Source organism: Saccopteryx leptura, chromosome 5 (assembly GCF_036850995.1).
Source record: "Saccopteryx leptura isolate mSacLep1 chromosome 5, mSacLep1_pri_phased_curated, whole genome shotgun sequence".
Classification (NCBI taxonomy): Eukaryota; Metazoa; Chordata; class Mammalia; order Chiroptera; family Emballonuridae; genus Saccopteryx; species Saccopteryx leptura.
In genome coordinates this window covers 163,322,094-163,465,543 of record NC_089507.1, presented here as the reverse complement: position 1 = coordinate 163,465,543, position 143,450 = coordinate 163,322,094, and the positions used below count along the sequence as shown (strand labels likewise).

The window sequence follows — 143,450 nt, the reverse complement described above, 5'->3', positions numbered from 1 at the left end:
GTGCATGGCCAAGAAGCACCAGAGCATTGCCCTCCACAACACAGGGAAGGGACAGGGCCCCTCTTGCCCCAAGCCTAGGGTGATACTAGAAGTCTAGACTCGCCACATGTTAGCAGTGGGGCAATAAACAGCCAAGTAAGCATTAGAAGTCAACGAGAAAACAGACAAAAAGAAACCTGGCACCTCCAAGAGAGATGTGAATCCTAATGTGACTGCGTAGACCCTGGGCAGTGGAAGGTCAAAGCAGGAAGTCTCGTTACAAGGTCCCTCCTGTGACAGTGCCTGGGCTTTTCTATGTTGTTTTGTTTTAATGGCAGAAAGCAGTCCCATCAGTTTCTGTAGACCCTGCCAAAGGAATGGCACTTGGAAACAGGTGGCCAAAGCAGCAAGTGGACAGGCAGAAGAAACTTCTGGAAGCAAATCCAGACCCTGTTGAAAGAACTCAGGTAGCTCTTACCTGTTGAGGGCATGGTGACAGGATGACTGTATTTTTCATGGCCGGGCAGTCTGTTTCTAGCTCTGCACCTATACTCTTCCCCTTCACCAGTGTTGTTCTTGGTTAAATTAAATTCAGCAGGCTCCCTTACATACTTAGGAATAACTGGTGACACAGCAATGTCATGTTTAAAGAAAGTGTAATTGATGGGCAGAGTGCCGTTGAACGAGATGCAGTGTAATGTTACATAACGGTTTGTTTGGACAGTGATGTTGAGCACCGGAGTGGTCACTGGGTCTGGAAAAATGAGAGTGCATGTTACAGGGATAGGCAGATTAGGTTCACCCACTCAGTCCACAAACATGGATCGAACCCCTATCCTATTTCCTGATGTGGACCCAAAGATGAATGACACCCTTGAGAAGTCAGGAAGCTGGTAGCCCAGTGGGAAAAGCTGATGCTTGTGTGGGCCAACCCCATGCAGTGTGACATGAGCTGGGTGCGGAGAAAACGGAGAGTGGGGGTGTCTCTGCTTTGAGGAATCTGAGTACAAACTTGCCTTTCATCAGTATTCTTTCATCGCAATTCATAATCTCTTTATTGTTGATGACTATGATTTTGTGAAAGACCCAATTGCAAGTATGAAGTTGAGAGGTACTTTTATTCCTAGTCCATATAAGGTTACAGCAGGGTTTTCTTTTTTAAAATCAAATCTAAAAACACCATATTTTCATTTTTATAGGATTCAGCTTCCTATAAAACAGGAAGTGACTCTGATAAATAGATTCAAGAGAACTTCTCAATAGAAAGGTATGTGGGTCTGGCAGGTTGTATCCTACTTCATGGGAGAAACCAGCTGTATGGTTTATAATTCATTCATAAAACAGTATTATAGGAAAGGAAGGATCATTGTTGAGTATTCATCATGTGCCAGGTTCACTACTCACATGATCTCATTTCACTTTACTACGTACGGTACTACAGCGTGGGTAGTATCATAACCCTTCTCCAGATGAGCCAACTGTGATTCAGAGAAGTTAAGAAACTTACCCAAAGGTCACAAGCTAGTAAATGTCAGAGCCAAAACCAATTTATTTCTTTCTTTCTTTCTTTCTTTCTTTCTTTCTTTCTTTCTTTCTTTCTTTCTTTCTTTCTTTCTTTCTTTCTTTTTTTACAGAGACAGAAAGAGAGTCAGAGAGAGGGATAGACAGGGACAGACAGACAGAAACAGAGAGATGAGAAGCATCAATTATTAGTTTTTCGTTGCACATTGTGACACCTTAGTTGTTCATTGATTGCTCTCTCATATGTGCCTTGACTGTGGGCCTTCAGCAGACCGAGTAACTCCTTGCTCGAGCCAGCAACCTTGGGTCCAAGCTGGTGAGCTTTTGCTCAAACCAGATGAGCCTGCGCTCAAGCTGACAACCTTGGAGTCTTGAACCTGGGTCCTCGGCATCCCAGTCCGACGTTCTATCCAATGCGTCACCGCCTGGTCAGGCCCAAAACCAATTTCTAAGTAGATTGTTTTCTTTTTACAATATCAATTTGGCACAGGACCAAAGTATAATTAAAATCAAAGAAAATAATGCAGAGTCTCCTTGCCTCACTCCTTCTCTGAAGAGGAATCCCTATGGCAGCATCTGTGACAGAGTGGCACCCAGTGTTGGTAGCCTCAGAGAGCAGCTGCTTTGTTTGGGAATAGCACCAATATGATGCTCGTCCTTTGAAACTAAAATCTACCTCCTATAATTTTCAGGAAGGGGGAGTTGAAACATTTATGAGACATCTGAGAGCATGGACTCCTCTCTGAGATGGAATGATTCAAAATGGAGCAAGGGCTGATATCTAAAATGATCGGAAAGATGAAAACTTTCCTGAGAGTTTGTAGCAGGACTAGTAAAGGGCTTTACAGCATCCCAGTGATCAGGCTAAGAGAGTTGCTACTCTTCAATAAAACAATTATATTTAAATTTTTCAAGAAGTCCTTTAAGGGTCATTCAGTTGCCACCTTCCTTGTAAGACCTTTCCTAAATCCTCCAGACAGAGTGTTCCCTCCTCCTTCTCCTCTAGCTTTTGGTCTCATCCTTGTATTATTTTTTCTTCCTTTTCTTTCATGATTTTGTTTCATAAAGTGACTCATGGTCACTTCAAACATAACCTGTTAGAAACTGAAATGCACTGTGGGAAGCAGTATGGCATTATTCCAAAAAGGTACAAATGGAACTACCTTATGACCCAGCGATTCCACTTCTAGGAATTTAGCCAATGAAACCAAAACACTAATTTAAAAGAATAATACACCCCTATGTTCATTGTGGCATTATTTACAATTGCCAAGATTTAGAAGCAGCCCAAGTGCCCATCAGTAGATGAGTGGATAAAAAGGCTGTGGTACGTTTACACAGTGGAATACTACTTGGCTGTAAAAAAGAAGGCAACCTTACCCTTTGCAATAGCATGGATGGACCTGAAGAGCATTATGCTAAGTGAAATAAGTCAGTCAGAGAAAGACAAGTACCATATGATTTCACTTATATATGGAATCTAATAAATACAATAAACAAACAAAATAGAAAGAGTCTCACTGATACAGAGAACAGACTGCCAGCTGTTAGAGGGATGGGGGTTAGGAGGCTGGGTTAAAAAGATGAAGGGATTAATAAAAAAATAAAAAATAAACAAACAAAAAGTCATAGGCAACAGTATGGTGATTACCAAAGGGAAAGGGGGGTGGTCTACAGCCATACCACCCTGAACGCGCCCAATCTCATCGGAAAGGGGGGTGGAGGGAGGTATAAGAAGGTAAATGGGAGTAAATGGTGATATAGGGAGACTTGACTTGGGGCGGTACACACAAAATACAATATACAGATGATGTGTTAGAGAATTGTACACCTGAAATCTACATCACTTTATTAACCAATGTCACCCAAATAAATTCAATTAAAAAAAACAAAACTGCCTGACAGGTGGTTGTGCAGTGGATAGAGCATCAGACTGGGATGCTGAGGACCCAGGACCGAGGTCACCAGCTTGAGCGCGGGCTCATCTGGTTTGAGCAAAGCTCACCAGCTTGGACCCAAGGTCGCTGGCTCAAGCAAGGGGTTACTCGGTTTGCTGAAGGCCTGCAGTCAAGGCACATATGAGAAGGCAATCAATGAACAACTAAGGTGTCGCAATGCGCAACGAAAAACTAATGATTGATGCTCCTCATCTCTCTGTCCTTGTCTATCCCTCTCTCTGTCTCTGTAAAAAACAACAACAAAAAACAAACCAAAACTGAATTCTAGTTAATCTGACTAGTTAATGAATCAACCAGTAGGTAGATAAACATATTAAAATTCTATTCTTTAAAAAAATGTATTCATGCATTCATTCTTTTTATTGTGGTAAGAACAGTTCACATGAGATCTACTCTTTTTTTTTTATTTTTATATTTCTGAAGTGAGAAGTGGGGAGACAGACAGACTCCCACATGTGCCTGACAGGGATCCACCCGGCATGCCCACCAGGGGTTGATGCTCTGGGGTCGATGCTCTGCCCTTCTGGGGCGTTGCTCCATTGCAGCCAGAGCCATTCTAATGCCTGAGGCGGAGGCCATGGAGCCGTCTTCAGTGCCCAGGCCAAATTTGCTCCAATGGAGCTTTGGCTGTGGGAGAGGAAGAGAGAAATAGAGAGGAAAGAGAAGGGGAAGGGTGGAGAAGCAGATGGGCGCTTCTCCTGTGTGCCCTGGCCGGGAATCGAATCGGGACTTCCACACGCTGGGCTGATGCTCTACCACTGAGCCAACTGACCAGGGCGAGATCTACCTTCTTAACAAAACTTTAAGTGCACAGTATTGTTAACTGTATGCAAAATGTTGTACAACAAGATCTCTCTAACTTATTCATCTTGCATAACCAATGCAAGATGAATTGGTCCCACAGATATGTATAAAATCTTCCAACCATCTAACAATGTTCCATAGCCCCATTATTTCATTTTTGCCCATCCTCATCAGCTGATCGCATTAGCTATCTGGAAGTCATTTCTGATTTATTCCTCACCTTCACTATCTGTCATTCCAAATCTAATCATCTAGAAAGTCCTGTTTTTCCTTCTTCCAAAATATGTTTTGAGTCCATCCACCTCTGTCCATCCCCACTGTTTGTCTCCCGGGTGACTGCAAGAGCTTTCTGCCCACTCCCAAATATGATCCACTCTGACCCTGATCCACCTAGATTTGATTAGCTTCCGAGATGATGAATGGGTCATTGGCCTTGCCTAACTTGGCCCCCCTCCCTCTCTAGTCTAACCTGGAACCACACTCCCCTCATCTGACCTCCAGGCATACTGGCCTTCCCAAACAGCCAAATTCTTTCCCAAGTTAGAGCCCCTGCACAGGCCATTGTCTCTTAACTAGTGCCTCTCTTCCCTGCCTCTTCACTTAGCTAATTAATTCTCATGTTTCAGGGCTCTATTTAAATATCATCTCCTTTGAGAGACCCTCCTTAACGACCCTCTGTAGATCCCTCCTGCTTCTCTCCCTCAAGGTGCTGGGTTCATTCTCTTTATAACAAAACAGTTTGTGATTATAAATTTATTTGAGTACTTTGGTTTTGTGTGTCCCCCACTAGACTGTAAGCTCCATCAGGGCAGAAACAAATGAATATCCAGAGGTTGGCACACCTGGGATATCAATAAATATTTGATGAGTGAATCAATGAGTAATGCATTAATGTTCAGGACTCATATCCCTGACGGGGCTGAGGACAAGATGACGTCTCTTAGACATCATTAAAACTCCAGCAGCACACAGGACAATTACACAGGATAGGCACTTAGTAGATACCTATTAATCTGACCTAAGTGAAGACAATATAGTTTTACTATAAAACAGTTCTATAGAACAGTAAAATTATTATAATAAATGGCAAGAAACTTGTGCATTTACTTGGAAGGTAGAATGGTGGAAAATTTTATACATATCTGTGGGACAAAGTCAGGAAATGAAGACGAGGTTTTTTAACCAGTTGATTTAAGGCATCAGCCATCAAATTTATAAATCAGCTAGAACTAAGTGTATTTATTATAGAAGTGTAGGCTCCTATTATTCAAAGGGTGGAAACTCACACTAGTGGTGGATCCTTCCATGTTTTCTCACGTCAAACCTCTGTGATTTGCCTGACCAGGCAGTGGCGCAGTGGACAGAGGGTCGGACTGGGATGCTGAGGAACCAGGTTCCAGACCCTGAGGTCACTGGCTTGAGCGTGGGCTCATCCGGCTTGAGCATGGGCTCACCAGCTTGAGCGCAGGTCGCTGGCTTGAGCATGGGATCATAGACATGCCCCATGGTTGCTGGCTTGAGCCCAAAGGTCATTGACTTGAAGCCCAAGGTCGCTGGCATAAGCCGAAGGTCACCGGCTTGAGCAAGGGGTCACTCAGTCTGCTGTAGCCCCCGGTCAAGGCACATATGAGAAAGCAATCAGTGAACAACTAAGGTGCTGCAACAAAGAGCTGCAACGAAGAATTGATGCTTCTTATCTCTCCCTTCCTGTCTGTCTGTCCCCCTCTGTCCCTTTCTCTGTCTCTCTCACAAAAATAAAAAAATTCTGTGATTTGACGAGCAATCAAATGCTCTCCCTCCCAAATAAGTGCCTCCCCTCCTCACCCCATTCTGCCCACTGTGGACTGAGATTCCCTTCCAGAGTTAAAACCAAACAATGTTTGGGTCATGCTGCCTCGCTTCTCAACTCATATTTCCATAACTGAGGACTGAAGACATGCAGTGGTTTTCAAGCTCTTTACACTTGAGGACCAGTGAAAACAGAAGAACTATTTCGGGGACACTAAGGCAGAAATCAACCTGAGCATAAGTGAATTTGACTAGGATCATTGGGTCTATAGTCTTCATACAACATCAGGGTGGTTAACTCTTTCACACACAGTCTAGAAATTTCTGGTGGACCAGCCTGTGGAACAGCGGTTGAAAAACACTGATCTTCGGTATATCCAAATGGAATATCCAAAGTTGCATAGGAAGTACACAGGTCCCCCGACATCCATTTCACTACTCTTTCTGCAATACAGGTCTCCCCCTACTTTTCAAAAGTTCACATTATGCCACTTTGCTTTATGAAAGGCCTACTTTAGTTCCCGTTTTCTATCATATTTGCTTTTACAAAAAAAAAAAAAAAAAAAAAGGCGAAAGAAAAATAGCGTGCAGCATTTATTTTGCAGCGAGCTGTAAGAGGCTCCGAGAACCGCAAGCGTTGAGAGTGGCCTTGCCAAGTTCCTTCCCCAGGAAGTACACTCAGCCTCAAGCCGCCGGGGCTGCGAGCTGTATCTGTGAGTGTCTGCGCTTCATCTTGATTTATTCTGTGCATTGTGAGCAGGATGTGTTCTGTCAGAAAGCCTAAGGGAGTTTGTAAGGGTGGTATTATACTTAGGATAAAACTGGACATAATTAAGAGTGTTTGGTATGATTTGGTAGGTTACTTAGGGAGTCTGGGAACACTCAAAATTTTTCCATAATAAATTAATGGTAATTGCTTTTTTGCTTTATGCCATTTTGGCTTAACAAAAGGCTTCATGGAAACACTACTTTCTGATAGTGGGGGACACCTTTGCCAGGCTGCTGGCTCCCACAGGAGTCTGACTACCAGAGAATATTATTAGCTAGGGTTCTGCTTTCACATTACCCATGGCATCTGAGGACCATGTTTTCAAGGGTTTCCTGCTTCTTAACATTTCTTTTATAAGTATGGCTTCTATGCAGTTTGTGTTCAAAGTTGTTCGAAGATGGTTGTTTCTAATCTAGAGCCCAAGATATCTGCTAAGCCTGGCACAGAAATTGGCAACTGTAGTCACATGAGCATTCTTCAGGAAAGTATCTATCTCTATCAGGAGTTCATTACCAAGGTCACCTTCGTAGAGAGCCCATCAGGGCTGGGTTGTGAGAGGCTTAGGGTGGGAAGCCGGGAGGGAAAATATAGCAGTAATGAGATGCGGTTGGGCAGGAAGAAGCCTGGCTAATGGGACATCTGGCAGATGTTCACTACAAAGGGGAGGGGTGGGCAAAGCCTCAAGCTTTGAAGACACTGTTCACAAGGTCCAACACTGATTTTAAGACTCCTTACTTGACTCTTCAGAGAAAAAGTCATTTTTGCCTACGTATCGGGAATCCTCGAGTAAAGCATCTAGGAAAGGTTTCAACAATTTTCCAAATGGTTGTTCTGAGATGTTTTGTCTTAGGCAGTCAGCCTATTATTATCTAAAATAGCCAAATGCCTTTGGAAGAGAAAGTGAAATAAAATTAATAAAGATCTCAGTGATGTACTTTCCAGGCTCTACAGTGAGTACTTAAAGGGGAACAGCGAGCCCATGGTAGAATGGAAAAGGGTCCTACAGACCTTGGCCAGTAGCACAGTGGATAGAGTGTTGTCCCACAGAGCTGAGGTTGCCAACTCAATCCTGGGGTTGCCAGCTTGATCCCAAAGGTGCTGACTGGACCTGAGGTTGCTGGTTCAAGCCCCGGTCAGGGTAGCAGGGCACATATGAGGAACATCAGTGGGTGCACAGCAAAGTGGAACAAGTTGATGCTTCTCTATCTCTCTTCTCAAAAGGAGAAAGAAAGGAAGGAAGAAAGAAGGAAGGAAGGAAGGAAGGAAGGAAGGAAGGAAGGAAGGAAGGAAGGAAGGAAGGAAGGGAGGGAGGAAGGAAAGAAGGAAAGGAGGGAGGGAGAGAGAGAAAGAGGAAGGAAGGAAGGAAGGAGAAATAAAATACAAAGAGTCACAAATCATAGGACCCTAAGGAACAAGTGCTTTACTTACCAACAAATGTGAAGTTGAACATATGACTGTATTTACTGTCATTGGAAAATTGGGCTTTGCATTTGTAGGGCCCCAAATCATGTACTTCTGAGATGCTTAGGTTAAAAATCACAGGTTCACCTTTGCTCTTCTGGGTTCCTATGAGATTCAGACTCCGAAACAAAGAATAGATGATTTGTAGTGATTTGTTCTGGGTTGAACACATTAGTGATACATTTTGTCCCTTCATGACTACATTTGTCTTTGTGTCCAAACTTGGAGAAGTGGATTCTGGAAAACAAAGTAACACAAGAGAAAGTTTTTGTCAACATTCCTTGGTAATAACTGAGTGGTCTTCTTGCCACATTTTGTGAGTCAAGGTAGTGGAGACAGTGTTCTTGGTGAACTTTCCAAAGGGGGTGTTTTTTGCCTCCCCAGCCAGGCTGACCAGTGTGTGAGGAAGCCTCACAGAGGCCCCTCCACACAAGAGATGGTGGCCCTGACAAGCAAGCTCTTTTGTGCTTGCTATCTTTTGGGCCAGTGAGAGCATGAAGCAGACACTCTCTAAAGACTGACTATGTGCTGACCAGGCGGTGGCGCAGTGGATAGAGCATCGGACTGGGATGTGGAAGACCCAGGTTTGAGACCCCAAGGTCGCCAGCTTGAGTGAGGGCTCATCTGGTTTGAGCAAAAGCTCACCAGCTTGAGCCCAATGTCGCTGGCTCAAGCAAGGGGTTACTCGGTCTGCTGAAGGCCCGTAGTCAAGGCACATTAAAAACAAAACAAAACAACAAAAAAACTCCACAAAGACTGACTATGCTGACTTAGAATACTAAAGTTCCAGGTTCTATGACCAAACGTTATGTCTTGTTTTGTCCATTATTTATTTTAAATGTTTTATTTTGGAAAATAAGAACTCTCAAGATAATAGTAGAGAAAAGAGTATAATGATTTCCCATGGGCCTTTCACCCAACTTCAACAATGATCAACTCATGGTCCATCCTGATTCATCTGCCCACCACCCCTTTCCATTATTTTAAAGCAAACCTCTGACCGCATGTTATTTCTTCCATAAATTTCAGTATTGAGAAAGAGAAAAGCTGCCCCTGACAGGTGGAAACTGGCCTGGCTAAGAACTGAGCTGTCACAGCTAGAACACCAACACCAGACAAGACCACTCTGTGACCATGTGGGATCAGGACCAAACAAGATGACTTCATAACCCTGTCTGGACATAGATAAAGACACGAACACTGTCCAATGCACAAAAATGGCCAAACATCCCCCTAATCCAGGGGTCGGGAACCTATGGCTCACGAGCCAGATGTGGCTCTTTTGATGGCTGCATCTGGCTTGCAGACAAATCTTTAATAAAAATAATAATAATGTTAAAAATATAAAACATTCTCATTACAATCCATTCATTTCCTACCGCTCATGTTCATAGGTTGCGGGTGGCTGGAGCCAATCACAGCTGTCCTCCAGGACAACACCAAATTTTTATTTGATAATGTGTAATGTACACAGGTTGTTGTGAGGTCAGGAAGTAAACTTCACTCCTTTTAATCAAGTAGTCAGCTAGCTAATTGCAGAAACCCTTTTGATGAAGAAGATGGCTAAAAGAAAAAAAGATGAGGAGTATCGTACTTTTCAGCAGGAATGGACAGAGGAATTCACCTATGTGGAGAGAGTAGGTTCTGCAGTATGTCTAATATGCAATGATAAAATTGCATCAATGAAACGGTCAAATATAAAGCGGCGCTTCAACACACGCCATACTACATTTGCATCGAAATATCTAGCGGGGGACAGCAGGAAGAAAGCATGTCAAGAGCTACTGTGCAGAGTGCAAGCTAGTCAGCAGCAACTCCATGTTTGGACCCAACAAGGTGACTGGAATTTGGCCAGCTTTGCTGGTGCTTTAGCAATTGTGAGAAACAAAAAAGCCATTCACAGATGGGGAGTATGCCAAAACATTTATGCTTGATGTTGCCAATGAACTTTTTGAGGACTTTTCGGATAAAGACAAGATAATCAAATGAATAAAAGACATGCCTCTGTCAGCAAGAACTGTTGACTATCGTACCATCATGATGGCAAATCAAATTGAGGCAACACAAGTGAAGGACATAAATGCAGCACCATTCTTTTCTCTCGCTTTGGATGAGTCAACAGACGTAAGCCATTTATCCCAGTTCAGTGTGATTGCAAGGTATACTGTCAGTGACACACTATGTGAGGAAAGTCTTGCTGTTTTGCCTATGAAAGAGACAACAAGAGGGGAGGATTTATTCAAGTCTTTCACTGAGTTCGCTAAAGAAAAAAATCTACTGATGGATAAACTTATTTCGGTGTGTACTGATGGTGCTCCGTGCATGGTGGGGAAAAACAGGATTCATAGTGCTTCTTCTTGAACATAAAAAGAGACCCATCCTAAGTTTTCACTGCATCCTACATCAGGAGGCGCTTTGTGCTTAGATGCATGGCGAGCAGCTTGGTGAGGTGATGTTGCTGGTCATTCAGGTGGTCAACTTTATTGTTGCCCGAGCTTTAAATGATCGCCAGTTAAAATACTGCTGGATGAGCCCTGGCCGGTTGGCTCAGCGGTAGAGCGTCAGCCTGGCGTGCGGGGGACCCAGGTTCGATTCCCGGCCAGGGCACACAGTAGAAGTGCCCATTTGCTTCTCCACCCCCCCTTCTTCCTCTCTGTCTCTCTCTTCCCCTCCCACAGCCAAGGCTCCATTGGAGCGGGGATGGCCCGGGCGCTGGGGATGGCTCCTTGGCCTCTGCCCCAGGTGCTGGAGTGGCTCTGGTCGCAACAGAGTGACGCCCCGGAGGGGCAGAGCATCGCCCCCTGGTGGGCAGAGCGTCGCCCCTGGTGGGCATGCCGGGTGGATCCCGGTCGGGCGCATGCGGGAGTCTGTCTGACTGTCTCTCCCCGTTTCCAGCTTCAGAAAAATACAAAAAAAAAAAAAAAAAAGATATACAATCATATCATCATTTCCACTTCCTAATAGGATCCAATACAGAGCGGAGCCTTTGAATCTTCTGCCAGATCTCCTAACACAGATCTCATCATAACACCTGTGTGACATCTCATGATTTATATATTTTCTCCCAAACCTAACTTGGTTCAACTACATGTGCATTCCTGGTGATCTTTGGCTGGAGGGCATTGGTAGTTTATATCTCTAAAAGAGAAAGACTCTTTGTAAACATAACAATTACCACTATCACGACTAAGAATTAACTATATATATATTTTGTGTGTGACTGAGCCAGAGAGAGGGACAGATGGGGACAGACAGACAGAAAGGGAGAGATGAGAAGCATCAATTCTTTGTTGTGGCACCTTAGTTGTTCATTGATTCCTTTCTCATGTGTGCCTTGACTGGGGGGCTACAGCAGAGCAAGTGACCCCTTGCTCAAGCCAGAGACTTTAGGCTCAAGCCAGTGACCTTGGGTTTCAGGCCAGCAACCATGGGGTCATGTCTATGATCCCACTCTCAAGCCAGTGACCCTGTGCTCAAGCCGGAGACCTTGGGGTTTCGAACCTGGGTCCTCTGTGTCCCAGGCCAATGCTCTATCCCCTGCCTGTTCAGGCAACAGTATTTTTTAAAAGTCATCAATTATCTAGTAAGTGCTCAAATTTCCGCAATTTTCTGATTCTTCTTTTTTTTTTTAGAGTTCAGAATGGCCTGTTGTAATTAGCTGATATGTTTCTGATGTCTTTTTAAAGCTATAAACCTTTCCATCTCTTTTATTTCCCCCTGGCATTTTATTTGTTGAAGATAGCAAGTCATTTGTTCTGCAGTGTTTTCCGTGGTCTGGATTTTGTTGGTCACATTCCCATGATATCCTTTACCATATTCCTCTGTTGCTTGCCCAGAGGCTTGAGGAAGTTCAGGTTAGTTTATTTAGTGAGAATGCATCACAGGGTATATTGTGTACTCCCATGAGGAAGCACATAATGTCTGACTATCTCTCTTTTTGTTAGTGGCCTTTGGCAATAATCACCTGAATGCATTATTTCATTAGAGGTTGCAAAATGGTGATGTACTACTCATTATAGTATTCTTCCTTCATTTATTATCTGAAGAGAAACTTGCCCTTCTTAACTCTTTGGTTACAGTGGGGAACAGTTTGCCTAAAAAAAGCAGGACATATGCTTGGCTTTTTCCCCTTTACTGGCCAGTTTTGAAAATAATGGATTAGTTTCCTAACATCTTCTAACAGTTTACTTCTAACAGATACTTTATGTTTATTGTTATTTTTTGTTTAAGAATCATTATGAACTTATAGATTTAAATGTCTTTAATGAGTTTCAATCCACTGAGGTTATTATTCTTATTGTCCAAATTTTTGGCCATAGGAGGCATCCTGAGTCTTTTTGACTTGATTCCAATAGTTTTTAATAACTTGTATGTTTGTATTTTATTATTTAAAAATGCCAACAGGGAAAATAACCCTGCCTGACCAAGTGGTAGTGCAGTGGATAGAGCATTGGCCTGGGATGCAGAGGACCCGGGTTTAAAATCCGAAGTCGCTGGCTTGACCTTGGGATCACAGACATGGGCCCATGGTCACTGGCTTGAGCACAGGGTCACTGGCCTGACTGGATCCCCGGTTAAGGCACATATGAGAAAGCCATCAATGAACCACTAAGGTGCCACAACTACGAGTTGATGTTTCTCATCTTTCTCCCTTCCTGTCTGTCTGTCCCTGTTTGCCCCCCCTCAAAAGAAAGGAAGGAAGGAAGGAAGGAAGGAAGGAAGGAAGGAAGGAAGGAAGGAAGGAAGGAAGGAAGGAAGGAAGGAGAGAGAGAGAGTGAGTGAAAGAGAGAAAGAAAGAAAGAAAGAAAGAAAGAAAGAAAGAAAGAAAGAAAGAAAGAGAAAAAGAAAATAAACCTCATTAGTAAATCTAATGGTTTCTGGCCAGTGTCTCAGTGGATAAAGCACTGGCCTGGCATATGGATGTCCCGGGTTTGATTCCCTATCAGGGCACACAAGTGACCATCTGCTTTTCCTCCTCTTTCTCTCCCCCTTCTCTCCCTCCTCCCCTCCTGCAGCCAATGGCTCAACTGGGTAGAGTGTGGCCCCAGGCACTGAGGATAGCTTGGTTGATCTGAATGCGTCAGCCCCAGGTTCTAAAAATAGGTTGATACTTGGGCATCAACTGAAGACTGGGTTGCTGGGTGGATCCTGGTTAAGATACATGTGGGAGTCTGCCTCACTATCTCCCCTCCTTTCACCTAAAAAAAATTGTTTTTTAATAAAAATTTTTTTTTTTTAAACAGGGACAGAGAGAGAATCAGAGATAGGGAAAGACAGACAGGAATGGAGAGAGATGAGAAGCATCAATCATTAGTTTTTCGTTGTGACACCTTAATTGTTCATTGATTGCTTTCTCATATGTGCCTTGACCGGGGCCTTCAGCAGACTGCGTAACTCCTTGCTGGAGCCAGCGACCTTGGGTCCAAGCTGGTGAGCTTTTTTGCTCAAGCCAGATGAGCCTGCGCTCAAGCTGGTAACCTCGGGGTCTCGAACCTGGGTCCTTCCACATCCCAGTCTGACGCTCTATCCACTGTGCCACCGCCTGGTCAGGTTAATAAAATAAATTTTAAAAAAGAAAATCTGATGTAAGAAATAAAGTTATAGAGGAATTTAGAGGGATATAAGGAAATGTTTTTTTTTTTAATTTTTTTTTTTTTTGCATTTTTCTGAAGCTGGAAACAGGGAGAGACAGTCAGACAGACTCCCGCATGCGCTCGACCGGGATCCACCCGGCATGCCCACCATGGGGGCGACGCTCTGCCCACCAGGGGGCGATGCTCTGCCCATCCTGGGCGTCGCCATGTTGCAACCAGAGCCACTCTAGTGCCTGAGGCAGAGGCCACAGAGCCATCCCCAGCGCCTGGGCCATCTTTGCTCCAATGGAGCCTTGGCTGCGGGAGGGGAAGAGAGAGACAGAGAGGAAGGCACAGCGGAGGGGTGGAGAAGCAAATGGGCACTTCTCCTGTGTGCCCTGGCCGGGAATCGAACCCGGGTCCTCCGCACGCTAGGCCGACGCTCTACCGCTGAGCCAACCGGCCAGGGCTAAGGAAATGTTTTTATATCACTCGCTAGGAAAAGGTCTTCCAAATAATACATACAGAATAGGCGCCATAAAGAAAAGATTGAAAAAAAACTGACTGTCGGGAGCCGACCAACGACTGCTGGCTGACAAGGTCACAGCAGGAGAAGACCCACAACTGCTGGCTGACAAGATCACAGCAGGAGAAGACCCACAACTGCTGGCTGACAAGGTCACAGCAGAAGAAGATCAAAAACTGCTGATTGACAAAGTCACAGCAGAGAAGACCAACGGCTGCTGGTTGACAAAGTCACCGCAAAGGAAAGGCACAATGATACTTCCCCCTTTGACTTTTTTAATTAATCTGGCCTTATATTCCCCCCTTTTCTGGGTGTGTGCTATTATTTATGGCACAGGAATAATAGTACCGTGCTTTCCCTGTAGATTCGTAGTAATTTCTTTGGAAATGAGACAGAAGGTGTAAGTTTCACAGAAAAGCCTGTAAGCCCCTTGAACTGGGCTCATAAACATAAAAGGCTGGCTATGATATCCCTCGTAAAGGGTTAAGTTTGTAGGAGAATTTCTTCTTAATCATGTTAGAAAGAATAGATTGTGACTTGTGAATGGGTAGAAGGCAGTGAGTGGCTGTGCGCAAAGCACCTTTCGGCCTTCACTTAATTCATCATTTTTCCTCCCTAGCCTTTTCATGTGATAGAGTAGAGAAACTTTCCTTTCTTCTTGCTTATTTGATCTGCAAATAGTGGAACACTCTAAGAAGAATATAGTTAGAATTTACTAGTGTGTGAATATAGTAAATAAATAAAGTTTAACTAGACATTAGAATCTTAGGTAAAGTGTAATGGAATGGCCCGTTGCATGGCTTGGGATGGGAATGCAGTCAGCAAGAAAAGAATGTTTTGCTAAGAGAATTGTATTATGACTGAAGGCAGTTGCTGGGCTTTCTCAGTGAGACACTCTCATGAGGTTTGTATACTCCCCAAATTTCTTTCTTCAGATAATGAGAGGTATGGGGGGGCATCCATAGAAGCAATAGCAATTAATGTCTTCTGAAATTATGTTGCTACTAAGCTATCTTGCGAGTGCACTCTATATATCTTTAAGTAAAAGTTACTCTTAATGTTATGTCAATTTCTTAATGGGCAAGCCTTTTGTTATCTTGTGAGAAAAGTTAGGACACTGCATAAACTCAAGGCCATTTGCCTGAGCAAGCGGTGGTCCTTTGCTAGTCTTTAATGATTTTGTCTGTTAATCTCTCTCTGCCCCTTGACTCACAACAACAGTTAAGTTGAGTTATTAGTTAGTACTAATCCTTTAAAAGCTTTTACCGATGTTATCGCTATTCAAGTTATTTTTTAATTGTACTTTGAATGATTTGCCACCTGATTTGTAGTTTATAGATATAAATTAACTGTTATCTGGAAACATGTAACATAGTGAAACAGAAGCAATGATTAATACCATGTAATTGTAACTTGGTGTGTGTGTGTATAAAAAAGGAGCTGTACTAGCATTTGAGAGAGATTCCTGGCAGTAAATGCTAACCAGAGAATAAAGAGAAAGAAAAGAATTCGGCTCTCTCACTCGATTTTCGCCGACGCCGTCTCCTCCTGTGGGACCCCTGGATCCCCCCTGGGGCTGGACCCCGGCAACTGACCACCCTTCAACTTTAAATTTCTCTATGGCAAATTTTTAAGACAAGTGATTGGTAGCCTAGAAGAAAATACCACATAAAATATAAACAAAAGCAAAACACTTTTTATATATCTATAAATCAACAGCAAATCAATAAGAAAAAGATACACAATCAAATAAATGGGAAATGATATAAATAAGTAATTTCTAGAAGAAGAAATTCAGAAGACAATTAAATAGTGCTGGAGCCAAAGGATGGCTTTAGTGGAGAAGACATTCTGATCCCTTGAAAATGCCATCAACCTCCATCCACTCATCTCAGTCTTATGTAAGCTCAGCTTCAAGACAAGGCTTTGCCTCTCTTTCCAACCAAATAGCCATTCTTTTTTTTTTTTTTTTTTACAGAGACAGAGAGAGAGTCAGAGAGAGGGACAGATAGGGACAGGCAGGCAGGAACGGAGAGAGATGAGAAGCATCAATCATCAGTTTTTCGTTGCGACACCTTAGTTGTTCCTTGATTGCTTTCTCATATGTGCCTTGACTGTGGGCCTTCAGCAGACTGAGTAACCCCTTGCTCAAGCCAGCGACCTTGGGTCCAAGCTCGTGAGCTTTTTGCTCAAACCAGATGAGCCCGCGCTCAAACTGGCAACCTTGTGTCCAAGCTGGTGAGCTTTTTGCTCAAACGAGATGAGCCTGCGCTCAAACTGAGAGTTTGTTTACTATGAGGTTTTACTCAGGTCTCGAACCTGAGTCTTCCACATCCCAGTCCGATGTTCTATCCACTGCACCATCGTCTGATCAGGCACAAATAGCCATTCTTAAATTTCCTTTATATGGGAAAGCTAGAGCTTTCATGGTCAATAACATAAAAATAGATGCTCAACTGTACAAGTGGATAAGCAACTGAAAATTGTGATATTATTTTTTACTCATCAGATTGACACAAATTTAAAAAAAACTGATTGTGGCCCTGGTCAGTTGGCTCAGTGGTAGAACACTGGCCTGGCATGTGGATGTCCCAGGTTTGATTCCTGGTCAGAGCACACAGGAAAGCAATCATCTGCTTCTCTACCTCTTCCCCTCCCCCTTCTATCTCTCTCTCTAGTTCTCTCTCTCTCTCTCTCCCACAGCCATGCTAGATTGGTTCAAGCAAGTTGGCCCTTGGCACTGAGGATGGCTCCCATGGAGCCTCAGCCTCAGGCACTAAAAATAGCTTGGTTGCCAAGCAATGAGCAAGGGGGAGAGCAGATGGGCAGACCATTGCAGCAGCAGCCTCGTAGGGGGTTTGCCCCATGTATTCCAGTGCAGGTGCATTCAGGAGTCTCTCTGTCTCCCCTCCTCTCACTTAAAAAAACAACAACAACTGATTGCATCTACCTTGGGAGAGAGGATGAAGGAGCACTCCAATGTAAGTAGCCACTGTTGGTGACCATGTACAGGTTCAATGTGTTGGAAGGACCTAACTTAGCAACCTCTATAACAATTTAAATGTACATGCCCTTTGACCCAGCAAGTTCATTTCTAGGATCTTATCCTGCAGAGGTGCTCTTACACTCTAATGTGTCCACAAAGGATATTTTGTACAAGGGTGATCACTGCAGCATTGTTTCTATTACCAAGAAAAGGGGGTGGAAACTTAAGGGGACTGTAAAATGAATTATGGCTGAGTCATAGTATGAAATGCCATGCAGTTGTTGGGGAAAAAAAGGAAGTTAAGTGTGCATTTACTACTTAAAAAGATGTCTGTGATGTATTGTAAATAGAAACAGGCAAGTCACAGGAGAGTTTGTTTACTATGATATTAAATCGAAAATGACTGTTAACAGCACTTGCTTCTGGAAGTGGAGAGGGAGGAGGGATTCTTCACACTAAGAATAATGTGAGCTAGCCTTTCTTAGTGGCTCCCACCACTAGGAATTGTGGTGAAGGACATGGCTTGTCTCACTCAGTCCTCACAACAGCCCTCTCAGGAAAGTGCTTTCATTGCCCCCATTTCACAGAAGAAGAAAAAATCAGCGTACAGTTGTTGCCAGGCTATCAGCTGAAAAACAGTAGAACCAGGCTTAGGACCACAACCCTGGTTAGTCTAGCTTGGTGGTGATAAACTGCCTCCTAATATATATATACATATATATATTAATATTGCTTGAATTATTTTACAGTGACTTGTGTGTTGCTTTTCCAATTTAAAAAACAACAGAGAAAGAAACATTTCATTGTAAAAACAATCAAAATCATTTATCTCCGAGTCTCAGGAAAGATACTCCAAGACTCTCCCTAAAATCATTTCATTTTAAAGGGCAAGTAATGGAAAAGGCTTTACCCTGGTTATTCATCTAAAAGTATAGAAACACTTATTCATGAATGATCACATTTAGAGTTGAGCACTCGCTGTTTGGGTGAAGATGGTTTTGGTATAAGAGAGAAGTAAGTGAAACTTACGGTTTGGTCCTTTACTTGTTTTATAATTCAGTACTACGTTTGCAGTCGCAAGAGAGAGAAGTACAAGAAAGCTCCTTGTCCATGTCATGGTTTGTTTCAAGGTGCAAGCCTTAGATGTGGCAGGAGAAAAATTGCCCCGGTGTGTTCATGTGGCTCCGCATTCTCCCAAATGAAATCTAAGAGGAGGGCACAGGAGGCGTGGTGCCCCATAGGGTGAGTCATTCAGAGAACTTCTTCCCTTTTGACCCTGTTAAAGAAATTACAGTTGTCCGCACAAGCTTGGCATAATATAACGGATTGGTTTGACCAACCTGTGTTCCTCAATGTAAGGAGAAAGAGATGTGGTAAGTTGTGCTAACTCAGGCTGGATCGGAAGTTGAACAGTGGGAAAAAGAAAGTGAAAAATACTACTGTTAATGTTGTCTTTTTGTAAACCCACCCGATTATTTCTCTCTGGATTGGTCCTATATTAAAAGGAACTTAATGAAAGTTTGCTTTAGACTTGGGAGGTAAATATTGACTGTCTAGGGCAGACACAAACAAGCATGGCATCAGAAATACCTGATTGTGGCCTGACCAGGTGGCAGCACAGTGCAGAGAGCGTCAGCCTGGGACAGACACTAGGACCCAGAGATTCAAAGCCCCAAGGCCACCAGGTTGAGCGTGGGATTATAGACATGACCCCATGGCTGCAGCTGACCCCCTCCCCCATCAAGGCACATATGAGACTACTAAGGTGCCACAACTACACGTTGATGCTGCTCATCTCTCTCCTGTCCTGTCTGTCTGTTCCTCTCTCTCTCTCAAAACACCAGACCAAAACAGAAACATTTAACACAATCAGGCATTTCTTTTTTTTTCTTTTTAGAGAGAGGGACAGACAGGAAGGGAGAGAGATGAGAAGCATCAATTCTTTGTTGCAGCACCTTAGTTGTTCATTGATTGCTTTCTCATATGTGCCTTGACGAGGTGGGTGTGGGGGCTGTAGCCAAGCTAATGACCCCTTGTTCAAGCCGGTGACCTGGGGCTCAAACCAGCAACCAAAGAGTCATGTCTATGATCCCACGCTCAAGCCAGCGACCTTGGAGTTTTGAACCTGTGTCCTCAGCATCCCAGGCCCACGCTCTAGGCACTGAGCCCCTGCCTGGTCAGACTGTGTTAAATGTTAACTCTTAGGCCCCACTCCAGACTTACTAGGGTTGAAACTTGGGACTCTGAATTTTAACAAGGGCCCCAACTGTCTCAGAGTCTGTAAATGACAACCTAGAATATATTGTGGTTCATTTCTTCCTGGCCCAGAATTCTCCAGCTCCGTAAAGTGTGTATAGACAGAACCACTTGTTCTGGTGTCCCGCTCTCAAGTGGCGAGTGGGAAGTGCTGAGGGGCCTCCCCAATGAAGGGAGCTGTGACTGGAGCACTTAAGTTCCTGATACTTGTTGCTACTCAGGGGTGGCCTTGTGGGTTTCACACAGTCTGGTAGCCCGGTGCCCTCTCGGCGGGGAAGCCAGGTTCCTACCTGGGAAATGTTCTTCCAGGACATTTCCAGCCTCTAGTATGGACTCAGCCCCGGTGCTCCTGGCACGGGCTCTTTAGGTCCCAGCCTGTGGTGGTCAGTCATTCCTAGTCTCACTCTCAACCACCCCTGGGGTCCAAGCAGAGCCAGGTCCTGCTGCTGTCACCCCCACTTACTCCCTGGCAGGCCACTACTGCCTGGAAGCAGATCCCCTTCCTTAGCCTTCAGTCTGCAAAAGGCCTTCATGCCCCTCAGTAGAAGTCACTTCTCAGGCACCTATCTATTCTTCTAAAACAAACAAACAAACAAACAAACAAACAAACAAAATTTTATAAAGGGCACTCCATGGTAGATGGTGATCTCCATACTGTGATATTGTTGGCCATTTCTTTCACTGAAAAGGAGGAAGAGAAAGAACCCCACAAGTTTGATCTCTGGTGGGATGACCTTGGAAATGACAGAATTTCTGCTAAGGGAGGTGGAAGTTTTGTCTTTGACACTTTTCCCAGGAACATCTCAGTCATCTTCTCCTGGAAAGAGGGTGGGGCAGGGTCCCGGAGAGCCGTTGTGCCTGCGAAGACCAGGGGCCTTCCAGAACAGCTGACGTGACTGGGGCGTTTGTGTGTGAGGAACTTTCTGCTGCAGCAGGAAGCGTACAGACCGCAACTTGGACACAAAGATAGAAAATCAGAGGAAGTGCTACTTAGAGTTGTTAGTAAAGATTACTAGCAGTGTTTTTAGTGAGGCCCCTAGAAAAGGAAAGTCATTTGTCAAAGGTTGTACAGAAAATCAGAAGTGATGTCTCAAATGGAAAAAAACAAAGTTCACCTATGGACCTTGGGTCCCAAATCATATGGTCCACAGTAATATACCATATTAATGCGATTGGTAACAATAAATATAGTCATACAAATAGTCAATTTACTATATTCCTTTCTGTTGTCTAAGAGTTTTACACTGACAATCTTATTTAATCCTTACAGAGCCTCTATGAGGTGTGCAGAGCTATTGTGAAAAATATATAATGACCAGTAGAGTTATATAAATATGTAACTCAATGCATAGATTAAAAAAATTTAAGTATATTTCATTACCACCCCTGCTTTCTCTCTAAATAACCTAAGCAATCAAGTATTGCAAAAGTACCTAGTGAGTGATATAAATTTTCCAACAAATCGTTAATTGAATTATCATAATTTCCAAAATTTTGTTGATGTTTAGAAATGATTGGTGTGTTCTTTTGAGATAGGGCTAACTGTCTGTGGTGATTCATCATGGGGAGCTGCCTTGAACTTCTCCAAAGAATTTCTTCAAATTGGTGGCCCTTAGATAGTGTATATCCCCAATAAATAGAAAATTTCTCTTCATGTCATTGATATTGTTCATGGTGTTAAATTGTCAATTTCTGTTGAACAATAGCAATGCTAAAATTAAAAATGTCCCAGTCCTTATAATGCTGTTTGCAAGTTTTCTATATCCAATATTTTTATTATTTTATATTTCTTTTTTTGGGTTGTTTTTTTTTTTTGTATTTTTCTTAAGTTGGAAATGGGTAGGCAGTCAGACAGACTCCCGTATGTGCCCGACCGGGATCTACCCAGCATGCCCACCAGGGGGCGATGCTCTGCCCATCCGGGGCGTTGCTCTGTTGCAATCAGAGCCATTCTAGTGCCTGAGGCAGAGGCCATAGAGCCATCCTCAGCGCCCAGGCCAACTTTGCTCCAATGGAGCCTTGGCTGCGGGAGAGGAAGAGAGAGACAGAGAAGAAGGAGAGGGGGAGGGGTGGAGAAGCAGATGGGCGCTTCTCCTGTGTGCCCTGGCCGGGAATCAAACCCGGGACTCCCGCACGCCAGGCCGATGCTCTACCACTAAGCCAACCGGCCAGGGCCTATTTTATATATATTTTATATATATATATTTTGTATTTTTCTGAAGCTGGAAACGGGGAGAAACAGTCAGACAGACTCCCGCATGTGCCCGACCGGGATCCACCCAGCACGCCCACCAGGGGTGACGCTCTGCCCACCAGGGGACGATGCTCTGCCCCTCTGGGGTGTCGCTCTGCCGTGACCAGAGTCACTCTAGCACCTGGGGCAGAGGCCAAGGAGCCATCCCCAGCGCCCGGGCCATCTTTGCTCCAATGGAGCCTTGGCTGCGGGAGAGGAAGAGAGAGACAGAGAGGAAGGAGGGGGGGGGGGTGGAGAAGCAAATGGGCGCTTCTCCTGTGTACCCTGGCCGGGAATCGGACCCGGGTCCCCTGCACGCCAGGCCGACACTCTACCGCTGAGCCACCGGCCAGGGCCTATTTTATATTTCTTAATCACAAAAATCACTTACTCCACTAGCTTATTTATCCTTCCACAGAACTTTACAAATACCATTTGGTAAAGTGTCAGGATTTAATAAATTTAAATTTAAATGACTTTCAAATTCATTTATTTTCACTTTTACCCTCTAGAAACAAAATGCCCTTTCATATAATAATTTATTTTAGAATATTATATTTTTTCTTTTGGAATGGATATTTTGTTTTGTAACAAGGAGTATGCCATATTTCTTCATTTTTTTCTTTCCTTTTTTATTGTTTAAAAATTTTATTTAGAAAATTAAATTTAACAGGTGACATTGATCAATGAGTACATAAGTTTCAGGTAAACATTTCTATAGCATTTGAACTGTTGATTATGTTGTATATCCATCACCCAAAGTTAAATCATTTTCCGTCACCCTACATTTGTCCCTCGTTACTCCCTTCTCCTCACCTCCTCCTCTATATACCCCCCCCCGTAACCACTGCACTTTTATCTATGTCCATGAGTCTCAATTTTATATCCCACCTATGTGTGAAATCACACAGTTCTTAGCTTTTTCTGATTTACTTATTTCACTCAGTAGAATGTTCTCAAGGTCCATCCATGTTGTGGTAAATGGCACTATGTCATCATTTCTTTTTTTCTTTTTCTTTTTACTATGTCATCATTTCTTATGGCTGAGTAGTATTCCATTGTATATATGTACCACATCTTCTTTATCCAGTCCTCTATTGAGGGACACTTTGGCTGTTTCCATGTCTTGGCCACTGTGAACAATGCTGCAATGAACATGGGGGTGCATGTGTCTTTATGTACCAATGTTTTTGAGTTTTGGGGGTAGGTACCCAGTAGAGGGATTGCTGTGTCTTATGGTAGTTCTATTCGTAATTTTTTGAGGAACCACCATACTTTCTTCCATAATGGTTGTACTAATTTGCATTCCCAGCAGTGAATGAGGGTTCCTTTCTCTCCACAGCCTCTCCAACACTTGTTTTGTTGATAATAGCCAGTGAAGTGGTGCCTCATTGTAGTTTTGATTTGCATTTCCTGAGTAGCTAGTTAAGATGAATATCTTTTCATGTATCGTTTTTTTTTTGCTCCATATGAAGCACTCCCACCCCCCCACCCCCTAAAGTGGAGGGGAAAATGCCCGTGCATCTTATGGAGTGAAAAATACGGTATTTTGTTAAGTATTTTAACACATCATTTGGTTCAGAATATTTTTTCTCTTATTTTCCTCCTTAAAACCCTAGGTGTGTCTTATAGTCAGGTGTGTCTTATGGAGCGAAAAATATGGTATCTGTTGGTCATTTGCATGTCCTCTTGGGAGAAGTGTCTGTTCAAGTCCTCTCCCCATTTTTTTTTTTTTTTTAAGCTGGAAACGGGGAGAGACAGACAGACTCCCGCATGCGCCCGACCGGGATCCACCCGGCACGCCCACCAGGGGTGACTCTCTGCCCACTAGGGGGCGAAGCTCTGCCCCTCCAGGGCGTCGCCCTGCTGTGACCAGAGCCACTCTAGCGCCTGGGGCAGAGGCCAAGGAGCCATCCCCAGCGCCCGCGCCATCTTTGCTCCAATGGAGCCTTGGCTGCGAGAGGGGAAGAGACAGAGAGGAAGGGGGGGGGGGGTGGAGAAGCAAATGGGCGCTTCTCCTATGTGCCCTGGCCGGGAATCGAACCCGGGTCCCCCGCACGCCAGGCCGACGCTCTACCGCTGAACCAACCGGCCAGGGCCCCTCTCCCCATTTTTTAATTGGATTGTTTGCTTGTTTGTTGCTGAGCTTTGTGAGTTTTTTATATGTTTTGAATATTAACCCCTTATCATAGCTGTCATTTGAAAATATCATCTCCCATTTAGATGGTGGCCTATTTGTCTTGCTGTCAGTTTCTTTTGCTGTGCAGATATTTCTTCATTTTTATATGATGCCTTCCCTTTTTCTTTCATTCCTCAAATTAATCTTGTAAATCTGAAAGTATTAAAATCTCTGTTAGAATATCACTGCTTCGGCCCTGGCCGGTTGGCTCAGTGGTAGAGCGTCGGCCTAGCGTGCGGAGGACCCGGGTTCGATTCCCGGCCAGGGCACATAGGAGAAGCGCCCATTTGCTTCTCCACCCCTCCGCCGCGCTTTCCTCTCTGTCTCTCTCTTCCCCTCCCGCAGCCAAGGCTCCATTGGAGCAAAGATGGCCCGGGCGCTGGGGATGGCTCTGTGGCCTCTGCCCCAGGCGCTAGAGTGGCTCTGGTCGCAACATGGCGACGCCCAGGATGGGCAGAGCATCGCCCCCTGGTGGGCAGAGCGTCGCCCCATGGTGGGCGTGCCGGGTGGATCCCGGTCGGGCGCATGCGGGAGTCTGTCTGACTGTCTCTCCCTGTTTCCAGCTTCAGAAAAACGTAAAAAAAAAAAAAATAAAAAATAAAAGAATATCACTGCTTCAGGATAAACCTCCCTAAAATGTTTTGTTTTCCCAAAATTTTACTGTTTCTATTAAAATAAACATTCAGGACTTCAGGTTTCCAAACTTTGCAGCTGCGACATTACGAGCTCTCCAGAAGGGCCAGGGGCCTCTCAGTTTCATGATCTCAATCCCCAAGCCTTGAGACCTATCACTACTTAATTCTCTCTGATGTTTCTCTGATGAAAGATGGAAAATAAAAAAAAAATTTTATCAGGGAAATATTTTAAATTATTGACATGATTCATATCTTTAATTATATCCCCCAGAGAGGGAGGGTTGGATGCCAGTGATCTGAGGACAGGATCCTGAGCAACAGAGCCTGAGAGGGGATTCCTAAGTATGCAACTTATTGGGGGAGTGGCTGAAGTGAAGGGATGGAGACGGGCAAGCAGAGCAGGGCATGGGAAGAAACTAAGTAGAGATAAGTGGTCAGCCAAAGCTGGCCCACTGCCAAGGGAGGGCTGGGGTGTGAGATAAACCATGGGGTTTGAGCCATCGCGTGGTGTGGGGGCTGGGCTGGTACAGCTTCCTCATCATTCAGTCACCGGGCATGGGCCTGGGGGGCATGTGCACAGAACCACAACCACCCAGACGTCTCTAGCCAAGCTGTTCCACAGAGAGGACGAGCCACTCCGTCCAGTCCGGAGGAGGGGAGCAGGGCCTGCCACAGCACTCCCCACCACCAGGCTGAAGGGTCTAGAAACCATTTCTGAAACTTTGGCTGAACCTCTGGATGTCCCAGATTTCCTTGCTACTCCTGCTGTGTGTGTGCAAAATCTAGTGAGGTTTCCATGAAACATCATTGGAGCCCTATTTCTCAAGCACTGACAAGAAAATTTAGATCAAGTATTTCAGATGTTTTTTCACCTTTAAGAGATGAACAGACACCAGCAAGCTATTTTCAAAGTCTTGAATTTTACATTTTAGGTAATTTCAAAATATATGTTATGGAAATAGTTGAAGTTTTAGAAATAGTGATGAAAGTTTTATTGCCTTGTTTTATAAATTTTCCAAAATGTTTTTTCTTATTTGAATAGTTATGTTTCTCCCAATAGTTATGACTCTCCCAAGCAGAGTTATTAATTTAGATCACAATGATATACCTATGCTTTTTAAATTTTATTTTATTGATTGATTTTAGAGAGAAGAGAAAGAAAGAGAGAAAGGGGGGAGGATCAGGAAGCATCAACTCGTTCTCGTTTGTGTCTTGACCGGGCGAGCCTGGGTTTCGAACTGGCGACCTCAGCATTCCAGATGGATGCTTTATCCACTGTGCCACCAAAGACCAAGCAATGCACTCATGCTTTTTAATTCTTTTTTGAAATTATATTAATTTCATATCTAAAAATACTTAATTATTTATAACTATACATTAGATTGTGATAAAAATCCTGATAATATTTTCTGAATATTCTCACTTGCTTTACGGATACAATTTTGATTTGAAAATTTCCAGGATTTTTATAATCTCAAATACATGTGTAAAACAGATTAAGTTATTCTTTTCATTATTTTGTTTACTTGAGATTGTAGAATTTATTACAGCAATGAGTTTTGCCAAAATATGATTACCATCCTGATTAAATATATTTGCTATTTTCAACTCTTCATATGACAATTTCTGAGCCCTATTTAATCAAAACACTATGGAGAGCTGTTCATATTTTTGTTATAATAATCAAATTGTTTTTCATTCCAGAAATAGAAATCATTGACTTTCTTTTTATTTTTATTTTTCGAGAGAGGAAGAGGGAAAGATGAGAAGCATCAACTCATAGCTCTGGCACCTTAGTTGTTCATTGATTGCTTTCTATGCCATAACCCCGGGAGCTCCAGTTGAGCCAGTGACCCCTTGCTCAAGCCAGCAACCTTGGTCTTCAAGCCAGCGACTATGAGATCATGTTGATGATCTCATGCTCAAGCTGGCGACCCCTCGCTCAAGCTAGTGAGCCTGCACTCAAGTTGGATGAGCCCACACTCAAGCTGGTGACCTTGGGGTTTTGAACCTGCGACCTCAGCATACCAGATTGACAGTCTTTCCACTGCGCAACCAGTGGTCAGGCTGACTTTCTTTTGTATTGTTTCTTGAACAGTGTAAATGGACATTCTGGGCTGTTCTGATTTGGGCACTGTAGAAGATGTTCTTCTCATTTCTTGTTTGTTCCCACAGGTCTGTTCCCAGTTGAATAGTGCCTCCCCCGCATCACAATGTCATATCCACACAGAACCTTTGAATGTGAATTCGTTTAGAAAAGAGGTCTTTGCATATGTATTAGTTAACATGAAGTCATACTGGTGTCTTTATAAGAAGGAGGCTGTGTGATTCCTCACGGGCTGGCACTGACAGGGCTCTGGTGATTTTCCCTTGATCTCCAGTTCTCCTATATCTGGGATGGCCTAAACTGCTACCCAGGGGGATGTTCTATCTCTGGGTCACAGAGTGATGTCAATTGTCCCTCTCAAGGAAGGGGCTAATGAGGATTCTGGGAAGATGAGGGTCAGTTTATAAACCAGCTCCGGCCTCACCCTCCTCCTGATTCTTCTTGGGACTTGCTCCACCTATAGCTGTGAATAGTGAGCTTTGGTGTCCATGCTTGGACTGGGTCAGTGACATCTTCATTGTGGGGCTCACCTCTCAGGAACTACACCATGTGGGTGGATTTCCCAGTGTCTTTCCTGCCTCTCTGAGTTTGCCATGCCCTCATCCTGAGTCTTTCAAGGATCAAAGGGAAGGATCTAGCACTTATTGAACATCTTCAGGCCAGGAATCAGTCCATCAAATGGTCAAGCTCACTCCATCCTCATAATAATGCTGTAAGTTGTTCTGTTTCCCAGAGGGAAAAATCATTCAGGAACATACCTAAGTCTCCAGCCAGTAGAGGCAGATCTGGGGATACTAACTAGGATGCCTAACCATACCCAGCTATGGTAGATTGTTTTTAGAAGACTGAACCACCTCTTTCTCTTCCCCTATTCATGATCACTGAGGGGAACACAGGCTCATCTGCAACATACAATTTACTTTAGCACATGTTATACCCTTTATAGTCTTAGAAGAAGAAATTTGAAGTGGCTTCTGCTACACCAGTTAACATCAGAATTCTTGCCTTTGCATCAAGAGCATGTTGGGTAGACCTAGAATCTTCCCTCTATATCTACAAGGGTGTAAAGATAGGCATAAGACATCCATGCGGTTTTGCTTTATAATCATGAAAATCTGCAAAGTACTCATCAATTGGAAACTAGTTATTTAAATTATAGGAGACCTTACAATGGGACATTATTTGACATCAGTTCTATTGTTAAACAGCTTTATTGAGATATAATTCATGTACCATAAACTTTATACAGTTCAAGTGATTTTTAGTAACAATCAACACAGTCTAATTTTAGAACATTGTTATTACCTGGAGAATAAATTCCACACATGATGAGATATTTTGGAGCCATTTTAAAGAATGAGGTAGTCTCTATGTGTTTAAATGGAAATACATTAATTATGGGCAAAAAAAAAGCATGTTGAGGAAAATATATAACATATAGTTCATTTACTTATAATATGTATATACATATAAATTAATAGTTATATATTTGTTCATTGATTTATTTGTATATGTATATATGTCTGGAGAAATAAATGGGGAAGTTTTAAATATTTTTATATATTATTATTTTTTTTTAAAGATTTTATTTATTCATTATAGAGAGGGGAGAGAGAAAGAGAAGGGAGAGGAGCAAGAAGCATCAACTCCCATATGTGCCTTGACCAGGCAAGCCCAGGGTTTTGAACCGGCAACCTCAGCGTTTCCAGGTTGACGCTTTATCCACTGCGCCACCACAGGTCAGGCTTATATATTATTTTTATACTATGTATTTTATATACTTTTCTTTACATCAGTCGTATGTATCTACTTTAAATAATAACCTAAAATGAAGTAAACAATGCAGGTGTCCAAAGCTCATAAGGAGGTGTTTAGGAGAAGCTGCTGCTAAAAAAAAATTGGAAATGATATTTTTGTTTAACCTTCTGATCTTCCATTAGATGGCGCCATTGTCAAATTTCTGTAGTTTCAGATGGGCCTGGGAAGCAACCGAACAGCTCATTGTTTCTGCCTGCAACAACTTTTTATTTTGGCTTGCTTTTCTTTTAAGTCATTTGAAAAAAAAAATCTTAAAGCTCTCTTCAGAAATACCCTATTTCAAATCCATGGGAGTAAATGAACTGAAGTGCTTATTGAAGAAATTTAGCCATTAGATAAAAAATACTGTCAAATGCATGTAAACACCAGTACCTGAGATCAAGTTACTTTCTCTCAGTCCTGTAAAAAGTGATTGCTGATATACTGATTAGCAGAAGCACAAAATGCTATTTGCTGCTTTAGAATTTTTCATAATTCTGAGTAGGCTTGGATTCCTACCTTTTCACCATCACCTCCATTTTTTTTTTTTTAATCAAAAATATCATTATTGGGCCCTGACCGGTTGGCTCAGCGGTAGAGCATCGGCCTGGCGTGCGGGGGACCTGGGTTCGATTCCCGGCCAGGGCACATAGGAGAAGCGCCCATCTGCTTCTCCACCCCCCCCCTCCTTCCTCTCTGTCTCTCTCTTCCCCTCCCGCAGCCAAGGCTCCATTGGAGCAAAGATGGCCCGGGCGCTGGGGATGGCTCCTTGGCCTCTGCCCCAGGCGCTAGAGTGGTTCTGGTCGAGGCAGAGCGACGCCCCGGAGGGGCAGAGCATCGCCCCCTGGTGGGCAGAGCATCGCCCCTGGTGGGCATGCCGGGTGGATCCTGGTCGGGCACATGCGGGAGTCTGTCTGACTGTCTCTCTCCGTTTCCAGCTTCAGAAAAATACAAAAATATATATATATATCATTATTGGAAAGATTTTTATCCAAAATGTTATTTACTAAATATACTGCTCACAAAAATTGGGGATATTTCAAAATGAATATAAAGCAATAAAATATACCCTATTTTTTTTTTTTTTTTTTTTTTTTTTGTATTTTTCCGAAGTTAGAAGCGGGGAGGCAGTCAGACAGACTCCCTCATGCACCTGACTGGGATCCACCCAGCATGCCCACCAGGTGGCGATGCTCTGCCCATCTGGGGTGTCCTTGCCGCTGGAGCCATTCTAGCACCTGAGGTGGAGGCCATGGAGCCGTCCTCAGCACCCGGGCCAACTTTGCTCCAATGGAGCCTTGGCTGCAGGAGGGGGAAGAGAGAGACAGAGAGGGAGGAGAGGGGGAAGGGTGGAGAAGCAGATGGGCACTTCTCCTGTGTGCCCTGACGAGGAATCAAACACAGGACTTCCACACGCCAGGCTGACGCTCTTTCGCTGAGCCAACTGGCTAGGGCTCCCCTAATTTTTGTGAGCAGTGTAGTTAATGATTCTTCTATTTTGTATATATATGTTTGATTAGTTAAGGTTTCTAATAAACAAAGGGACAATCTGGCTACATTGTCCTCATTCATAAACAGCCACTTGGAATCTTTCACTGACCTATCCATTACTCACCCTGAGAAGTCCCAAGTGGGTCTAGCTTTATCTTTGGGCTGATCTGAGCATGCTCAGAAGTGCTTCTCTTCTCAGCTTGAAATGGCCAAATTGCCCTGCTTATAAAGCTAGTGGGCCGAGTAATGGGATTGTTGGGTTTATAAGTTCACAAACTGTCCTTGAAGCATCCACTGTTTGGGAGCAGTTTTTGTGAAATCCTTCAGTATCGAAATGGTACCATGAAAGTGAAGAGCGCAGAGTGGAATGTTGATGATTCCTTTTCATTCAAGGAAAGAGTTCATTTGCAGACTTCAGATGGTGAATTTGAAGAACAGATTATCACATTTTTGACAGTTGGTCAGAATTTGGCACCTAGATTGCTTAGAGCCAGACCTACCAGTGCATGCTATTGTATGTACAGTTTCCCTGTGAACAAGTTTAGAATTAGGAGCACAGTACGATATCTGCATATAACTTTTGACTCTACAGTCAGCACTTTGCATCCAGGGATTCAACCAACTGCAGACTGAAAGCAGTATTTTCCAACCACAGATGGGAATCTGCGGTTGGGAATGCGAAAATACCATTTTTTGTTTTGTTTTGTTTTGTTTTGTTTTGTTCCGAAGTTGGTTGAATCTGTGGATGTGAACCCCAGGGATACAAAGAGCCAAGTGTATTTATTGAAAAAATATCTGTGTATCAGTAGACCCTTGCAGTCCAAACCCGTGCTGTTCAAGAGGTAATTGTATTTACTATGGACGGGTACAATGTGTCCTTCTAAAAAGGTAGCTAACGCTCTCTCTCTCTTTTTCCTCTTGTGAATTTGTTTTTTTGGGGATGTAGGGGGAGGCTCACCGGATGGTGATACTCCACCAGGGTCCTGTCTGTTCTAATCCTGGGATGGCTTTTGGAACTTCCATCTTTTTCTTGAATCTGCTGCTCTTGTTACAGCAGCCTCTTCAGGTCCACTGCTGAGTGGCTCCGTTTTCAAAGAGAATTTTCTCTTTTTCTTAGGGGACAATCTAGTTTCTTGCCTCTTTGGAGTCACTAACTGATTCCTCTTTGGGGAAAGATTTCTTCCTCGTGGAAAGATTTCCACTGCCCGTTGTCTCCTCAAGATCACGACTAACCAGCTCCTTCCTCCAAAAGAATTTCTTTTTCTTGGGTTTGGATTAAGTGACAGGGGGGTCTTCTATTCATTCCATTTTTCTGAGGAGCTTTATGGAGCTTTTGCTGTTTCTTCCTTTTGAGGTTTTCACGTGTCTCCTCACACTTCTCCAGCATCTGGGCCACTGCTGTTTTCTGAAGAGGAAAGTGCGTTTACAGCCAGCCATTTCTTTTCCTGCTCCAAGTGTTTCTTCTCCTCTTCCTCCAGCTTCCTCAGCAGCCACTTCCTCTGCCGGAACCATGGCCACCTCCTTCATGACCTCCAGATCCTTTTTTTAAAAAGATTTTACTGATTGATTTTTAGAAAGGGGAAAGAGAGAGAGGGGAAAGGAGCAGGAAGCATCAACTCGTAGTAGTTTCTTCTCATATGTGCCTTGACCGGGCAAGCCCAGGGTCCCAAACTGGCGACCTCTGCGTTCCAAGTCGATGCCTAATCCACTGCGCCACCACAGGTCAGGCAACCTCCAGATTCTTTCATGGAGTCTCTCTAGTCTCAGGATAGCTGCTCCTTCACTTGTTCTTGAAGCTTCTCCCGAAATGCACTGTGGGTACCTCAGAGAAGTGATCAGTTTGTAAGGCAACACTGCATTTGTTTGCCAGGTATTGAGAGCTGTGGCCCTTGTTCTTGACAGCTGCTCAGCTAATGAAGGTGGTGTAGAAAATGAGTTCATATTTTGAGGTGCTACCACTTGTCTTCAGGGCTCTGGAAACTTGGTCCCTTTGCCGGGCCCCAGAAATCACCCAGACACCAGGACTGGCCATCTAACAATCTCTTCTTGATTGCAAAATGCAGTTCTGGCCCTGGCTGGGTAGCTTAGTTGGTTAGAGCAGTGATTTTCAACCTTTTTTGAGCCGCGGCACATTTTTTACATTTACAAAATCCTGGGGCACACCACCTACCAAAATGACACTCTAACACAGTACATATTATACATGTAGTTAATAATATAGTTTCTAAATGTATTTATACTTACTTAGTGTGAAACCTGGGCTTGTTTCGATGATCACAAAAGGGATATCCTGGCAGGAATGGTAGAAAGACACACACGAAGCTCTTCCTCAACAGTTCTCAGTCTCTCTCTGTTTTTAGTTTTTATCGCAGTCAAGCTTGAGAAGCTCAGCTCACATAGATATGTGGTTGAAAATGGGAGCAATGTCAAAATAGCTTTGTTGGCCAGAATGGGGAACTCCTTGGCAACAGATAACCAAAAACTGTCCAAAGGAAGATCAGCAAACTTTAGCTTTAAACCATGATCTTGTTTCAGTTCAATGAGTTCCTCTTGCTCCTTTAAAGTCATGTCCTTTCCAGCAATGGATACTGAGCTGTATGGGTCCCTAACCCAGTCAAGGCATTCTGTGAAGGCTGAAGAGAAATAAAATGACGTCTTCTCAAGAGTTTTCAAATGTCTGCCAATCACCTCGCACATTGCAGCAGTGTTGCGGCCTACTATTGGTTCATCGCTAGTGGTCAGGATGAATCCTAGAAGGTGATTGGTCAGTGAGCATTCCCTGTGCCTCCAGTCTTCCTGTCGCTGATAGCTGGAGGGATTGTGAGGGGAATGTTTATGTTCGGATGGAGGCGGCTGATGACAAAGCTATGGTGAATGTTCAGCTTTCCTACACTGACGACTGCTCTGGGTTCCTGGGCTGGTGCTGTGTTTTTTATAGTTGTATTTTTCCAGGGGTGAGAGTGGGAGAGAGTGGGGAGGGTATGCAGAAGGAAACGCTGCACTTTCTTAATCAAAAAACTATTTATAGGTGCTATGCTAAATTTTTTAAATATAATTTTTAAAAATTTATCAGTTTTAGAAAGAGGGGGAGAGAGAGAAACATCAATTTGTTCCTGTATGTGCCCTGACCGGGGATCAAACCTGCAACCTCTGTATCTGGATCAGGCGTCCCCAAACTAAGGATGAGGGCCGCATGCGGCCCCCGAGGCCATTTATCCGGCCCCCACTGCACTTCCGGAAGGGGCACCTCTTTCATTGGTGGTCAGTGAGAGGAGCACTGTATGTGGTGGCCCTCCAACGGTCTGAGGGACAGTGAACTGGTCCCCTGTGTAAAAAGTTTGGGGACCCCTGATCTGGATGATGCTCTAACCTAGGCACTATGCTAAACTTAACACCAAAATATAATTTACATACCATAAAATTTGCCCATTTTAAGTGTACACTTCAATGACATCTAGTTAGGACTGCCAGATGATATATATACTATGTTCAGTTAAATTTGAAATTTATATAAACAACAAATACCTCTTTATGCAATATCTAGGACATGCATAAAGTAAAAATATTATTTGTTGCTCATCTGAAACTTAAATTTAACTGAATATCCTGTTTTTATTTGTTGCTCATCTGAAACTCAAATTTAACTGAATATCCTGTTTTTATTTGCTAAATGTTTTTTAAAATTAAGTGAGAGGCAGGGAGGCAGAGAGACAGACTTCCTCATGCGCCCAACCAGGGTACACCTGGCAAGCCCCCTACAGGGCAATGCTCTGCCTGTCTGGGGCTGCTGCTTCATTGCTCAGCAACCGAGCTATTTCAGCACTTAAGGTGAGGCCATGGAGCCCTCCTCAGCACCGGGGCCAACTTGCTCAAACCATTTGAGCTATGGCTGCTGGAAGTAAAGAGAGAGAGAGGGGGCCTGGGAGGGGTAGAGAAGCAGATGGTCGCTTCTCCTGTGTACCCTGACTGGGAATCGAACCCAGGACATCCACACTTCAGGCCGACGCTCTTCCATTAAGCCAACCAACCAAGGCTATTTGCTAAATTTGAGAATTCTATATTTTATAAATATATAGTCATACAGAGATCACCACAATCTGCTTTTAGAACATTTCCCTCACCCCCAAAGTTCTCTTTTGCCCATTTGCAGTCAATCCCTAGTTCCTCAAGTCCCAGGCGACCTCAGATTTGCTTTCTGTTTCCATCAAGTTGAGGAAGGCTTATTTTTATTAATATTAACAGAATATTTTTAAGTGGAGGGGCTCAGCTGTTCTACGACTTAGTTTAAAATCAGAGTATTTACATGAAGAGTTCGGTTTCATTTTGTTCAAGCGGAACCACCGAGGAGAATGGCTGCCCAAGGCAGGGTGGTTTTGCCATTGAAGTAGCATTGGGGTTGCAGGTATGTGGAATATTTGAATCTCTTCGAGTTTATAGACCACATGGGTAACCCGGCTGTGGTGAGGCTTGGAGCCTCTTGGCCTGGCACTGCGTGTGAGGACCCTTTCTAGGCCCAGTCAGGGCAGGGCACGAAGTTGGGAGGGGCTCTCAGGAGACCAGAAGGGCCCATTCGAGGATACTGCATGCTATCCTGGCAAAATGCTGGTTCTTGGCTACCTGGGCCCAGTTATAGAGTGACATACTAAATATTTAAGTTTCGGGTGAAGGCACCTAACACTGTGTCTTTTGTATAAACAGTAGCCTGAAAACAGCTACCCATGAATTCAGAGTTCATCTGACACAGATTGCTAAACACTGAGGGCTGACACATCTTAATCTGAGGAGATGCATGAAAGATGATCCCTGCTTTAAGAAGATTCTTTAGCAGCTAATGTTTACTGATCACTAACCATGTGCTAGTGTTTTCTAAGTGCTTAACCTGTGTTAACATCTAATCCTCATAAATGTTATAAGGCAGATACTGTCACTCTCCCCATCTTGCCTATGAGAAAGTGGAGGTTCAGAGAGGTTAAGGAAGCCCTCCAAGGTCACACAGCTAGTGTGGGCCTAGATGAGCCTCACAATATGGTATGGTAAATTCTGTGGAAGCCCAGAAAGCAAGGTGTCTGAGCCACTGGGAAGGAGGGGCCAGGCATCTCCTCTGGGGAGTTAATTGACCAAAGAATCAGGTAACGGTGTTTCAAGCAGAGGGAACAGCATATGAAAAGGTAAGAGGCAAGAGAATGTGGCACGATGAAGAGTGACAAACAAGGCTTGGAACAAATGATATTTCAGAGCATTAAAAAAAAAAATCCTGGCCCTGGCCAGTTGGCTCAGTGGTAGAGCATCGGCCTGGCGTGCAGGAGTTCCGGGTTTGATTCCCGGCCAGGGCACACAGGAGAAGCACGCATCTGCTTCTCCACCCCTCCCCCTCTTCTTCCTCTCTGTCTCTCTCTTCCCCTCCCGCAGCCAAGGCTCCACTGGAGCAAAAGTTTGCCCGGGCACTGAGGATGGCTCTGTGGCCTCTGCCTCAGGTGCTAGAATGGCTCTGATTGCGGCAGAGCGACGCCCCAAGATGGGCAGAGCATCGCCCCCTGGTGGGTATGCCGGGTGGATCCCGGTCGGGCGCATGCGGGAGTCTGACTGCCTCCCCGTTTCCAGTTTCAGAAAAATACAAAAAATAATAATAATAATCCTGCCTGACCAGATGGTGGTGCAGTGGATAGAGCGTTGGACTGAGATGTGGAGGACCCAGGTTCAAGACCCCGAGGTCGCCAGCTTGAGCGTGGGCTCATCTGGTTTGAGCAAAAAAGCTCACCAGCTTGGACCCAAGGTTGCTGGCTCAAGCAAGGGGTTACTTGGTCTGTTGAAGGCCCGCAGTCAAGGCACATATGAGAAAGCAATCAATGAACAACTAAGGTGTCAAAACGAAAAACTGATTATTGATGCTTCTCATCTCTCTCCGTTCCTGTCTGTTTGTCCCTATCTATCCCTCTCTCTGACTCTGTAAAAAAAAAAAAAAAAAAAATCCTGCAATTTATATTTAGCGAAAAATGTCTGATTTTGGCAAGGGCGAGTCTCAGATGAGAGCCCTGAAGAACTTCAGGAGTGGCGCTCAGCAACGATCTCCACTTGGTGAGTTGTTTCTGACCCACCCATCTCCCTGCACCAGCTCTGTTCTTCTGTCCTAAAAGGGCTCATAATACCCATGCTGTGGGGCTCATAGTAGAACACAGTATGGTGTCGGGCATAATGTACTTGAATGAAATGGAATAATGTAGGCGGCATATACGTCAAAGAGCTTTCAAGTCAGCACATGGCCACCCAAGCGTGACAAAGTGCTTCAGTGGCCCAGGCATCGGCGCCCAATTTTCGCTTTTGAGAGGAGCTGGAACCCCTCCCCATCCGCTCTCAGCGGCTGGGGATTTTCAGTGTTGATTTCCATCTGGCCAAGACTTCCTCTTTCTTCCTCTACCTGTGGTTCTGGAGGCTCATCCTGGAGAGGCGCCAGCCGTCTCACCAGCGCGGGAGTTAGGAATGTGTTTGCAGGGAACCAGGGGAGGGGAAAATCTTCTGGCTGATGTGCCCCGTCACTGGCTTCCTGGTGACTGATCACTATGGAAACCGAGCTCCCTTCCTTTTTGCTGCGGGCTCGTTGAGGACGCGCATTGTTGATGCTTTTACTGCACAGATCAGAAGTTCCTTCCTCTTTCCTGTTGCAGAATGCCAGTCACCACCGTTGTCCTAAGAGCTGTAGCTCACCCCCGAGGAGCTCAAGCTTGGGAAAAACAATCTCATTTGATTCCCCAGAGGTCATGGGGGCTTCTGGGTAAAGGGTGAGGCCTGAGAACAATGCTGGGGTGAGAACAATGCAGCCTCCAGGGCTGAACTGAGGCCTGGCTTTTCCCCCTCCCTCAGCTCTCCCAGCCACATTTAAAACATTTACAGGCAGTCCAGGTAGTATTGTATCAGGCCACAGAAAAGTTAAAGTGTCTTTCTGTGGACAAAGCCTCCCCCGTGGCCTGGGCAGAAGTGACTCCAGGCAGCTCTGAGCCCCCTTCCACTGCACATGACTACCCACTTATGCAGACCCCAAGAGAAGTCTCTTCCTGGAGGGGAAGGCTTGCAGATGGAGGGGCACGTTGGGATACAGGAGAGGGGAGATGATGATGGAGTCAAAATGCCAGCGGAGGGGAGCGTTGTACACAGTCAGTCCCTGGGTTACAAATGAGATCGGTTCTGTAGGTTTGTTCTTAAATTCAATTTGTTTGTAAATTGGAACAGGTACATTTACCTATTAAATGCAAGTAAGGTGTTTGTTTTAACATGGTATTTATTTTTACCATTCTGTGTATATGAATACTTAAACATTTTAAAATACAACCTTAAGCAATATTGGGTGATGCATAAGATGATAGACTTGTTGGAGAGGACCAGACTGGTGTTAGAGTCAGGGTTGGATTCTGCTGCTGGAGACAGTGTCTTGAAATAGGTGTTAAGGGAGGCTTGTACAGAGCTTTTCTTTTTCTCATCACAAACGGCCCTGTAGTATCTCAGGCCTTCGGTAACTATAGGGTAAACTGTGGTGAACCTCTCTGTATCAGGATCCTGCTCCTCTAACTTTGCTATTCCTGCTTCAATGAGATGAAAAGCAACAGCTAACTCTTTTGTAGAAAATTTTTTCGGTTCTAGAGTGTATAGATCCCTGTTTTCTTTTATTTTTAATTTTTGTATTTTTCTGAAGTTGGAAACGGGGAGGCAGTCAGGCAGACTCCCGCATGCCCCCAACTGGGATCCACCCGGCGTGCTCACCAGGGGGTGATGCTCCACCCATCTGGGGCGTTGCTCTGTTGCAACCAGAGCCATTCTAGTGCCTGAGGCAGAGGCCACAGAGCCATCCTCAGTACCCAGGCCAACCTTGCTCCAATGGAGCCTTGGCTGCAGGAGGGGAAGAGAGAGAAGGGAGGAAGGAGAGGGGGAGGGGTGGAGAAGCAGATGGGCGCTTCTCCTGTGTGCCCTGGCCGGGAATCAAACCCGGGACTCCTGCACGCCAGGCCGATGCTCTACCACTGAGCCAACCGGCCAGGGCCCCTGTTTTCTTCCCTAAACGCTACCTATCATATGCTGCTCTAGTTCCATAAAGTCTTTTTCTTTTTTTTTTTTTACAGAGACAGAGAGAAGGACAGAAAGGGACAGAGACAGACAAGAAGGGAGAGAAATGAGAAGCATCAAGTCTTCATTGCGGCATCTTAGTTGTTTATTGATTGCTTTTTCATATGTGCCTTGACTGGGGTGGTGTATAGCAGAGCAAGTGACCCCTTGCTCAAGCCAGCCACCTTGGGCTTCAAGCCAGCAACCTTGGGCTTCAAGCCAGCGACCTTGGGCTTCAAGCCAGCGACCTTTGGGCTTAAGCCGACAACCTCGGGGTTTTGAACCTGGGTCCTCTACGTCCCAGTTCGATGCTCTATCCATTGCGCCACCACCTGGTCATGCCATAAGGTCTTCATTGGTTAGTTCTTTGCCATGGGAGTCAAGTAACTCTCTGATATCATTCTCAGTGATGTCTAGTAGGCCTTACGGTGCTCTGTGTGTAAGTAGGAGTTGTAGATAAACCGGATGTTTGTAACTTGGAGACAGGGCACACCACACACCTGCGTCATCATCAGTCACTTCCGCATTCACAGGAGTTTCAGGTGTTATCAGCTGGGAGAACTGATGCCACTGGGTTGGGCCCAGTACTGAGACCATTTCTTAGAGGCCAGTGCCCGTGTCTGAGCACCCAAGGCCTGACATCACACATACTGTGCCAGGTCCCAGATAGGAGGACTCAGGGCTAGTGGTGAGTGGGGATCCCAGTGACAACAAAGAAAGCTCCCAGGTCCCTTCCTGAGTTTGGCTGTGACTTGCTTGGTCAGCCAGCCAGGGGCCTGGGAGGGATTTCCTTTGTAAGTCTACCTAAGGGATGGCTCGCTGGCTTCATCCTAAGCGGGTAGCGGGGTACTAAGGACGCCTCACATGTACACATTTTACTGTTCCAGAGGTCCACCTAAGAATAATTTTCTGGTGCAAATGAACAGGAAATTATCTGGGAGGGAGCATCCCATTTAGATGCTGGGGCATTTCAGTGCGTCTCTAGAATAATGTTCAAAATCCTCCGTTACCTCCTTGAGCACCCAAGATCTTTCCTGTGTCTCTCTTAGGTCTCCAAGTGTTCCCGTTCACTTTCCATCTAGAATGTCCCTTTATTTGGAGCATGTTTGCTCTTGTCACCCTGCAATTCCTCCAGGTTCTTAGTAGCAGTGTGAAGATCCATGTTTTGTTTTTGTCAGAGGAGAGCCTGGGTCCCTGGACCCTGGGGAGGGAGCCCTGACCATAGGGAGAAGACAATGGTGACAGAGATGGCCTAGCCAAATGCCTTTAGAGCAGCTCAACTCACCTGTTGCTCTTGGTATAAGAGAAAGCGCCTCTTTGGGGAGGGCATTCTAACTGTCCCTGATTCTGTGTGCTTATGGCACCAGCAGAAAGGCAGGACTTTCATGTGATGTTTGGCTCTTTCCTCACCACTCCCAAAAGGGTCTCACTCCCATAAGATCTCAGGAGGATTGGAGGGTTGAAAGCTGTAGGGGCCGCCTAATGTGGTATTCCCCCAACAACACTTGCTTTGGGGGGCATCCAGACAGGGCTTGAATCTTTCAGGGACAAAGAACCGTCTGGTCCATTTACTAAAAATAGAGATTTTGATAATAGTAGATTCACATGCATTTATAGTTAAGTACTGCAGAAGGATCCCTGGTACACTTGTCCAGTTTCCCTCAATGGGAACATTTTGTGAAACTACAGTGTAATATTACAACCAGGACATTGACTTTGATATAATCCATGGACTTGACTTAATCTCCCCAGTTTTATTTACTTGTGCTCATTGTGTTTGTGTGTAAAGTTCTATACAGCTTCATCACCTGCACAGGGTCATGTGTCCACCACCAGTCTAGGCACAGTCCCAGCACTACAGGGGTCCCTCTTTTATCCTTTTATAGCCATGCCCACTCCTTCCCTGTCCTCATCCCCAACCTCTGGAAACCACTAATCTGTCCTCCATGTCTACAGTTTTGTTATTTCACAATGTTATGTAAATAGAATCACATTTGGGGGGTTGGCTTTTATTGCTGAACATATTTCCCTTGTATTTACCCAAGACATTGCATGTATCTCTTGCTCCTTCCTTCTTATTGCTGAGGAATAGTCCATGGTATGGTTGGAGCACTGTTTGCAGAACCATTCACCCACTGAAGGGCATCTGGACTCACTCCAGGTTTTCAGGAAAGCTAGAATTCCAAATAAAGCCACTGTCAACATTCATGTCCAGATTTTTTGTGTGAACATACTTCTTTTTTTTTTTAAATTTTTGTGGGGAACTGATTCATTTTTATTATTTTTTTAAAATTATTTTTATTCATTTTAGAGGAGAGAGAGAGAGAGAGAGAGAGAGAGAGAGAGAAGGGGGGAGTAGCAGGAAACATCAACTCCCATATGTACCTTGACCAGGTAAGCCCAGGGCTTTGAACTTGCGAGTAGGTCAATGCTTGATCTACTACACCACCACAGGTCAGGCAAACTGGTTCATTTTTAAAACAGCTCTAATTAAAGCAGATCTTTGAGGTTTGTGAGGGATCCATTTGGAGAATGATATGTGTTCTCACATCCTCAATGTGAGAAATGTTTATACACATTCCCGGGCTGGTTCGAACTGACACGTTTCTCATGTCTGTCTAGAAGCCCCATTTCTTGTGCATATTCTCATACCCCAGCTTGGCTGCCTTTTTTATTTGGATGTATGTATTTGTTTTAATTTTGTTTAATCAGGTAATGAAGCTATAAAGAAACAGGAAACACTAAGACAGTTGTATAGAACAAATTGAAGGATTACATCCTAGAATACCCTTGGTGAATAAATACTTCATATTCTGAGTATTTCAACTTTTTTAGATTTTGACCCCTTCAGTCTTTGTTCTAAGCCAAATATATTTTTTTTTAAATTGTGGTGCATTAAAAAATGTGTTTTTTTCTAGAGGCCCTGTGCAAAAACTTAAGGGCTCAGCTCTACAGTCAGACAGGACTGGCAGGTGAACTTGCTTCTTGCCAACCTGGCTCAGAGGAGATGCCACAGGTGTTTCCTCTCTCAGCTGCCTTTAAAAACCTTTACACAACTTTTCTTCACCTGCTGTGTTATAAAGTTCTAACTGAAAGATACCTCCCTATCATTTCTACCCAAAAATAGGGGTGGGGGGGAAAGAAGTCCAATTCTCCTTTCACATAAAAACAATGTAATTATTTAAAGATAATTATCAAATATTCCCCCCAAATTATAACATTCCCCCTTCCTTCAAATGTTCCTCTTAGACTTAGGATGTGGGTTGAAGGCATTTCCTCAGCATTTTCACCCCTGGTCCACACACTTTGGGGTATCACACCCTCTCTGCCCCTAGAACTGAGCATGTGTGACAAAATACAGTGGGACTGTGTTCTGTCCCCTTCTCAACTCTTTACTTCTGTTAATGTAGCCAAGGCCTGACCTGTGGTGGTGCAGTGGATAAAGTGTCAACCTGGAACTCTGAGGTCGCCAGTTCAAAGCCCTGGGCTTGCCTAGGGAAGGCATATACAGTATGGAAGTTGATGCTTCCTGCTCCTCCTCCCCACCTCCTCTCTCTCTCCTCTCTAAAATGAATAAATAAAGTCTTTAAAAAAAATTTTTTTTTAGTGCAGCCAATTGTGATGACAGATGACAGCCACACCCCTTTCCTACTCACCAGTCTTTCCCACAGGTTTTACAGTTAAGTAGCATCTCCCTCAGCCTATATTTGTAAGGTCACCTTTAAGGAACTAAGATCAGGAACTTAACCTCTATTATATGTTACCATTTGGCCCATGTCTTTCTTCTAGTGACATTCTTTTGACTAGTGGTTCTCTGTCATTTGTCCTCTTCCCTATCTCTCAGTGCTGTGTCATTAGTGGTTCCATCAGTGTATTTTCACGAGTCCTTGTGTGGGCCGTCACAAGAAACATCACCCTAGAGGAGGTGGGACTGGGGAGAGAAGAGTGTTGAGGAGTGCCTTGGAGAGCCGTCCTTTCACCATCCCGGACACCTGGCTGCTGACTTTGCCTTTTCACCCCCACTGTGAGGTGGAGGTCATGGGCCAGGAGGGTGGGAGCCAGGTTGGGTTGACCTTCAGACCTGGCCGAGTTTCCAGGGCCCTCCCTGTAGGTGGGTAACTGAGTGAGGGCTGGACCCGGGGGCCAAGGTATAGCAGGCATCCCCAAACTACGGCCCGCGGGCCGCATGTGGCCCCCTGAGGCCATTTATCCGGCCCCCCGCCGCACTTCCAGAAGGGCACCTCTTTCATTAGTGGTCAGTGAGAGGAGCACTGTATGTGGCGGCCCTCCAACCATCTGAGGTACAGTGAACTGGCCCCTTGTGTAAAAAGTTTGGGGACCCCTGGCTCCCGTGCCCCTTGCTGTGTGAGTTCTAGGTGGTGGTGGTGGGGGGGTGGTGGCCTACTGTGGACCTCAGGCCAGAGTAGGGCCAGGGCCCCAAGGCAGCCTGGAGACCCCCGCCCCCAAGCCCGAGGGTGAAGCGGGATTCGGAGTGGAGAGCCACTCTGAGAGGGCTTCCCCCAGCCCTGCGCTGCCCCACCTGGGGTCCGTGAGTCTGGACAAGTAGCAGCTGGAGCCAAACCCCGAGGAGAGACTGAGCAAGGACACAAGCACTCTGCAGAAAGACCTCGAGCAGTGTGCCAAGCTCCTGAAGGAGAAGAGGATCTCCCTGCATCTGCCCGGGTGGGCGTGGGCTCGCCCTTGAGGGTCTCTTTGGGAAGATGTTCAGCCCAAGGACCTCCTGTGTTTGGAGGCTCTACAGCTCGGTTTCAAGAACACGTGTAAGTGTGGCCACGCTGTAGCTGTGGAAGTGGGCAGAGGAAGGTGACAACCACAAGAATCTGTAGGAGGTAAGCAAAGCAGAGACCAGTGTGCAGGCCCGAAAGAGAAAGTGTGCAAGTGTGAGAACACGATCAGGCAGTGCCCAAAGGCCCTGCAGCCGATCAGCCCCCGCCCAGCAGCTCAGCTCGGGCTGGGGAAGGCTGTGGTCCGAGTGTAGTTCAGCAACAGTCAGCAGAAGCGCCCGCGATCAAGCAGTGACTATTCTCAACCGGAGGGTTTCCAGGCTTCCAGGCCTCCTTTCTCAGAGGGACTGGTGTCCTTTCCTGTGTCGACAAGGCCCCGTTTGGGTACCCTAGGCTACGCAGTCCCTTTCCCAGAGGGTGAAGCTTTTCCCTCTGTGTCTGTCACCACTCTGGACTCTCCTACACATTCATATGGAGGTGCCTGCCCTTCCCAGGAAGGAAGAGAGCTAGGGAAAGAACCCTGAGGATTGTTTCAGGGCTTTGGGATCAAGTTCTTTCGCTATGGCATTGGTAACACAAAAAGTGTGGGGGCAGAGTGTTTGGGGAACTGTTTGGAAGGAAGGTGAAATTCAGTGGTGCCCTTTTTTTTTTATACATGAGTGTTTATAGTAGCATTGTTCATAAGAGTCAATATCTAGAAACAAATCCATCAACCTTTGAGCAAATATACAAACTGCAGTATGGCCGTGTGATGAAATACTATTCAGCCATAAAAAGGATGAAATGCTGATACATGCTAGAACATGGATAAACCCCCAAAACATTATGCTACATGATAGGAGCCAGTCACAAAAAGCCACACAGTACATGATCCCATTTATATAAAATGTCCAGAATAGGTAAAGCCATCAGAATACAAAGTAGATTGGGGGTTGTCAGGAATGGGGGAGGGTGAAAAGTGATTGCTAATGGATTTGTTTTTGGGGTGATCAGTGGTGCTCTTGATTTTAATCCCCCCATCACTTATCACTTTGATCTTAAAGTAGCCTGGGAGACACACACATACACACACACACACACACACACACACACACACAGAAGGGAGGGAGGAAGGGAGGGAGGGAGGGAGGGAGGAAGGAAGGAAGGAAGGAAGGAAGGAAGGGAGGGAGGGAGGGAAGGAAATGAAATGAAATGAAATGAAATAAGGAAGGAAGGAAGGAAGGAAGGAAGGAAGGAAGGAAGGAAGGAAGGAAGGAAGAAAGAAAGAAAGAAAGAAAGAAAGAAAGAAAGAAAGAAAGAAAGAAAGAAAGAAAATTGTTGACCAAGAGAGGAAGAAGACAGAGCTAATATGGCAGAGAGCTCCTTTGAATTGACCCTGATGAAAACTCTTCTGATATAATTGTCCCACATCTGACAGATACCACATACTTCTCCATGAAGACCCCAGGACAGATTTGCTCAGATGTATTTGTGAAATCCAGAAGCCCTGTATCTGCAGTATTCTACTGTTTTAACAATCTAGTAAATCTGACAAGAATTGAAACCAGTTAACTTGTCCTTATTCATTGTTAGAAGATCCTTGCTAGTTTGTGGTCATCTCCACTTCTGGCCTGGCAGCTGCAAGTATGCTCTACCGACACCTGTAAGAGCTCTGATCTGATCTGCATCATCTATTGGCTGCTAGGCCCCGTCTCAGTCCCTCACTGAGCACCCCTCCTCCTGTCCACCCCCCCCCCCAAGGCCTCATCTAGCCCTAATTCCTGGCCTGATTCCTCCTGAGTGTGACCCTCACAGGCAGCCCTAGTTAGGCCTGGTCCAGACTTTCCATTCTCTAGCTTTCTCTAAACTCCAACCATGGTGGTCTGGGTCCTCTCTGTATTTTCTTTTCAACAAAGAGTTTATTGAAGTTCTGTATGCAGTGTTAGCCGTGACTCACTAGGAAGATTGTAGAGGATGCTTAGACACAACATGAAGTTTCTGCAGACCTAATAAATCTGTTGGAGTTTTATAGAGGATAACTATCAAGGCCCCTGTGATCTGTGGTGTTGGAATTCCTTATCCCTATCTCCCTTCTTTAAGGTTTAGAACATTTTTTGGGTTTCAGGCTAGATACTGGAAGAGGACAAGGTGGTCCCCTCTACCTTCCTCACCTGAAGGCCTTGCTCAGGGATGGCACCAACCTGCCTGGCCCAAAAAGCTGGATGGAGAAGCCTCTCAGGCAGCAGTCATTTTTCCCTTTCAAAGAAAACAGAGGTGTCGCCTGAGAACTGAGAAGTATGCGCTCTCCTCACACCAACCAGCCTCTGCTTCCTCCCAGCACCACTGCCAGTTTTTCTTCAAACCGAGGTAGCAGCTGGTCCTAAGCAAGGACACACACTTCTGCTGGCCCCATGAAAGCCAGAAGGGCACAGACAAAGCTAATCACACACTGGACTGAGAACCACTCTGGTGGGTAGTGTTTGAAGTATTTTGAAGTGATTTTCTCTTGTAAATTCCCAGAGCCTATGTGTGGAGGTGGGCAAACCATAGAGGGCTGATATGGACAGCAGCCACCAGCCAGCATTCTATCTCTTTCCCTCTGTTTTCTGCTACTCTTCCTCAATCCCTAATGTTAAAATATTGGGGGAAGGATGGATACCTAACGCCCAAAGCTTTGGCTTAAGAAAACCAGTTGGATTAATAGCAGGTGAGGCTTTGGCACATGGAGAGGCGGGAGTCTCCAGGCACTGATGGGGTGATGTGACCGACAGGGACACTTGTTCCTGTTGGTAAATCCCATGAAAAAGGGGACTCAGCTCTATGAAAAATGCTTTTAAGCCTGACCAGGCGGTGGCGCAGTGGATAGAGCATCAGACTGGGATGCGGAAGGATCCAGGTTCGAGACCCCGAGGTCGCCAGCTTGAGCGTGGGCTCATCTGGTTTGAGCAAAGCTCACCAGCTTGGACCCAAGGTCGCTGGCTTGAGCAAGGGGTTACTTGGTCTGCTGAAGGCCCATGGTCAAGGCACATATGAGAAAGCAATCAATGAACAACTAAGGTGACGCAATGAAAAACTAATGATTGATGCTTCTCATCTCTCTCTGTTCCTGTCTGTCTGTCCCTATCTATCCCTCTCTCTGACTCTCTCTCTATCCCTGTAAAAAAAAAAAAAAAAAAAAAAAAAGATCAAATGATCTATAAAAAAAAAGAAAAAAGAAAAATGCTTTTAAGGTGTAGACACTGAATTTAAGGGGATCTTGGCACCTAGGGAGCTGCTGAGTCCCTCTGGCAGGGAAGGGAAACCCAGACCTTCTCACAGTAAATTTCAACCTCATTGCAGGTACATGGTTGGGGGGGGGGGCTGCCAGAGAACTTCATTCATATTCTCCGCGTTGTTGTTGTTGAGTACTGCTCTGCTTGAAAACAAACTTCTGAATCGAAACCTGGTGATAAGCTGGAAACTGCCTGTACTTTAAAGCAAAATTACTTTTTGTATCTGAAACTCACTTTGTTGATCTTTAGATATGAATATTCAGAAAGCTACAAACTCGTTTACTTTACTGTCATTCACCCAGCCCCTCCATGAGGATATGAGGATTCCTCATGAGGATGAAATGTGACTACTCTTGACACTGTCATAGCAGCAGTAATGAAAATAATAATAACAATAATAACCATAGAATTTTTTTGTCCTTGCTCTCCCTTTTCTGTCCTTTCTTATTGTTGGGCAGATAAAATGTATTATGCTCACGTTGTTAAAGGTGGTGCTGCCCACGTGAGGCCGTCGCCCAGGTGATATTAATGTGTGTTGGGGATCCTTGTAGCCTGGGGCTTGGTTTTGGGATTAAGCCTTTCCCACCCTTTTTGACGTAGGGTGGTACAATCCAATCATGCCTCAGAGGTGACTTTGTATTAGAGACTTCCCTACTTTGTATATTGGATTAGAGGTTGTGAAGCTACAGTATAAAGTGGGGGCAAAACGGGAGTTTGGGCTCTTGGTTCCTGAGATTATCATTAGAGGAGAGCAGAGAAAGGCCACGTGGAGGAGGCCAGGAGAAGCAGCCAAGATGGTGGAGTGCTGAGTGAGATGCCAGTTTGTGTAGAGTTTGTATCTGGGATAAGGAAGGAGATGGGGAACTGAGGAGAATAAGGCTGGTGAGCTAGAAACCTTTGATTCTAGGAAACTCGGATAAGTCAGTGGCTTTGTGAGCACTGAATGTGACTGGGTTTTGGAGCCCAGTGTGTATTTTTTACTTGCCCGCCGGGTGCAAGCTAGAATTAAAGACTATGGCCCACCAGTTTTTGGCTCCGCTGTTTCTTTACCGACTGTCCGAATCCAATGCGAACTTGCATGGGACTGGCGGCGGCTGTGATAGTGGCGCTGGCCACGGCTACTGGCTTTACACTTATCCAAGATAAAGTAAACTTGACTAAAATAAAAGGAAGCCCTAATTGGTTTATCATGAATTCACGGAGAAATTACCCTGCCAGGAACAACTAACTCTTAGTGGAGAGTGTGGGGTGGGGGTGGGGGTGGAAATAGTGGTGCTTTATCTAAAGATCAACAAAGTGAGTTTCAGATACAAAAAGTAATTTTGCTTTAAAGTACAGGCAGTTTCCAGCTTATCACCAGGTTTCGATTCAGAATGAGGACTCTGGTGAGCTGGTAAAATCTGTGGATAACTCAGAGTGGGGAGGGTGAAGTCAGAAGAGAAGAATCAATTGCCAAGAAGAGGATGGATAGCCTGGCCAGGCGGTGGTGCAGTGGTTAGAGCACTGGACTAGAACACAGAGGACCCAGGTTTGAAACCTGAAGTTGCTGGCTTGAGTGTGGACTCATCTGGCTTGAGCACAGGCTCACCAGCTTGAATGTGGGATCATAGACATCATCAAGGTCACTGGCTTGAGTAAGGGGTCACTGGCTCGGCTGGAGCCCCCCAGTCAAGGTACATATGAGAAAGCAATCAATGAACAACTAAGGTGCCGCAATGAAGAATTGATGCTTCTCATCTCTCTCCCTTCCAGCCTGTCTGTCCCTATCTGTCTCTTTCTCTCTGTCTCTGTCAAAAAGAAAGAAAGAAAAAGGTGGATGAAGGCCTGTCCTGGAGGTCCATCTCCTTATCCACCTTAGGCGGAGGAGGAAAGTTAGAGAGCTACACCCAGGGAAGGTCCCCTGTCATTCTTATCTTCCAGGAGGAACTAACCCCTCTCTCTCAGTTTGCCTGACTTTGTCAATAATCTGTTGATAAGTGCCCTCCAAACCCCTGAGGGTGTGGCCAGGCCTTTGTCTTTCCTGGTGTTTAGCATGGTGCCCACTAGGAATTAGAGACTTCATTCCTCTGCCTGGAGCATCCTTGCAGTTTCACTCCTATGGGGCCTTCTGGAGCTGAGTCTTCTGCCCAGGAAGGTGCCATAAAAGTTCTTGGAGGCCTCAGAGCAAGCCAGAGAGGCTCAGGCAGACAGATGTGACTCTGAAATTGCTGGCACTTCAACCTCTGGCTTCGTTTCCCCATCTGTAACAGGGATCATGACACTCTTTGTGCTGGGCTGATAGTGGCCCCCCAAAATACCAAGTCCTATCTCTAGAATCTGTGAACTTTACCTTATATGGAAAAAAGATCTTTGCATATATATGATTAAATTAAGGCTCTTGAGATGGGATTGATTATCTTGGATTATCTGGGTGGGCCCTAAATGTAATTACAAGTTTCCTTTAAAAAGAAAGGCAGAGTGAGATCTGACACACAGAAGAGAGAGGCAATGAGAAGATGAAGCAGAGAATTGAAGATACCAGCCTTGAATATTACAGCGATGAAACCACAAGCCAGGGTTTGGGGCAGCCACCAGAAGCCGGAAAATGCAAGGAACAAACTCTCCCCTAGAGCCTCTGAAGGACGTGTGGCCTGCTGACACCTTGCTTTTGGTCCATGTAAGGCCAGTAGCCGCAGCCACCATCACAACTGCCTGGCCCATAAAGGTTTGCATTTGATTCGAACAGACAGTAATGAAACAACGGAGCCAAGAACTGGTAGGCTATTAGCTTTAATCCTAGCTTGCACCAGGCGGGCAAGAAATACACACACTGGGAAAACACTTCCCTTTCCATTCAGGGCTCCCAAAGCCACTGACTTACCCAAGTTTCCTAGAATCAAAGGTTTGTACCTCACCAGTGTTATTTACCTCTGTTCCCCATCTCCTTCTCTCTGCACAAACTCTGCACAAACTGACTCTCAGGGTCTTGAACCTGGGTCGTCCACATTCAAGTTCGATTCTCCATCCACTGCGCCACTGCCTGGTCAGGTGAGACTTCCTTGTTTGGATATTGGATTAAAGTTTTTGATTTCTACACTATAAAATGGAGCAGAGGAGCCCATGCTGGAGGAGAGCAGGAAAAGGCCACGTAGAGGAGAGGAGAAGCAGCCAAGATGGTGGAGTGCTGAAGGAGAAGCCAGTTTGTGCAGAGTTTGTGCAGAGAGAAGGAGATGGGAAACAGAGGTGAATAAGGCTGGTGAGGTACAAACCTTTGATTCTAGGAAACTCGGATAAGTCAGTGGCTTTGGGAGCCCTGAATGGAAAGGGAAGTGTTTTCCCAGTGTGTGTATTTCTTGCCCGCCTGGTGCGAGCTAGGATTAAAGCTAATGGCCCACCAGTTCTTGGCTTCGTTGTTTCATTACTGTCTGCCCGAATCAAATGCAAACCTGCATGGGCCAGGTGACTGTGATGGTGGCTGCGGCTACTGGCTTTACAATTACCACACTCAACTTTAGAACATTTAAATTTCTCTTAAAAAGAAACCCTGTACTCATTAGCAGTTACACCACATTTCCCCTAAGTACCCTAGCATTAAGAAATACTAATCAATTCTGTCCCTATGGATTTGCCTATTGTGGACATGTCATTTAAATGAGATCAGAGAGTATGTGGTTGTAAGGCCAGTGGCTGTGGCCACCATCACAGCCACCTGGCCCATGCAGGTTCGCATTGGATTTGGACAGTCGGTAAAGAAACAAAGGAGCCAAGAACTGGTGGGCCATCATCTTTAATCCTAGCTTGCACCTGGCGGGCAAGTAAAAACACACACTGGGCTCCCAAACCCACTCATTCAGCTCTCACAAAGCTACTGACTTATTCGAGTTTCCTAGAATCAAAGGTTTCTAGCTCAGCCTGACCAGGCGGTGGCACAGTGGATAGAGCATTGGACTGGGATACAGAGGACCCGGGTTCGAGACCCTGAGGTCGCCTGCTTGAGTACAGGCTCATCTGATTTGAGGAAAAGCTCACCAGCTTGAACCCAAGGTCGCTGGCTCCAGCAAGGGATTACTCAGTCTGCTGAAGGCCCGTGGTCAAGGCACATATGAGAAAGCAATCAATGAACAACTAAAGTGTTGCAACACGCAATGAAAAACTAATGATTGATGCTTCTCATCTCTCTCCGTTCCTGTCTGTCTGTCCCTGTCTATCTCTCTCTCTGACTCACTCTCTGTCTCTGTAAAAAATAATAAATAAATAAATAAACATTAAAAAGAAAAAAGGTTTCTAGCTCACCAGACTTATTCACCTCTGTTCCCCATTCTCCCTGCACAAACTCTGCACAAACTGGCTTCTCCCTCAGCACTCCACCATCTTGGCTGCTTCTCCTGGCCTCCTCCATGTGGCTTTTCTCTGCTCTCCTCTCTAATGCTAATCTCAGGAACCGAGAGAAAAGAAGCTCCTGGTCTACCCCACTTTATAGTGTAGAAAGCAAAACCTTTAATCCAATATACAAACAAGGAAGTCTCTGATACAAAGTCACTTATCTGAGACATAATGGGATTCCTCATGAGAGTGTACCACCCCACATGATGCAATCAGTCAAGGGTGTTGGGAAAAGCTTAGTCTTAAAACAGCCTTAGGGCACTGGCTGGTGGGCTCAATGGTAGTGCATCGGCCTGGCGTGCAGGAGTCCTGGGTTCGATTCCCGGCCAGGGCACACAGGAGAAGCGCCCACCTGCTTCTCCACCCCTCCCCTCTCCTTCCTCTCTGTCTCTCTCTTCCCCTCCCACAGCCAAGGCTCCATTGGAGCAAAGTTGGCCTGGGCGCTGAGGATGGCTCCATGGCCTCTGCCTCAGGCGCTAGAATGGCTCTGATTGCAACAGAGCAACACCTCAGATGGGCAGAGCATTGCCCCCTGGTGGGCATGCCGGGTGGATCCCGGTCAGGTGCATGCGGGAGTCTGTCTGACTGCCTCCCCATTTCCAACTTCAGAAAAATACAAAATAAATAAATAAATAAATAAATAAATAAATAAATAATAAAATAAAACTAAGCCTTAGGCTATAATCACCTTGCCTGCTTATAGCCTGTCCTCCACACCCAATGCAAACTATAAGCAAGCAAACATATATATTATATTTACAAACTTATTTGACCAACATGGAGCATGTATCAGTACTTTTTGTACTTTTTGGCTATTAACAGTGCTCCTATGAACACTTGTTTACACATGTTTTTATTTCTTTGGGAGTATACTTAAAAATGGAATTGTTGCTGGGTCATATTTTAACCTTTTGAGGAACTGCCAGACTGTTTTCCAAAGTAACTATCATTTTACATTTCCATCAGCAGTGTATGATGGTTCCAGATTCTCTATATCCTCACCAACACTTATTATTATTGTCTGTCTTTTTAGCTATAGCCATCCTAGGTGTGAAGTAAAACTTAATATGGTTTTGATTTGCAGTTCTCTAATGATGCTGAGCATCTTTTCATGTGCTTATTGACCATTTGTGTATCTTCTTTAGAGAAATGTCTGTTGAAGTCATTTGTTCATTTTAATTTTTTAATTGTATTTTTCAGTTACAGTTGACATTCAGTATTATTTTATACTAGTTTCAGGTGTACAGCACGGTGGTTAGACAATTATATAGTCTATGAAGTGATCGCCCCTATAATTGTAGTACCTACCTGGCACCACACATAGTTATTACAATATTATCGACTGTTTTTCCTATGCTGGACGTTACACCCCCAGGACTCTTTTGTGAGTACCAATTTGTACTTTTTGATCTCTTTACACTTTTCACACAACCCCCCCTACTCCCATCTGGCAGCCTTCAGTTTGTTCTTTGTGTCTGTAGTCTGTTTCTGTTAGGTTCGTTCATTTATTTTGTTCATTAGATTCCACAAATAAGTGAAATCATACAGTATTTGTCTTTCTCTGTCTGACTTTTATTTCACTTAGTGTATACCCTCTAGGTCTATCCATGTTGTCACATAAGGTAGTTCTATTTTTAATTTTTTGAGGAACCTCCACACTATTTTCCATAGTAGAGGCACCAATTTGCATTTCCACCACCAGTGCACGAGAGTTTCCTTTACTCCACACTCTCACCAACACTTGTTTCTCGATATATTGGTGATAGCCATTCTGACAAGTGTGAGGTGATATCTCATTGTGGTTTTAATTTGCATATTTCTGATGATTAGTGACCTTGAATACCTTTTCATGTGTCTATTGGCCATCTGTATGTCCTCTTTGGAGAAGTGTCTATTTAGATCCTCTGCTCATTTTTAAATTGAATTGTTTATTTATTTATTTATTTTTGGTGTTGAGTTGTTAGGTTTTTTATAAATTTTGAATATTTACCCATTATCAGAAGTATCATTGATCAATATATTCTCCCATTCAGTAGGTTGTTTTTTATTTGTTGATGGTTTCCTTTGCTATGCAAAATCTTTTTAGTTGGATGTGATCCATTTGTTAACTTTTTCTTTTGTTTCCCTTGCCTAAGGAGATATATTAGAAAAAATATTATTATGAAAAATGTCAGAGTTTACTGCCTACTTTTTCTTTTAGAAGTTTTATGGTTTTGAGATTTACATTTAAGTCTTTTATCTATTTTGAGTTTATTCTTGTATATGATATAAGAAGGTAGCCTAATTTGATATATTTTTTCATGTATCTGTTTAATTTTCCTAGCACCATTTATTGACTAAACTGTCTTTTTACCCCATTGTATGGTCTTGCCTTCTTTGTCATATATTAATTGACCATAGAAGTGTGGGTTTATTTCTGGGCTCTCTATTCTGTTCCATTGGTCTATGTGCAGTGGTGGGATACAAATAATTTAACAACTGGTTCTCTGCCCTAATGACCATTTTAAGTATAAAAAAAATGATATACCAAAAGATAGTTTATTATTTCATACATTTAATACTTAAATAAGGACAATAAAATAAGTATACAAAACTAGATTGTTATAAGAGTTTTAAAATATTAATGAAAAAATATTAATACCTAAAAAAAACAAAAAAAAAATTAATACCTGACCAAAAAATAAAACCATTATTTAAGACATTTTCATATTGCTGCTGCTTCTTTTTTTTATTTTTTATATAGGGACAGAGAGAGAGTCAGAGAGAGGGATAGATAGGGACAGATAGGAATGGATGAGAAGCATCAATCATCAGTTTTTCATTGCGACACCTTAGTTGTTCATTGATTGCTTTCTCATATGTGCCTTGACTGCGGGCCTTCAACAGACTGAGTAATCCCTTGCTCGAGCCAGCGACCTTGGGCCCAAGCTGGTAAGCTTTTTACTCAAGCCAGATGAGCCCGCGCTCAAGCTGGAGACCTCAGGATCTCGAACCTGGGTCCTTCCGCATCCCAGTCCGACGCTCTACCCACTGGTCAGGCTCATATTGCTTCTTGGTTGGCATCCTCACTTGCAATTTTCTTTGCTTTTATCTGAGCATCATTGGCTGTGTGATTTATCCTTAACCATCTTTTCCCTGTAGGAGTGGGGTCCCATTCCTTCACCTATGAACAGTACTATGGACACTTAGAATACACAGTTGCACAGATGAACATTAAAAAAGAGTAAAGAGGTAGAACTGGTGCTGCCCACGGCCTCTGACGCGAAGTTGGGTGGGGTGGCGAGTGGGGGGCGGTAGTCGGGGTGGTGGGAGAAGGAGGAGGCGGCGGCAAATCCCTATAAATGGCGCCGAAGCAGGACCCGAAGCCTAAATTCCAGGAGGGTGAACGAGTGCTATGCTTTCATGGGCCTCTTCTTTATGAAGCAAAGTGTGTAAAGGTTGCCATAAAGGACAAGCAAGTGAAATACTTCATACATTACAGCGGTTGGAATAAAAATTGGGATGAATGGGTTCCAGAAAGCAGAGTCCTCAAATATGTGGACACCAATCTGCAGAAACAGCGAGAACTTCAGAAAGCCAATCAGGAGCAGTATGCGGAGGGGAAGATGAGAGGGGCTGCCCCAGGCAAGAAGACATCTGGTCTGCAGCAGAAAAATGTTGAAGTGAAAACAAAAAAAAGAACAAACAGAAAACACCTGGAAATGGAGATGGTGGCAGCACCAGTGAGACACCTCAGCCTCCTCGCAAGAAAAGAGCTCGAGTGGATCCTACTGTTGAAAACGAGGAAACATTCATGAACAGAGTTGAAGTTAAAGTAAAGATTCCTGAAGAACTAAAACCATGGCTTGTTGATGACTGGGACTTAATTACCCGGCAGAAACAGCTCTTCTATCTTCCTGCCAAGAAGAACGTGGATTCCATTCTGGAGGATTATGCAAATTACAAGAAATCTCGAGGAAACACAGATAATAAGGAGTATGCTGTTAATGAAGTTGTGGCAGGGATAAAGGAATACTTCAATGTGATGTTGGGCACTCAGCTGCTCTACAAATTTGAGAGACCACAGTATGCTGAAATCCTTGCAGACCACCCTGATGCACCTATGTCCCAGGTGTATGGAGCGCCACATCTACTGAGATTATTTGTACGAATTGGCGCAATGCTGGCCTACACACCTCTGGATGAGAAGAGCCTTGCTTTATTACTGAATTATCTTCATGATTTCCTAAAATACCTGGCAAAGAATTCTGCAACTTTGTTTAGTGCCAGCGATTATGAAGTGGCTCCTCCTGAGTACCACCGGAAAGCGGTGTGAGGCGCATACTACAGTTACGTTTGGATCTCTGTAACACATTTCTGTTCTTAGTCCTCCTGTACAAATGATGTACTTTGAAAATGTTAGTGTATAACAGAGTTGATGTTTGTTTTCTGTTTGAGTTAAACAGAGAAAATAAAAGGGGTTATAGCTCCTTTTTTCTTTTTCTTTTCATTTTTTAAATTTTATTTCAAAGTTGCTACCAGTGTATTGATGGACAATGGAGAGACATACTGTAGAGTGTTCTTTTGCCTAGTTGACAAAGCTGCTTTTGAATGCTGGTGGTTCTATTCCTTTGACACTACGCACTTTTATAATATGTGTTAATGCTATATGACAAAATGCTCTGATTCCTAGTGCCAAAGGTCCAATTCAGTGTATATAACTGATCACACTCATCCATTTGTGCTCTTTTTTTTTTTATTGGTGCTTAAAGTAAAGAGCTTATCCTTTGCAAGTCATCCACATTGTTCCTTAGGCATTTTATCTACTCAGATTGTTGAAGAGTGGTGGCTTGTTTATGGTTTTTGTATTTGTGTCTAATGCACGTTTTAACATGATAGGCGCAATGCATTGTGTAGCTACAGTTTTCTGGAAAAGCCAATCTTTTAGGAATTGTTTTTCAGATCTTCAATAAATTTTTTCTTTAAATTTCAAAAAAAAAAAAAAAAAAAAAAAAAAAAAAAAAAAAAAGAGTAAAGAGCCTGACCAGGCGGTGGCGCAGTGGATAGAGCATTGGACTGGGATGTGGAAGGACCCAGGTTCGAGACCCTGAGGTTGCCAGCTTGAGCGTGGGCTCATCTGGCTTGAGCAAAAAGCTCACCAGCTTGGACCCAGGGTCGCTGGCTCCAGCAAGGGGTTACTCAGTCTGCTGAAGGCCCGCGGTCAAGGCACATATGAGAAAGCAATCAATGAACAACTAAGGAGTCGCAACACACAAGAAAAACTAATGATTGATGCTTCTCATCTCTTTCTGTTCCTGTCTGTCTATCCCTCTCTCTGACTCTCTGTCTCTGTAAAAAAAAAAAAAAAAAAAAAAAAAAAGAATAAGGAATGTAAATTTGTGATTTCCACATTGGGTGGCTGCCCAGGTGCCCACCTTAAAGAGGACCTTCATTACAAGTGTCATTGAACCAACTGAACTCAATAAAAAAATAGATATTGGTTCTGCAGAACCAGTGCAAACCTGCTGAACCCTACTAGTCTATGTGTCTGTTTTTTATGCCAGTGCCATGCTATTTTGGTTGCTATAAACTTGTAGTTAGTTTGGTATCAAGTAGTGTGATGCCTCCTACTTTGTCTTTTTTTTTTTTTTCCAAGTTGCTTTGGCTACTTAGGGTCTTTTGGGTTCCATATAAATTTTAGGATTATTTGTCCTATTTCTGTGAAAAATGCCATTAGTATTTTGATAGGAATTGTATTAAATCTATAGCTTGCTTTTGGTAGTATGGACATTGTAACAATATTAATTCTTTCTATCCATGAGCATGGTGCTATATGCTTCCATTTATTTCAGCGATTCTCAACCTGTGGGTCGTGACCCTGGCGGGGTCACCTAAAGCCATTGGAAAATACATAATGCATATCAGGTATTTACATTCCGAATCATAACTGTAGCAAAATTACAGTTATGAAGTAGCCACCAAAATTATTTTTTGGTTTGGGGTCACGGCAACATGAGGAACTATATTGCGGGGTCACGGCATTAGAAAGGTTGAGAACCACTGAATTTGTATCTTCTTCAATGTCTTAAAATTCTCTGAGTACAGGTCTTTTACCTCCTTTGTTAAATTTATTTCTAGGCATTTTTAAAATGCAATTGTACATGGGATTATTTTAGTAATTTCTTTTTCTGATAATTTATAGTTGATGTGTAAAAATGCAAATGATTTCTAAATATTAATTTTGTATCCTGCTGTTTTACTGGATGCATTTATCAGTTCTAATAGTATTTTTGTGAAATCTTTAAGTATGACATATAGTATCGTGTCATACACAAATAATGATGGTTTTACTTCTTTCTTTCTAATTTAAATGCCTTTTCTTTCTTTTTTTCTTTTTTTGTCTGATTGCTGTGGCTGGGACTTCCAGTAATACTCTATTGAATAAAAGTGGTGCAGGTTGCCATCCTTGTCTTGTTCCTGGTCTCAAGGAAAATGCTTTTAGCTTTCCCCTTTTGAGTATGGTGTTAGCTGTGTGTTTGTCCTTCTATCCCCACTTTGCTGAGAGTTTTGATCATAAATGGATGCTGGATTTTGTCAGATGCTTTTGCTGCATCTATTGATATGATCATTTGATTTTTATCCTTTATTTTGTTTATGTGTTATATCACATTAATTGATTTGTGGACATTAAACCAACTTCACATCCCAGGAATAAATTCTACTTGATCATGGTATATGATCTTTTTAATGTATTGCTGAATTCAGTTTGCTAGTATTTTGGGGGGAAATTTTTGCTTTATGTCCTTCAGAGATATTGGCCTATAATTTTCTTTTTTTGTAACATCTTTCCTCTGGTTTTGGAATCAGGATAATGGTGGCCTCATAAAATGAGCTTGGGAGACTTCCCTCCTTTTGAATGTTTTGTAATAGTTCGAAAAGCATAGATGTTCATTCTTCCTGTTTGTTTTGTTTTTTTTCTTAGTGAGAGGCAGGGATGCAGTGAGACAGATTCCCACATGCGCCCTGACCAGTATCCACCCAGCAAGGCCGTACCAGGCGATGCTATGCCTATTTGGGCTGCTGCTCCATTTCTTGGCAACTGAGCCATTTAGCACCTGAGGTGAGGCCATGGAACCATTCTCAGCACCCAGGGCCAACTCGCTTGAACCATTCAAGCCATGGCTGCAGAAAGGAGAAAGGGAGGAAGAGAGAGAAGGGAATAGGGTAGGGGTGAAGAAGCAGATGGTCACTTCTCCTGTGTGCCCTGACTGGGAATTAAACCAGAGACTTCCACACACTAGGTTGTCGGGAGCCGATCAACAACTACTGGCTGACAAAGTCACAACAGAAGAAGATCCACGACTGCTGGCTGACAAGGTCACAGCAGAAGAAGATCCAAAACTGCTGATTGACAAAGTCACAGCAGAGAAGACCAATGGCTGCTGGTTGACAAAGTCACTGCAGTGAAGATCAATGGCTGCTGGTTGACAAAGTCACCGCAGAGGAAAGGCACAATGATACTTCCCCCTTTGACCTTTTGAATTAATCTGGCCTTATATCCCCCCTTTCTGGATGTGTGCTATCATTTATGGCACAGGGATAATAGTACTGTGCTTTCCCTGTAGATTCGTAGTAATTTCTTTGGAAATGAGACAGAGGGTGTGAGTTCCACAGAAAAGCCTGTAAGCCCCTTTGCCTGGGCTCATAGACATAAGAGGCTGGCTATGATATCCCTCAAAAAGGGTTAAGTTTGTAGAAGAATTCCTTCTTATTAATCATGTTAGAAAAAACAGATAGTGACTTATGAATAGATAGGAAACAGTAACTATACACAGAAGCACCTTTCAGCCTTCACTTAATTCATTACTTTACCTCCCTAGCCTTTTCATGTGGTAAAGAAACTTTCCTTTCTTCTTGCATACCTGACCTGCAGGTGGTGGAACACTCTGAGAAAAATAAAGTTAGAACTTAACTAGTGTATGAATATAGTAGATAAATAAAATTTGACTAGACAATAGAATCTTAGGTAAGGTAGAGTTATTAATCCATACTGACCTTTTAGAAGTTTGTACCAATATTGTTATTGCTATTCAAGTTATTGTATAATTGTACTTTGAATGACTTACCACCTGATTTATAGCTTATAGAAATGAATTAACTGTTGCCTAGAAATATGTAACCATAGTGAAACAAAAACAATTATTAATTAATGTATTCTGAATACCATGTGATTGTAACTTAGTGTGTGTGTATAAAAATAAAGCTAGACCAGCCATTGGCAGAGATGCCTGGCAGTAAATGCTAAAGAGAGAAAAAAAGAATTCGGCTCTCTCACTCAATTCACGCCGATGCCATCTCTTCCTGTGGGATCCCTGGATTCCCCCTGGGGCTGGACCCTGGCACTAGGCCAATGCTCTACCTCTGAGCCAACCAGCCAGGGCTGTTCAGTCTTCTTTGAATGTTTGATAAAATTCACCCATGAAGCCATCTGATCCAGAACTTTCGTTTGTTGGGACTTTTTAAATTCCTGATTTTTTTTTTTTGATAGTACTCAGTCTGTTTAGATTTTGTTTCTTTTTTTATTCAATCTTAGGAGATTATATGTTTCTAAAATTTACCCATTTCTTCCATATTGTCCAATTTGTTGGCATATAATTGTTTGTAGTATTTTCTTGTACTCCTTTGTACCTCTATGGTGTCAGTGTCACTTCTCTTTCATTTCTGATTGTATTTATTTGGATCCTCTTTTTATTTATTTATTCTTGATTAGTCTGGTTAAAGGTTTATCAATCTTGTTTTTCTTTTTAAAGAACTGCTCTTGGTTTCATTGATCTTTTGTGTTGTTTTTTAGATTCTATTTTGTTTATTTTTGCTCTGATCTTTATTTTCTTCCATCTACTCACTTTGGGCTTTGATTGTTATTCTTTTTTTCTAGTTCCTTTAGGTGTAAGGTTAGATTTTATTTTTTTCTTTTGAGAGAGAGAGAGAGACAGGAAGGGAGAGAAAGAAAGAGACAGGAAGGAGAGAGAGAGTGAGAATCATCAACTCATAGTTGCTTCACTTTAGTTGTTCATTGATTGCTTCTCATATGTTCCTTAACCATGGGGCTCAAGCCAAGTCAGTGACCCCTTGCTCAAGCTAGTGACCTTGGGCTTCAAGCCAGTGACCTTTGGGCTTAAGCCAGTGACTTTGGAATCATGTTGTTGGTCCCGTGCTCAAGCTGGCAAGCCCATGCTCAGGCCAACAAGTCTGTGCTCGAACCAGCAACCTTGGGATTTTGAACCTGGCACCTCAGCATACCAGGTTGATGCTCTATTCACTGCACTACCAGCGGTCAGGCAGGTTAGATTATTTATTTGAGATTTTTGTTTGTTTGTTTCCTGATGTAGGACTATTGCTATGAATTTCCCTCTTAGGAATGCTTTCACTGTGCCCCATTGGTTTGGGATTGTGTTTTCATTTTCATTTGTATCAAGGTATCTTTTGATTTCTTTCTTGGTCTCATTTGTTAACCTAATAGTTATTTAGTAACATGTTATTTAGCCTCCATATGTTTGTGTGTTTTTCAAGGTTTATTTTCTTATAATTGATTTTTAGTTTCATACCATTCTGGTCAGAGAAAATGCTTGATATGGTTTCAGTCTTCTTAAATGTATTGAGACTTGTTTTGTGAACTAACATGTGATCTATCTTGGAAAATATTCCATGTGCACTTGAAAAGAATGAATATTCTGCTGTGTGGGGTGAAATGCTCTAAAGTTATCAATTAAATTCATCTGGTCTAATGTGTCATTTAAGGCCACTGTTTCCTTGTTGATTTTCTCTTTGGAAGATTTTTCCATTGATGTCAATGAGGTGTTGAAATTCCCTACTATGACTATTACTGTTGATTTCTTCCTTCATGTCCATCAATATTTGCTTTATATATTTAGGTGCCCCTGTGTTGGATGCATAAATATTTACAAGTGTTATATATCCTCTTGTTAAATCGATTCCTTTATCATTATATAATGACTTTCTTTGTCTCTTATATAGCCTTTGTTTTAAAGTCTATTTTGTCTGAGATAAATATTGCTACCCCAGCTTTTTTTTTTTTGTTTCCCTTTGCATGAAAGATATTTTTCCATTCTTTTACTTTCAGTCTGTGTATGTCTTTTGATCTGAAGTGAGTCTCTTGTAGGCAGCATATATATGGGTCTTGTTTTTTTTTTGTTGTTTTTTTTTTACTTTTATTAATTTTTAGAGAGGAGAGAGTGTGTGTGTGTGTGTGTGAGAGAGAGAGAGAGAGAGAGGGAGGGAGAGAAGGGGGAGGGAGGAGCAGGAAGCATCAACTCCCATATGTGCCTTGACCAGGCAAGCCCAGGGTTTTGAAGCGGAGACCTCAGCATTCCAGGTCGAGGCTTTATCCACTGCACCACCACAGGTCAGGCGGGTCTTGTTTTCTTATCCATTTAACTACCCTATGTCTTTTCATTAGAGCATTTAATCCATTTACATTTAAAGTGATTATGGGTAAGTAAGTAATTATTGCCATCTAATTATTAATTTATGTTCTTCTTATTTTTCTTCTTTTTAAAGAAGTCCCATTAACATTTCTTCTGATACTGTTTTCATGGTGATGAACTCCTTTAGCTATTTCTTGTCTGGAAACTCTTTAATTCTCCTTCAATTTTAAATGTTAGTCTTTCTAGGTAGAATAATCATGGTTGCAGGTCCTAGGTTTTCATCACTTTGAATATTTTGTGCCAATCCCTTCTGGTCTAATAAGTTTCTGTTGAAAAATCAGCTGATAGTTTCTTGTACATAACTGACTTTCTGTTGCTGCTTTTAAGATTCTCTCTTTGGCTTTAACCTTTGACATTTTAATTATGATATGTCTTGGTATGGGCCTTTTTAGGTTCTTTTTGTTTGGGACTCTGCACTTCCCGGACTTGTATGTCTTTATCTTTTTCCTTTGCCAGTTTGGGGCAGCTTTTAATCATTGTTTCTTCAAATAGATTCTTTTTTTTTTTTTTTTTTTTTGTATTTTTCTGAAGCTGGAAACGGGGAGAGACAGTCAGACAGACTCCCACATGTGCCTGACCGGGATCCACCCAGCACGCCCACCAGGGGCGATGCTCTGCCCCTCCGGGGCATCGCTCTGTTGCGACCAGAGCCACTCTAGCGCCTGGGGCAGAGGCCAAGGAGCCATCCCCAGCGCCCGGGCCATCTTTGCTCCAATGGAGCCTCGGCTGCGGGAGGGGAAGAGAGAGACAGAGAGGAAGGAGAAGGGGAGGGGTGGAGAAGCAGATGGGCGCTTCTCCTGTGTGCCCTGGCCGGGAATCGAACCCGGGACCCCTGCACGCCAGGCCGACGCTCTACCACTGAGCCAGCTGGCCAGGGCTCAAATAGATTCTTTTTTTTTTTTTTTTTTTCTTTTCACTTTTCTGAAGCTGGAAACGGGGAGAGACAGTCAGACAGACTCCCGCATGCGCCCGACCGGGATCCACCCGGCACGCCCACCATGGGGCGATGCTCTGCCCATCAGGGGGCGATGCTCTGCCCATCCTGGGCGTCGCCATATTGCGACCAGAGCCACTCTAGCGCCTGGGGCAGAGGCCACAGAGCCATCCCCAGCGCCCGGGCCATCTTTGCTCCAATGGAGCCTTGGCTGCGGGAGGGGAAGAGAGAGACAGAGAGGAAAGTGCGGCGGAGGGGTGGAGAAGCAAATGGGCGCCTCTCCTGTGTGCCCTGGCCAGGAATCGAACCCGGGTCCTCCGCACGCTAGGCCGACGCTCTACCGCTGAGCCAACCGGCCAGGGCTCAAATAGATTCGTGATCCCTTGCCTTTTCTCTTCTCCTTGATGCAAATGTTATGCTTGATGTTGTCCCAGAGGTCCCTTTAACCATTCTCTTTTTCTTTTTGCTGTTCTGATTGGGTATTTTCGCTTCATCTAATCTGCTGTCAATTCCTTCTAGTGTATTATTTATTTTATTTATTATATTCTTCATTTATCAGTGTTTCTTTTTTTTGGTTTTTATTTCCTTTTTTTGTGTGTATGAGAGAGAGGGAAATGGGGTGGTGGGACAGACAGACAGGAAGGGAAAGAGATGAGGATGAGAAGCATCAACTCATTTTTGCAGCACTTTAGTTGTTCATTGATTCCTTTCTCATATGTCCTTGACTGGGGAGCTCCAGCTGAGCCAATGACCCCTTGCTAAGCCAGCAGCCTTGTGCTCAAGCCAGTGACCTTGGACTTCAAACCAGACACCTTTGGGCTCAAACCAGTGACCATGGGGTCATGTCTATGACTCCATGCTCAAGCCAGAACCCCCTCCCCCCACTCAAGCTGGTGAACCTGCACTCAAGCTGGCAAGCATGCACTCAAGCCAGATGAGCCTGCACTCAAGCTGGGGACCTTGTGGTTTCAAACCTGGGTCAGACTACCTGGTCAGACATCCATTTATTTTTTATTTTTTTATTTTTTTATTTTTCTGAAGCTGGAAACGGGGAGAGACAGTCAGACAGATTCCCGCATGCGCCCGACCGGGATCCACCCGGCACGCCCACCAGGGGCGATGCTCTGCCCACCAGGGGGTGATGCTCTGCCCCTCCGGGGCATCGCTCTGTAGCGACCAGAGTCACTCTAGCGCCTGGGGCAGAGGCCAAGGAGCCATCCCCAGCGCCCGGGCCATCTTTGCTCCAATGGAGCCTCGGCTGCGGGAGGGGAAGAGAGAGACAGAGAGGAAGGAGAGGGGGAGGGGTGGAGAAGCAGATGGGCGCTTCTCCTGTGTGCCCTGGCCGGGAATCGAACCCAGGACCCCTGCACGCCAGGCTGACGCTCTACCACTGAGCCAACCGGCCAGGGCCGACATCCATTTTTATGCTTAATATCTCTTTGTGGAAGTTCTCCCATTCTTCCCCCCTGTTCCTTGAGCATCCTTATAATCATTGCTTTGAACTTTGTATCTGGTAGCTTGCTTGCCTCTATTTCACCTAGTTATTTTTCTAGAGATTTCTTCTGTTCTTTCATTTGGGACATGTTTCTTTATTTCCCCATTTTGGCTGACTCTCTGTGCTTATTTCTATTTATTTATTTATTTATTTATTTATTTTTTTGTATTTTTCCGAAGTTGGAAACGGGGAGGCAGTCAGACAGACTCCCGCATGCGCCTGACCGGGATCCACCTGGCATGCCCACCAGGGGGCAATGCTCTGCCCATCTTGAGGTGTCGCTCTGCTGCAACCAGAGCCATTCTAGCGCCTGAGGCAGAGGCCACAGAGCCATCCCCAACACCCGGGGAAACTTTGCTCTAATGGAGCCTTGGCTGCGGGAGGGGAAGAGAGAGAGAGGAAAGAGAGGGGGAGGGGTGGAGAAGCAGATGGGCACTTCTCCTGTGTGTCCTGGCCGGGAATCGAACCTGGGACTCCTGCATGCCAGGCCAACGCTCTACCACTGAGCCAACCAGCCAGGGCCTATTTCTATTTATTAAATAGATCTGTTACATCTCTCAGTCTTAGCAGGGTGGCTTTATATAGTAGATTTCTGTCCTGTGGGGCCCAGTGGTACAGTCTCTCTGACCACCTGAGCCAGGTGCTCCAGGAGTGTCCCTTGGGTGGGTTGTACGTGCCCTCCTTTTTGAAACTTGATTGCTGTTGCCTCCTCAGTGGGTGGGTTTGACACTCAGACTGGCTGGCTATGAGAATTGGTCACAGTCACAGTTTTCAGAGGCTGCTGTACAGAGACTGACCACATAAAACAGAATCTGCCCCAGTGGGATCTGACTCCTCCTGAGACTTCTCTTTGGGTATACCACCTGTGAAACTTGTTGGGTGGTGCTCTGTTGTGGTCTAAAGCTGGCCACCAGCTCTGTTGGTTCTGGGGCCTCTTTGGAGGGACTTCAGTGCGAGTCATTGTCAGACGCTGTTAGTAGCTTTGCTGCGGTCTGCAATTGGTAGCTGCCTGTGCTGGGCCTGGATACTTATGGAAGAAATCACGTGGCAAACCAAGGCTGTCACAAGTACCAGGCCTGGGGCAGGTCAGTAAAAGACCCAAGGCACTCTGAGACTTGCCACCAGTTGCCAGATACCCCTAAGGTCCAGCTGCTGAAAGAGTTCTTGGAGTCTTGTGAGTTGGGTGAGGCAGGGTCTTAAGGAGTCACCAAGGTGGGGCAATACACCAGGCTAATATAGGTTGGTGTTTGGCCCAGCACTAGTGCAATTCCGTTTTGTTTTTTTTTTTTGCATTTTTCTGAAGCTGGAAACAGAGAGAGACAGTCAGACAGACTCCCGCATGCGCCGGACCGGGATCCACCCGGAATGCCCACCATGGGGCGACGCTCTGCCCACCAGGGGGCGATGCTCTGCCCATCCTGGGCATCGCCATGTTGCGACCAGAGCCACTCTAGCGCCTGAGGCAGAGGCCACAGAGCCATCCCCAGCGCCTGGGCCATCTTTGCTCCAATGGAGCCTTGGCTGCAGGAGGGGAAGAGAGAGACAGAGAGGAAGGCGCGGCAGAGAGGTGGAGAAGCAAATGAGCGCTTCTCCTGTGTGCCCTGGCCGGGAATCGAACCCGGGTCCTCCGCACGCTAGGCCGACGCTCTACCGCTGAGCCAACCGGCCAGGGCGCAATTCCGTTTTTCTCTGTATGTCTCTGACAACCCCTGATCTTGACAGAATTCCTTGTGAGTTTTGTAAGAAAGACTACAATGTAAGACCAGACTGGTGCTGAGAGGTTCTGAAGCTGTGTCTGAGTTAGTTTTCAGTTCCTTTTTGGAGGATGAGGAGAATCGGTCTGGAGTTGCCATCTGCCATCTCCAGAAGGTGAGAGGCCAGCAGCAAGGAGTACCTACTATGCCTCTGGTAGGTCTGCAATTTTGGGACATAGGGTTGGATGCCATCATGCTCTCCAGAGCAGAGATGGAAATGCTGATTGCCACATACTCCTCTTTGGGACAGTGTAAGACCTGCCAGGATGGCAGGGATGAGGGGGTGGCTGAAGCCCCATGTGCGTGGACTGATTCCTGGACTATGGCCAGAGTGGGCACTGGCTCCTTTGTTGGATGGACTTACGGATTTTGGACAATATGAAATACCCTGATGGGGTTGGGAGGGCGGCTTTGCTGGCAGAACTCCCCTGCCCCAGGAAGCCTTTCCCATGGCTAGAAAGAAGGCTGAGGCCATTTTGCGCTTTTGGCAAAGTGTTCAGAGAATGGTGAAATGTACCTTTGTAATTGTTAAAATGGTATGATTTGTCATGTTCTTGTAATTTGTGTAATGTGTCTAATTTCCTTGTGCAGGAATACCTGTGCTTTAGATTGTAAAGTGAGCAAAGGGGGTGGAATGTTGGTTGAATAAGTTTGTAAATATATATAGGTTTGTATTGGGTGTGGGGGACAGGCTGTAAGCAGGCAGGCTTGATACCCTAAGGCTTAGTTTTAAGACTTAGCCTTTCCCACCCTAAATGACTTTGTATCAGAGACTTCCTTATTTGTATATTGGATTAAAGGTTTTGATTTCTACACTATAAAACGGGGCAGACCAGGAGCTTGCTCGCTCTCGGTTCCTGAGATTAGCATTAGAGAAGAGAGCAGAGAAAGGCCATGTGGAGGAGAGAAGAAGCAGCCAAGATGGCAGAGTGCTGAAGGAAAAGAGAGTTTGTGCAGGTTTTGTGCAGAGAAAAGGAGATGGGGCACAGAGGTGAATAAGGCTGGTGAGGTACAAACCTTTGATTCTAGGAAACTCAGATAAATCAGTGGCTTTGGGAGCCCTGAATGGAAAGGGAAGTATTTTCCCAGTGTGTATATTTCTTGCCCACTGGGTGCAAGCTAGAATTAAAGCTAATGGCCCACCAGTTCCTGGCTCCATTGTTTCATTACTGTCTGTCCGAATCAAATGCAAACCTGCACAGGCCAGGCAGCTGTGATGGTGGCCACGGCTACTGGCCCTACAGGGGAGGACAGAGACAGAGAGAGAGAGACAGATAGGGACAGACATCCAGGAAGGGAGAGAGATGAGAAGCATCAATTCTTCATTGTAGTTCCTTAGTTGTTCAGTGATTGTTTTCTCATATGTGCCTTGATGGGGGTGGGGGAGTAGGGATGGGGCAACAGCAGAGCAAGTGACCCCTTGTTCAAGCCAGAGACCTTTGAGCTCAAGCCAGCCACCATGGGGTTATGTCTATGATCCCACACTCAAGCCAGCAACCCTGCACTCAAGCTGGTGAGCCCACGCTCAAGCTAATGACCTCAGGCTTTCAAACCTGGGTCCTCCATGTCCCAGTCTGACTTTTTATCCACTGTGCCACTGCCTGGTCAGGCTGTAATTTTTTTTTTAATGGAAGGGGCCTATGATGCCAAAAGTGCCTATAGCCAGGAATCATAATACAACCTTTGTCTCCTGTCCCTGAAAAGGGAACTTCAGCAGGAGACAGAATAGCACTGACCTCTCCACAATATCTTAGCCTATTTTCCTTTTGCCTACCTTGGCGAGGAGCCAGGTGAGGCTATGAGGACAGCACCTGGTTGGGCATTGAAGCTTTGATGGCTTTGAGGCCCAACCCTTGAGCTCATTAAAACAGCCAGTTTCCACCTGGCCTGTGGTGGCACAGTGGATAGAGCATCAACCTAGATTGCTGAGGTTGCTGGTTTGAAACTCTGGGCTTGCTGGGTCAAGGCACATACAACAAGCAAGCATTGAACAACTAAAGTGAAGCAACTATATACTTCTTCCCCACCCCCTTTGTAAAATCAACAAATAAAATCCTTAAAAAAAATCAACATTAAAAAAACAAACAAACAAAAAAACCCCAGACAGTTTCCAGAGTAGCAGTTCAGATGGGGCAGGCTGGGATCCAAACCAGACCTACGATATTGCTTCTATTACTCTTGTTGCTTTCATTGTTCTTATATTCTAATTGTACTCTGCTGATTAACATCTGTCAAATATCAGCTCTCCTTTGATCTTCATAACAAGACTAAAATAGGTAGAGTGAGCATAGTGTTCTCATTTTACTTTTTTTTCCCTTTCAAAAGTTTTCTTTTATTCTAATTTTGTAGGTGAAGAAAGTGAACTTCAAAACATTGAAATTATTTGTTGGGCAGATAAAATATATTATGCTCACTTTGTTAAAGATGGCGCTGCCCACGTGGAAGCCCGTCACCCAGGTGATGGTATTGGTTGCCCTTCTTGCTTGGGTTGGACGTGATTATATTAATGTGTGTTGGGGGCGGGCTGTGGGCAGGCAGGATCCTTGTGGCCGGGGGCTTGGTTTTAGGACTAAGCCTTTCCCACCCTTTTTGATGTGGGGTGGTGCACTCTCATGAGGAATCCCATTATGCCTCAGATAAGTGACTTTGTATCAGAGACTTCCTTGTTTGTATATTGGATTAAAGGTTTTGGTTTCTACACTATAAAGTGGGGCAGACCTGGAGCTTGCTCTCTCTCAGTTCCTGAGATTAGCATTAGAAGAGAGAGCAGAGAAAGGCCATGTGGAGGAGGCCAGGAGAAGCAGCCAAGATGGTGGAGTGCTGAGGGAGAAGCCAGTTTGTGCAGAGTTTGTGAAGAGAGAAGGAGATGGGGAGCAGAGGTTGTAAAGCTAGGAGCCAAGGCCACTATCATGGCCGCCTGGCCCATGCAGGTTTGCATTAAATTCGGACAGTCGGTAAAGAAACAATGGAGCCAAAAACTGATGGGCCAACATCTTTAATTCTAGCTTGCACCCGGCGGGCAAGTAAAAATACACACTGGGCTCCAAAACCCACTCACATTCAGTGCTCACAAAGCTACTGACTTAATCCGAGTTCTCCTAGAATCAAAGGTTTCTAGCTCACCAGACTTATTCACCTCTGTTCCCCATCTCCTTCCTTCTCCCTGCACAAACTCTGCACTAACTGGCTTCTCACTCAACACTCCGCCATCTTGGCTGCTTCTCCTGGCCTCCTCCATGTGGCCTTTCTCTGCTCTGCTCTCTAACGCTAATCCCAGGAATCAAGAGAGCAAGCTCCTGTTCTGCCCTCATTTTATAGTGTAGAAATCAAAACCTTTAATCCAATATACAAAATAGGGAAGTCTCTAATACAAAGTCACTTTCTGAGGCATGATAGGATTGTACCACCCCACATCAGAAGGGTTGGGAAAGGCTTAATCCCAAAACCAAGCCCCAGGCTACAATTATCCTGTCTACCCACAGCCCCCTCCCAACACACATTAATATCACCTGGGCAACAGCTTACATGTGGGCAGCACCATCTTTAACAAAGTGAGCATAATATATTTTATCTACCCAACAGAGGTGAATAAGGCTGGTGAGCTAGAAACCTTTGATTCTAGGAAACTCGAATAAGTCAGTAGCTTTGTGAGCGCTGAATGAGTGGGTTTTGAAGCCCAGTGTGTATTTTTACTTGCTCACTGGGTGCAAGCTAGGATTAAAGTTAATGGACCACCAGTTCCAGTTCTTGGCTCCATTGTTTCATTACCATCTGTCCAAATCTAATGCGAACCTGCATGTGCCAGGCGGCTGTGATGGTGGCCTTGGCAACTGGCTTTATATTAGTAAACTGCAGAGAAGGGACTGGACCCCCAGGTTTCTGATCTGCACCTTAATTCATCAGACCTGCAGCTACAGGCAAGGGGAAATGGCTGGCATCTTATTCCCTTATCACTGTAGCCGGAGATATGGGAGGTCAGCTCTGCCTGGTGTGGTGCTGTAGCTCTCTGATAGGATGGCTGCCTGCCTCCCCACCCTTCCTCCCTGACCCCACCCCAGCTTCTCAAGAAAACACTTCCTGATGTTTATTCTAGCAGGCAGCTTTTTCATGTGATAATGCATTGGTATGATTGGGTTTGTGTGACTTTCCTGGCATTTAAAGGCAGAAAGAAGTGTTAAGACAACAAGTCCAGATAAAGTTTTTAGGAGTTTATTGGCCAGCAAAAGGAGAACATTGCTACACCCTACAGGCTTTTAAGAAAAGAGAAGTGAAGGGATTCTTGGATAAGTTCCATCTTCCTTGCTCTGTAGTTAAATTATGGCTTACCTGACCCAGTTGCCCTTGCAAACCCTTCCTCCTGCATTCTTCTCTTTCCTTTCTTCACAGAAAGGAGGGGGTAAGAGGCCTGACTTTTCCTCTTTAAAATGGCGTTGCTAATGCTAAGTTTTACAGTTCCTTGGCACCTTATCACAGAAGCATAGTATGTACAAACTACTCTGTCTTCCCTCAATTCCCTTTGACTGAGAAGAGGCTAAGAGAGCAGCGCTCTGGGGGAAGTAGGGTCCGGGGTAAGCTTGTCAGATCTAGTGAGTACACCGCCTGGGACCATCAGCCTGGCAATGTATAGTCAGTGACTTGATTAGTTACCAAGGAGCTAAAACAGACGAAATTTTGTTTATACATTTTTAATTTTCAATAAGACATTCATACTTTACAATTAAAGACTAAGGAGCATGATCATCCTTTCAATGAATAAAATAAATGATGGCCTGGCCAGGTGGTGGCGCAGTGGACGAAGCGTCGAGCTGGGATGCGGAGGACCCAGGTTCGAGACCCCGAGATCCCCAGCTTGAGTGCGGACTCATCTGGTCTGAGCAAAGCTTACCAGCTTGGACCCAGGATCGCTGGCTCGAGCAAGGGGTCACTTGGTCTGCTGAAGGCCCATGGTCAAGGCACATATGAGAGAGCAATCAGTGAGCAACTAAGGTGTCACAATGAAAAACTGGTGATTGATGCTTCTCATCTCTCTCCGTTCCTATCTATCCCTCTCTCTGACTCTCCCTCTGTCTCTGTAAAAAATAAATGAATGAATAAATAAATAAATTAATTAATTAATTAATGATGGATAACGTATGCTTTAGGCCTTATAGCATAGCCAAGGCAAGAGGAGGAACAGATTTCCATGAGAACTAGGAGTGGTTCCCACAGAAAGAGAATGAGTGAGAGGGAGACATCCATGGATAGTGGGGGTGGGGGGGATCTCCCATGAGGATCCACAAATCCTGTGAGGGACCAGCCCCATGTTATTGTGGCTCTTGGGGCCTCCACACATGACCCTGTGGTACTGTCTGGGCTAGGGAGGGGTAGGTACAATAGCCATTTTAAATTATTTCCAACACTCTGATGTACATATTGTATGTTAAAATTCAATTTCTTAATTTGATTCTTTTTTTTCTTGTATATACGTTCTTTGGTTGCTTCTTGTGTGTGCCATGACCTGGGATCAAACTAGCAACCTTGTCATTTTGGCACAATGCTCTTAAATGACTGAACTAACCTGCCAGAGCTGATTCTTAATATATAATACATTCACATAATTTAAAAACTAACAAGGACACCCAGATTTATAAGGAAAAGTACACTGAAAACTATAGAATATTAGTGAGAGAAAGATTTAAATAAATGAAGAGATATGCCATGTTCATAGGTAAAGATACTTGGTATTGTTAAAATGTCAGTTCTCCCAAATTGATTTATATAAATGTGATGCAATTCCAATCAAAATCTCAGAAGGCTTTTTTTTGGGTAGAAATTTAGAAGCTGACTTAATCATTCATATAGAAGGGCAAAAGCCCTAGAACAGCCAAACTAATTTTGTTCACTCTTTTTTTTTTCTTTTCAACAGAGACAGAGAGAGAGTCAGACAGAGGGATAGACAAGGACAGACAGACAGGAACAGAGAGAGGATGTAAAGCCAGTAGGCAGGGCCAGGGCCACTATCAAAACAGCCCGGCCCATGCAGGTTCGCATTGGATTCGGACAGTCGGTAAAGAAACCATGGAGCCAAAAACTGGTGGGCCATAACCTTTAATCCTACCTTGCACCCGGCGGGCAAGAAAAAACATACACTGGGCTCCAAAACCCAGTCACATTCAGTGCTCACAAAGCTACTGATTTATCCGAGTTTCCTAGAATCAAAGGTTTCTAGCTCACCAGCCTTATTTCCCTCAGTTCCCCATCTTCTTCCTTATCCCAGATACAAACTCTGTACAAACTGGCATCTCACTCAGCACTCCGCCATCTTGGCTGCTTCTCCTGGCCTCCTCCACGTGGCCTCCTTTAGCTGCTGGCTCTACTCTCTCCGCTCTCTCATGCTAACCTCAGGAACCAAGAACCAAACTCCCGCTCCGTTCCCATTTTATAGTGTAGAAATCCAAACCCTTAATCCAATATACATAACAGGGAAGTCTCTTAATACAAAGTCACTTCTCTGAGGCATGATAGGATTGTACCACCCTACACCAAAAAGGGTAGGAAAGGCTTAATCCCAAAACCAAGCCCCAGGCTACAAGGATTCTGCCTGCCTTTAGCCCACCCCAACACACATTAATATCACCTGGGCAACGGCCTCTTTAACAAAGTGAGCATAATACATTTTATCTGCCCAACAGAGGAGAAGCATCAATCATTAGTTTTTCTTTGCGTGTTGCAACACCTTAATTGTTCATTGATTGCTTTCTCATATGTGCCTTAACCGCAGGCCTTCAGCAGACTGAGTAACCCCTTGCTCGAGCCAGCGACCTTGGGCTCAAGCTGGTGAGCTTTTGCTCAAACCAGATGAGCCCTCGCTCAAGCTGGCAACCTCGGGGTCTCGAACCTGGGTCTTTCACATCCCAGTCCAACACTCTATCCACTGTGCCACCGCCCAGTCAGGCCAGCCAAAATAATTTTGAAAAGGAAGAAAAATGTTTGAGGACTAAGACTACCTCATTTCAAGATGTGTTATAAAGCAACAAAAATCAAAACAGTGTGGTACTATGTAAAGGAAAAAAAATAGATCAATGGAACAGAATGAAGGCTCCAAAAATAAACCGACATGTATACAGACAACTGATTTTCAATAAAGGTGCAAAGAGGATTGTTGGGCAGATGAAATATATTATGCTCACTTTGTTAAAGATGGCGCTGCCCACGTGGAAGCCGTCGCCCAGGTGATATTAATGTGTGTTGGGGGCAAGCTGTGGGCAGGCAGATTCCTTGTAGCCTGGGGCTTGGTTTCGGGATTAAGCTTTTCCCACCCTTTTTGATGTGGGGTGGTACAATCCCATCATGCCCCAGATAAGTGACTTTGTATTGGAGACTTCCCTATTTTGTATATTGGATTAAAGGTTTTGATTTCTACACTATAAAATGGGGGCAGAACAGGAGCTTGCTCTCTTGGTTCCTGAGATTAGCATGAGAGAGCAGAGAGAGCAGAGCAGAGAGCAGAAAGAGGCCATGTGGAGTAGACCAGGAGAAGCAGCCAAGATGGCGGAGTGTTGAGTGAGAAGCTAGTTTGTACAGAGTTTGTGCAGGGAGAAGGAAGGAGATGGGGAACAGAGGTGAATAAGTCTGGTGAGCTAGAAACCTTTGATTCTAGAAAACTCGGATAAGTCAGTAGCTTTGTGAGCACTGAATGTGAGTGGGTTTTGGAGCCCAGTGTGTGTTTTTACTTGCCCGCCAGGTGCAAGCTAGAATTAAAGATGGTGGCCCACCAGTTTTTGGCTCCATTGTTTCTTTACCAACTGTCCGAATCCAATGCGAACCTGCATAGGCCAGGCTGCTGTGATAGTGGCCTTGGCTTCTGGCCATACAAGGATTTACTAGAGAAAAGATAGTCTTTATCAGTTCAATAAATGGAAAAATTGGACATCCATATGCAAAAAATATATAAAAAAATTTTTTTGGTCCATACCTTGGATTGTATACAAAAGTTAACTCAAAATAGAAAATAGATCTAAATGTAAAAACATGAAGGAAATCTCTGTGACCTTGGTAGGCAAAAATTTGTTAGATGTGATACTGTAAGGATGATTCATAAAAGAAAAAAAAATGGATAAATTAGACTTTATTAATTAAAAGTTTAAAACTTCTTATCAAAAGACACTATTAAAATTATAAATATACATGCCACAAACTGGAAGAAAATATTTGCAAATCACAGAATCGATAAAAGACTTGTATCTAGAATATATTAAGAACTCTAAAAACACAATACTGAGAAAACAAACAGCCTACCTAAAAATTGGGCAGAAGATATTAAGAGGCATCTGATGGCAAATAAGGATATGAAAACATGCTTAATATTAGTTGTTTAAAAAATGCAAATTAGCCTGACCAGGCGGTGGCACAGTGGATAGAGCGTTGGATTGGGACGCAGAGGACCTAGGTTTGAAACCCCAAGGTTGACAGCTTGAGCCCAAGGTCGCTGGCTCGAGCAAGGGATCACTTGGTCTGCTGTAGCCCCCACCCCCCCATCAAGGCACATATGAGAAATCAATCAATGAACAACTAAAGAACTGCAATGAAGAATTGATGTTTCTAATCTCTCTCCGTTCCTCTCTGTCTGTCCCTATCTGTCCCTCTTTCTGGCTCTCTCTGTCTCTGCCACACAAAAAAGAAAAAGAAAAAGAAAAAGAAAAAGAAAAAAGAAAAATACAGCGTGACCAGGCGGTGGCGCAGTGGATAGAGCGTAGGACTGGAATGCAGAGTACCCAGGTGCAAGACCTCGAGGTCGCCAGCTTGAGCGCGGGCTCATCTGGTTTGAGCAAAGCTCACCAGCTTGAACCCAAGGTCGCTGGCTCGAGCAAGGGATTACTCAGTCTGCTGAAGGCCCGAGGTCAAGGCTCATATGAGAAAGCAATCAATGAACAACTAAGGTGTCACAACAAAAAACTAATGATTGATGCTTCTCATGTCTCTTCGTTCCTGTCTGTCTATCCCTGTCTATCCCTCTCTCTGACTCTCTCTCTGTCTCTGTAAATTAAAAAAACCCAAAAAACAAACAAACAAACAAGTTAAAACTATAGTAAGAAATCACTACCCTCACCACTAGAATGGCTAAAATGAAAAAGACTGACCTGCAAAGAGTTGGTGAGGATGTGAAGTAATGCAAAGCTCATCCACTGCTGGTAGGAATGTAACTGTTTCCAGTCTGGAAAACAGTTTGGCAGTTTCTTAAAATGTTAAACATACACCTACCATATAACCCAGGCATTCCACTCCTAGGTATTTACCCAAGAGAAATGAAAGTATGTGTCCATACAAAGGTTTGTTCATAGCAGTTCTATCTGTATTAGCTCAGAATTGAAATAACCAAAATCTCATTAGTAGGTGAATAGATAAACTTACTGTGATATATTTTTGTAATGGAATGTTACTCAACAATACAAAATAAATGAAGTACAGGCAGTCCCTGGCTTGCTTACAAACGAGATAGGTTCTATAGGTTTGTTTTTAAGTTCAAGTTGTATGTAAGTTGGAACAGGTACACTTACCTATTAAATGCAAGTAAGGTGTTTGTCTTAACATGGTATTTATTTTTACCATTCTGTGCATATAAATACTTAAACATTTTCCAACACAACTTTAAACAATTTTGGATGATGCAGAAGATGATAGACTTGTTGGAGAGGACAGGACTGGTTTTAGAGTCAGGGTTGGATTCTGCTGCTGGAGTCAGTGTCTTGAAGTAGGTGTCAAGCGAGGCTTGTACAGAGCTTTTTTTCCTCTCATCATAAATGGCCCCGTAGTATCTCAGGCCTTCGGTAACTGTATGGTAAAATGTGGTGAATCTTTCTGTATCAGGATCTTGCTCCTCTAACTTTGCTATTCCTACTTCAATGAGACGAAAAGCATCAGCTAACTCTTTTGTAGAAAAATTTTTCGGTTCTGGAGTTTCTAGGTCCCTGTTTTCTTCCCTAAACGCTATCTATCATCTGCTGCTCTAGTTCTGTAAGGTCTTCATTGGCTAGTTCTTTGCCATGGAGTCAAGTAACTATATCATTTTCACCAATGTTCAACTGCACTTGATTGCCAATAGCCCTTATAGCGATCCTTTCATAAGTATGAGTTGTATATAAGTCAGAGGTTTGTAACTCGAGGACTTACTGTATTGATTATGCTGATTGAATGAAGATGGACAAAAAGAGTACAAACTGTATGATTTCTTTTCTTTTTTGGGGGGGTGAGGGGAGAGGGGTAGTGATGCTGACTTCCGCATGTGCCCCAACCAGGATCCACCCAGCAACCCCATCTGGGGCCAATGCTCGAGTACTGAGCTATTTTTAGTACCTAAAGCTGAATGCACTTCAATGAAACCATCCTCAGCACTCAGGGCCATGCTTGAATCATTCAAGCCACTGGCTGCAGGAGGGAAAGAGGGAGAGAAAGGGGAGGGGAGGAGAAACAGATGGTCACTTCTCTTGTGTGCACTGACCAGGAATCAAACCTGGAATATCCATCCATACACTGGGCCAGTGCTCTAACTACTGAGAATCAGGCAGGGCCTATGATTTTATTTTTATAAAATTTTAGAAATGCAAACTAGCCCCTAGTGACAGAAAGCAGATCAGTGTTTGCATTGGTGGTAGGTATAGGGAGAGGAGTGCAGAGAGAGAAGGATTGCAAAGGGGCACAGGGAAACTTCTGGAGGTGATGTGTTGTGAGGGCCCAGGGAACGCTACAATGTCTCACAATGGCATTTTGATTATTTGAATTGAAATCACATGAGAAGACCCTGGCTGGTTGGCTCAGCAGTAGAGTGTCAGCCTGGCATGTGAAAGTCCTGGGTTTGATTCCCAGTCAGGGCACAAAGGAGAAGTGACCATCTGCTTCTCCCACCCACTTTCTCTCCTGCAGCCATAACTCAAATGGTTTGAGCAAGTTGGCCCCATGCACTGAATATGGCTCTATGGCCTCACCTCAGGAGCTAAAATGGCTCAGTTGCCTGAGTAATGGAGCAGTGGCCCCAGAGGGGCAGAGCATCTCCCCATAGTGGGCTTCCTGGGTGGATCCTGGTTGGGGCTCATGCTGAAGTCTGTCTGCCTCCCTGTCTCTCACTTAATAAAAAAAAAAAAAAAGAAATCACATAAGAAGCAGCAGGAGTAGGAGGCACTCTCTGACTCTCCTCTGTCACTATAGGAAATAAATCTTCAAGATAGGTCCCCTCCCTGTTCCTGAAGGTTGAGATCAACCTTATCACAGAATTATAAAATCCAGAATGAAAAACTTGTGTAAACAAACCTTGTGAAGCCTTTATTAATTTATTACCCAAGCCCAAGATTCCTTTCTAATGAACATTAGCTTTCTTTGTCCTGTCAATTTTTTCAGAAATTTATTGTTTAGTTTTTTGTCTGAAAAAGCATAAAAACTTGCCTGATTCAATCATTTCTTTGCAACTTATTTTATGAGCTGAGAGCATCATCTGGTGATTGTCCTATGCACATGTATTAAACTGTTGTTGTTTTTTTTTAACAAGACTGTTAATCTAGTTTTGTGGCAATTTTATTATTAGGCCAGCCATGAGAACTAAAGGGTGTGTGTGTGTGTGTGTGTGTGTGTGTGTGTGTGTAGGAATTATCCCCCTCCCTGACACTATGTACATTTCCTTAATTGTGGCTATCATATCACAGGCATACTTACAGCTAGTGCTCAACTTACAACCACGATTGGTTCTGACAGACCGGTCATAACACGATTTGGTCATAAGTTGAGTAGCCTATGTGTACAGTACTGTGAAATGATATTATAAAATCTTTAAGTCATATTTTATCATAATTTTCTTTCATTATTGTTATATATCATAATTTTCTTTGTTTATTTTATACCATTTGTATAATATCTACACCATTTTGTTTCTTTTTTAAAAAATTTTTTCTAATTATGTACAATTTTATTTATTTTATTTTATTTATTTTTTAATTTTTTTGTATTTTTCTGAAGTTGGAAACGGGGAGGCAGTCAGACAGACTCCCGCATGAGCCTGACCAGGATCCACCCAGCATGCCCACCAGGGGGCGACGCTCTGCCCATCAGGGGCGTTGCTCTGTTGCAACCAGAGCCATTCTAGCACCTGAGGCAGAGGCCGTAGAGCCATCCTTAGCGCCCGGGCCATCTTTGCTCCAATGGAGCCTTGGCTGCAGGAGGGGAAGAGAGAGACAGAGAGGAAGGAGAGGAGGAGGGGTGGAGAAGCAGATGAGCGCTTCTCCTGTGTGCCCTGGCCGGGAATCGAACCTGGGACTCCTGCACGCCAGGCTGACGCTCTACCACTGAGCCAACCAGCCAGGGCCCCATTTTGTTTTTTATTTTTACATTCGTCAGGTTTAAGTAAAACACTGCATTACCAGTACAACTGGTTTAATATTTGCAAAACATACAAAAATACAAAATATAGGTGTAAAAAATACCATAAGAAACATTTTCCCAATTGCAAAACATATCAAAATATATAAACATGTATGAAACATTTTATTGGCCAGCACTGTCGTACGCCCAGCTGGGCAACGCTTGCGCTGCCAGACACGGAGCAGTGGTGGCTAACGATTGTGGTCGTAAAGTCGAATGGTCCTAAGTTGCCTAGGTCATAAGGCGATCAATACCTGAATGTCAACACTTTTATTTTTAAAGATTGTACTTATTGATTTTAGAGAGAGGAGAGAGGGGGAAATGAAAGCATCAACTCGTAGTTGCTTGTCGTATGTGCCTTGACCGGGCAAGCCCAGGGTTTTGAACTGGTGATCTCATTGTTTCAGGTTAACAGGTCAGGCAACATTTTTCTAATTGTACCTTTTAAATATATACAGTTTACTGTATATCAATTATACCTCAATGAAGATGTTAAAACTTTCTATTTCTTATTATAATTTTAAAAAATAATGCAAAAATGTTAGTGGCCCTGGCTGGTTAGCTCAGTTGGTGAAGAGTGTTGTCCTGAAATGACAAGGTTGCAGGTTTGATCCCCGTCAGGGCACACATGGGAAGCAACCAATGAGTGCACGACTGAGTGGAACAGCAAATAAATGCTTCCCTTCCCCCTCTTCTCTCTCTTCCTTCCTCTTTCTGTCTTAATACAGTGATACCTCGGTTCTCGAACATAATTCGTTCCGGGAGAACGGTCGAGAACCAAATTGTTCGAGAACCGAAACAATGAAACCCATAGGAAATAATGGAAACTGGATTAATTTGTTCCAAGCCCCAAAAATATGCCTATTTACTGGTGCTTTCTCACAAATAACGACTTCATTGATGCTGTCACCTGCTAACTCTTTTTCTTTAATGAAAATAAGAAGCAGCTTCTCCATTTCCTCCATTATCTGAGGCCTTTGCTTTGTTAACAATGTAACACCTTTGGCAACATTGGCAGCCTTTATAACAGCTTTATTCTTAAGGAAAGTTGAGATAGTAGATCTTGGCATGCCATACTCAGCAGACAGATCTGAAACACGTGTGCCCTGTTCATATTTGGCAATGATTTCTTTTTTCAGCTCAATCGTTGTTCTCACAGCTTTCTGCTTACCTTTGTCTGCATTACCACTTCTGGCTTTCTTTGGACCCATGTCTAAGGGTTAAATTCAGTGTACAAAGCGTGCACAAAGCGTGAGTCTCTCCACAAAGCGTGAGTCTCACCACAAAGCGTGACTCTCACCACAAAGCGTGACTCTCACCACAAAGCGTGACTCTCTCCACAAAAACATGATTCTCTCTCTCCACAAAGCGTGACAAAGCGTGACTCACACTGATGACGCAGGCAAGGCGCGCTCGGCCGAATGAACGCCATTCGGCTCAACTCGGCTAATCTCGGACGTTCGAGTTCCAAATATTTGTTCGGATTCCAAGACAAAATTTTCTCGAATTTCCTGGTCGAATACCGATTTGGTCGAAAGTCAAGGCGTTCGAGAACCGAGGTATCACTGTACACACACACACACACACACACACACACACACACACACACACACACACACACTATATTAAGCCCTTGCCAGATAGGTTAGTGTCATCCTGGAGGTTACCAGTCCGATTCCCCGGTCAGAGCACATAACAGGAGCAGCTCTGTGCTCCTGTCTATCTCTCCCTGCCTCTCTCTCTCTCTCTCAAAAAAAAAAAAAAAAAAGTAATCGTCATATAATTTAAAACTAAAAAGTACAGAAAATTTTACAATTAAAAGGCCCCAGTTCCCCAGTTTTCACCACCGCTCCCCCTATCATGGATAACAAGAATTATTTGCTGTAAACTTTCTAAAAGGTAATGCTTACCTTTACTGATTGTAAAATATCCTAGTTGATTGTAAACAGCAAGTCAAACAAAGGTTTACATACCCTTAGAGGGTCAGGTAGTGCCTAGGAGAACCTGCACTGAAAGGGTGCACTGTAATCCTTCTTGTCTATTTTCAAATTTCAGATACTTTTTTTTTTTTTTTTGAGAGGGGGGGGGAAGAGAGAGAGAGAGACAGGAATATCAATCTATTCCTGTATGTGCCCTGACTGGGAATCGAATCGTCAACTTCTGTGCTTCAGGACAGTGCTCTAAACCAGTGGTCCCCAACCTTTTTTGGGCCACTGACCAGTTTAATGTCAGAAAATATTTTCACGGACCGGCCTTTAGGGTGGGATGAATAAATGCACCTAATAAAATTATGCGACCGGCATAAAACCTGTGGTATTTTTAAATATAATTGTTGAACTTATGAGACAAGCATCAAGAGTGAGTCTTAGACGGATGTAACAGAGGGAATCTGGTCATTTTTTAAAAATAAAACATCATTCAGACTTAAATATAAATAAAACGGAAATAATGTAAGTTATTTATTCTTTTTCTGTGGACTGGTACCAAGTGGCCCATGGACCGGTACCAGTCCGCGGCCCCGGGGGTTGGGGACCACTGCTCTAAACAACTGGGCTACCCAGCCAGGGCAATTTCAAATGTTTTTTATTGTTTTCTATCTGTTCATATCCTTTGTCCATTTTTCTTAATGTATTGTTGATCTTTTTTATTCTTGATTTCTGAGGGCTTTTTACAAATTAGATATATTAGCTATTTGGCCTGACCAGGCAGTGGCGCAGTGGATAGAGTGTCGGACTGGGATACCGAGGACCCAGGTTCGAGACCCTGAGGTCGCCAGCTTGAACGCAGGCTCATCTGGTTTGAGCAAAAGCTCACCAGCTTGGACCCAAGATCGCTGGCTCAAGCAAGGGGTTACTTGGTCTGCTGAAGGCCTGCGGTCAAGGCACATATGAGAAACAATCAATGAACAACTAAGGTGTTGCAACAAAAAACTAATGATTGATGCTTCTCATCTCTCCTTTCCTGTCTGTCTGTCCCTCTCTCTGACTCTCTCTCTGTCTCTGTAAAAAAAAAAAAAAAAAAAAGATATATTAGCTATTTGTTTATGATTTGAGTTGCAAATATTTTTTCCAGTTTGTAGTTTTTCTCTTGACTGAATTTTTTTTTTTTTTTTTTTGGCAGAGCAGACTTTTTATGGAGTATAATTTATCAATATTTTATTTTAGGACTTCAGGATTTTCAGTCATAGATAAACCAGCTTTTACCATTCCAAGGTTATGAGAAATTCTTTCATGTTTTCTTCTAGAACTTTAATGGTTTCATTTGTACCTTCAGATGGCTAATCCATTTGGAATTTACTCTGGCACATGATGCAAGTTGTAGGATATAGTTTCTTTGCTTTTCCTTTAAAAAACTAACTTTTTTTTGGCCCTGGCTGGTTGGCTCAGTGGTAGAGCATCGGCCTGGCGTGCAGAAGTCCTGGGTTCGATTCCCGGCCAGGGCACACAGGAGAAGCGCCCATCTGCTTCTCCACCCCTCCCCCTCTCCTTCCTCTCTGTCTCTCTCTTCCCCTCCCGCAGCCGAGGCTCCATAAGAGCAAAGATGACCCGGGTGCTGGGGATGGCTCCTTGGCCTCTGCCCCAGGCGCTAGAGTGGCTCTGGTCGCAACAGAGCGACGCCCCAGAGGGGCAGAGCATCGCCCCCTGATGGGCAGAGCGTCGCCCCCTGGTGGGTGTGCCAGGTGGATCCCGGTCGGACGCATGCGGAGTCTGTCTGACTGTCTCTCCCCGTTTCCAGCTTCAGAAAAATACAAAAAAAAAACCCCAAAAACCTAACTTTTTTTTTAAATAAACCTTTTTTAAGTGTTCTAAAAGTATTAGATTGTATATGAAACAATGACTAATTTTTTCTTTTAAATCTAGGGGTAAGGGTGGGACATTTGTCACTATTGCTTGAATTCACTTTGAGAAGCAAAAGTTGTTTACACTATGTAAAAATTACCTTTGAAGCCAACATTTATTTTTTTACTCAGGGTGTATCCTTTTTTTCCTGACAAATCAAAATTTGGTATATGGGTGGGTACAATTTCTACTAGATTGCCAAAGAAGATGGTTTACAGTGGGGAATGGAGAACACAACAAAAATAAAACAATAGAAAAAATCCTTCACGCACACATTGCTCTTCAACAGCTCTATCAAAACCTGCCTGACCTGTGGTGGCGCAGTGGACAAAGCGTCTATCTGAAATACTGAAGTCACAGGTTTGAAACTCCGGGCTTCCTGGTCAAGGCACATATAATAAGCAACTACTACATGTTGATGCTTCCCGCTCTTCCCCCCTTCTCTCTCTCTCTCTCTAAAAAAAGTAAAAGAAAAAGAACTGACAATTTTGGTTTGAAATGACAAAAAAAATCAATGCCTGACTGATGGTGGTGCAATAGATAGAGCATCAACTTGGGACGCTGAGGTCCCAGGTTCAAAACCCAAGGTGTCTCTGGCTTGAGCATGGGCTCATCCCAGCTTGAGCGCAGGCAAACCAGCTTGAGCACAGGATCAACATGATCCCAAGGTCGCTGACTTGAGCCCAAGGTCACTGGCTTGAGCAAGGTGTCACTGGCTCAGCTTGAGCCCCTGACCATGGCACATACGTACGAGAAGCAAACAATGAACAACTAAAGGGCCACAACTATGAGTTGATGCTTCCCATCTCTCTCTCCTTTCCTGTCTTTCTGTCTCTTTCAGCAAAAAACAGCCAAACAAGCAAAAGAACAAAACACAGTTATATGCCTGGTCCTGGCCGGGTAGCTCAGTTGGTTAGAGTGTCATTCCAATGTGCCAAGGTTGAGAGTTTGGGCACATACAAGAATCAACCCACAAGCTGTCTCCTGGGAGCTCACTTGCGCTTTCCCTCCCCCCAGGTGTGTTACCTTTGCCTCTCGCTCTCCTAAGGTCCATGGCCCCTCTGTAACTTGTTTCCTGAGCCCATATCTCCTGCAGCTCACTTCTACTTCTATGACTTTCTAAATAACCTTTCTCTTATTAAAAATATATATATATTAACCAATGAATATATAAATGAGGCAATAAATCAATGTTTTTCTCTCTTTCTCGGTTTCTTCCTCTTTTTCTCTCTTAAAAAAATGAAGGTTAGGCCCTGGCCGGTTGGCTCAGCAGTAGAGCATTGGCCTGGCGTGCGGGGGACCCAGGTTCGATTCCCGGCCAGGGCACATAGGAGAAGTGCCCATTTGCTTCTCCACCCCCCCCTCCTTCCTCTCTGTCTCTCTCTTCCCCTCCTGCAGGCAAGGCTCCATTGGAGCAAAGAAGGCCCGGGCGCGGGGGATGGCTCCTTGGCCTCTGCCCCAGGCGCTAGAGTGGCTCTGGTCACAACAGAGCAATGCCCCGGAGGGGCAGAGCATCGCCCCCTGGTGGGCAGAGCTTCGCCCCTGGTGGGCGTGCCGGGTGGATCCCGGTCGGGCGCATGCGGGAGTCTGTCTGACTGTCTCCCCGTTTCCAGCTTCAGAAAAATACAAAAAATAAATAAATAAATAAAGGTTATACATCTGAGCATGACTAACCACCATGATCTCTCCCACTCAGGAATTCATGATTCAGTCACCCTGTGACTTTAGTTTCCATAGGAATCTCTTTTGTGCACAGAGACCAGCAGGCTGGAGAGGTAAGCAAGGGCTGGATTGTGGAGGATTGTCAATTGACTTTCTCCGAAGAGCAAGAAGGAGCCATTACAAGGTTTCCCTGACAAACTTGCAACTTTCTGGAAAAGTCACCTTGTCCCACGGCCTTGCCACAAAGGGCAGGAGGTCCAGACTTACGCTGTGTGGAAAGAGCCCCCTTGTGGGTCAACAGAAAAGCAGAGGGATCTTACTGAGTGTTCGAGGAGAGAGGCCCTTTGGGTGGAAGTTGGAGAGAGGGAGGCACCCTCTTACTCTGCCGTGAGTAGGGCCCCCAAACACAGGCAGAGAGGAGGGTCAGGAAAGCTGAGGACAAATGCCATGTGTGCCTCCCTCCCTAAAAGCTAAACAAAGCAGCTGTGCTCAGTGGCCCCTCAGGAAGACCAGTCATTTCCTGAGGAGATATCAGGCCACTCCAGGCATTGTTCCTGGTTTCCAGCAATGGCCGCCATTACCTGACCAGCATAACGGCAAGTCTTTCTGCTGCGCTGGGAGAAGTTACCAGAGTGGTCTTTCTCATTTTCACAGGGCAAGTTTGTCATCTGTGGTGTATGGGCAGTGTCTTCTGCCCCAGGGGCATGGCCTAGAGCAGCACTGACTGCCCAAAGTCTTCCTTTCAGGATACAACTGGGACTGACCAAAGAGGCCGGGATGTGGCTCGGAGTCCTGCTGCCACTTCTGCTCTGTGAGTTTCATTTTCACCCTCCATCACTTAAAGTTCTTGAGAATTGAAGCCAATGAAGTCAACATGTGTCTTCTGTCTTTTCCAGGTTCAAGCCTTGAGGGTCAAGAAAACTGTAAGTTGTAAAGTTTCTTCTTGGTTCATTGTGTCTTTCTGTGATTCGTATCACTGATGTCTCATAACTTGTGTTAATGTGTATAACAATTGAGAAAGTGTATTCCAATTGAAAGCTAAAGTTTATTGCCTTCTGGCATTTTTTAGAAGATTTTAGGGAAAAAAAGAACTACTTGTTCTAAGACAAGTTATAATCAGCACGTTCTAGAAGTAGCATGATGTTTCTAGATCCTAGTGAACTGCTTGCTGTATGTTAGGATTGGGGAAGTGATAAAAAAAAAGTGAGTGATTGCATAATTTGTTGTGCTACCATAAATTTCTCATTTTCACATTCTACCCCCTTCCCAGTTTTTTTATTCACAAATAAAGTATAAACAATTTGTTAGATTCATAAAGACAGACCATAGTTTAAATTGTTGTTGCAACTTGTTTCTCCTCAATGATCTAAAACACTTTGGATTTAATTTCCCAACCTCCCACAAAGCTGTAATTATACTTGCAATATTGTGTGCTTGTGTACAGGGAGGAGGGCTTATCCTTGAAGTCTGGTTTGTCACCCATATTGGAGCTAATTTCGAGTCTTTAAGTTAAACGGGTTTGGTTTTGCATCATCCAGGACTATGTGAAGGAGGGGGCTTGGCTGCATCTGGGGGCTTAGTGGAGGGAGAGCCCTCAGAGCAGGGCCCCCTTGTCAGTGGTCATTTCAGTTGGCAAAGAACAGGGGTGACTGGGCTGTAAACAGCCATTCAGCTCTTTGGAGATGATGTCTGTGGAAGATGCTGATTTGTCGCACCAGGCTCAGAGCAGGGGCCCCAGGGCAAGGTGGGTTAGTGTGGCTACTAGCAAAGCTGGTCTGCAGGTGTCCTGCTCAACGGCCCATGTGCTTCGGCAAGCATTTGGTCCCCATGGCAACCCATGGAGGCAGGCTCTCCATTAACATCCTAATAATCCTAATTAACTGGTCATGTCTCTGCACCTCCAGACAATAATCAACTTGTCCCATTGAGGCAGAGACAGTTGGCAGGGCATCAGCACTAGGACCTCCTCTCTCCAAAAACCCACCTAATCTATCCAGAGTCAGAGGCCTGACTCAACTCTAAAGCCACTTTTACTTTGCCTCCTTGAGCTCTTTTCCCCACTGTGTAAAAGTGAGGATAATAAGAGAATTAATCATAGTCAGTGTGAGAGAGAGATTAAATAAAAGGAAGTGCCTGGCCTGCCCAGCATGTGGTGATAACACCATAGTGGCTTACCATTCCACTTTTACAATCACAGCTCCTGCGCCACCCTCTCTGTCCAGCCCACTGCCCCCAACTTTTGTCCAACCAGACCCTGCCAACACTCCTGCATCTGGGCTTCCGTGTCTCTTGCTCTGGACATCCTGTTTCCCAGGACCTTCAGTCTTTCCCATCTCCTTCAGATAGAAGTAAGTCGCCCCCTTCCCATGGTTCTTAGAGAAAGGTCTTTGTACCTTCCGGGAAGACCTCAGAACTGCACAGCTTAGAACTTCCTGAGACTTCTGCCTTGTTTTACACTTGAGGAAACTGAGGCCCGGAGGCCAGAAAGTACTTGTACATGGTCAACACTGGGTGTTAGCCAAGTGGGGCTAGGACCCAGGTCTCCCAGTCCTTGGGCCACCCAAGACGATGCTGTCAATGCTTCTGACATGCCTGACCAACAAGCTGTTACACATGGCCTGCTCTCTGTGGTGGAGGGGCTTGGTCAGCCTTAGCCCTCTCCACTCCTTCCTCTCGGCCCTCACCCCACTCTGGCCAGTTGGCCTCAGGAGATGACCTCAACCCCATCTTCACCTTGGAAACAGTGCTGTCTGGAGGGAACTCCCTCAACTTCCCGCCCTGCCCTGGTGGCAGGCTTATCTGTCTCCCACCCATCCTCCCTGCTTCCCTCCTGCTCCAGGCGATGTCTGTCCCTCCCTCTGTGCTGACCAGGGCCAGCCTGTGCCTCTGGCTCTGAGCCCAGCCCTCACATTGCTGCCGGGGTCACCTTCTATCATTTATTCAGTTCCCATCCCACTTGTAGTATCTCCCCCTCCCCTTTCAGGCTCTTTCTTCTCAAACACAGTTGGTAGCTCTTTATCTTTTTAGGCAGAAGGACAACTGCACACAATCCACCTCCCCACAGATCTTGCACGCCCTGTCTGTCCACTCCCTTCCTCAGTCAGACTTGTCAGGGGGCTGGATTAGAATCGTGCCCCCTGGGTTCCTTGCCTCTCAGTCCCCTCTCACTCAGCACTGTGTCCCTGGTCCCCTGCTCTTCCCTGCACTGGAGTCCTCTTGCGGACATCCTGGTGCCAAGTGTCAGGATCACTCCAGCCCTTAGCTTTGGGACCCTAGGCTGCCTTTGCACAATGCCTCTTTCCTTGGTCCCCTAGACCCTCTTCCTTGGGGTTCTCTTATGTCTCCAACACCCCCCCCCTCCCCGCCTTACCCCAGGGTACCTTTGTACTTTTCCATGGTCAGAACTCCCTCTATCACAGGTCTCTGCAGGCTCCAGAGCTCAACCCCCTTTTCTATACCACCTGTTGGTCAAAGAAGTTTGTAAATATGATGTATATGTTTGCTCGCTTATAGTTCGCATTGAGTGTGGGAGACAGGCTATAAGCAGGCAGGGTCGTTGTTGGGCAGATAAAATATATTTTGCTCACTTTGTTAAAGATGGCGCTGCCCACGTGGAAGCCAGTCACCCAGGTGATATTAATGTGTGTTGGGGGTGGACTGTGGGCAGGCAGGATCCTTGTAGCCTAGGGCTTGGTTTTGGGATTAAGCCTTTCCCACCCTTTTTGATGTGGGGTGGCACAATCCCATCATGCCCCAGATAAGTGACTTTGTATTAGAGACTTCCCTATTTTGTATATTGGATTAAAGGTTTTGATTTCTACACTATAAAATGGGGGCAGAACGGGAGCTTGCTCTCTTGGTTCCTGAGATTAGCATTAGAGAGCAGAAAGCAGAGAGAGGCCACATGGAGGAGGCCAGGAGAAGCAGCCAAGATGGCGGAGTGTTGAGTGAGAGGCCAGTTTGTGCAGAGTTTGTACAGGGAGAAGGAAGGAGATGGGGAACAGAGGTGAATAAGTCTGGTGAGCTAGAAACCTTTGATTCTAGGAAACTCAGATAAGTCAGTAGCTTTGTGAGCACTGAATGTGAGTGGGTTTTGGAGCCCAGTGTGTGTTTTTACTTGCCCGCCGGGTGCAAGCTAGGATTAAAGATGATGGCCCATCAGTTTTTGGCTCCGTTGTTTCTTTGCCGACTGTCCGAATCCAATGCAAACCTGCATGGGCCAGGCTGCTGTGATAGTGGCCTTAGATACTGGCCATACAGTCGTTATAGCCTAAGGCTTAGTTTTAAGACTAAGCTTTTCCCCACACTCTTGACCTTGCATATTGTGGGGTGGTGCACTCTCATGAGGAATCCCATTATGCCTCAGATAAGTGACTTTGTATCAAAAGCTTCCTTGTATTAAAGGTTTTGATTTCTACACTATAAAATGGGGCAGAGGAGCCCATGCTGGAGGAGAGCAGAGAAAGGCCATGTGGAGGAGAGGAGAAGCAGCCAAGATGGCGGAGTGCTGAAGGAGAAGCCAGTTTGTGCACAGTTTGTGCAGAGAGAAGGAGATAGGGAACTGTAAAGCCAGTAGCCACGGCCACCATCACAGCCGCCTGGCCAGTGCAGGTTCACATTAGATTTGAACAGACGGTAATGAAACAATGGAGCCAATAACTGGTGGGCCATTACCTTTAATCCTAGCTTGCACCCAGCGAGCAAGTAAAAACACACACTGGGCTCCAAAACCCACTCATTCAGTGCTCACATCCTTCTCCCTTTATTCCCACTGTAGCTGCCTAGCTGGCCTCACCAGCTTTACACCTGAACGCTTGTCCAAGCTGTTCCAGGCCTCTGGTCACTCCCTCCAGCCCATGATGATCTTTCTAAAGCTCCTGTGTCATCCTGTCACCCTCCTTTCTCCTCAACACCCTTGGGACGGGGCCCAGCTAATCAGCAGAGCAGGCAAGGCCCTCTGTCTGGTACCTCCTATCTGGCTCACTTTGCCCTTCTGGCCCCATTATCTGGTTCCTGTAACTGTTTGTGCCCAGTACATTGATTTCTCATGCTCATGTGCCCTGGCACATGCTATTGTCCTGCCTGGAGCACTCCTGTTCTTGGCCTGGATCAAGGCTCAGCTCAGGGGTCACTTCTGTCAGTCTTTCCTTGGCCTCTCCTGGGTGGCCTTTCCTCTTGGTGTTCACATCACTGTACTCCAGTCATCTGGGTCCCCACCAGCCTGCAGGGTCTAGGACAGTAGGGGTGATTTCATACTCACCTGCTAAGCCCAGCACCCTGCACAGGGGCTTGATAAATATCTCCTTGATGGAGACGCCATCTGAACTTGGGGATATTTGAGATTCACATGAGAAGTTGGGCCAGCAGACTCTCTGCTGAGCACTGAAGTTTCGCAGAGACTCCATGCTTCGTGGCTCTCGTAATTTTCCTGACAATATTAGGTGGCTCTTCTCTCCCCGCATCTTTCTTTCTGAGTCATTTCCAGGTGGAAGACCAGTGGGTGGCTGAGTCACAATGCCTCATCTTCCAGGGAGCCTCAGCATCCACTGACTGGCGGCTGGAGGTAGAGGAAAGCAGGCCCCGTGGTTTGGGGGCTCAAGGATTCGGCACTGTGGTCCCTCGGTGCCTTGTCTGTGCTGTGGTGACTTTATGACTTTGGATCCTCCATCAGCCATCATCTCCCCATGTTGAAAAGACCTGAGCTCTTCAGGTGGTTTTACACCCCTGTCCTTCCATCCCAATAGTTCTACACCTTTAGGGTGTTTTGTAAGGAGAACTGTGGATCCTCTCTCCGGAAAAACAACATACACTTGCATGTAAGTGGTACCTTGAGACATAAACAGACCAACATACGAATTTTTTTAAGATATGAGCTGCGACTCGGTTCGTATTTTTGTTCGAGATCTGAGCAAAATTCTGAGATACCAGGAAGCTGCCGATAGTTGGTGCGTTGGCGCACGGGTCCAGTATCGGCAGTTTGATATACAAGTTGACTGACTTACGAGCTCAGTTACAGAACAAATTAAATTCATATCTGAAGGTACCACTGTAATAGGTGATTCATGGTCCCCGTAACACCCAACTGGGAACTTCTAGGGAGTCCAGGGAGCTCAGGTTGTAAACAATCACTGTATCGTGTGAACAGTGAGACCTATACACAGTAATCCAGTTTAGCTATTCCTGGACAGTTTATTCAAAAAGAGGATAATGTGTTCTATTTTCTTTTAAAATGATTATTTTTATATATTAATTTTAGACCGAGAGAGGAAGGGATAGAAAGAGAGAGAGAGCGAGAGAGAGAGAAGCATCAGCTCGTTGATCCACTTAATTGTACACTCACTGATTGCTTCTTGTATGTACCCCGACCAGGGTTTGAACCTACAACCTTGGCACGCTGGGCCGATGCTCTAAGGACTGAGCCACCCAACCAGACCACAATGTTTTTTATAATCTAATCGCAGAAGTGGCATACCACTCCTTCTGCAGTATTCTGCTGGTCATAAGACCAACCCTGGTGTGACGAGGGAGGGGACTGCGTGCAGGTGTGGATACCAGAAGGCAAGGTTCATTGGGGGCCACCTTGAAGGCTGGCTGGCCTCTGCTTTGGTGATGGTGCAGGTGGTGTGCTTGTGGTAAAGTAGAGCTGCTGGTGTTGCTGCATCAAGTCAATGAGGTTTTGTGTTAAGTGGAAGAGCTTGGATTTATGTTTCTTGATAAATTTTATAAAACGTTTTTCCTCCTCCTGTCCTGCCCGGCTTTAGTCTCCCCTGTCTGGTTCAGCTGGCCATGAGAGTGTGCTGTCCTACCAGCAACTCGGTTGAGTGAACTTATTAAGCAGACGTGTGTCAGTGTTGCTTAGAAAAGCAAGATTGCAGACGTGCCCTATGCTAATGGATATCATCCTCACCTAAAATGACCCAAGTGTGCTTAAAATTGTGGAAAATCAGAAGGGCTCTTATAAAAAGGACATGAATGAGGCCTGGTCAGGAGGAGACCCAAGTGGCGATGGCACTGAGGTCAGAAGGCCTGGGATAGGGAAGAATTGTGAAATGCAGGCTGTGAGCCCTGGACAGGCAGAAACTGTCCCTGTCTTCCCTGAACCCCTTGTACTGGGTGTGGTGCCTGACATAGAAGCCCGTTCATGTCTGCTGCATGAACGGTGCAGGGGATCGGGGGAAGGGAATGGAACGTGAACAAGGGGCCAGGCACTGAGCAGTATGTATTCTGCGTTTGGTCATTGTTTAAGATTAAAATAGTAGGGAAGGCAGGGATTGGTGTTCCGATTCTATAGGAGGGGAAGTGGTAGCCTGGAGGGGTTAAATAACATCCAACATCAGCCAACTAATGGCTGCAGGATCAGAGAGTTGAACCAGGCAAGCCTGACTTGCTTTCCTCCTGTGCCCAGCTCTGCGTCCCCGGTCTGGGCATAACCAGCCACGGATGTGCGTTTTGTTCAGGATGATGACAGCAAAGTATCGTAATACTGGGCGATGACTAACACTGGGAGTCTGGAGAAGTGGTTATAATTAATCTGGGAATTTTTTTTTTTCATTTTTCTGAAGCTGGAAACAGGGAGAGACAGTCAGACAGACTCCCACATGCGCCCAACCGGGATCCACCCGGCACGCCCACCAGGGGCGACGCTCTGCCCACCAGGGGGCGATGCTCTGCCCATCCTGGGCGTCGCCATGTTGCGACCAGAGCCACTCTAGCACCTGAGGCAGAGGCCACAGAGCCATCCCCAGCGCCCGGGCCATCTTTGCTCCAATGGAGCCTTGGCTGCGGGAGGGGAAGAGAGAGACAGAGAGGAAAGCGCGGCGGAGGGGTGGAGAAGCAAATGGGCGCTGGCCGGGAATCGAACCCGGGTCCTCCACACGCTAGGCCGACGCTCTACTGCTGAGCCAACCGGCCAGGGCTTAATCTGGGAATTTTTTAAAAAGATTTTATTTATTGATTTTAGAGAGGGAGGGCGGGAGGGAAAGAGTGAGAGGGAGTGAGATCGTAGTTGCTTCATTTTAATCGTTTATTGATTGCTTTTCATATGTGCCTTGATCAGGCATGCCTGGGATTTTGAACCAGCGACCTCAGTGCTCCAGGTCTGTGCTCTAACCACTGTGCCACCACAAGTCAGGCAATCTGGAAAATTTTTTAAATGGTCTTCTTTTGAAAAAATTCACTAGAAATATGGAGTTGAGATAGAGCTTTAGAGATTTCAAGACTCACTGTTTTATATCTCTGAATGACAGAATCTAGCTAACATTTCTCAAGTACTTCACCTGTGCCAGGAGCTACATACCCCAAGTACTTAAACTCAGGTTCCCATGTATACTCACTATGATTATGTCAATTGTATGGGAAGGAAACTGAGGCTCAGAGAAACTCAGTAACTTGCCAAAAGCCACACAGTTTGTGAGCGGCAGCGGTCAGACTTGGCTCAGGTAGTCTGTCTGCACTTAGCTTCTGTTCTCCACTCTCTCCTGATACAATCACTGTATTAAACAGCATGGCTTAAAACGAAGGAGGGGTAATGAGACCTGCCTGTCCCTGCCTGGGAAGGGACCGTGTTCATCAACGGGAAACTAAATATGGTCCAAAGAACTTCTGTACTGAGTGCTCAGCCAGCAGGTTCCTCAGAGCAGGTGCCAACAAGGAATAGAGTCAGAAAAGGGAGTTCTAACAATGAAGGCTGTGGAAATAACTTGAATTTAAACCCTCTTCTTGTTTCATCTCATGGACCTATCAGATGCCATCTTGTCGTCAAATTAGTTGCCCAGAAGAAAGAGACAGGTGTAGACTATTGTAGTCATTTGAAAACCTGAGACATTGTAGACAAATTAAATTGTAAACTGCTGAAAAAAGGTTTGACTTTGTTAAAAAAGAGGGAAAGATAGTTTTGCCAGTGTCTCTGGCCAGCTAGCTAGCTGTGCCTTTTCTTTCTTTTTTTAATCTTTTAAAAAATTTTATTGATTTTGGAGAGACAGAGAGAGAGAGAGAAGCATTGATTTGTGTTCCACTTCTCTGTGCATTCATTGTTTGATTCTCGTATGTGCCCTGCCTGGGGACTGAGCCTACGACCTTGGCATATCGGGATGACGCTCTAATCAACTGAGCTACCTGGCCAGGGCTAGCTGTGCTTTTTTTTTTTACCTTTTCTTATTTGAAAACTGATCTAAGAACACTTATAAAAATTATGTAATATTATTTAATACAGTTCAAAGAGGGACCACAGCCAGGAGGCCCAAGCATGCAGATGTCTGAAGATCTTTCTTGGTTTAAAAATAAGGAGAATTAGAATATCCAGGAGACTCAATAAATATACATTTATCAGGCGTGGCCCATGAATATTTTTCTCTTATCAGAGTGTCTGATGAGAATTGAACTTTTAAGAGCCTTACCTAAGACATGTGACCCTGCTTTGCTTGCACAATACCTGGTGTCCACTGTCCCACACCACCTCTGGCCTCTGAAGTCCTCATGGGCCACAGAACTTTGGGTAAGACTCAGCGCTACCAAACTTTGTGTGTGGACAGTTATATCTTGTGTAAAAGAGGGGAGAGGAGTAATATGACTTTATTTTTGTATTTTCTTATAGATGAGTCAAGACTAGCTGAAAAGGTACACAAGAAACTAAAATCAGTAGTTACTTCTGCAAGGGGGGGTAGGCACTAGGTAGACAGAAACAGGAATGGGAAAGAGACTTTACACTGTCTTTTTCTATGGTTTTTTTTTTTCCTCTTCAAACTTCAGGTACACAGATTTGGACTTTGGGTCATAACACACTGTCATCCTTGATCCATGCATAATTGCCTTTTGTTTTTATTTATATGTGTGTTTTTAATAACAATGAATTCACAGAACATCACCACTCTACACAAGAATTAGAATACTGCCCATAACTACACCGCTCACAAAAATTAGGAGATCAGGGAACGTGCAGATACTCCAGTACTTTCAGCCTTTTGTACAGTGCATTTTCACCAAAGAAATAAAAGTTGGTTTTGCATCTCATTTGCATAATTGAACAAATTTCTTTGACTTGTTTGCTTTTCTGATGTTCTTGTTTAATAAAAAAATATCAAATACTTCTTTTTTAAATCACTTCATATTTTGAAATATCCCCTAATATTTTTGTGAGCAGTCTATATCTACCTGTATGCTCCTCCCAATCTCACCCCCCTCTTCCTTTCAGAAGTGACCACTATCCTGATTTTTTAATATTTAGTCTTTTTTTTTTTGTGGCAGAGACAGGGAGAGTCAGAGAGAGGGACAGATAGGGACAGACAGACAGGAAGGGAGATAGATGAGAAACATCAATTCTTCGTGCGGTTCCTTAGTTGTTCATTGATTGCTTTCTCATATGTGCCTTGACTGGGGGTTACAGCAGACCAAGTGACCCCTTGCTCGAGCCAGAGACCTTGGGCTCTAGCTGGTGAGCCTTGCTCAAACCAGATGAGCCCGCGCTCAAACTGGCGACCTCAGGGTCTCGAACCTGGGTCCTCCACATCCCAGTCTGATGCTCTATCCACTGTGCCACCGCCTGGTCAGGCAATATTTAGACTTATATCTATCCACCCTTTAAAACTTATATTGTTTCAGATGATTTATCTGTTGGCCCTTTGGGGTTTCTCATCAATATCATCTACCTTTGGGTGTTTTGAAACATCTGACTGGACTATCAACTCAAAAATTTAAATAAAAATTTAAAATCTCATGATTTTTTTGTTCACATTTTGTGGTAGCCGATGACACAGGAAACTACCAAAGCACACCAGATATAATAACTCTCAGTCTCAGGTCCTGATGCTAAAGAGGTAGCCTCCTTAGAATAGGAAAGGTGGAAATTTATGGGTGAGATGTATAGGAGTTTAGAGGTTTTGAGAGGCTGGGTTACTTGATGTTAAGGTCATGGACTTTAGATATATTTCCCCCAAACTCCCTATGTATTGTGTGTCCTTTCTAGCCACATATAGATCACAAGGTGTTTGAGGCTGATTTTTTTTGTGATAGAAGTTTGGAGAGTGAATGTTTTATAGTACTGATTATGCCCAGATCCTGTGCTTGGTCAATAAACCCCGGGAAGGTAGAACTGAGGCGCTTCGAGGTACATCACGGAGCATAACCGGGAACCAGGTGGGCTGAAGAATGACAGACCTGCCCTGGGCTGCTCTGAAGCTTGGACAAAAGTCCTGACCAACAAGTATGGTCTAGAACCTTCCAGCCTGGAAAATTTTCAGAACAGTGGCCCACTACCAACAGACAAAAATACTTTTAAATAGGAGAGAGCATCCAGCAATTCATCTTCCCTTCAGCCCGTTGTTGTAAATAAGTCTCAAATTGTGCTCTCTAGTCAGTTGAATTCTGTCAATAGCCTATGGTTGCTGGACATTAGATGCTGGATGACCTGGGCCAGGAATGATGCAGTTTGATGGTTTCTGGCATCTAGCTGGGCATTGCAGCTGCTCTGGGTGCTTGACCAGAGTTCCCTCCAGAGGAGAGGAGAACGTGTGCTCTTTGCTTCTCAGTAGCAGGTGGGGGTGGGGACTGCCTCACACATGGTTTCAAGGCCTCACCCATCTGGTGAGGTCGCTAAGTCCATCAGATAGAAAATGCCGATGGGACTGTGCCCATTCTGTCAGGCCAGGGAGAGGAAGGAAATTTTCAGGGCATGACCATCCAATTTCAAGAGTAGTGGTAGCTGTCCTCTATTAAGCAATGAGTGTATGTCAGGCACCGTGTGGGTGCTTTCCTGCTTCTCTCCTATAAGTCTTGGAACAACCTGTGAATACTTATTATCACCCCACCTGACAGACGAGGAAGCAGAGTGCAGAGAGGTTAATCACCCAAGGTCACACAGTGACGAGCCAGGACTTGAATATCTGTTTGCCTGAATCCTGTGCTCTTCCTCCGTGAGCCACGATGTGGCAGCTCATAGGCTGTGTATGTTTTATGGACCTGTTTTATTTATCACATTCTGAAGGCCACCATCTTCTCTTGGTGGAAAAATGAGCAGCTTCGTACCAAAACTACCTTATGCTTGACCCACTGCCCAGGGTCATTACCCACCTGGACCCTGTAGACATTCGGGACCCCTGGACACTGTGCTGTGTAGGATAATACCAACCCAGTGTGGTGAAGGTCACCTGGACCGTGTTGTTTCTGAGATAACAGGTGTGTCTTCCCTCCTTCCCGTGTCATTTAGCTTTCACCATCAACAGCATCCAAATGGTGATCCTGCCGGGGCTGCAGGTGCCGAATGGGAACAACCTGACCCTGCAGTGCATCGTGGACATCAGCAGCACGTCTTACGTCACGCCTCAGCACTGGGTGCTCTTCTACAAAGATGACGTGCTGCTTCACAATGTCTCCTCCACGGAGAGCCTGGAGAGTTATTTTATCCCCCAAGCCCGGGTCTACAATGCAGGGATATACAAATGCACTGTGATTTTGAACAACAAAGAGAAAACCACATCGGAGTATGAGGTGATGGTGAAAGGTGAGTCCCTGGAATTGAACATCACTCCAGCGGGTGAAGCCGACCCAATGCAGTAGCAAGAACATTAATGGGATGCACAGTAATGACGGGCCCCTACTTGCTCACCCATCACCTCTCTCAATCATCTGTCTGGCATTTTCTTCACCTGGAAATGGAAGCACAAAACAGGCTTCCCAAATGCCAGACTGTTTCTCACTGCCTTGCCTTTGCACATATTATTACCTCTCCTGGGAATACCCCTCTTCATCTCATCTTGTGAACTACTGTTTCTCCTTCAAGATTCAGCTCAATGATCTCTTCTCGGACACTTTCCTAAACAAAACAGATCTCCCCCAGAGTCCTCAGAGCTCTTAGGCTCTCTCTACTGTCGATGGTACTTATATATAGGCCATTGGGCCAAGGGCTGACAGTGGATTCTGTAGTCAGTTTGCCTGGATTCCAATCTGGGCAAGTCCCTGAACTTCTCTCTAAACTTTGGAATTCTCATCAGTGAAATGAAGATAATATTAATACCCAGCTCAGGGAATTTTGAGATGTTTAAGAGATATCTATAGGTAGAGAGCCAAGCCTAATGCCCACACATAATGAGTTCTCAGGAAATGGCATTTACTCCTTCATTCAATATTGCAAATGTTTCGCACACATGTGTCTGCTTTTCTGGACTGTGAGACTGTCGGAAGAGGTGGTATGTGGTCTTTTTTGTATCTCACATAGAGAATCTGGCTCATAATATGCAATTAATAAATGATTGTAAAATAAACAGACAAAAAAGAGAAGTAGAAATGGAGAAATTGTTGTGGGAAATTTGGGTTTAGAGATATAGGGTTTCATTCATTCATTCATTCATTCATTTCCTCAAGAAACATTTCCCAAGGCTGTAAGTCAGGAAAAAAGCCAGTGCAGGACACGAAAACACATCAGGTAAGCCCTGTTCCAGAGGCCGTTGCAGGCTGGTGGGGAAGAAAGACATTTAAACAAATAATTACAATCCAGTAGTTACACGACTGAGGTGCCTTGGGATTGCAAAGATGCAAGGAAGTAGTTCTGCCTAGAGAAGTTAGAGATGCCTCCCTGGAGAAAGGGACATGGGCCCAGATCCAGGAGACTGCGTAGGAGTTTGCTTGATGGTGAAGTGAGAGGAAGGCAGAAGAAAGAGATGAGGCATCCAAGTGACAGGGCAGAAGCTGAGGAGAGGTGAGTGTCCCAGCAGAGTGCCCCAACGTCTTGGAACCTGCATTTTCTGTCTCTAAAATTGAAATAACTAGTTAACTAGAGGTACCTTTGAAGGATGTTTAGTTTTAAGGATTATATGGGATAGATAGATAGTGAGTGAAGTGTGCTCGGTAACCAAATGAATGGCCCATCGTGTACAAGGTGCTGGGCCAGGCCATTCTTAGGAAAAAAATAATCCCGTCAGCAAAAACACAGATCACAAAGAACAAGGGGTCAAGTGTTCAGGGAATTTCCCTTTCGTAATTATGCCATCTCCATCTTTGACCACTTTTTTTTTTGTTTTTGTTTTTGTATTTTTCCTGAAGTGAGAAGCAGAGGGCCAGAGAAACAGACTCTCGCATGCGCCCTACTGGGATCCACCTGGCATGCCCACTGGGCATGGGGGCGATGCTCTGCCCATCTGGGGTGTTGCTCTATTGCAATCAGAGCCATTCTAGCACCTGCAGCAGAGGCCATGGAGCCATCCTCAGTGCCAGGGCCAACTTTGCTCCAATGGAGCCTTGGCTGTGGGAGGGGAAGAGAGAGATAGAGAGAATGGAGAGGGGGAAGGGTGGAGAAGCAGATAAGTGTTTCTCCTGTGTGCCCTGGCCAGGAATCGAACCTGGGACTTCCACACGCCAAGCCAATGCTCTACCACTGAGCCAATTGGTCAGGGCCTCTGACCACTTTCTTGTCAATTTTTGAGGCTCCTACAGGAGAAAATGACTATGTCATCCCCAGGCCAATCCCTCCATGGGTGTCCCCTGGGCAGTCAGGGGACATGGCTGGCCGACATCTCTTTGTGTCACCAGGGGCAATAACCACATGGATGCAGACCAGCCCTTCTCCATCTCCACTGAGTACGGGGGGGAACCAACAGGTCTGGGCATTTACATCAGGGATGAGGACAGATGGTGGGTCCAGGGTATGGGAAATGTATGCTGGAAAAAAATGTGCTGGCAGGCTTTTGAGACTTAGGGCAATTTCTTGAAATTTGGATGACTTAAAAGGCAGAGTTAGTGAATTCAGCCCTATGCTTCCTTGACAGCTGCTGTCATTTCTGCATTTTTGTGCTTTTGTGATCAGAACAGTCATTCATACTGTTATTATTTCCAGTAGTGAGAACTACCATTTCATTAAGTTCTCATGAGATAAATGGTTACAAGTGCCTTACACACCTTTCATTTCGCCCCTGCAGTAGCACTGGGAGAGAAACGGTTCCTCCCATGCAGTGTGGACCCCGGGGCTTGGAGAGGTTGAGCAGCGCTCTCACATTTCACTGCTTATCAAAGGCAGAGCTAGAGTTAGAACCAAGATCTGTTTGCCTCCACAGTTGACCTCTAACCCTTGATTATTGTGATAAGTCTTTGAGTCAGACAAAAAGCAATTCATCCACTCATTAAACATTGATCGAGTCCCTCCTCTGAGCCCGGCCAAGCATCCAACGGTGAACAAGGCCAGGTCCCTTCTCTTAGGGAGCTCAGCGTGCAGCTGCTGCCTCCACGGGTAACAGTAGTGGGGTGAATCCAGTACAGATCTCCTTCCCAAGCAGACAACCCTCCATCTCTGAACTTGGTGGGTTAAAAAAACAAGAGAGAGATTCATAAGAGTCGTAAGAGACTGGGTGAGGTGGCACCCGTAGGAAGAGGCAGGTTTAGGATGCAAACAAGTCTGTCTGACTCTAAGATGAAGTTTATGAGCACCAGGACATCCCATCTCAGCCAGGCTCTCCCAGCTGCCCCTAATGGGACTGGTTCTGCACCGAGGCACCGTCCTCCCCACCGCTTTCTCTGCGCCAAATGACTCTCTGCTATACAACCTGGCCTGAGCGATTTCCTGTGCTTGTGTGCATCCTGAATGCCTGTCCTGAACCCCCATCCCACATCATCTGCCCAAATAACACCCTTCCTCCAAGATTCCCCTCAGACCCTGTTCCTTTCTAGACTTTTCTCTGAACCCCCAGGCAGGAGAGACTTCTCTCCTCGCTGCTCCATCTCCCGTTGTCTCTGCGGTACACTGATGTGCGTCTATTGTCAGCTGTGTTTTTTGAGCTGGAAGCCCATGTCCCTCCTCTCCCCCATCCCTGCACCTGATCTCTGGCTCTGGAGTCAAATGGACCTGGCGTCGAACCTCAACTTTGGGGCTTGGGAGCTTGCGCTTTTGGATGAGCCTTGAATCTCCCTGAACTTCACTGTCTTCATCTTTAAAACGGGCAGAATTTTATCTTTCATATCCACCCAGGAGGTTTATTGTGAGAAGTAAATGGGGTCACGGATACAATGTCAATTTAGCTTGTGACCGGCATTCAGTAAAGCATAATAACAACAATCACAGTAATACTAATGAATACTGGCTGGTTTGTTTTGTTTTGTTTTTAACCGTTTCATTTGGGAAGACTTGTTTTCCCAATGGGATTCTAAATGTTGAAAGCACCAACTACCTCTTAAAACATATTTTATACTTGTTGAAGTACATGGTGTAGTGCTGGGCACATATATCCTCAATTGGTAGCGCTGGGTGTTCTGGGAATAAAAGAAAAGAACTCTTAGATGGGTCAACCGGAAAGACTCTGCTTGTAGCATTAAACTGATACTAATGGGCTTTCTCTTTCCCCAAAGGAGTGTCCAATCCCAGGGTGATATTGGACAAGAAGGAGGCGATAGAAGGTGGGGTCGTGGAGGTCCATTGTTCTGTCCCAGAAGAAAAGGCCCCAGTACATTTCACAATTGAAAAAGTCGAACTGGAAGCAAAAAATGTCAAGCAAAAAAGAGAAAAAACTTCTCAGAACCAAAATTCTGTGACGTTGAAATTCACAGTTGAAGAGCAGGACCGTCTGATATATTTCCTCTGTCAAGCTAGCATTATTTCTGGGAAACACGTGGAGACCTCTGAAATAATTAAGAGTGAGCTGGTCACCGTGAGAGGTCAGAGTCCTGCTCTTTTTTTTTTTCCATTCTTTCTGGCTTGTTGGTTTGGTGTGGGAAGGGAGAGCCCAGGACTGGAAAGGGGGTGGGGGCTTCTGGCAGGGCTACTGTTTCAAAGACTGTTCTTAATCACTTTAAGTCCATAGTTTTCAAAATTTTTGACTGTGACACAATTTAATACATATATATATATATATTTATATACACACAGGGTGGGCAAAAGTAAGTTTATAGTTGTGAGTGTGTGAAACAAAGAATTTATTCTTGTATATTATTTATTAATTACTGTATTATTTTCCATGCCAGCAACCATAAACCTACTTTGCCCCACCTTATAGATACATATATATGTATGAATTTTTCAAAATTTTACAAATGATATGTAACTTTAATATATAATGTATTTTGCTCTTTTTTATTTTGTGTGTGTGTGTGTGTGAGAGAGAGAGAGAGAGAGAGAGAGAGAGATGAGAAATATCAACTTGTAGTTGCAGCACTTTAGTTGTTCATTTATTGCTTCTTATATGTGCCTTGACTAGGGGGTCCAGCTGAGCCATGACCCCTTGCTCAAGTCAGTGACCTTGGGCTCAAACTAGCACCTTGGGCTTCAAGCCAGCAACCTTTGGGCTCAAGCCAGTGGTCATGGGATCATGTCAATGACTTCGCGTTTAAGCCCGGCAACATCACGCTCAAGCTGGTGAGCCTGCGCTCACACCAGCTACCTCAGGGTTTCAAGCCTGGATCCTCAGTGTCCCAGTTCAATGCTCTATTTACAGTGCCACCACCTAGTCAGGCCTCTATTTCAGTTTTTAAAACTCTGACCCTGACTCACTGAAATGATGCACTGCATGACCTGCAGTTTGGAAACCAAAGCTTTAATCCAGTGTGGGTCAGACATCAGGAAGTGAGGTTTTAGGGGACCGGGAGGGCAGGGGTCCACTTCCTCAGCCTTTGCCCCTGCCTTAGATGAGTAACTCCCCTCTTCTGCCCATAGCCCATCAACAAGACTCTGAACAAATAGGAAACAGATGAGGTGACCTTTTGGAAGGAAAAGGCAAAGGCAGAGGGAAGCCTGGGTGTGAGTGCCCAGGACAGGTAGCCAGGGACCATGGGGAGGAATCGGTGGAGGGGACATCCTCATGCAGATAGCCTCAAATATTCTCAAAGTAGGGGCCCTAAAGTTTATAGGTGACCCTCCACTTCGGACAGCTGACTTCACCCCTTCCCATGGTGCAGGTATGTATGACTACGTAGATGTACACAAAATGTATATGTATACTTCTATACATGTATAATGTCATGTACATATAATATCTTTCTGATTAGGCTACATGGTGAGGGTTAAATTTTCAGAAACTATGGTATGATTTAAAGTAAAAAGTGACAATCATTCATATTACCACTACTCCAAGAAAACCACTGTGTTTTACTCTAGACTTACTCCACTTATATATTCGTGCACAAACACAGTTTGGGGTGGCATTGTTCTTTGTGTTTTGTTTTTTTTTTTAACAGAAAAATAGGATTTATCAAAACATACTATTTTTGCCCTGGCCGGTTAGCTCAGTGGTAGAGCATCCGCCTGGCGTGCAGGGGTCCCGGGTTCGATTTCCGGCCAGGGCACACAGGAGAAGCGCCCATCTGCTTCTCCACCCCTCCCCCTCTCCTTCCTCTCTGTCTCTCTCTTCCCCTCCCGCAGCGAGGCTCCATTGGAGCAAAGATGGCCCGGGCGCTGGGGATGGCTCCTTGGCCTCTGCCCCAGGCGCTAGAGTGGCTCTGGTCGCGACAGCTCCCTGGTGGGCAGAGCGTCGCCCCCTGGTGGGCGTGCCGGGTGGATCCCGGTCGGGCGCTTGCGGGAGTCTGTCTGACTGTCTCTCCCCGTTTCTAGCTTCAGAGAAATACAAAAAACAAACAAACAAACAAAAAAACATACTATTTTTATAACTTTCCCTTACCTTAATGTTATAGACTTTTGTCCATATCAGGAAATAAAGATCTACGCCATTTTAGTGCCAGCTCAGAATCCTGGTGTAGGGGTGTGTCATGATGTACTTACCTTTTTCTATTGATGGAGATTTAGGTCTTTTCTCAGTTTTTGCTATTAAAACAATCTTGCAACAGACACGCCTGTACTGAAAACTTGTGTGCTTCTGCAAATATTTTATTATTAATAGATATTGCCAAGGGGCTCCCTCAAAATGGCTGAGAAGTTCCATCAGAAGAGATACTTACCAACCTTACTAACGCAGACTGTTTCAATATTGTGTTATTTTAGCGCATCCAGCCGAGGCACAATGATGTAGCATTGCTGCTGTGGTCTGTGTTTCTTTGGTCTCTAGTGAGGTAGCATGTGTTCCTTATGTCTATTGATCTCTTACATTTGACCCTGTAAACCGCCTGTTTGTATACACTTCTCCCATTTTGATTTGTTTGAACCCTTTATAAATTAAAGGAATTTGCTCTTTGTCAGATACTGTGCCATTATTTTCCCCACTTTGTCTTTTTTGGGAGAAGAGGGTCAGGTCACACTAACCCCAGTTTCTTGCCTGGCTCTGACCAGAGACGAGATCCTTATATATGTGCATGTTACATGACTAAAAGAATTCAAAATTTACATATTCTCCATATTTCTTCATAATCTGTCACCCTATCTTTTGGAGAACTCACCTTTAAATCTCTCTCTCTCTCTGTCTTTTTTATTAAGTGAGGGAAGAAAAGAGACAGACTCCCACATGTGCCCTGACCAGGATCCACCAAGCAAGCCCCCTACAGGGCGATGCTATGCCTATCTGGGGCCACTGCTCAGTTGCTTGACAACCGAGCTATTTTAGTACCTGAGGCGAGCCATGGAGCCATCCTCAGTGCCTGGGCCAAATTGCTCAAACCATTCGAGTCATGACTGTGGGAACAGAGAAGAGAGAGAGAAAGGGAGAGAGAAAGAGAGAGAAGATAGTTGTTTCTTCTGTGTGCCCTGACCGGGGATCAAGTTTGTCCCTCTTTATTATGGTATCGCAGTTTCGTGATTCATACCTAAAGCTCCTCCACACTCCAAGATTATTAAAGAAAAAGTGCACCTATATTTTCTCATACTGTCTCTGTGATTTAAATGTTTTTTCTCCCCGACATTTAAGTCTCTGGTGCATGTGGAGTTAATCTGGGTATAAGAAAAAAATCTTCAATTATTATTAAGCTACCCAAGAGGGCACTTGCTGAGGGTCTTAAAAGATGCTCTCTTTTCTGAATTTTATTCAGAAAAACAGACTATTATTTTAAATGATAGCATTTTATTGTGAATTTAAATGACTTTATAGTTAAAAAAAAAACTAATGAAAATGAAAATAGTATATTACTCTAAGTTCACTTTTGGCATTTTTAATGTCCCTACCAGTGTATACTCTATGCTAAGCTGTTTTTTTAGCGGGAGTGAAAGCCAAGCCTGGCTTCCCTCACCATCTCCCAAAGATTCCACACCCCGATAACTGACTCACATTTTGTTAAAACAGTGTTTTCAAACTGTGAACCATGAAAGCAATTTTGTCAGTCATGGCAAACTTTGTAAGAAAGAAATTGAATAGACTAGACCTTGCCACTCTTTTTTCTTTTTTTTTTCTTTTTCTTTTTTATTAAGTGAGAGGAGGGGAGGCAAAGACAGTCTCCCGTAAGTGCCCCAACCGGGATCCACCCAGCAAGCCCACTAGGGGACAATGCTTTGCCCACTTGGGGCTATTGCTTCGTTGCTCATCAACCAAGCTATTTTAGTGACTGTGGCAAGGCCATGGTGCTGTCCTCAGCACCTGGGGCCAGCTTGTTTGAATGAGCCATGGCTGTAGGAGAGGAAGAGAGAGAGAGAAAAAAAGAAAGGGGAAGGGTGGAGAAGCCAATGGGCACTTCTCCTGTGTGCCCTGACTAGGAATTAAACCCAGGACTTCCACACGCCAGGCCAATACTCTACCACTGAGCCAACCGGCCAGGACCCCTCCCCCCCTTTTCTGCATCTGTTTATTTAAATAGTTATTTTCATGAAACATCACAGTTTACACCATTGTCCTTTCTGGAAGCTATGGACTATTTATGGTGAAATGCCAGAGTTCCGTGCAACAGTGTGAGAGAGATTTGGAAAAGCCTTGGTGGGCAGAAGGAAGAGTCTGCTTCTAACTACTGTGCTTGTTTCTGAGGTATTGGAAGAGGTTCTGCAGGTAATATTGGGTTAGCCTTTGGGAAGCTCAAGAAGATTAGAGAATTGCAGTTAAGGAGAAGGTTGAAGATGTAAGAATGAGCACTAAGGGAAAGAGCATCAGAACAGTTTTTTGAAGTTTTTTGAGAATACAGGTGGAATATTTTTTTAATTAAAAAAACAATGGTTAGCAACAAAAAAAGAGCAGAAAAAAGGGGGAAGTGCCTTTTTCCCTCACCCAGGTTTGAACCTGAGTCCAACCGGCTTGTCCCCTCTTGCAGAATCCTTCTCTAATCCCAAATTCAACATCCAGCCTGAAGGAGTGATCATAGAAGGAGATCAGCTGAACATCCAGTGCACCATCCAAGTGACGCACATGGCGCCAGCGTCCCCAGAAATCATAATCCAGAAGGGCAAGGCAATTGTGGCACACAGAAAGCAGACCAACGAGGCCACCTACTCTGTGATGGCCATGGTGGAACACAACGGCAACTATACCTGTAAAGTGGAAACTAGCCGGATATCCAAGGTCAGCAGCATCGTGGTCAACATAACAGGTAGGGCAGCTGCTGGAGGGTGTGTGCCCAGGGCGGGCTCAAGAAACGACTGTGCTGGCATTCGGGATGGCCAATGAGATGGATGCTCTGCTCCTGTTTGTCTGAATGGATGCACTGGGGGGGGGGGGGGGAGGTGATGCTCGTCAATGCCCAGCCTGGAAGCAGTTAGCTGTGGTAGCTGAGGCTGCAGGTTCTGGCCTCAGATCCCAACCTCACCACTCACTACTTCTGTGACCTCGGGTGACTTACTGAGTTTCTCTTTGCCACAACTCCATGAGATAGGGGTAATGACAGAACTCACTGCTAGCACTGTTACAGTAATTAAGTGACATAAAAAGGCTCATGCAGAGTAAGCGCTCAGTGAATGTTTGCTAGTGTCTCTATTATTACGGCACATATATCCTTTCTCTGTGCCAAGCACTATGCTAAGCCAACAGACAGGCCCCAAGACAGGGTCAGGAGTGAGAAAGCATTAGCAAATGCAAAAATAATAGCGACAATTCCCGTTTTGTTGAACACTGGATGACTGGTTTGCATACTTTTTCATTTCATGCTCATAATGGTGCTATGAGATAAGTATCATGATTCCAGTTTTCTGGGTGTGGAAAGTTAGGCTGAGAGGTTGGGCAGCTCACCCAAGGATTACAGGATTACCAAGTGGAAGAATAAGAGTCACCCCTGGGCCTGTTTGACTTCTAAACACATGCACTTGGAAGTTCCCTTGGACTCCTTCTCCGCTTGCTTTGCTTCACTTCCCTTTTTAGCTCTTACCACCAAAAAAATGTACTCTACTTCTTCCTGTGTATTGTCCGTATTCAGGTGCTGGAATGTAAGCCATTTAGGGCAGGCCCATGACTCATTTCATACACTGCTCTTGCACATAGTAGGAGTTCAATACTTATTTGTTGTGTGAGCAAATGAACATAGGATGACTGTTTCAGAGAGCAGAGAGAGTCATCACTTTTCGGTTCCCAAGTGGTGTTCATTCATTCCTTCATTTGTTCTCTCATTCACGGAAAGTGTCCTATATGTTAAGTATTGAGTGTACAGTCGCAGCCACACCTTCCGTATCGTAGGTAGGCTGCCAACCCCCAGATGGTTGATTGGCATACGTGCTAGATCCTGCAGGTCTATCATGTGGGCTAACAATTTACTTTATTATTAATAATGACAAGTATTTTCAGGGCACGTGATATTTTTCACTGATGAGACATGTCTTATCTCATTAGAGAAAAGTATTCAATTCAACATATATTGAGCACCTTCTGTTTTTCTGGGCAAACTGTTAGCGATAGAGAGCTGCCTAAGGTCAGGCTTTGCCCTTGAAGAATTCACAGACATAAATAGACTGTTAGAATGCAGTACAAAGAAGAAATAAATAAAAGGATGGGTGTACTGCTATGAGAGCAACAGCGACCAAGTGGTGAATGTATGAACTGTGTCATAATATGATTTCACACATAGGTGGGATATAAAACTGAGACTCATGGATAGAGATAAAAGTGCAGTGGTTACGGGGGGGGGGGGGGAGGGTGTGGGGGAGGGGGAGGGAAAAGGGAGTAAAGAGGAACAACTATACAGTGACGGAAAATCAACAGTTCAAATGCTATGGAAATGTTTACCTGAAACCTATGCACTCTTATTGATCCATGTCACCCTGTTAAATTTAATTTTCTAAATAAAATTTTAAGACAAGCAAACAAAAAATATATGGACTGTGTTATCACAGTCCACCCCCACCCCTCGGGCTGGGCTACTTTAGGAAAACATAAAGCATCATTGGACCATAAGATACAATTTTTGTAGCTGATCACGCATGCCCAGAAGTCTGTGTCATGAGAATGTACAAGTCATTCAGTAGATCAGTCTCCTTCGCACAGAAAGTCTTACACTCGGCCCGCTCTCGCCTGCCCCAGCCTCTGCACTGTGAGCTTGAGCTCTGTCCTTTTCATGTAGAGTTGACCTAGCCACACCAGGGTTTGCATGCAAATACCCTCTGGTTCAAATTCAACCAAGCCTTGGAAATGTCTCCAAGTCCACACATGCATCTGGTTTTCCGCACCCCTGCTACTATCAAGCCTCATTGTAAATGGCTCTACTTAGTCATAGTAGAGGCTCACTATAATTTTGTAAACATAAAAATCATTGAATTTGTCATTTGTCTTTGGGTACAAAGAGGGTTTCTTCTTCCCCCCACTGTCTACCTTTTCAGACCCATCTGTCACCAAGTGCTGCCAGGTCTACCAACACTGTTCTGTCTTCTGGGCTCTACAATGACACCCCAACACCAGCCCTCAGGCCAGAATCATAACAAGGATCTCCCTGAGCACTCTGTTCCACTTCCCCCTTCAGCTGACTTCAAAAAGATGGCCCCTGTTTGACATAACTATTCGTGGGCTTAAAATCTTCCTACATGATCAAGATCCTTCACCTTGACCCTGTCCTCTTCCAAATGTCCCTCCTCACTAGGCCTAAGCACACTTTCCTCTTGGCCACTGAGAAACTTCTGTTGTTCTTAAGCCCCAAATCTCAATCCAGGCTCTCCCAGGCAGAGTCCCATGGTCACACCTCAGGTCCCACTGTGCTCTGCTTGTAGCTTGATGCAGCGAACAGCCACTGCAAAGACAGCGTCTGACTCCACCGCTCAGTGTGAGCTCATGAAGGACCAGACCTGTGGCTCAATTCATCTTAAATCTTCAATAGTCAGCACAGAACCTGGCACGTTTGTAGGAGCTCAGTCAATATTCGTTCATGGGTGAATAAAAGACTGATCCTTACTGGTCCATGTTGTGGTCCTGCCAGTCCATTGACATTATCTCCTTTACAAGTAGACTGTTCCCTAACATTTCCTTCCTAACTGTAAACTGTCTTGTACCCACCTCAACAACATGGTTTCTATTTTTAACATTTTGGTTTACATATAGTTAAATATAAAGTCATTGTTTGGGGATTTTTTTTCCTTCAGTCGTTTTTTCACTTTTTTGTTTTGTTTTGTTTTGGTTTTTTGGTGCCTGCCCAGTGAGGTTGTAAGGCACTTTAGGATATCAGTTTCTTTGATTCCCTTTTGCCCACTCCTAAACTAGAGCTTTCGATGGTACTCTGAAAACAGATGAGTCAATACTTGATGTATGGAAGGATAGAAGGCTGGCATATGTCTTAATAAAATATAGATTAATTATTGGAGTTTTATTTTATTTCCAGTACAGGAAACTAGACTAGGAGGACACTATGAACTGATTAAGATGGAAGTGACTTCCATAACAATGTCACATCAGTGATGACAATGACAGTGTTGATTTGTACCCTACACCTATGCAGCAGGCAGGTTTAGAAGCAAAGGTGGAATTCCATTTCTTGATTCCTGGCTGCATTCTTTTTTCTTTTCTTTTTGTGGCAAAGACAGAGAGAGTCAGAGAGAGGGACAGACAGACAGGAAGGGAGAGAGATGAGAAACATCAATTCTTTTTTGCAGCTCCTTAGTTGTTCATTCATTGATTTCTCATATGTGCCTTGACCAGGGGGCTACAGCAGACCGAGTGACCCCTTACTCGAGCCAGTGACCTTGGGCTCGAGCTGGTGAGCTTTGCTCAAACCAGATGAGCCTGAGCTCAAGCTGGCGACCTCGGGGTCTCAAACCTGGGTCTTCTGCATCCCAGTCTGATGCTCTATCCACTGTGCCACCGCCTGGTTAGGCCCTGGCCGCACTCTTAAACTTCTTTCCCAAGAAGCTTTCCAGATAGGACTTTTGGGATTCAATCTCTTCTTCAGTATGCAGAGAGTCTCAAGAATGACTGGCTCCTCTTCCATTTGTATCCAGGACACACCAAGGAGTCAGGGTGCATTGGTTTATGTGAAGGAGCCAAGTCTTCACATTGGCTAAGTACTTAACCTAGTGCTTTCCCTGTAGCTGAAAATAAAAATATATACTATAACTATGAAATACTGAAATATTAAATAAAGCGGTAATGAACCTCTTAAAAGTCAAGTTTTCTCTTTACTAAGGGTACTAATAACTCTTTAAAGTGGCATAGAACTTTTAACTTGACCTCAGGAGGTACCACCCATCTCCTCTCCACCCAAAGATCTCCCCGCAACACACATCTCTGCCCTTCCCCTGACCCAGACTCTCCATGCTTCCCACCTCCTTGAGGATGTAATCCACAGTTCTTTAGGTGATTTAGCCCAAGATCCATAGGGCTTCCTACAGCCTCTTCCACTCCCTCTATGTTCCAGGCCGACTGAACTTTCAGGTGCTTGAACCTCCTGCCAGTTCTTCCATATGCTGTTCCCTTGGCCTATATGACCCTTTTCCTCTTTGCCTGGACTCGACTTTCTCCAAGAGTCCTTTCCTGATTCCCCAAGCCTAGATTCAGTCTCCTCTGTACAGGCTCTGCGGCAAACACTGTGTCTGAATCGCCCACCAGACATCAGCACTTTGAAGTCAGGGACTATTTCTTTTTCACTGTTGTCTCCCCAAAGCCAAATGAGTGGCCAGCATAGAAATAGCCTGAAATAAATACTTGTAGAATAAAAACATGTGAGTGACTGAATATATGAGCGAATGCATGAATCATTACAAGTGGCAAAACTTTTCTAATCCATGTCTGTGAAATTGGATTAACCTGAGAAGCAAACCTGACACTGGAATCCCAGTCGAAGAATGAACTCTAGTTCTTTAACTGCATGATTATTGGGTATTTGAGAAGCAAAGGAAAATGTTTTGCAAGAAGTTGGGTCTTGGTTCGGCTGAAAGCAGCTGGCCCAAGGCACTCTGTAAAGGGACTTTGGGAGTGGTTCCCAGAAACATCTTACCCTATTCCCACTCACTGGTATTTCAGAGCTATTTTCCAAACCGAAGCTGGAATCTTCTGCCACAAGTCTAGACCAGGGCGATATCCTGGACCTGTGGTGCTCCATCCCAGGAGCACCTCCAGCCAACTTCACTATCCAGAAGGGAGACAAGATTGTGTCCTTGGCTCAAAATTTCACCACAAAGGCCTCACAGTGGGACAGTGGGGCATACACCTGTGTTGCAGGCATTGGCAAGGTGGTCAAGAAAAGCAACATGGTCCAGATAACTGTGTGTGGTAAGTACATCCTCTCTGGCTCAGAGAGTCTTGAGATTGAATGGGAGAAAGGGAATTTATCACCTACTATCACCCTTTCTGGTCTGAAGACAGATCAGACTGAGGCAGGGTAAGAACTCAAGGGAAAGAGAGGAGTGAAATCAATAGACTGAACAGAAGTAAGTGGTATTTCTGCTTGGACTACAGGAGAGAGGCTACAAAGAAAACATTGGCCCTGGCCAGTTGGCTCAGTGGTAGATTGACCTGGCATGTGGATGTCCTGGGTTTGAGTCTCTGTCAGGGCATACAGGAAAAGCAACCATCTGCTTCTCCACCCCTCCCACCCCCTCTCTTTTTCTCTCTCTTCCCCTCCTGCAGCCATGGCTTGATTGGTTCAAGCATATTGGCCCCAAACACTGAGGATAAAATAGCTGGTTGCCAGTATGGCCCCAGATAGGCAGAGCATCAGCCCCAGACGGGGATTGCCGGGTGGATCCTGGTTGGGGCACATGTGGGGAGTCTGTCTCTCTATGTCCCCTCCTCTCACTTGGAAAAGAAGAAAAAAAAAACATTGTTAGTAAAAATCAAGTTCACGGTTTTATTGTGGTTGCATGCTGATGATGTGGCCTATGAATTGAAGAGATTCCTGCTGATGGAGCCAGCCCCTACCCACAAGGTCAGGGAGAGAACATTGCTTAGTTAACTCTAAACCTTATGATCAAAGCTCCAGTTTTTAATCCATATCCTGGTTGACAAGAAGGTCTAAAACTTCTGGTTGTCAGAATGTAGGTATGGGGACCACCTAGAGCTGCTCTTATTCTTTTTTTTAATTGATTGATTTGAGAGAGAGCAAGAGAAGCATTCATTTGTTGTTCTATTTAGTTGTGCACTCATTGGTTGCTTCCCATCTGAGCCCTGACCAGGAATTGAACTCATAACCTTGGCATTCCGGGATGATGTTGTAACCAACTGAGTTAGTTGGCCAAGGCTAGAGCTGTACTTCTTAGACTTGAATGAATATGCAAAACCTGGTTAGAAAGCAGATTGGATGGGGCCAGATTCCACATCTCTAGCACCTTGAGGATGCTGGTTCTGCTGGGCCCTCGACCCCACTTGGAGTGGAAGGGTCTAAATGAATGTAAAACTCTGGTCCAGCTGTCATTACCATTGTTATTATTCAGTAATGGTCCTTTATTTTAACCTGTAGCTTTGGTTTCTCCAGGCAAGATCTTAGCCTGAACTGAACCAGGATTGTAGCCTATTGTCAACTTTCTAGTCATCTAACTCAACAGAAAATAATGCAAGAGAAAAAGGTGGATCGTATTTTACAGAATTAAAATGATTCTTTTTGTTGTTCTTGGGAGGAGGTCATTTCATGATAAAAGCTTTATAAATAAACTAACTTCTAAATAATGACCTAATAGAATTCTTGTTTCAGAGGCATACACTCTCCAACCAGGAGAAGCGGAGGCACTGAGAATTTTTTTTTAATATACTCTGTGTTCTCTGCTTTTCCTGAGTCTTTTCTCAATACAGAAAAAGAAACCCAAATGAATGTGAATATGTATGTGCACACATGGAAGATATATGAAAATATGATATAAACATATATTTAGAGGGGTGTCATGTTTTTCTTGAATTTATGTCATCCTTTTCTTATAACATTCCCTTTCCCTCTCTCCTTCCTCAACACACACACACACACACACACACACCCTGCCAATTTTAACGGAGTCCTGTGAAGGTAGATATGGCAGGTAGGTACTTAAATCACAGTAATGACAAGAAAAGCAAAGCCCAGAGTTTGGAGAAAGAACCCTTTGGGCCTGATATTTTGTTTCAGATTATTTCTCACTCTGTCATTCTAGAAATGCTCTCCAAGCCCAGGATTTCTTATGACTCCAAGTTGGAGGTGATAAAAGGACAGACCATAGAAGTCAATTGCCAATCCATAAATGGAACCCCACCTATTACTTATTACCTTTTAAAAACAAGCAGCATTTTGCAGAGTCGCACTATAAGCTCCAATGAGCCTGCAGTATTCAGAGATAACCCCACAGAAAATGCTGAATACCAGTGCATGGCAGATAATTGCCATTCCCACACCGAAATGATCAGTGAACTCCTGCCAGTCAAGGTGATAGGTAAGTTGCTGTGCTGTGTGAAAAAAATCATGTGGGACCGGGGTTTTACTTCACATTTTCAAAGGTTTGGGGTTGCCCAGGGATGGTGTGGACAAAGAAAATGGGTAGTACTTATGGCTTCTCTTTTCAGAACCTTCTAACTAAACTGCTGAGCTATAAGAATGAAGTATCCCAATTTCAGAAAGCTCTAAAGTTGTGCTATTGGGATCTCTTAGCATTTGCTCCTTTTTTGTTGAACTGCCAGCCATCTCAGAATTGTTTACCAGATCTCTTCTCTACTGTTGACCCTTATCTGGCCAACTCTGTCACAGGCACAACGTGCAGAAACCACAGCAATTAGAGCTGCAGTCTGGATAGTCTCACGGGACTTGCTAACATCCACCTTGGGACTCTCATACTCAAGAGAAATATACCATTGTCCTGGGGCGGATATTGTCCCGTGAGTCTCCATCTGTGCCTCTCAGAAGGCCTTAGCAGTACCACTGCCTGCGTGTCTGGGATATCTGCATCCTGTCGTAAAAAGCTTACAAGCTCCCCTCTCTTCCTCCTCTTTCTTCTTGTTTACTTTTACCTACATGTTCCATGCAGATAGCTTGAGTTGGATAGAGATTCCTGCTTCTATTAATATATAGCCTAAGAGTAGCCATACTTTTCAACTTAACATCCATATATAGTAAGCACCTAATGCTACAGACTCAGGGATGAGCTAGTCAGGGGATTGGGTAACCTTTGGAGTTTCTTCAAAACCAGAGATAGAGTTCAGTTTCAGAAACAAAGGGATAGAAGTCAGTTGTCAGGGTAACAAGAAAGGTAGGAAATGAGAATATGAAAGCCATAGGTTTAGACCACTCAAAAAGGAAGAAGGAGGCAAACAGGTTGTGAGTCAAGTTATTCATAAGATCTGAAAATGCCATGCACCTTTGTAAGCAGAGGGAGAGAACACACACACACACACACACACACACGCACACGCGCACACACGCACACACGCACACTCTCTCTCACAGATTCACACAGAATAGACCTCAACAGAACACACAAGTTAATGGGTATAGCCAACCTGAGTGGTCAGTAATACTTGAGGTAGTGCATGAAAGTGGGTGTCCCTAGCATCTTGTGCATCTTGCATTTAATCAACACATGAGGACAGGAGGCTTCTGTTGCTTTCTGGCTGGGCTTATTAGGGAAGGAACTGAAGAATGTGGGGTAAGAGGAATGACAAAGTCCAAGTCTGAGTCATGGCCTGGGAGGAGGCTGGCCATGAGCAGGAGCTGTGTCATGTCCCCCCAACCCCCGTCTTTTCTCAGTGCTAATCCTTTTCTTGCTTTCCAGTCCCAGTAAACGAGGTTGAGCTCTCTGTCTTGAGTAAGGAGGTCGTGGAGTCTGGCAAAGAACTTGTGCTTCGATGCTCTGTGAACAAAGCATCCACTCCAATCACCTACAAGTTTTACAGAGAAAAGGAGGTCAAGCCCTTCTACGAAGTCGTCTTGAATGAAACCCAGGGCTTTTGGTTAAAGACGCAAGCTAGCATGGAACAGGAGGGACAGTATTACTGCACAGCCTCCAACAGAGCCAACTTTGCCAAAAATGTCCCCCAAAGCAATGTATTGGCAGTGAGAGGTGAGTCGTGGTCTTAACAGTGAGATGTAGTATGGCCACCAGGGGTGGCGCCAGAGAGCTCACCACTGGTAGAGGAAGTGGGTGAGTTCAGTGCTTATTAGTGAGGGTTAAGAGACCAATGTCCTCCACACTTGTTGGTTGTAAGTGATAGAAACCCACTCAAATTAAGTATAAAGAGGAATTGATTATTACAAGGAATTGGAAGTATTTCACACAGTTTTCATTCCAAATTCTTGGTGGAGAGATAAGAAATGCCCATCTTGTTGGGTCAAACATCCACCCATAAACCACCTCGGGCGAAGCAGATTGGTTCAGGCAGAACAGACCTAGTTAGAGGAGCCCACCTCTGTGACTAGTGAGGATGGTTTCCTAGAGAAAGAAGAGGAGTCTACAAACCCAGGAAGGAGTCTACTTCAGTCCAATAGTCCTTTAAGACCATAGCTGACTCTGCAGGAACAAGAACCATTTCTGCACTAGCCATGAACACAGAATCCCTCCGAGGTAGATGACACGGTACAAGAGCTAAACATCAGTTATATTGCTTGCTTAAGGCTGCTATTGTTTCTTTTGGTGGAGAGAGAAAACTATCTTCATTTTTCTTATTTCCAGTCTTTCTTGCCCCGTGGAAGAAAGGACTTATTGCAGTGGTTGTCATCGGAGTGATAATTGTCATCTTGGTACTTGGGGCCAGATACTATTTCCAGAAGAAAGCCAAGGGTGAGCACAGTTCTTTTGTTGCATTCTGACAGACTGCCATCGTCAGGAAACGGCAGGCTGGGCTATGCTCTGCCCCAGTGACAACTGAGGAGATGGAACTGACAGTAGTTATTTTTTCTCTTTGGGGTGTCACCTTGATAAACAAAGGTCTTGGCTTTGGTGGGTGTGAAGCTTTTAGTGCCCCTGGATTTAGCTAGGCAACAATGAAAATGATTGTTTGCCTAGTTGGGCAACCCAGAAAAGATCAATTCAGGGGTAAGTTCCATCTGTGTATGATCAGAAACAGCCGTTTCTGTGGATTTGACCACACTTAGTCCTGCAGTTGGTACAGTGAGTGTTATGGAGACACTCCCACCTACACCAAATCCCCCCCCCTCCCAGTTAATCTGCCTGTTTTCCCATTATTTCTACATGTGCTTGAAGATTCTAAGGAAATAGACAGTAGACTGGTAGCCTTTCCTCTTTGGAAATGGCTATCTTGAATCGGAGAGACAGTTGCCCTTTTCTCTGGCGAATCTGGTTCCTGTTTCATCATCTTCATCTCTCTCACATTCCCCAGAAGAAAATAGCTCCCGGCAAACACAACAGAATGTCCTATGTCTGGGTGAAATGATGTGAAATCTCTCGGTAGCAGACCTAGAGAAGACCTACTTTCTTTCTTTCTTTCTTTCTTTCTTTCTTTCTTTCTTTCTTTCTTTCTTTCTTTCTTTCTTTCTTTCTTTCTTTCTTTCATTAGAGCAGAAATATCTTTAGCTTTCTTTTCTCTTTTGTGAGGGGTAGCCACATCTTCAAGGAAGTCAAGTGAGATTGAAATGAGTGTTCATATCTATTATGGATACAGGCACTTCTTACTGACTTTGGTTTTTCTCTTTGTCTTTTAAAGCTAAGCAGATGCCAGTGGAGATGTCCAGGTTAGTAAGTGTTTGCGGGAGAGAGGGCTGTTCTGTGGGCACCGTGTGCGGGGAAAATCTATCTGGTCATGACGAAATTTTCAGTGGTTCTTGGGAAACTCAGAATAATAAGGGTGTGAGTAGTGTAAGGGTGTGTGTGTGTGTGTGTGTGTGTGTGTGTTGCAGTGGAAGACTGCAACTGTCCTTTCATGGGAAGAAATGGTTTTATTCTGAAGTAATGCCCTTCCTATGCTGTTACTTGTGAAATCTCTTTTTCTTTATGAAATTATAATGGTAGTAGATAGAATTTTTTTTACAGAGACAGAGAGAGTCAGAGAGAGGAATAGACAGGGACAGACAGACAGGAATGGAGAGATGAGAAGCATCAATCATTAGTTTTTCTTTGCGCATTGCAACACCTTAGTTGTTCATTGATTGCTTTCTCATATGTGCCTTGACCGCGGGCCTTCAGCAGACCGAGTAACTCCTCGCTTGAGCCAGGAACCTTCTCGCCTGAGCCAGGGACCTTGGGGCCAAGCTGGTGAGCTTTTTGCTCAAACCAGATGAGCCCAAGCTCAAGCTGGCGACCTCGGGGTCTCGAACCTGGGTCCTCGGCATCCCAGTCCGATGCTCTATCCACTGCGCCACCGCCTGGTCAGGCTAGATAGAATTTTTATAATTCACTTGTCAAAATAGTTAGCCTAAAAAAAATGATTGTACTATTTTTACTGTTCTTGAAATCCTAAATCTAAAAACATGTGAATGATGATAGCTCTGTCTCACAGAATAAGGAATTCAGGGGGTGGGATTCACCTCAGGAAGGCTCCTGGCACTCGTGTGCTCTTTGGCCCTGATATGTATTTTAACAGCAAAAAGTGTTTGTTGAATAATCTTACAAGTGCAAAACAATGTCAGTTTCCCAAATAAGAACCAAGTTTTCCTCACTTCTGAAATCTCTTCCTGGTTTTCTCATGATCTTTCCCTGATTATTTTGTTGGTTGGATGTTAGAGCCCCCCAAAAATGTTATATATTTTTGTCCTTTTCAAATTTCATTTTAAGGCCGGCAGTACCGCTTCTGACCTCCAACAATGAGAAGATGTTGTCAGAGTCCAATACCGAAGCCAACAGGCCTTACGGTACAGTCACAGTTTCCTGCAGTAGCTAAGAGGTTTTCCCAACTTGCGATCCACTCAGCCCTCTTAGAAGCAGAATCTGCAAGTGATGGGGTTCAAGTGCCTAAGGAAGCCCCACCCTCAAGCAGAGCAAGTAATCTAATCAGCCATTGGCTGGTGAGCTGATGAGCAAAACAAAAACATAAGGAGAAAGGTAGAACGTTCTTACTCTATTCTCACTGCCTTCTAAACCTCCCAAGGAATGAAAGGTGTATAATAATTATAATGCTGAGGATACTCATCCTGGGTCATCTTCAGAGACTGAATACTGCCCAAATGTGATCATCTCCCCTTTGAAAGAGACTGGATAGCAAATTAAGGCATTGATAAAACATCTTCTCAGATGGAATTGTTTATTACAAGCACAAGACACTTCTCATTTCAAACTTGACATGTCAGCAAACCAATACTAATATTTCTCTGTTAGTAGAGGCATTTTTATTTATTGTTAAGATTTTATTTATTGATTTTTAGAGAGAGGAGAGAGAGAGAGAGATGAGCAGGTGCAGTGCAGAGGAACAGGAAGCATCAACTGGTAGATGATTCTCGTATGTGCCTTTGCTGGGCAAGCCTGGGATTTTTTTTAACGGGCAACCTCAGCATTCCAGGTTGATGCTTTATCCTCTGTGCCACCAGAGGTCAATTAGTAGAGGTTTTTTTTTTTTTAAGTTTTTTAAATGTTTATTTTAATGTTGATTTTAGAGAGAGGTAGGGAGAGAGAAATAAACAGGAACATCTATTTCTGTATGTGCCCTGACCGGGGACTGAACCAGCAACCTCTGCACTTTGGAATGATGCTTTACCCAACTGAGGTATCCGGCCAGGGCAGTAGAGGCATTTTAAACATTGGAACACTATAAGAATGCCTGGTTATGAGCCTCACTGCAAGTTTGAGTCAGCTCAGCAGGGTGGGTAGCCAGTCAGTCCCAGGAGTGTTGAATCCCGTTAAGTCTAAAAGAAAATTGCTCAAGAGAAGACTCTATTGAATCACACAGAAAGTTTTGTCCTAGGTCAGGTTTGAAGCAGTTTTCTTTCTTTCTTAGAAGATTTGGGAATAGAACACTCATGTTCTTTTCTAATTCAGTAACACCACTCTGCAAAATAAGAAAAATTCAGGATATGCCTTTTACAGGGCATAGTTAAGAGATATATTTTAAGAATTCAGCAATTCTTATAGTAATGAATTATAATCCTTTAAACATGAAATAAAACATTTGTAGTAACAAAAGTAATGCACCAATAAAAAGAAAGGAGCAAATATATCATTTAAGAAACTACATTCAGAAAAATTCTGTGAATATTTAGCAAAAAGTAATCCAGTGCTATAGCAAAAATACCTTTTTGTGGTATAAGGTAGGTTCTGTTGGCTATTTGTATTATTTATACAGAAACACAGAGATACTTTAAATTAAATGTGGATATAGACATATTAAAATAGGATTTCCTCCCAAATTTCCAAAATGTTGTCTTTCCATGGATTATTTCAGTTTATAAATATATGTTCATAATCACTATAGCAATTAGTTCAACTACATAATGGGAAGCCATGTGTTCTTCAGGAATAGTATTTATAACACTCAGAAGAATTCTTTTTACTAAAGAACAACTTGATTACAAAGGTTAAAAATTTGTTTGCCCACTGAGGCAGCAGCTGGAGGCCCTCACTGCCTTTTCTTTTAAGATTTTATTTACTGAGTTAAAAGAGAGGAGACAGAGAGAAGGTGTGGAGGAGGAGCGGGAAGTATCAACTCACAGTTGCTGCTCATATGTGTCTTGACCGGGCAAGCCCGGGGTTTCAAACCAGTTGACCTCAGTGTTCCAGGTCGATACTTTACCCACTGCACCACCACAAGCCAGGCTCCCGCTGCCTTTTAAACCATGTGCTCATGGACCCAGTTCCCCAGCTAGAGAAGGGTGGTTTCCTAGAATCCTTCCTGATGGGGGCTACAGGGCTGTCCCTTCTACAATTAAGATTAATTTCTAATGAACTTGCTCAAAGTGAACAATTTGGAATCTTGAACCATTCATAAGTAGAAGTGTCCCTCCTATGGGATGGTGGCCATCCCACTGGTGTTAGAAAGACACCACACAGTGGGTTGGATGGGGCCACAGGACAACCAGGAGGGAATCTGAACCCAGATATACTGCCATGGTGGGAGGAGGGAGGGAGGGAAAAGTCATATGTGGAAAACTAGAATTTCCGTTGCCATCCACCCTAATTGTTATTTATTTTAAGTAGGTTACAATGAAGATATCGGAAACCATGCAATGAAACCAATAAATGAAAATAAAGGTAATTATATAATTTATGGTTTTTAAACATTTTCCCCCAATTTTTAATTTATTGATTTTAGAGAGAGAGGAAGGGGGAGAGAGACAGACAGACAGAAACATCAATCTGTTCCTGTATGTGCCCTGACCAGGGATTGAACTCACAGCCTTTGCTTATTGGGATGGTACTCTAACCAACCAGGCTATCTGTTATCTGGGCTGGACTTAGGGTAAGGGTGTGTGTGTGTGTGTGTTTTAATTAGAAACTTTTAGCCTGACAAAGTGGTGGCACAGTGGATAAAGTGTCGGACTGGGATGCGGAGGACTGTAGGCTCACGAGCTTGAGGGCAGGGCTGCTGGCTTGAGTGTGGGATCATAAACATGACCCCATGGTTGCTGGCTTGAGACCAAAAGTCTCTGGCTTGAAGCCCAAGGTCACCTGCTTGAGCAAAGGGTCACTCACTCTGCTGTAGTCACGCCCCTCCTCCCCTGTCAAGGTGTATACAAGAAAGCAATCAATGAACAACTAAGGATTCGCAACAAAAAATTAATGCTTCTCATCTCTCTCCCTTCCTGTCTGTCTCTATCTGTCCCTCTCTCTGACTCTCTCTGTCTCTGTCAAAGGAAAAAAAAGGGACCTGGCCAATTGGCTCAGTGGTAGAGCGTCGGCCCAGTGTGTAGATATCCAGGATTTGATTACCGGTCAGGACACACAGGAGAAGCACCCATCTGCTTCTTCACCCCTCCGGTCTTGCTTCTCTCTCTCTCCCCTCCTCCCGCAGCCATGGCTCAATTGAGTTGGCTTCAGGCTCTGAGGATGGTTCCATGGCCTCTACCTCAGGTGCTAAGAACTCCATTGCTGAGCAACAGAGCAACATCCCAGATGGGCAGAGCATGCCCCTAGTGGACTTGCAGGGTCGATCCAGGTCAGGACACATGCGGGAGTCTCTGTCTCTCTGCCTCCCTTCCTCTCACTGAATTAAAAAATAAATAAACAATCACTAAAGTAAAAAAAAGAAACCTTTAAATTATAAAAATTCTCTGGGAAAAGAATTTAAGCTGTTAACACTTGTGAATATTTCCCCACCTCTCTTAAAGACCCCGTCAATGGCTGATAAGTAAAATGGAGACAGCCGGTTGCTTTCTCCAAAGACACTGCCTAGTGTCCTTAATGGGGAAATGACCTAAATTCCAGTAGGAAAGAATTGGGTTAGACTCAGAGGAACTTCTAAATCAGAGTGGACTACTAAATAAAGTAGGAGAATCTCTTTTCTCTCGGAGAGTGGAAGAGGAGAACTTTTTTGTTTTTTGGTTTTTTTAAAGTAATATCACTGCAAATCATTAGGTTGGACACCTTAAACTTACATACGTTATTTTTCAATTATATCTCAGTAAAGCTGGGAGAAAAATGTTAAGGGGTTGGAGTGGGCAAGAAACATACAGGGTGCTTCAAAAAAATGACAATGTTCTTTTTTCTTAAAAACAGTGATGGTATGGCATATCTATTGAATTGTGATTGTTTATGTCTTATACATAACTTACAAATATTGTGTACCTACTTAACAGTTAATAAAAATGAAAACTACACTATAAAAAAACAGTAAAATAGCACTGCTGCTTATCTTTTAAGACAGTTAACAATAGATGGCTTGTTTCTGCTAAAGCTCAGAAATGTTAGACTAAATAATTTTTCAAAATTCCTTTCCCCTTGGGAGTGCTATCATTAGAATGAAAACTTTAAAGAACCACATGGATTCTGTAAACACCTTGACTGCAGAATCAATTTTAGTTGCTGATGAGAAACCCTGATTCTTTGGGCTTCAAAAATAAAACAGTTGTCTGACCAGTGGTGGTGCAGTGGATAGGCTGTTGACCTGAGACACGGAGGTCCCAGGTTCAAAACCCCAAGATTGCTGACTTGAGCACGGGCATACCTGGCTTGAGCACAGGTTTGCCAGCTTGAGTGCAGGTTTGAGCATGGGATTATAAATGTGATCCCATGGTCACTGGCTTAAGCAAGAAGTCACTGGCTTGGCTTGACACCCCCCACCTCCCACCCCCATCAAAGCATGTATGAGAAACCATCAATGAACAACTAAAGTGACGCAGCTACAAGGTGATGCTTCTCATCTTTCTCCCTCCTGTCTGTCTACCTCTAAAATATAAATAAAAAGAAAAACAATAAAAGCAAATGAAAAAATTAAAAAAGAAAAAACAAGAAAATCCAAACCAACCAAACAAAAACAAAACAATAATGTTATATTGAGTTGAAGATAAACTAGTTTGCTGGATTTTACCATGCCACCCTGACTGTTTTTATTAACCTATGTTTGAGTGCATACACATCACAGTCTCAGAGCATTTCTAGGCTGGGGATACCCTGTCGTTCCCCATTCCATGAGATTCTTTCCAGCCTAGAGATAGCTTTCTATGCCTGTGACCGTGGAGGCTCCTAGTTAACTGCTGTGGCTGCTACGGCTGTTTTCTGTATCTACTGAGCTTTTGCAAACCCTCCCACTTCGGGAACAACAGGGACCCAGGCAGGGGGGTCCTTCCACATTCCGGGAAGTGCCAGGTTACCCACTGCCTTCCCCAGACTGCGGCTTCTCACCCACTTAGAATGGAGTTACACCAATGTGGTTTCCCCTCATGATGTGTTAATCATTTGAATGAAAATCTCTAATGTAGTCTGAGGCCTCCCGAGGGGATTCTTTTTAACTGCAGGGTGCTGTGTTTTCATTGAGCAGAGCCTCTGACCTTGGATGTGGAGTACACAGAAGTGGAAGTGACCTCCCTTGAGCCTCATGAAGGTAAACGCCATCCCTAAAGTGCTCCTTCACACTTAACTCTCGTTGGGTGCAGGCACACAGGGTAAGGTGGGATGTGACCCAGGGATGAGAGTCTAGTCACCCTTAGTTGCTTAGAATTGAGGTAGTCAGTAGACAAGCCTGCTGGACACGCCTAAGGCAGGAGGAGCAGTAACCCCCGCCCAGGTTTGAGATATAAAATTTCATTAATTATTATTATTTATCATACTACTACTAGTGGATATGTTTTATTGAGCAATCACTAAGTGCTAAGAAATATTTTTTGAGAGCTTTTTTGAGATCAGCCTCACTCTTAGGTGTCTGTGCTTCTTCCAGTGGTACGCCCCTTTTCCAAACCTGGCATCTTCTTTAAAAAGTTGCTTGCAGACTGAGCTTGGATAAAGGAAATGCATGTTTGAAAGTAGTGAGGGCTTTGCTATTTAGAGCGACACTTGGGTGAAGGCTTTTGAAAACACAGAATCCCTTCCTATGAGTGGTTCTCTCAGGGACAGGCTGGCCTGGAGCTCCCTAACTCTGGTTCTGTGCTGGGAAGACTGGCTCGGAGTGGGCCAGTCCACAGCAAACGCTAGAGCATCAATCTTAGCTGCTAGGAAGCTTATCGGGTTATTGCCATGCACCCCCCTCCTGCGGAGGCTAAAGCCTGCATAGCATTGGCAGAGCTACACATTCTCTCATCACCTCTTCTCTTCCATGATCTGGGAGGAGTTTGGGGTTCCTTCCCTCTTTTCTCACTAAGGTTCCAGGTACCATGTCAGCAGGTGTGTGCAGAGACCTTCCCAGGTAATGACATTCTGTACAGGGCCTGGGCTGTGAGCTGCACAACTGGGTACCATTCCCACAGTCTGCAGTAAGAAGGGTCCCTAGAGTTGGTGTAGCCCATCTGCACCTCCCACTTCTAAGTCCAGACTGGACCTGGGAGGGGTGGGGGCCATGACAGCTTTGAGGTTCTCTTTCTCTTTATTTCATTGTGAAATGATTCATTTGTTGAGTTAATAAATTAAGGGCCTGTGGCCCTGGCTGTGTGGCTCAGCGGATAGAGCATTATCCTTGCACGCCAAGGTCGAATAGACCAGCAGCAAGAGGTAGAGCCTGTGAGGAGTCGAGAAAACAAGGAAACAAAGAATAAATCATATCAGGCTATAGCAAGTGCTCCGAAGGAAGAGAAGGGCTACAATGAGAAGGCGTAAAAGGTGACGCCTGCTCTGGCTTGGGTCTGTTTGAGGGGTGGCATTTGAGCTGCATCCTGAGGGACACAAAGAAGGTGGCCCCGTCCAAAGGAGGAAGGACTCAGAAAGGGCAGAGGAAGGTAGCCAGAGCTTGGCTCATTTAAGGATCTGAAAGGAGACTTGTGTGTCTGCAGAGAGAGCAAAAGAGAGAGGAGGCAGGTGGAGCTGGGGAGGACATGAGGGCCAGGGCCTGCAGGGCCTCCAAGGTTCTCTTTGCATTTTGGTCTCAGTGGATTTGGAAACCTTTAAGCAGGAAAAGCCGCAGATTCTAACTTCCTTCTTTAAAAAGCAATCCTTGTGGCTGGTGTGGAGGACGGATGTGAAGGGGACAAGAATGTTATCAGCAGACAAGAGGGGATGAGGGTGGAGCCAAAGTGCTGGCAATGGATGGATTTGATATTTAGAGACAGATTACAGCACTGGATGGAAAATTTCACGGCCAGAATGGGGGAGACAAAATGACTGCTTGGATGGTCTTGATCTCTGTCTGAGATTGGGAGGAACCTTCCTGTGATGACGATGGTTGAGTTGGGTTCAATTCCAGATGCACAAGAGGAGGCAGTACAGGGGTCTCGCGCTCAGAACCGAGTCTGGGTGGGCTGTGGCAGGTGACGCTGTAGGGACTCCCTGCCAGCCCTCCCTGGTCCAGCCTGAGCCCCTCCATCCCTGGGCATCATGGTCTAGATCTGTGAGTAGCAGCTTACTTCCTCTTCAGGGGACTTCAAGTGCAGAAGAAAGGAGGACCATCACAAGAGGGCAATTCAAACAAGAATTTGAATGTATGTGGCAACACTCCTGCTGTCTGTCTTCTTAATCCTCTGTAGCCCACTGAGCGACTGCCCTGGGCTGTGGTCTCAGGTTCTGAAGCTGCCCGGGAGGGCCAGGCCCTGCCCTTACTCTGCCGCTGAGGGAGGTGGGAAGGGACACTGAGTTGGGACGCAGTGTGAGTGGAACTAGGGGGGCTGTGGCAGAGCCTGGAAGGCTTTGGGTGTCAGAGCGCTGAAGGAGGAAGAAGGAAGCAGGGTGTTGGACTTGGAAAAGGGTTCCTTTGGGACTGTTTCCGTGTTAGTAGTGTTTGCTTTAATTTTTCTTGCTTGAAAGTGGGAGGTGAGGGGGCGAAGAGAAACAAAGCGTTAGGACAGGGTGAGGCGGGGTGCCTTTCTTGCGGAGCTGTGCAGCGGCAGGTGGCGACCCCCCCCCCCCCACGTGGTTACCTTTTCCCGGTTTGCACAGAAGCGCTGTGTGGGCTGTGAGGGCCTTGGCAGAGCTAGAATGAGGGTCACTCGGGTGGGAACGGAGATGCTGCCCCCTTTCTTTCTTGCCAGTGATGCGTAAACTTGGCTTGGTCTTGGCCAACCCAGTTCCCTGTCCTAAGGCCTCTCGCCTCCATAGTTGGGGTGGAGGAAGGGATGGGGGGTGGGAACCGTGTGCGTTTCTAACCCTGGCTGGCAGCTAACCAAGTGGTCCCTTGAGGGTGGAGGAGGGGCAGGAAGGAACCCGGTAAACCCCGGTTTGCTGCATGTTCGCTCTGGGGCTAATTGCTGGGAAAACCCCATGAGGTTGCTGCCGTCTCTAACTCTGTTCATGGAGAAAAACAGCCCAAATAAAGCCCGATCCGGAAATACCCCTGACTGCTGAGACAAACAGCCTGCTGGCTGGTTTAGTCGTTAGCAAGCAGCTGAGGCTGGGAAGCGCGAGGGGTGGGGAGAGGCGAGCTGCGGGCTCCCACCTACCACTGGCCAGGCAGTACCCGGAGGGCCAAGGCAGAGACCACCGGGGCAGCTGCAAGTCTGCAGCTCCATTGAAGTGGCAGCCACCTTGCTGCCAAGGCTGATCTGCCCATTAGGGGGTGAAAGAGAGTTGAGTGCCGCTCCTCAGGCCCAGAGGATATGAGTGTCCCCAAGGTAACCAGAGAAGTCTACTGGCTACCCCTGATACCCCTGGGGCAGTGCAGTGGAGTTCACAGGGGTGTCCAGTCCCCCCCCAACCACCTCCCCCCCCCCCCCCCTTGGCCTACCCAGCCCCCAGCTCCATTCCTTCCCCACCCCTCCCCCACTTCCATGTGGGGCTGGGTCAGAGGATGAGTTGGCAAGTGATGCGGTGCGCCTGGTACACAGCGTCCCACAGCGTTGTTTGCGCAACGCTTGCCCCACAGTGTGGAGCTGGGACGAGGTTCAATTCTTCTTTTCCTCTTCCGTGGTGCCTGGCACGCATAGCTGTTAGGATATCACTGAGTGAGTGAGTTGCTAGGGCTGATGTTGAGCAGAGTCCCATGGGGATATGGTGGATCCCTCCACAGATACCAGGATCCCCAGAGCTTTCCTCTGCACCCCCAAATCTGTGTCACAGAGGGCGATCAGTGTGGGCATCTTGGCCATCCTCTTAGGGAACGGCAGGTGTCCCATCAGGAATGTGCCTGGTGTCTCAGCCACTCTGCTGAGTTCCAACTCCTCTTCGGTGCCACAGGGGAGTCACTATGATGCCTTCTGCAAGGTCCTGGCAACTTCAGGTGCCCCAAGTTCAGCTGTCAGCATCTGAACCACACCCCAGGCTTTCTTCTGGCATTTGAGTCCTGCCATAGGAACCACCTCCATCGATGTGTAATGAGCGACCAGGATTTCAATCCTAAAACCAAAAACCTCAGGGATTGGACTGATTGTGTCAAGACCTTCCTGGAGGCCATGGGTCTAAGATAGAGACACCTACAGGAACATTGGTGCCTTCACTGTCACATCAAACCTTTACAGGTGCCTCTAGGTAGCTATGCAGAGGCTGGAATCGGGAGGTGCACCAGACCTCAGATGCTGCCCTGGAGGAGCTCTGGGGCCACCAGAGGAGACAGTCATGGGGACAAATGTCAGTGTGTCGTGAGCAAGTGTCCCTGGGAGTGCTGTGAGAGCACAGGGGCCTACATAACTTCCCAGGGCACAGGAAGGGATGAGTGTGTGAGGGAATATGTGTCAGGATGTGTGCATTCTGAGTGCAAGAGCAAGGCTTGTCCCGGGGCTCGGAGAATGAAGAGGAATAGGCAAGGAAAAAGGGTCGCGCAGGCAGTGGAGCAGATCAGATAGTGCGGGGTCAGGGGCGAAAGAGGGGGTTGTGTCCCAGGAGCATGGTGATGTTAAGGTATCTTGGTGCAGTTGGAGTCCATGGGCATGCCCTTGCCGTCTGCCACTGAGGAAGGAAACCTCTACATGGCATTGGCCAGGGCAGTCTTACCCTGTCTGAGGCTCCATTTCCCAACGTGCAGAGGGAGAATGCTGGCCACATGGCGTCAGGTGCCTTTCTACAATGAGACTACCTGGTCCTTTGTGCAGGTGAGAGTAGTCAGGGAAGTAACTAGGTTCCATCCTGTTTCCTGAGGGCTTGTGAGTGTGTATCTGTAAGTGTGCACATGGGTGTGCATGTCTGTATGTGCATACTGTGTGTACATACTATATGTGTGTGTACAATTCATGTAGGTACACTAGAAGTGTGTGTATATACAGCCAGTGCATATATATAAACAGATTGCCAAATGGGCACCCCTTGTCTTCTAAACCCTTGTGTCTCCTCTGGGTAGAATCCTCCCACACTCGGGGTGGCTCCTCTTGTCTGCTGTTTTAAGAGTCCAGACCAGAGGGTCCCGGTCCAGTCTGCATGTTCGAATCCCCTGGGGAGGCTTAAAAAACACCAAAGCCAGCCCCCTCCACCAAGAAAAATTTAGACAGCATCTGCAGTGAGGCCAGGTGTTGGCATGTGCAATCAAGAAGCCAGCTGTCTGGATTTGTGAGTGCTTCTCAGTCCCAGCTCATTCCTAGTCACAGGTGATGCTCAGGTGGTAACCCAGACTCAGGCAATTGGGAGGCCACAGCCCAGCCTCCTGGGATGGGCTGACAGAGCAGTGGGACACAGTGACACAGTGGCAGGGAGAGATGGATGAGGCCACTGCATAGGACAGGGGTCCCCAAATTTTTTACACAGGGGGCCAGTTCACTATCCCTCAGACCGTTGGAGGGCCGGACTATAAAAAAAACTATGAACAAATCCCTATGCACACTGCACATATCTTATTTTAAAGTAAAAAAACAAAATGGGAACAAATACAATATTTAAAATCAAAAACAAGAAAATTTAAATCAACAAACTGACCAGTATTTCAATGGGAACTATGCTCCTCTCACTGACCACCAATGAAAGAGGTACCCTTCCAGAAGTGCAGCGGGGCCCGGATAAATGGCCTCAGGGGGCTGCATGTGGCCCGCGGGCCGTAGTATGGGGACCCCTGGCATAGGAGGCTGCAGACTTTTGCTGGAGGCCTCTTCACCTGCAGCCCTTCAGGTCCAGGGTCCCCATGGTGACTTATTGACCTCCTACTTCCAGGCTGAGTGACTCTTGTTAGACCAGGATCTTCTAAAGCCGGGAATGGCACTTGTGGCATGGGGTCATGGGGTGTAGCCTTGCCTGGGTAGCCTCAGACATTTTCCTGTGCCAGCGGTGGGCTGACCTGGTTCCCAGAGGTAGTTATTGACCTGTGCCTGGTCCCTTTCCAGGTCTGGGAAGGAGGGGAACGGAGACAGTGTACAGTGAGATCCGGAAAGCTAACCCTGGTGAGTGAGGGGCCCCTGACTCCTCCGTGTGATGAGCACTGCTCCCATAATCACCCATGGGGTCTTGGGAGTGGGCAGGGAAAAGAGGGGGCAAAGAAGGTCAAAAAGAGGTGCCATCTCTTACACAGAGTTAACTCTCACCACCTTTAAAGAGTCATCATGTGCTAACATGTAGAATTTAGTCCATGTAATGCTTATTTACGAGTGCCTGCTGCAGGAAGGCAAACAGGCACTAGCTACTGGGCGAGTCAGACTGGAGTGTGTCCTGGTACCATTGTGTGCCCACAGGACACCCGACAGAGTTCCAGGTGCTCTCCTGTGACCCCAGGAGAAGCAGTGCAGCCCTGCCTGTTCTCACATGTCAGTCAGTGAGCCTCACCTGCTCCCCACAGGAGCCCTAGTACAGGGTGGCCCCAAAAGTCCTAGACAAAGTCAGTGCTCTACTTTAAAGATGAGCAGTAGCTCCAGCCTGTCTGAGATCACACTGACAGGGACAGGGAGTCCAGATCTCTCCCTGCGCTTTGCTTGCCTCCTCGGCCCACTTCAGTCTTCATCTCACTGTCTCCTAATGAAGAGCTTCCCCAGACATGGAACTGGGGATGCTTCCAATACTCTCGTTTTTTTGTATAACTTTTGTGTTCCATTCTAGAGTGATGAAATCTACAAAAGTTACTTTTATATTCCCAAAATAAGTCACAACCTAAAAGGCATAAACATCCCAGGTGAAATAGTTTATAGAGGGATATCTTGCTTTGTACAGCCAACCTCTATTTAAGTGGATTCTTTTTAAAAAAATTTTATTTAGACAATTAATTTTAACAGGGTGACATTGGTCAACTAGAGTACATAAATTCAGAGAAAACATCTCCAGATCATTTGGATTATATTGTATGCCCATCACCCAAAGTCAACTCGTCCTCCGTCACCTTTTATTTGGTTTTCTTTATGCTAAGTGGATTCTTTGAAAGGGAATCATTAAGCAGGGCTGAGGCCCTGGCCGGTTGGCTCAGTGGTAGAGCGTCGGCCTGGCGTGCGGGGGTCCCGGGTTCGATTCCTGGCCAGGGCACATAGGAGAAGCGCCCATTTGCTTCTCCACCCCCCCCCCCCTCCTTCCTCTCTGTCTCTCTCTTCCCCTCCCGCAGTCAAGGCTCCATTGGAGCAAAGATGGCCCGGGCGCTGGGGATGGCTCCTTGGCCTCTGCCCCAGGCACTAGAGTGGCTCTGGTCGCGGCAGAGCGATGCCCCGGAGGGGCAGAGCATCGCCCCCTGGTGGGCAGAGCATCGCCCCTGGTGGGCGTGCCGGGTGGATCCCGGTCGGGCGCATGCGGGAGTCTGTCTGACTGTCTCTCCCCGTTTCCAGCTTCAGAAAGATACAAAAAAAAAAAAAAAAAAAAAAAAAGGCAGGGCTGAGAGACTTCAGTAAATCCTGGCTAACCCAAGTGTGGTCCACAGGCCCGCAGCAGCCTTGGTCTCAGGCCCAGCCCGACCCACAGGAGCATCATCTCCAGAATCTGAACTCTAACAGGTTCCCAGAAGTCTCTGATGCTGACAACCATTGAGAAGACAGGTAACTGTCTTATTACCTGGACCTACTTTTTCTTTTTATCTGAAATAGGAATCACTCCTTGAGTAATACATATTATATATATACTAAATGAGAGGTGAGGAGGCAGAGAAACAGATTCCCACATTCACCCTGACCAGGATCCACCTGGCAAGCTCCCTATGGGTCGATGCTTTGCCCATCTGGGGCCGTTGCTCTGTTGCTCAGCAACCGAGCTATTTTTAGTGCCCGAGATGAGGCCATGGTGCCATCATCAGATCAGAGTCTGGGGTCAACTTGCTTGCATGAACCATGACTGTGGGGGGAAAAGAGGGAGAGACAGAGAAGAGAAAGGGGGGAAGGGTGGAGAAGAAGATGGGCGTTTCTCCTGTGTGCCCTGGCCAGGAATTGAACCCAGGACTTCCACATGCCAGGCCGATGGCCTACCACTGAGCCAACAGGCCTGGGCAAGTAATCTGTTTTTTTTTTTTTAGTGGTGTTTTTATGGCTAAAGCAGAAACCTAGCCCCTTGTGGAACTTGACAGTCATTGAATAATTTTTAAAAGCCATTTATTTCCTGGGCCATTTTTGGCTTAAGCATCTGATTTTTTATTTTCAGTATATTCAGAGCCAGCAAAATATAAATTTGGAAATAAATAGGCCTTTTCTGTTCTTCCAGTGTAACAAAAAGCTAAAGGTCAAGTTAGGTTCAATGTTGGTCCTGTGTGGTAATGGTGCAAAAATACCTCTTCTGCTTTTCTCTGGTCCCAGAGGTGGTCCACTTTCAGTGGCTTCAGTTATACAAAAGCTGACATTTATTGAGAGCATTCTGTGTGTGCTAAGTGGTCTGTTACACAATCTTTTTCAATCCGCCCTAATAAATCCCAGTTTACAGATAAGGATACTGAGGCATAGAATGATAAAAAATACTTGCCTAAGGTCATCCAGCAAGCAAGTCCCTGAGAACTGGTCCGCAGCAGAGCCAGACTCCACGCCCCTGACCACAGAATGGCACTGCATTTGGTTTCAGGGAAGGGAACCTGGCAGGTGCTGAGGCTGCAGGGGTGAGGCCTAGGGATCTGCAGTCACCTCAGGCTGCCCCCGGAGGCCCTTTCCAGCTGGTGAAGGCCACACCCAGCGTGGTTCCAGAGGTTGAAGTTAGGGGACCTGCTGACAAAAAACAGTCTTGAGAAAAAGACAAGCAGTGATGAGCGACTCAGTGGAGTGGTTACAATCTGTGGCTTGTTGGGCATGTTAACGAAGAATAATACATTTGTAGAGAAGTGACAAAAGAGAAGAAAAGAGTCCCAGTGGCGAAAAACTGTGGGAAGGTACATATCTCCCAGATGGTTTCTTTCTGCATCTGTTCATTTTCTGCCTCCAGCTCAGAGTAATTATTATGCAAAGTGGCATATTTGGGGGAGGGAAATTCTGATTCCCTACATCTGCTTTAATTCGGCTAAGCAGGTGGCTTCTCCTGGGGTTCCCGGGGTTGTGCTAGATGCCTCAGTCCTCAGTGCCAGTCTATTGGAATGGGACCGCTCCCTTTGGCCTTGGGCTGGAATGGACCATAGGCACCCTCAAAACCCAACCCTGTAGGGAAGGATTCGAGGCCATGAAGGGCCCTGGTTTGTTCTGAGTCATTGAACCCTCTGCCCTGGTACTGCCACCTTCCACTGCCTAACTTCTCTGAGACTCAACTTCTTCAGTTGTTCAGTGGAGATGGGATTAGATGAGAAAAGGGAATGAGGTAGGCTCAGGGATGGTGCTAGTTACTTCCTCCCACAAAGCATGCAGTCATAGCATTACCTCTATCGATCATAAGCATTCATGGGAAACACAAGAGGAGCTGGAGCTCCGGAGAGTTCAATGTCCAGGGTGAGACTAAAGCCATCTCCCAACTCCCAGGCCACGATGCTCTCACTATGCAATTGGCCATCAGGGGTCAGTTGGGGCATGGGTCCCTCTATAACCTGGTGGCTGGCTCCTGCCCAGGGGTTGAGGGTAGAAAGTCAGGTCTGGATGTTGTAGCCAGAATCACAGTACTGCTGCGAAAGCCAGCGAGTGCCCCCGGCTCCTGTGTGGTTCCCGTGCTGGAAGTCAAGGGAGTTCCTGTTTCTGAGCCATTCTCCTCAGCTGCTGCTTAAGGAGATGCTGGCTGTGGGTCTGAGTTGATTTTCTCTTTTCTTTCTCTTCCTCTTACTATCAGATGCTCACTTAATCCCCCAAATCACCATAAAGCTGATGGAGGCTCTGTTATTACTCCTGTTTTGCAGATGGGAAAGTGGGTCCAGGGGTTAAGTAACCGTCCTGGTTCAAGGCCAGCAGCTGCCACAGAGCAGGAACCTGAGTGCAGGGAGTCTGGATGCAGAGGGTGCATGCTCCTGCCCTCTGACACCAAATTAATTGACTCATGCATCCACGTTTTCCAGTTCTTGTGTTGGTTTGCATTCCACATGATCGCCAGCTTAAGTAGAGGACTCAACTCTATCTACTTCAGAAGTTAAGGGTAACAGTCTGGTATGGTCTGGGTGTCTCATGGAACCTCTCCAGACCTTGGTCACCTTCTCTGTGAAGTGAGGGGCATGGGCTCGGATGTTGGTCAGTGGTTCTCCAGGTCTGTGAAAACACAGGTGGCCTGGCACCCCCTCTTGCATTTCCAGTTCAGTAGGTCTGGGGTGGGGCTGAGAATTTGCATTTATAACCATTTCTTACATGCTGTGGCTCTACTACTGGTCTGGGAGCCACACTTTTCAAGCCATCTTGTACATGCTGTGAGCCCCCTTCTGACTCTATCACTCTAAGTTCTGCTCTGCTTCTCAGGTGAAGGGTTAGGGTTTTTCTTACCCCTCCCCCTTGGCAATACTGGAGGGATGGCTAAGGGTGGACAGCAGGCATAACCCTGTGTGTGTGTGTGTGTGTGTGTGTGTGTGTGTGTGTGTGTGTGCGCGCGCGCGCGCGCGCGCGCCCGCATCACACGCGCAAATGCAAGGGCGGAGTGATCCACAATTAAGTAAAGGCCCTGGTGGGGGGCTGGGTCTCCCGACAGGTCAGTAGGTCAGTGAGCAGGCTGAGGACAGAGCTGGGTCTTTTCTAACCTTTCTTAATTTTTTATTCTCCCCACCTTAATTTCTCAGTTCCCCAGCGTCTTCTAGTGGGCAGCACTCCAGGAATGGCTATTTTGGGAACTAGCCCACAGGGCGGAGTTCTGGCTCTTAAACCCCCTTTTCCCCTGAGTGAGACAAAGGCCAAGTGCTCCTCTAGATAAGCAAAAGGGCATCAGGAAGGCCTGCCTCCAAGTAGCAGCCTAGGGCGACGCTCCGGGTGGGACCTGGGGGGTGTCTGGGTGCTGGCCGAGAAGGGTGCCTGGCAGGCAGTGGGAGGCCCTATGTCTTGGCTTTAGTCTCTAAGATCAGGTTTTGTGTTTTTTTTTTTAAACTGTGATACAGTATTCCTAACACATGCCATTTTAACCACTTTTTTTTTTTCAGAAAGAGAGAGGGATAGACAGGCACAGACAGACAGGAACGGAGAGAGATGAGAAGCATCAATCATTAGTTTTTCATTGCGTGTTGCAACACCTTAGTTGTTCATTGATTGCTTTCTCATATGTGCCTTGACCGCGGGCCTTCAGCAGACCAAGTAACCCCTTGCTGAAGCCAGCAACCTTGGGTTCAAGCTGGTGGGCTTTTTGCTCAAACCAGATGAGCCCACGCTTAATCTGGCGACCTTGGGGTCTCGAACCTGGGTCCTCTGCATCCCAATCCAATGCTCTATCCACTGCGCCACCACCTGGTCAGGCTTAACCACTTTTACGTGTATATTTCAGGGGCATTAAACCCACTCACAATATTGTAAATCATCATCTACCTCTAGAAGTTTGTCATCTTCTCACACTGAAACTTCATACTCACCACTCCCTTCTCTGCCCAGCCCCTAGCAACCACCGCACTACTTTGCATCTCTGTGAATTTAACTAAGCTTGGCCTTTTTTATCTGTCAAAGGGGGTGGCTGAAAGAGTGATCGCATGTTGCTTTCCAATTATAACATTCAGACATATGTCTGCATGTCCTGGTATTTGGAAGGGACAGTCATTTGTCTATGCCTTAGTTCATCCAGAAGCACCCCCCCCCCCCCATCATGTTGGTGAGGAGTTGGTCATTAGTCACTTCTACAAGTCACTTCCTGGATCCCTTTGAGCCAACCCTAATCCTTTATCCATCCCTGACTCCAAGACCACATAGGTATTTGCTTTTGAGCCTGACTTTTCCCTTCAAATCTGAATTAAGTTAAGGATCTCAGGTGCCAACTTACTGTGTTTCTGCTGCATTCACCTTGGTCGGAGTCCTGCCTGGATGGTCCTTTGTACTGTGAACCTAATGGAAAACAGCTGAAGTAGGAGATGGAGACCTGGGGTTTGGTCTCAGCTCTGCCTTTATCAGGTTATATGACTTGGCCACTTCTTCCTTGGGTGATAGTTTTCTCATTCATTCTCAACAAAATGCCCCTGATTCATGTAGAATTGCTGTAGAGTGAATAATACCTCAGTGTCCCCTAGGAGTATGTTTGGCCCTTGGGTGGATAAGATAGGGCTGTGGTGGGCAGGTGGGTTTTTTTTAAATGGGAGGAGAGGGACATCTCTTCCAACTCAGTGCCTCCTGCTGAGTCATGGGCATGGCCTTCAAGTCTCTGTTCTATTCCGAGCCTACTGTTATGTTGACATATATTTAAGCTGACATCTTGTCCTGACAATGAACTCTTAGTCTGAGGCAAGGAAGCCTCTAGGTCTTTGAGCCTCTCCCCTTTTCAGCTGTAAAATGATTTGATGCTACCTGTTAGGGAAGGAAGGAGAGGGGTTCCCAGAACAAAAAGAATTACACCAGAAAGAAAGCAAATAGAGAGTTTTTGCATATCTGTAACCTTAAGTTTCTTAGGGGAACAGAGAAATGCTGATTATTTCCTTAAGTTTAGATCTGCAACCTTAGCACTTGAAGTTTCTAAAGTTCCTGTTTTCTTTCCAACTACTTGCAAACCCCCGTCCGCAATAGTAGCTCTAGTTATAGCTTATGATTTGGCTTACCCGAAATGGGAAAACTAGTTTGTGCCATGTCTCTTATTAAGCAGTCATGTAGGTGGTCCTAAGAGATGAGCATTTAAAGAAAATAGTCCAGGTTACAGTTTAGTTCCTTTCTCTCTTAACACGGAGCTAGACCCAATGTACTCCCACAAGGACTTTATGCACAATGATCTGTCACTCACTTCGGTTCTGTGACTTAGGTAGCAGTGCCTTCTCAGGGACTGTTCTAGCTCTGGGGTGGCCTGTAGTCAATTCCCACCTGGCTTCTACCTCTTTAGGATTTGATTTTCTTTCCCACCCCCCTTGTTGTCCCAGCTGGAGGGCCGAGTGGGGAGTAGGGCGGGAGCCTCATTGGTCTCAGGGGCTCCCTCCACCTGGCTAGCCACAGTTGCACGAACTGTGGTTTCTGGCCAGGAAAGCTTTCCTCTGATTGAGCCCTAGGCATTTTATAGCGCTCCAGCTTATTCTGAGTGTACTTTGTAAAATGGCTTGCAGGTTGGTCATCCAAAGCAAAACCTATTAGCCTACATTAACACTGGATTTTAAAACAGAAGGGTCGAGGGGTTATTACAATTAGCACTGGGATTAAGTTCTTTCCTGTGAAAAGAACTCCGATCTGGGTGAGATTTCCACACTTAGAGCAGTGGTTCTCAATGTTGGCAATATTTGGCAATGTCTGGAGACATTTTTGGATGTCATAACTTGGAGGTCAAGGGAGGTGCTACTGCCTTTAATGGGTGGAGGCCAAGGATGCTGCTAAACATCTTACAGTGCCCGGGACAGCTCCCAAAACAAAGACTTATCCAGACCAGAATGCGGGGAGTGTCCCTGCTCAGAAACCCTGGCTTAGAGGAATTCACCTCCTGTGAGTCTACCAACAGGACAGCTGGTTTTCCTCTCTCGGTGCCCTGTGCCCACCATGGGCAGTGTCTGGGGCACATCCCACCCGATAACTCGAGGCCCTGGGAAAAGATGCCAGGTCCCGAACCAGACACGAACTGTCTTTCGGGTCAGACAGAGCCTGGCTTCCCCTCTGAGTATCTGCTCACTCAGCCTCCACCTTCTGCTTTCTCTTTGCCCAGAATGCAGACTTCCAGATGTTTCTTAAGGGGGAGAAGTCCAGTATACCAGGTGTAGCTGGTCATCAAGAAAAAAAGCCCTGGCCGGTTGGCTCAGCGGTAGAGCGTCGGCCTAGCGTGCGGAGGACCCGGGTTCGATTCCCGGCCAGCGCCCATTTGCTTCTCCACCCCTCCGCCGTGCTTTCCTCTCTGTCTCTGTCTTCCCCTCCTGCAGCCAAGGCTCCATTGGAGCAACGATGGCCCGGGCGCTGGGGATGGCTCTGTGGCCTCTGCCCCAGGCGCTAGAGTGGCTCTGGTCGCAACATGGCGACGCCCAGGATGGGCAGAGCATCGCCCCCTGGTGGGCAGAGCGTCGCCCCCTGGTGGGCGTGCCGGGTGGATCCCGGTCGGGCGCATGTGGGAGTCTGTCTGACTGTCTCTCCCTGTTTCCAGCTTCAGAAAAATGAAAACAAAACAAAACAAAAAGACAGAGGACCTCTGTGCCACTACCTCGCTGGGAGGGTGACGAAAGCACGGAGGGTCTCCATCACCTGCAAGGCCCAGAGCAGCTCAGGCTTGCAATTCGAGAGTGTAACAAAAGTATTCTGTGAAAAAGAGAGAGAGAGAGAGAGAGAGAGAGAGAGAGAGGGAATACTGTCCTCCAGATTCTATTTTTGTGGTGATTTCTCTATTACTGAAAAGAAAACTACACATTTCCATAAACTTGGTGTTTGTCAGCAGACTCAAATTTTTGTATTTCATGTTCAGATTGCTTTAGGAACCACAGACTGAGCTTTCCCTCCTCTTTCATCTCATTCCAGAACCCTTGGGGTTTGGGGAGCAGGAAGCATGGGGTCCTTCAGGTTCTCGCGGGTCAGATTTGGGGTGGGGGTGGGGTGCTGCTGCCCAGGTCTCACTCAATGTGTGGAAGTTTACACAATGGCTCAACTCTGTGGTTGGACTGATTCATCCATTTGGCCGTTGACGCCTGCCCCTGTCCCGGCCAGGACAGAAGGGGGCCCTTAGGAACTTCTGGCCCTGTTCCTTCTAGAAGGGACACACAATAGAGCTGCGATAAGACAGGGTTCAAGGGGGAAGTAGACTTGTGGAAACAGGATATTTCTAAATTAGAGAAAGAAACAGAGGGTTGTGACAGATGGGCCCTGAGACTGCCCCGGACTCAGAAGGGACCAGGTTAGGGCTTGGGTGGCTGGTAGAACCTGAGGCCCCTTGGAGAGCATCCACCAGTAAGACTGAGGACTCAGAGAGGGGTGTAGTTCCCCACTCGATCACTCCACCACCATCAAGAATGACAACCACTCCCAATACCTACATCTCCCCTCAGGGTTTTCCCACGTAACAAGAGGTCCCTGTGGCTTCTTTGTCTCCATGTCTATGTCCATAGTCCATAAGAATCAGCCCCAATATGTGGGGCACTGCCCATTCAGAACAGCAGTTCGTAGGGTCCTTTCCAGTGGGCAAGCCCTCTCTTGCCTCCTGTAGTGAAAACCATTTCTACCCAATGAAGGCAGAGACTACTCACTCCCTGTTCTCATTGGCTTTCTCACGCTCACTCTCATCTTCCTGACATTTGACCAGGGCTGCTTCTATCACCAAAGTCTAGCAGGGCCAGCTAGTCCCTCTGGCAAGAAGACAGTGTGATCTAGACAGTTAAGATGAGGCTCACCCTTCAGGGACAAGGTCCGGCCCTTCAGGCAGCACTTGGACTGTACATGCCAGGAGCAGCAACAATGCTTATATCTGCTGCTCCATTAGCCCCACTCCTGAGAATGGACAGACTAGTGAGAAATACGGGGTAGTTTTATTCCCAAAGAGGATACTGGCAGCATTATTTAATATAGCAAAAACTTGGAAGGAACCTAAATTATCATGTTAAAGTAAGGAGCTGGTTAAGTAAATAATGGCACATCGATTGAATGATTATCATGCAGCTGCTAACAGTAATGTTTAAGAAGGTACCAGAAAGTGTTTATAAAGTCATGTTATATAAAAAAGATAGGCTATAAGATTGCATGTAGTGTATAATTACAACTCCAAAAGAAAGCCTCCTCATTGCAGAAAAGACAAAGTATCGAAGGGTTTGAAGAGCAGAACTGTAGATACTTTATCTCTGCTACATTCTAATGTCCTGTCATTTTTAGTTATCTAGTTATCTTTTCCCCTAAAATTACAGATGATACTATTTTTTAAAAAAAAACTGTTTAAACTGTCAAATAAGTTGCCAGCGACATTATTTGCTTGTCACATGGAGCACCTGGGCCCCGGGAAACTATCTGGGAAAAGGAGCCATAACCCTGGGCACCCAGTATGCTTGTGGGTCTGGAGTCTCCCTCTGCGCCATCCCCCTTCCTCTCTGGGCTCCGCTGCCCCTGAGATCCTGAGATGTGGGGTAGGGAGAGCCTAACCTGCCCCCTTTGCATTGTTCACCTCCCTGTTACCCTTTGTTTTACAGATTTCATGGAAAACAGATATTCTGTAAGTACACATTTTATATCCTTTTTTTTTAATAGTCCATTGAACAATGAAATATTTCCAGACCTACCCAGATCCTGCATTCCCACTAAATACATCCCTATACTGGCCTCATCTGTTTCAGACCAGGAGCCCTGGGCCAATGGAGATTTTGTTATTAGACTAGCAAGCTTTTCTGGGCCAGTTGTGATGTCAAATATTCTCCCCCACTGTTTCCATCGTCACATCTCAGTTTACGTATGAAGGGAGACACTGAAAGTGTCTCTGGAGGGCCCAGAAAATCAAGAATCGAGGGCACTTAGCTCCAAAGCAGAGTTCATATTTCCTGCTAGTCCAGGGTTCAGGCCAGGAAAGGATGCCGTTTTGGGGGTATGCTTGGAGGAGTGGGGCATCCAACAGCCCATTTCAATTCTGAGAGCCTGTACCAGTCACCCCTTCACACCAAGCCCTCTGCTGCAGGGGACACTCAAGGTCCTTGACCCAATGAAGGAGTCAGATGCCTTATCAACGGATGAGAAAGCAAGGTGGTAATAGCTATACTAAGGACTATGGAAACACAGGAGAGAGGTGCTTCCTTCCTCCTGGTTATCAGTCTCTTCACCAAGGAAGGGTCGCATGCATGGGCCATGAAGAATGAGTCGGATTACAGCAGGGTCCCAATAGAAACATCACCAGGGAGAAAAGGCGTGAGGGATGGAGCAGTGTAAGCAGCTCAGCGCTGGAGCAGAGGGTGACAGTGTCCAGCGATGGGGAAAGGTAAGTTACAGCTCGCGTGTGAAGAAGGACTGAATGCCTCCGTAGGAAGTGTCACTCTCTAGGAAACAGGATTTAGGAAACTGCTACTTGTTATGTGGGAATGTAAAAGAAATGCTGAAGTCCAAGTTCAGATTTTGCGAAGACCCATCTCTCCCTGTTTTCCTACTCCCAACCTTTTTATGAGCCACCCAGCAAGGCAGGAGTTAACTTAATGGGCAGCTAGCATCCTAAGAAATGAAGAATTTGCCCCACTGAACTGCTTCTTTAAAGTTTGGGAATAACTTTCAGCAAGATTGCTGGTAGCCCTTCCAGTGGGCCCCTGGCTTCCTTTGTTTTGCCTGAGTCTGAATTCCTATAAAACAGAGAACTCATTATGCCTTTCACAGACAGGAAGCCGCTGCCATCCTCATTATGGAGGAAAGCTATCCATTTAAGGGCAAAAGGAATGAAATGAATGGCTTTGTGAAGTCAGAGACCATTGTTGCATTGTAAGGACAGGGAGCCCAATTCACAGGTGAGAGATCGAGGCCTGAGTTGGCAGAACAGCTTGTCCAGGGTTACCCAGGTAGTTGAAAGCAGAGTCAGGACTAGAAATGAGGTCTCCAGAACCCCCTCCCCCACCCCTGAGCCAGTCCATGACACAAGATTTCCTCCAAGAAGTGATGTCACTGTCCCAGCCATCGTGGCCTCGAGAGAGTGGAAGCTGACACCGTTGTTCCATTGGCAGCGTGGGACCCAGATAATGAGATGCTGCGGTCAACAGGCTACTGGACCCTCAGGACCGACTTATTTACTTTGTCTTCAATCCAAATGGTCTCTCTGGACAAAGGCTCCGAGCTCCAGGACAGATAGAATTTTCCCTTTCCCCCAAAGCTGGCCGGTGGGCACAGAACTCTGCTCCCAGGATGCTTCCCAGAGCCAGGACGCTCTCCGAAATACTGAAGCCCTTTTCGCGGGAGTGCAGACGTTCCCAGCCATTGGGAGGGAATTTTGAATCTTTAAGTGAAAGCATTCAGTTTATAAAAGAAGCTGGTACAGTTTCCCTAATAATCAGCTGGTGAGGGTCAGGAGAAAATTAATTGAATTGCCCAGCAGGGAAATGGGAGGGGATTTCCTTCCTGAAATCAAACCTGGCGATCATTCCCAGTTGTTTAATGGCTGTTGCTTCTGAAAACATATTGGAGGAAATATCTTAACAATGAGACAGCCACTTAGCCAAATACCAATTTAGTATTGTTTGACTTGCTTCAATGGCACATTCTGACTTCATTTTCCTCTGCCATTTTTGCCTTGTTTATAAATTGTGTTTGCGGCCGAGGCAGACAGATAACGTAAAAGAGAACAGTCCGTACTTAAATGAAGGGGGTGAATCTGGACTTGCCTGGGTTTCGGGATCTTGGAGAGAACTTGGCCTTCTTACTGAAGCAAGGCAACTCCTATTTGCCTGGGAGCAACTTCCTCTCCTCCTGGGAGCCAGCAGGCAGCTAGACTGCAGTGTGAACTGCCCAGGAGGTGGGAGCAAGAGTCTGGAGTGTGAGTTCCAGTTCTCCGGACATCTTTTGGGTGATCCTGTCTTCCTCGAGCCTAAGCTTCCTGATCTGTAAAATTTAGGTGATGACAACACGAAAAACAAAAATAACCACCAAGTGGGAGTTTCTTAAGGTTTAAATGAGAAACATATGTTCGAAGTACTATGCAACCTGCATACTATCACTTAAAAGCTAGTCAGTTATCTATTTTGAAGTTCTTTTCATCAAACACTGTGGCAATATGGGGCATGGATGGGGGAACCCCACTTGGCCTTGAAATTCCCCCATCACATGAGGGGGATCGTAGCACTGGCTTACCCAAGGCACAAGATTTAACCAAAGCCAGGCTTTGGCTTGGCATCAGAGACCCACATTAAAACTTGATTTTTCCCTCATTAGCCATTTATTAGCCGTGTCACTTTGGGCAGATTTCCTAACCTCTCAGGCTCTCAGTTTTCTCATCTGTAAATTGGAGGGGTTAAAAACCTCTCACCTGGTTGTTGCAAGAATGAGATGAGTACCTAGCACAGACCTAGAAGCGGGAAGTAGAGATCCCAGGAGTGTTCGAAGTAAAATGACCTTGGGCCAGACAGCAGGGAGATCTCCTGGCTGTAGTGAGTGGCTGATGGCTGGCTTCTAATTTAAGTACAGGCAAGCACAGGCCTTGGTTGTGATCATGTTTCCCTTTACTTCAAAATCCTCAAGGGACCGCTAAAAGTGGCCCAGCCCTTCCTGTCTGTGGGGCTGGTCTGACAGCAGCTACCCAAGCACTGTCTTCCTCTAGAGAGGGAAGGGCAGAGGTGTCTGGGGAGGGACTCGGTCTGGGTCCTGCAGAAAGGCTGGACACCAGCTCACCCCTTGGGGAGGCAGCGGCCTAGGCTGGCAGGCCTCCAGCCCCCTGGTTGCCAACACAACGCTCTTGGCCCACTTGCCAGGGTCTCCTGGCAGGGGAGGAGACAGAGCCTTGAGCTTCCAGTTAAAGCCCCTCAGACCTACATCCTGTTCCAAGAATCTCCTCAGACCCAGCAGGGTCAGAACAATACAGGATTCGATCTCAGCCCACCGGCAGGGAGCCAACCATGGCTATGGGGTTTCCAACACCCTGGCTAACCCCCCCAACTTGTCCTGCTCCCACTCCCCAAGTCCCACCTGCAGCAGGGTCCCCTGTGTCCCTGGAGGGTCCAGAGCCATAGACTCAGATGCTGCCTGCTCTTTGAGGCTCACCATTGCTCAGGGCCCCTCTTCCAGTATTTCCCACCATGCTGTTCTTGGCTCCATCCTTGGAGGCTGGTTCCTGAGTCACTTCCCTGAAACTCCCCCCCCCCCCCATGACGGCGCTGCCCAGCTAGGGTCCTCTCGCCACCTCTGAACTCTTACAGTTTTTTAGGACCTCTTCCACTTTCTACTTCACGGTAGTGTTGTTTGTCAGTACTTTCTGGGATATAAAACTGGGGGGAGTAGAGGCCAGGTTCTTGCATCCTCAGCATAGAGAACCGCATGGGTAAGATGTAAGTCATATGAAGCAGATAGAGAACACTATAGGATGGCATATGGAAACTTTATTTTATCATCACAAAATACATACAACATAAAATTTATTACTTTAATAATTTTTCTGGCTTTCTAAAATTTCTTTATTTTTATGAGTTTATTTGAGCCAAACTGACCCCATGCCAGGGAGTAAAATCTCAAATGTTCTGTTTAACCATTTTAGAGTGTACAGTTTGGTAACATTAAGTACCTTCACAGTGTTGTACACCCATCACCATCATCCACCCACAGAACTTTTATCATTTTAGACCGGATCTCTGTCCCGTTTAACAACACTAACCTCCTTGACCCCTGCCCCTGGCAGGCACTGTTCTACTTTGTCTCTAAATCTGAATACTCTTAGTACCTCATATAGGTGAAGTCATACAACATTTGTTCCTTTTGTGTCTGGCTTACTTCACTTAGCATAACATTTTCAGGGTGGACCTATGTTGAAAGCTGTCAGAATTCCATTGCTTTTAAAGGCAGAATTATATATTTATAATTTTAAAACATTTAGGTTTGATCATCAGAGTTCAGTTCTTCATTTTTGAAATGAAAAAAAACAACAACCAGATCTAGAGAAGGTCCATCTCATGTTAGAGGCAGAGCTGGAGCGAGAAGGCAGGTCTCCCTTGACTTCACTAGTCTTTCTCGCTGGGTAAGTGCGGCACCCACAGGACGTAGTGCTGGGCGCGCAGTGGGTGCTTGAGGAAGTCGCTTGATAGTCTGATGTGCAGCGTGTGTGAGGGGAGAGAGCCTGCACGCCCTACAGAGTGGGCATGGAGGAAGGGGAAGTGAGTGTGGGCAGAAGCGGCCCCCTGGGGCAGGCAGTCCCAGCGACGACAGCGTTGTATCCGAGCTCCTTTGGGAAGAGCTGTCTGTTTGTCGGCATACCTTTCCACCGGCCAGTCTTCAGTCCTGAAGGGTGTAACCATTTTCATCTTGTCTCTTGTCACTACAGAGAACGGAAGGCTCCCTTGCTGGGACCTAAGACTGCGAGATCGGACACTCCTCCCTGGGAAGACATCCCGTTCCAAGGAGAGCAGATGACTCCCGACTCCAAGAGCTCTGTGCACTTATTTCTGAATCTGCCCAGCTCCCACTGAAATAGCAGTTCCTCAGGCCAAGTCACCCGTGGTTACAGCCCTCTTGCTCCGTTTATGTTGGGTGTAAAGAGGTGCAGAGGGGCTGGTTAGGGGCCCCCGTGGCCTACCTCCCACTGCGTTGGAGCACCCTTGGGAGAGGAGAGGAAGAGAAGGGGGTTCAGAGTCAGCAGGCCACTGGAATATTTTGAAACTTGAATATTTTGTCTTGTACAAAGAACTTTTCCAAGTACCCTCATCCACAGAAACCTGTTTTGGTTTAATTTTTTTTTTTTTTACTGTAGTGTATCATGTCTAGCAAATCGCCAGGCTGAGGCGCTCATTTTCTTTCTCTCCGTCTTTGGTCCTCCAAATACCTGTAGTTCTGGATAGTCCTTGTTCCTTGGAAGTGCAGAGCACTGACCAGACAGCTGCACCCTGTCCCTCTATGACCTTGCCTGACACAAATGGGAAAGCAAAGCTGCTTGGGAGCGACCCCATTGATAGGTCAACTTGAAGACAAGGTTCATCCTGGGCCGTGCACGAAACAGAAAGCGAAGTTGAACAGCACAAACGTCCTTATGCTGTTTCTTTATACTCTCTTTCTTTTCCCCTACCACGCTGAAGGCTGAACAGCAGGAAGATGATTGCCTACAGCAAATATTATTTTTAATAGAAAAATGAAATGCATATTTTTCTTACTAATTTTTTTTATTTATTCCTTGCTAAAGAAATGGTCTCCTGAGGTCTTATGATGTTTTTGATAGTGTCTTGAGTGGGTGGAGGAGGGGCCGTGGTCGTTTGCAGTGGAATTTCACTAGTGGGCATCTCTACCCGAGACCACCCCCTCCATCCGCCTCAGTGACAGGTGTTGTATTAAATAAATTTGATCTTTACTCTCCACAGACCATGAAATGTCATCTTCTGAGAGGTCACATGCATGTAGGATATCCGTAGGGCTAGGGACTCCTTAGCCCTGCTGAAGTCACGGAGAGAACTGAACCGATCCCATCAGCAGACTGAGTCAGCACAGGCCAAGGGCCTCTGTGCCCTTGATGGGAGTCAGGGCCAGAGTAGCCTAAGTCCCAAACACTGAGTCATTGATCCGTGGGCCGGGGCTTCATGGTTTGCTGCCTGACTGAGGACTCCTGGGCTGTTCTTGGCAGATAGGGTTGGGGTTGTTAGATTGAGCAAAAGACAACAAAATCTCCCCAAACCAGGATGCCCAGTTAAATTTGAATTTCAAATAAATTAATAATTGAGTATAAGTATGTCCCATGTAATGTTTGGTACATGCTTATACAATAAAGGTATTCGTTTATCTGAAATTTGAATTTAACCAGGATCCTATATTTTATGTGGCAAGCCCACTGCATCCTGCCCTTCTAAGCCTTGGGATCCAGGTTCCCAGTGTCCTCACACCAGACCTCC

The 143,450-nt window shown here is 45.3% G+C and overlaps 3 protein-coding genes and 1 pseudogene across 8 annotated transcripts in view; 3 read left to right on the top strand and 1 right to left on the bottom strand.

Annotated features, from left to right (window-relative positions):
* The window catches only part of MILR1 (mast cell immunoglobulin like receptor 1), a 24,287-nt gene extending 5,732 nt beyond the window's left edge, over positions 1-18,555 (bottom strand). For all 3 annotated transcript variants that reach the window (XM_066386416.1, XM_066386418.1, XM_066386417.1), the window contains exons 1-3: positions 18,395-18,555; positions 8,248-8,517; positions 458-733 (exon numbers count right to left, since the gene is read on the bottom strand). In XM_066386416.1, the coding sequence (XP_066242513.1) occupies positions 458-733; positions 8,248-8,517; positions 18,395-18,482 (634 nt within the window). In that variant the 5' untranslated portion in view covers positions 18,483-18,555. The remainder of the gene's footprint in view (positions 1-457; positions 734-8,247; positions 8,518-18,394) is intronic.
* A 17,501-nt stretch (positions 18,556-36,056) lies between these two features.
* LOC136406600 (POU domain, class 5, transcription factor 1 pseudogene) lies at positions 36,057-43,423 on the top strand (annotated as a pseudogene).
* Positions 43,424-53,758: 10,335 nt separating this feature from the next.
* Positions 53,759-54,991, top strand: LOC136406390 (mortality factor 4-like protein 1). Its single transcript, XM_066386413.1, is given in 2 exon segments — positions 53,759-54,183; positions 54,186-54,991. Coding segments are annotated over 2 exon segments (972 nt in total). The 5' UTR covers positions 53,759-53,853; the 3' UTR covers positions 54,828-54,991.
* Positions 54,992-83,631: 28,640 nt separating this feature from the next.
* On the top strand, positions 83,632-142,922 carry PECAM1 (platelet and endothelial cell adhesion molecule 1). 4 transcript variants are annotated; one of them, XM_066386432.1, is made up of 17 exons: positions 83,632-83,875; positions 83,961-83,987; positions 95,264-95,557; positions 99,388-99,693; positions 104,149-104,424; positions 109,263-109,511; positions 111,359-111,634; positions 112,967-113,254; positions 113,864-113,971; positions 114,855-114,882; positions 115,922-115,998; positions 118,271-118,327; positions 121,053-121,115; positions 126,892-126,948; positions 128,400-128,514; positions 137,100-137,122; positions 141,899-142,922. In XM_066386432.1, the coding sequence occupies exons 1-15, from the start codon at positions 83,842-83,844 to the stop codon at positions 128,504-128,506; spliced, it is 2,247 nt and encodes a 748-aa protein (XP_066242529.1). In that variant the 5' UTR covers positions 83,632-83,841; the 3' UTR covers positions 128,507-128,514; positions 137,100-137,122; positions 141,899-142,922. The 4 variants fall into 4 exon arrangements, with proteins under 4 accessions (XP_066242529.1, XP_066242530.1, XP_066242532.1 ...); XM_066386433.1 differs by lacking the exon at positions 128,400-128,514; XM_066386435.1 differs by lacking the exons at positions 126,892-126,948; positions 128,400-128,514 and having other exon boundaries at positions 118,274-118,327.
* Positions 142,923-143,450: the final 528 nt, after the last annotated feature.

Bases quoted from the DNA above. Each gene is read 5' to 3' on its own strand.
- PECAM1 (XM_066386432.1), top strand. From the start codon at position 83,842: ATGTGGCTCGGAGTCCTGCTGCCACTTCTGCTCT. The intron at 104,425-109,262 runs GTAGGGCAGCTG...CTGGTATTTCAG, and splicing joins CATCGTGGTCAACATAACAG to AGCTATTTTCCAAACCGAAG. The intron at 113,255-113,863 runs GTGAGTCGTGGT...TCTTATTTCCAG, and splicing joins CAATGTATTGGCAGTGAGAG to TCTTTCTTGCCCCGTGGAAG.